This window comes from Thermobia domestica, chromosome 6 (genome assembly GCF_964235325.1).
Source record: "Thermobia domestica chromosome 6, izTheDome1.hap1.1, whole genome shotgun sequence".
NCBI classification, from domain to species: Eukaryota; Metazoa; Arthropoda; class Insecta; order Zygentoma; family Lepismatidae; genus Thermobia; species Thermobia domestica.
Genome location: NC_137459.1, coordinates 255,213,887 through 255,358,065, shown reverse-complemented (window position 1 = coordinate 255,358,065; position 144,179 = coordinate 255,213,887).

Below are 144,179 nucleotides of genomic sequence, written 5' to 3'. Positions count from 1 at the left end.
ATGTAGTGTCACTGTTTACGACAACTGCTAACAGCCACTCAAATGCTTTACCCTTTAGAACTAAAAGAATTACAATAGCTACCAGATTAAGCACTGAAATATGTTGGATAGAATCAACCATTATGTTGAAAATGGCTGCTTTCTTGGCGTCTTCCAGTGTTTTTCCCTGCAATTTTGTAAACGTTTTTGATAGAAAATATTTTTCTTTAAAAAATGAGCTGGTTTTCCATTTTTGAATTATCACATATAGACCTAAAAGATGTATTAACTTCCATAAACGGCCAATCAGTCTGTGGTTAAATATAAACTCAGCTACAAACCAGGCTCCAGTTTTGAAGGATGAAAGGGCCCCAACTGTCCAACATAAGGAAAAAAGATTCCAGGTTCCAACACCTCAACATGGTTTACTGCAGGAAGACCGCAATTGAAGGAGAAAATAAAAAAAAAATATTAAATGTTTTGTGAGAGATTCGGAAGACCGTTTAATAAATTAAATAGAGAAAATATATACAAGTGGAAAACCTGTTAAAACGGATTTTATTACTTTAAATAAATTATAAGTGTTTCGAGGTGAAAACTCTCATACTGGATAGGGACCAATAATAATAATAATAATAATAATAATAATAGTAATAATAATAATAATAATAATAATAATAATAATAATAATAATAATAATAATAATAAAAACTTAAATAGGTGAGAAACCATAATATTTTAGAATAATATTTATCTTCATTATTTTACTTAAAAACAAACTCATTGATTAGTATATTATTGTATTAGTTTTGTATCGTTGTCTCTTTTATGCGTTTTATTTGTATGTATCTATGTACTTTGTTTAATAATATTTGTTTTTAATTTTTCAGATTAAGGAATAAATAGAGGATACAAGGCCTGATTTAATAATAAGGTATCAGGAAAAAATAATGAGCCCCACAACAAGCTTTTGGGAAAGATTAAAACGAAAATAGAGTAAAGATAAAGTTCTAGAGAGAGATTAGAGAGAGTTAGGGACAGATGCGTCTGTCAGTAAGACCGTACGAACACGGCAAAGGCAGGGGTAGTGGAAGACATTTAAAAAAGATCAACATGATGAAAAAAGTGCCTAGGACCCCAACTGCTCAATGTAGTGAAAGAAGAGCCCCAACTGCCCAATATAATGAATAAAGGGCAAAGGACCCCACCTGCTCAATGTAATGAAAGAAGGCCCCAACTCTCAAATATATTGAAAGAAGGGCCCAAGGCCCCAGGTAAAAACTAAATCACAGTTTCTGATAACAAAAGACCATAGTGAAAAATGGAGCTCGCCACAAATCCAATAACTAAAGGACCCTATTGAAAATGATAACTTACCGATTGATAGAAGGATGGAAGAGGAGTTTGTGTTGGCATCATAGTAACAGTGATCTACCGAATTATTTAACTTTCTTCTGTTATAGCTTTTCTCTTTTTCTTCTTTTGCCTTTATTGTTTCATTATTTTTCTGAGAGAGCCTAGGCTGCGATTGCGGCCTTACGCTCTGGCCAGTGCGCCCCTGACCAGTCCCTGGTCAGTCCACCCAGTTCCGTCTTTCTCGTGACATGGCCAATCAAACTTTATCTATTGTTCACTTTCCCCTTACTTCTAAAATTCCATTTGTATCCCTGGATTGAAATATAGCATGAAAAATATTCTTTGGAAAAAATATTTTAATTTTGCTGTGAGAAGACATATGTGGATCTGTATACGTGGTTAGTGAAATGTATTTGGACAGAACCATATTAACGACATGCGTGGACGGAGGAAAAATAAATATTACAAATGGCATTATTTCAAAAACTGCATTGATTTGGAGTGTGGTCACCGTGGAAGGAATCTTGAATTCCGCCATATTGCATATCACACAGTGTTGTTTTAAATGTCAAATGTTATGGTTTTACACTTCAACTTAGGCTTAAATATTCCCGCAAATGAAAATACGAATTCATTTTTGACACATCATCTGTTTCAGACGGATAGTGCTATTTTTGACATATGTATCTAATAAAAAAGTGTATCATGATAGGGCAGTAACAAAGAGACGCATAGCCGGAGCAAAAGCAAATGTTGCAATTTGGCATTGCTGTGGAAACTCCGCTAAATGACTTAGTGTACATCATGGCAACCATCTTGAATTCCCTATATTATATATCACACAATATATTTAAATAGAAAGAGGTATGTGTTAAGTTTTGATTTTGAGTTTAACGTTAAGTTCAGCAACGAGGGTATACGAAAAGAGATATGTGTGTTATAAATTGTTGCTAGAATCTGCATACAAACTACATTCATTGTCCGTTTCAAAAGCATTGGAGTCTACATTATTTATAATTTCCGTAACTTCTCCGGCTGAAAATACGCCACTATCATAAGAACCACTATTTGTCGCGGTGGTATTCGTAGACAAAAACTCAACGAAAAAGAGGAAATGAATCCGAAGCAAACTACAAAAAGAATTTTGAGACAACCCTACACACTTCCACTGACTAATAGAAAAATGGAAACAAAAATAGCAACATGTTTTTTTCCTTTTGAGTACTCATATCTTTTTGGGAATATATACCTGACACGACATGTCATTTAAATCTACGATCGAAAGACCACGGATGTTAATGTAGAGTTCATAGTTTCGAGCAGTCTCGTGTACTGTTTTGAAGGCATGGACTACCACTGACCTTGTATATTTTTATAATTATCATTAGTGATAATAATAATACAAATAATACAATAATTATAACAATAATAATAAAAATATGCACAACAATGAAGAAAAAGTAGTTGATGCGTTTTTTTGAACTTTTGTTTTGAGACCATTAATGTTTTCTACCGTAAATGAAATTCCATCATACATTTGCGTAGTTCTCGTAGATTGCATTTGTAAAATGTTAATTTTTACCAATGTCACTTACCTCAAGAGTCGCCTCTGTTACTGACGTTGGTTGTCATTCCATACGAGTCTTCACAAAAAATCTGAGTATAGTAACGTAACGCAAAAATGCAGTCATTATAATTGTTATGTTTATTATCGCTACCTAAATCGAAACTTCTTACATTGTGTTAGCAAAATAATTATCGTTCCCTTTTGTTGCGGAGACCTCTTGACCCGGGCCAATTCGATGAGGGGTGTTTCGATTCCGGCGTTTTGACACGGGCCCTTTTGTAAAGTGGCCACTTTTTGACCCGCGCCCGTTTGACCTAGGGCCTTTTGACTCAGATCCTTTTCTCGTGGGACTCTTTTGACCCGGGTCATCTTTGTTCGAGTTTCTGACCTGAGCCTTTTTGTTGTGGAGCCGTTTTGACAGGGGCCCTTTTGTAGCGAGGGCCTTTTGAATAGGGTTCTTCTTATGAGGGGTTTTAGATACAGGGCCGTTTATCTCGGGCCCTTTTGCAGCCGGGGGCCTTTTTGACCTGGGCCAATTTGACACAGGACCTTTTGACACGGGACCTTTTGACACGGGACCTTTTATTGTGGGATCCTTTTGACCCGGGCCCTTTTTATAAGTGACATTTCGATTCGGGTTCTTTTCACCCGAGCCTTTTGTCGCGGGGCCGTTTTGACACGGGCCTGATTGTACCAGGATCCGTTTCGACTCGGCTTTTTTATGTAAAGTGGCCCCTTTTTGACCCGAGCTAGTTTGAGGTAGGACCTTCTGACTCAGGTCCTTTTCTCGCGGGACCCTTTCGACCCGGGGTCCCTTTATGAGGGGCGTTATGATTCGGGTCTTTTCATCCGAGCCCTTTTGTCGTGGGGCCGTTTTGACTTGGGCTCTTTTGTAGCGGGGCCACTTAGGACCCGGGCCCGTTTAACGTGGGGCCCTTCTGACTCAGGCCCTTTTCTCCGAGGTCGTTTGACTGCGACATTTCTGTTTTTTGCCCTTTTGTCTGGCCCTTCTGATATGGAACCACATGTATAACGCAGCAACTGTAATAACTGGGGCAGTGGGCTTGGGGGAGTATGAGTAAATCGGTGAGTGATCCATCCAGGGCACACCACTGTTTACATATTTTTCTTTGTATTCTCTCGACATCATATCTGGAGATGAATGTTCTGACTAATAGGCTACAGCGGCGAATGACGATATACGCTATCAATGATAAATGTTATGATTTTAACTTAATATATATCGGGAATAAAACGAAAAGCTCTATATCAGTCTTTTGACCCCGCCCGTTGGAAAAAAAATCCTCTTGGTGTTGGTGATTATGATGTTGTTTAGTTTTTGTATTATATTGTTCTATACACGGAATAAATATTTATGTGTTTTATATAATAATAAGAACCTTATTTACATTTATTACGGCCCTTGCTTTACGACAGCGAAACATGTTCACGTTCAGCGTAATCAATTTCCATTCTCAAATAATCACAATGAGGCGAATGAAATAATTCACGCACACATTTAGGACTTAACAAAAGTGCCCTACGAACATATCATAGTAAATTTTTGAAGAGTGAAAAGCACTAGTAGCAGTAATTAGCTCAGTCGGTCCCTATAATCCCTTAATGAATTACATAAAACTTACAGATGTGTTATCCCTTTCTTTCTCTTCTCTCTACATCGTGTCTGGAGATTAATGTTTGGACAAATAGGCTACAGAAGCAATTTTATAAATAAGATTATCTACGCTATCAGTGACAGATGTTGTGGTGTTTAACTTAACATATAAGGCAATAAATTGAAAAACACGGAGAATACGAATCTTTTCAGAAATGTCAGTGCACTGATGTTTCTAATCTGTATATTTACTCCCTATACCTACGTTATTTCTGTAGTCAAAATAAAAACTTCAAAATTAATCACAAATTCTTATGTAACCATCTCTTCTTTCGAGTACTGCGCGGTCACATACCCGTCACGGCGATGTAAAGGCACTTTTGGGACGAACATACAAACGTGATGTATAAGACAGGGTGTTGTACCATTGAACCTCTCAGTAGGAATATATAATGTTGTCCACACTATTTATCATTCCCAGTTGACACTCTGTGACGTCAGAGTTTCCTGCTCTCATCCTTAGTACACCGCACAGAGAGAACAAGAAGTGGACAGAAAACACATTGTTGTAAAATCCAAATTCTTATGTAACAGACAAATAAGAACATAATTACGTAGTCGATAGTTATATATATATATATATATATATATATATATATATATATATATATATATATATATATACTCTATATATTACCGACTCTAATTAATACATTCAAATTGTAAATAATTAATAACACTTCGACGCTGTGTATATGCACTCATATATAACTAATTTTATTTTAATCATGAGCTTACAGTTAGTCAGCATGATATTATGTTACATTTCTTCGTCGGTCGAGATTTACATGCCGCGACACGAAAGGATGCAGATTCGTTTTGACGTACGATTAGCGTCATTCTAAGGGCCGGACTACTGAAGAAAACATACGTTAGTCGAGCTCTTTAGTATGGAACTAATCACGCGTCAGAGCGATTCTGCACAAGACCCAAAATCTTTTGCTTAAAATTACCTGGTCATTATCAAAATTGTGTCTAATAAATAGACATAAAGAAAATGTTTCATCAACAAAACTGGGTGGCAACTCGTCAGGCATTTGAGGTACATTTGTAGATACTGAATAGCAAAGGAGATTCAACGGTGTAATTTAGAAAGTTATTTTACTCCAGAGAGCTGACTGCTGTGCTTTATGGTTTGGTGATTAGTGTACCATGTTTATATAACTACGCACATTTTAAAACGAAATGATATATGTTCACAAAACATTATTAGACACAAATCGCCAATTAAAAGATAAATGTCACATTATATTTCTTTCAAGGAACAAATATACTAATATTTGTAAGAACCAAAAGAATGAATATATTTGGCATTTCTATATATTAACAATATATTTTAAGTGTATATGCAAAAGAACAAGAACGTGCATAACTGTGTTCCGTTTCACATTTCAGTTTCTACCTTAATGTGCATAACTAATATCAGATAGTTAAACGTTTGTAGTATAATACTACAATTATCAACACTATCAGACAATAACATTGACATAGCATTATTCACAAACTGTGTCATAAACTCAATGCACTAATCAATAAACCGAAAAAAAATATGTTTGCGGAACATCACAAATACATGAAATGCATTATTGCAGTTAAATTCATGAAATGATTTACTCATAAGAAATTGAAGTCGAACAGAACCAAAGTGGCTTGTAACACAGTCCTTGCTCAGCGTACCAATCTATTTATTTTCTTCTATTTTGCTTTTTTTTTTCGCCTAGTAAAACTGTCTAATTGCTGACTCATTATCCGTATTCACCAGATTTTTTTTTCACTTAATGACTTTTTTTTTTAATTCTAATGCATGGAAAATAAAAAGTGTAGTGAGTGATTTGTGTCATCTGAACCAGGTGTTGACGCATTCCAAACAGTGGTTTTTGAGGTATCACCCTCATAGAAAGAAAATAAATCAAAATTAGTTTCAGCATAAGGAAAATTGTAAATCCATACTTCAAAAATAGTCACTTTTATAATCGCACACGATGTTTTCATACCTTTATTTATTTATAATTTATTTATTTATTTATTTATTTATTTAATGAAACTATGCTTTGAATGTGAACGACAAAAGCGCATTAGATATTTTCTGCAAGACGAAAATAGTGTATTTCAGTGTCTTAATATTTACTACAAGAAGAATTTGGACAAATTACTAGAAAGATATACTAATTTAAATTTTAGATCTGAATTTTAATACTCACAAAACTTCGAGGATACTAAAATAGTTTTCAGTAAAATAATAATAATGATACTACTACTACTACTACTACTACTACTACTACTACTACTACTACTACTACTAATAATAATAATAATAATAATAATAATAATAATAACAATAATAATAATAATAATAATTCCAATGCTTTGGTATCATCTGGCACAAAGTAAAATGCATGTATTTTTTTTTTTCGCAAAATGATAGGTTTGTCTTAAGTATATTAATTTTAACATTCTGGGAAGTGACTGAAAAAGTGCGATTTACAAAATTCGTAGACAAAAGAAAAGTTTCAGCATTTCTTAGACATTGCATGTTGTTGTAGTTTGCCAAAAAAAAAAAAAAAAGATACTTTCCTTTCGTCCAAATTATAATTTTGCATCGCATTCCGACAGTAATAAAATTATGTATATGCTGTACTGTTTTATGTGCACATGATATAATAGAAAAATACATATTTCATGTATATAGCGGACACGTATAATAATGAAAAGGTAAAAGAAATAAATAATATACAAATCTAATACAGTAATTGTATTAGTACTAACTTTGTCATTCTACAATTATCTACACTTGTAGGCTATATAGTTTTCTACGTGTTCGCATTAATGTTTACTAAGCATTGTATTTACCATGCTGTCGACGAACGAGGAATTCGTATTATAGAGTCGACGAAGTGAATCCCTCAACTCATATATACGAGGTATGCTCAAAAAGTATCGAAAATTTGGTTTTCAAAAATGCATTTACTGATTTGGAAATCGGAAACACTAATCTCTTTCAAACTATTCTCCTTGGTAATGCACACACTTCTCTCAGAGGGGACGTGGCAAAACCTAAATGGCACAAGTCTTAAAAGACAAAAAAAAAAAAAAAAAAAAACTAAAAATCATTTTGCGGGACAAGCCCTAAACGGCACTAGGCCTAAACGGCGTAAGACTTAAACGAGCTAATACCTAAAAATCATTTCCCGGCACAAGTCCTAAGCGGCATAAGACCTAATCGGCACAAGTCCTAAACTGCACTAGACCTAAAAATTTCTTCTGGCGCTACCATCGCGTCCGTGCCAAGAATACTATCAATCTGTTAGTCAAAGTTATATATATATATATATATATATATATATATATATATATATATATATATATATATATATATATACATATATATATATTTCATATTATAAAACCAAATTCTAGCTTAGTTCTTGCAAGTAATGTGTACAAGTACATATTCTATCGTTCTGAAAGAATAAATAAATAAAACTATTATCCTTTCTTGCTCATTGAATAATAGCATTTGTATGTTCACACAATTTTAACTCACTATCAAACGTGATTTCCAGATCTTTCGTAATGTCAGTTTTTTTTCCTATTTGTACACCATTGACTTCGTATTTACTAACATAATATGGTGTTTGAGTTATACACGTCATAAATTTTGTTTTATCTCTTCTGATTTGAAGTAAATTATTTTTACACATACAGTATATTTATTGTATTGAACTCTTTCTGTAGCAAATAGTTATCATACTCGTAATTAACTACTCTTTACTTGTTACCATTACTAATAATAGTTTCACAGTTAGTATCGTAGCTATTACCGTTGGAATTAAATAGTAATAATAATAATAATAATAATAATAATAATAATAATAATAATAATAATAATAATAATAATAATAATAATAATAATAATAATAATAATAATAATAATAATACATGTCATTGGACTTATGTCATTTAGGTCTTGTGCCGTTTAGGACTTGTGAACGTTATCCTTCCCAGAGCTTCCGCCATCGTTGAAGACATTGGCGGAACGCAGTTCTTGGAATGGTGAGCAACTACAACGTCACATTCCGCATGATGTCTTCTCCTGACTCAAATCAGGTCCCTTTTAGTAGCATTTTTAGTTTGGAAAATAACAGAAAGTCACACGGAGCCATGTCGGTGAGTAGGGAACTTGAAGACTCGCAGGAGTGTTGTATTTGACGATGAAAGCCTAAATCAAATTTCGCGGACACTCTCCGCATGTCCAAATTCTCGTTCAAAATTTAATGTACCAATCCAAGTGAATAGCTTCCGCTTGGGTTAACAAAGCTTTGGGAAAATTAGATGCAATGACGATGCTCAAGTTTTTCTGTCATTTTACAGAAACTGAAATCCGACAACCACTCACTACACGTCTTCACTAGTTGGCGGACTTTCAGTGACTGACGCTCTCCTACGGGCGCGAAGAATTACCTACAGCACGTGAGCATCCCTTCTACATCTACACTGAAGAAAGTCTCTAGCGTCTCATTGGTTTACGCGAAAGAAGGTTTCATACCTTTTGAACATACCTCGCATATATAATTGCAAAAACGCAATAAATAAATTTCAGAGAAGTCTTAATTTCCTAACTCATATGCTAGCCAAAATATGTTCGGTTGAATGTTTGTTTGCTAGTTTATGAAGTTATAAGCCGATAATTACTTTTCTTTCGCTATTTCAGTGAAAAATAAGAGGACGTAGCGAAAGAATATTTCTGCACCAATGCTGTTAAAAAGTAGACGTATTATTTATTAACTCCTTACCCCAGAGCTTGTAACAAGTAAGGGGCAGAAAAGGGAGAACTGATACAATACTATCTTTTCGGTTGTTGTCTAATCTCCGAAAAGCAAGCTCTTTCGTTTGCAAAATCCTTTGAGACGCTTTATTTCAATATGCTCTAAAATGTCGAATTGCACATGGATCAATCCATGCGAAGTGATCGAGAAAAATGAAAAATTGCCGCTCTATTTTTTTTTTTTTTGAAAAAAAAAAAATAATCCAAGTGATAAAGCATGTACCGCTCGACGATCTCCAAAAAAAAAAATAACTTTTTCATGAATGTTTATACTATTTCAAGGTACTTCTAAATCGCAATTAATTATTGTTAAAACATCTCATAGCGACGCAGTTTCCACCACCATTTTGCGTTTTCTCGATTTCAGGCGTTTACGTTGTTTTGAATATATCAGCATGTATTTGTCCTAGCAAATTGAAAATTGCTGGGCGTGTCCAACTTGTGCAGAGCTAAAACTTTGTTCTGTTAACAATTGTGAATAAAATCACTTGAAAGGGGTGAAATCTGGGCCTACAATAACAATAATTTTAGATATTGAAGACATGTTTGGCTAGAGGAAGCAACTGATGAAGATGTCTGAATTTGTGTGTACATGTAGTCCGGGGCCATAAGTTTATACTCAAAAATTTGCAGACATGTAGCTGCTCCCAAAGTCCTGAAAAAATATCGTAAACTTAGGGAATTATGCCAATTTGGAATATTTCACTGTCCAATATCTCCAATAGGCTTGAATAAAAAAAGCCTGAAATTTTTGAAATAGTTACTCCTTTAGTATACCATAACACACAGCAAAGCGAGTTTTGTGTTTCTGAGCAGAAGGGGGTCAAAGTATTAAGAAATGACGTCATACTATAGGAGGTGTTTTGTTCACAAATTCAACAGGAAATTCGTTGTTGTGAAGTTAAATAAAGTAGGATGAATGGCTAGTCCTGTCCAGACTCTCAAGTTCCTTTCTTTCCTCTTGCTGTGACTCACTGTTTCATCATTCACAGCAGCACTGGTGAAGAATGCCGCTATCAGCAGAAGGCGAGAAAAGTCAAAATGCATGCAGAAGGCGAGAAAAGTCCGTAAGTACTCATTGTTGTTTGCTATGCCAGTGATATTCAAACATGAATTTGCTTGTTTTAACTGTCAACTCATGTACGAGACTGTTGTCCTGTAGTTTGATCTACATTCCTCACTCACAGTGTTGAATTCAGACATTTACACCCGGGGGGGAATGTCAACTGCTCGGGGGAGGGTTATTTTTCTGTATTTTTTTTTTCAAGAAAGCAGCATATTTAACAATTCCATTCACATACACATCTTACCTAATATTGAGACTAATTGCTGATAAATATTCAATGAGATTATAATTTTAAGAAAACAATCGTTTGATTTCATCTAAAACATTAAATAAAGACTGGCAAAAATAGTTTACACTAAACTTTAACTGCTATTTACAGTAACTATTTTTATTATTTCCTATATTCAGTAATTACTGTTTGTTACTAATGTAAAAATTTTTAAAAAGATTTAAATTAACTGAAATATTTTTTCTCCTAAAACAAACATACTTAGGAATATCTTAATAAAAAGTTATCATTCTTTCTCACACTTCTGATTCTAAATCAAACATATTAGCCTTGGTTTCTTCACTGCATATACATCAATAGTTTAGTTGACGAAATCTTCAGTAGGATTAGTGCCGTGTCGTGGAAAATCAGCGCTTGGCGCGAGAGTATACGACGGCATCCCCGTATATATGAGTGAGGTCGACAGACCAGCCGCCAAAGGTGGGAAAATTTTAAAAAGTAAACCCTGCTTTTCCTTGATTTTGAGCACTTTTCATTACTTTTTTCCTTTCATTTTATATATGTCCACATGTATTTCACTCCTCTGTTTTTCTTTCCTTCTTTTCTTTTCTTTTTCCCTCCCGAATTTTTCACCCCTTACTTCGGCGCCCGGGGCCGTCGCCCCGCTTGCCCCCCCCATGGAACGGCACTGAGCAGGATCTTGGCCACCTTCAATAGCAATCTTTCACTTATATACTATTATCATATTGATAAATTCTATATAAGTCTCTAATCAAGGAGGGATAACTGTTCCTCCCTGATCCCTCTAAATGACGCCCACTGAATCTCACCCTTTAACTGAATTATTTTTAATTAAAGAAAGATGTGTTTACTTTAACAATCGTAAAACACATTTACGTCTGTTACTTCCGATGCGAGAAATGGGATTTAGGCGCCCTATTTCAAATAATGTAGGAACTGTATATTTTCAAGAACTGAAGTCTGCTGACATGAGAGATTATATGGAATGATCGAAAGATCTTCCCTATCTTTCCTTTCGTATCTCAACCTGTGCTAGTGCTACCTACTAATATATAATATAGGACGAGAGTATAGTACCTACTAAAATACAAACCTTTCTTCAACAGTTAACAATTTCATGTTCTGCCAAACTCAGTCATAGCGTTAAGAAATACAAGTTTTATTCACTATTTGGTATTCTATCTTAGATGTTACATGTTAACATTTATATAGAATGGGTCTGCGTCATTTATATGTATATTGAGAGATCGGATTTCGTCTGCACGTACACGGAAAGAAAGCAAATAATTGGGTGAAGTAATTTCTACATTTTGTGACTGAAATTTTGGGAGTTTCTCCGGGGGGGAATGAATTTTCTTCGGGGGAGATTCCCCCCCGGGCTACCCCCTGAATTCAACCCTGCTCACTCAGTGAGCACTCACTCACTGTATACACTGGCTGGGGAAAGTAGATTTAACGAAAAGACAACAGTCTCCGGCATGAGTTGACAGTTAAAACAACAATAAACATAATTAAATATCATTGAAATTACAAGCAGCAAGAGAAATAAGTACTTACCGACTTTTTTTTTCTCAAGCATGTATTTTGACTTTTCTCGCCTTCTGCTGATAGCGGCATTCTCCCCCAGTGCTGCTCTGAGTGATAAGACAGTGAGTTACCACTAGAGGAAATAAAGGAGCTTGAGAGTCTTGACAGGACTAGCCATTCAACTTACTTTATTTTACTTCACAACAAGGAATTTCCAGTTGAATTTATGATCAAAACACCTCCAAGAGTATGACGTCATTCCTTAATACTTCGACCCCTTCTGCTCAAAAACACAAAACGCGCTTTGTTGTGTGTTATTGTATACTAACGGAGTAACTACTCCCAAAATTTCAATTGTTGTTTTATCTAGACCTATTGGAGATATTGGACAGTGAAATATGCCAAATTTTCATAATTCCCCAAATTTACGATATTTTCTCAGGTCTTTGGGAACAGCTATAGTTCTACAATTTTTTGAGTATAAACTTATGACCCCGGAATACATGTACACACAAATTCAGACATCTACATCAGTTGCTTGCTCTACCCAAACATGTCTTCAATGTCTAAAAATGTTGTTATTGTAGGCCCTGATTTCACCCCTTTCAAGTGGTTTCAGGCAAAAATGTTAAGAGAACAAAGTTTTAGGTATGCAAAAGTTGGACACGCCCAGCAATTTTCAATTTGCTAAGAAAAATACATGCTGATAAATTCAAAATAACGTAAACGCCTGAAATCGAGAAAACGCAAAATGGCGGCGGAAGCTGCTTCGCTATGACATGTTTTAAAAAGATAATTAATTGAGGTTTTGAAGTACCCTAATATAGTATAAATATTCATGAAAAAATTAGTTTTTTTCTTTTTTCTTTTCTTTTCTTTTTCTTTTTTCTTTTTTTTTTTGAGATGGTCAAGCGGCATATGCTTGATCACTTGAAGCAGATTGACTCACATGATATCTGTCACAAATTCTACAACCAATCTCCATAATATGTGACTAGTCCATAGTGAATTGGTGTGTATTATTGAGAACGAAATATGCCACAATATATATATATATATATATATATATATATATATATATATATATATGTGTGTGTGTGTGTGTGTGTGTGTGTGTGTATGTTAGCTGTATCCATGGTAATAACACTAGATTAGACATTTCTTTTCTTCCTCTTTTCTGTCATATAATATGATTTTGGGTTATGGTAGATGTCAACAACATTCAAACAATTTGCATTAAATTTTTCCTTCGGCGTCAAACAGCTTTCAGAAAACATAACATTTCAGAATACACTTCTTCCATGTTTTCTTCTCATCAAGTTATAAAACTAGTAATTTCCTGTGTTTCAAGACAAAATGATTTTATCAGCAACTCTAAGACGACAGGATAAAAATAACTTTTCTCATTATTATTTGTCATCCAAGAACAAGACATAACTTATTTGATTTTCTGTTGCAAAGACGAAACATTGTTTTCTTGACAGATACATAAACACGTATATATGCAATGACAAGCAACGTAAACTCAGAGGAAAACAACATGTTTCTTACATAAGCTCTCTCACAAACACCTGGGACGCAGATATGAAAATTCAGATATTATATATATATATATATATATATATATATATATATATATATATTTGTGTGTGTGTGTGTGCGTGTGTTTGTATGTATGTATATATAGAGAGTTTCTAAGCAATGCAAACAGCTTTCGAAAGGTGATCCCTGACTTCGATATAAGTATAGAGACCAATCTGGATAAAAGAAAAATCTTCGTTCGGAAATGGTAAATGTATTTTCCTAGGACAGTTATTCTTAACCGGTGGATCGAGACCCTCCAACGGTCACGGACAATTTCTAGTTGGGTCGAAGTCACTGTTATTATTTGTGGGAGAAAGGAATGAAGTCAGGAAATCAGGAATGGAATCAGGAATGAGGTCAGTCTTTTTTATGGTTCAGACGGATGAGAACTACTGTTCTATATTAACTGTAACAAAAACCAGATTGCATGTAATAGCGTATAAACAAATAGGTTCTATTTATTTCTTAAGCATCGTTAGTGATACCATTTTTGACGAAGTGATTTAGGTAGTTTTCTAATAGTGGAGGGACGACAGACAAGTTTGATTATACGATGCCGAAGTAAAGAAGATCATAGCTAAAGGAAAAAAAATATGTTTTGCAGTGAAAGATACTACGCCTAGAAAAGTAAAGATAACTTCATTTTATATCTGATAAGGTATATACTAGTATGTGTAAATAGTTAAAAGGCGCTTCTCGTACGAACGAATTTCACATTATGATGTTCAACATCTAGCAGGTATTTTAACACCAGGTCTACAAGACCTGTGCAGACAACAATAGTGAATTAAGTTTTATTAGATTGCTTTATTGACTTAAAATAATTATTTCTTAACGAGCAAATTATTCAGCGATAATTATTTAAACTCGGAAGAAACTGACACAGGAATACACTGAAGAATTCTTAAAGTCTGAATAACCTTTCCCTTGGACGCTCAATCCACATCAAACAACAATTTACTCGTTATGACTTACAGTTTCTACGTCAGGTTGAAAAGGGAAGTCGTCAATTTGAAACATTTTCAGTGTGAATATATGCTTAAGGCAGGAACTAGAACCTACTCTTGAGAAGCTGAATCGATTGCGAAAAACTGCATGTCGATATATCTCACAGCTTTTGCTATACGGAAATCAGTATTGAAACCGGAAATGGTAGTAAAGTACGATTACTACTGGTTTTTGAAGTGTGTTGCGGGTTGTGATGGTATGTTCTCTTGACACCCTGGGTCGATTGTACAAACTGCTTGTTGCATTATATTACAATTTGTGTTTTATTCCAATAAATTTTGCAACGAGCAACGGTTAATCTGGGCCATTTCCGATTTAGACAGAGGGTTAATGGAGAAAGCGGAACCCATCTTTGGGAAGATAAATCAATCACGGAGAACCACATCTCGACATCTCTTACTGTTTTTGCTCTATGGAGATCAGAATTGGAACCGGAAGTAGTAGCAAATTTAAACCACTTTCCTTTCTAGTAGAGTGCTGTGGGTTATAATGGTCCGCTCTCTTGAAATCCTGAAACATTTGCAGAAAATTGTTTGTATCTTTCTGATACCAGTTTGTACAGTCCGCAGCAAAAAACCTGCAAAATGAGCATGCAAGTTTTTATTATGAAACGACGAAGTTTTTTTTTTTTTTTTTGCTCCAAAAAAAAGTGTGCAGGGGAGGACGCCGAGGTTTTTCCTGTGTGATTCGTGCCACTTAGGAGTTATGTTGATTCCCTGAGTTGTTAGGAGTAGTTTCACAATAAACTTACATGCGCATGTTGCAGTTTCTTTTTTCTGTGGACTGTACTACGGCGATAAATGCTGAAACAAGAAAAAGTCGTTTTAATCACTTCTGATTTTAACAGAGGGTTAATGGAAGAGATTGAACCTACTCTTCGGAAACTGAATCAACTTCAATGAGAAAAAAAGTACGAAATACTTGTGAAATGTGCAAAATAGAAGTCCTTTGTAAGAAATCTTCTAGCATCAACATGAAAGAAAGAACGTTTGTTTCGAAGCAACAGTCTACATTAGACATTGGGGCGAGAGCTAGACTGTCTGCCAACTTGTCGTCACATTCACCTCTGTTATTTGCATATTTGTTAAAGGTAAATAATAAGCCACTATCTTACATTTGTCTTAGAGAACTAAAGGAATACTGGATTAGCTATTAAATATATGTATATCTGTGTTACTTGGATTTCCAGAAACGTATACAGGATGGACCAAAAGTAGGGATACACTACCATACTGATCAGCTCATTGCATTGTATATAATTTATTATTGTTATCCATCAGGTAGAGTATATATATATATATATATATATATATATATATATATATATATATATATATATATATATATATATATATATATATATATATTCTTTCCATGTAACATTTATCCGAAGTATGAATATTCCTTTGCAAAATAAAAGCGTATAAATATACTTCTATATTATATTACAAGAAATTACTAGTATATTACAACCTGGATAAGTGCAGTCATATGCAATTGGACGCTTATGCTATTTAAATGTTGCATAAAAGATAATAAAACTTAAATTTTGACAGGGAAAGATACCTACATTTATATTTTGGTATGCGTATATTAACTCATTTTAATATTGATACGGAATATATATATATATATATATATATATATATATATATATATATATATATATATATATATATATATATATACTTCACAAAACCACCCCCTTGATAATTTAGATTGTACTCTAGGAATATAGGCACTATTAAATTACAAACACAAATATATATGCACCATCCATCTTTGTCTCACCCTTGCACGATGGGTACATTTGCAGAAAATAAAACAGCTCTTCCACTTATGTGGGTGCATGAATGCACACACAAACACATCATATTGGAAACATACACATAATTATGAATGTATCAACATACACATGTTTACGAGGCTTGGCAAAAAATAACAGTGGTGGCAACCCTGTCAAGTTTTAACAGAACTAGTAAATAAATGCCTACGCTCAAAGGCAAAACACGTTGTTGCTAAAATAACGCGCATGCAGTGGACCAGTGGATAGCGAGTGAGTGCTGAGCAACCCTGAACCTCCGAGAAAAGAAATATACGTGCATGACTTGCCGCTCTTAGTTGGTTTTATTCTGTGAGCAGCCATTGAAGAGAGATGTGTGCCATCGTGATACTGGAAGAATGGCAAATGCAAGAATTGAGCAGCTTGCTAACTTGAAATTATGTGTGAAATTTATAGTGAAAATAACCCAGTGAATCTGTGAAACTGTAGCAGGATATAGGGGGCGCGGTGGCTCAGTGGTAGAGCGTTCACCTCCGGTGCTTGGGGTCCCTGATTCGATCCCAGCTCGCGCCGTGTGGATTTTGTAGTGGACAAACACCGTGTTCGTGGGTTTTCTCGAGGTTCTCCCGTTTTCTCCCACTTTCCACATTTCACTCATCACCACAGTCGCCTTTAGCCTAACCGGCATAACTGTGGGACGTAAAACTTAAAGATTTCATTTTTAGCAGGATATGTATGGTGATAACACAATGTCACGTGCGTGAGTGTTTCAGCGGCACATACACTTCAGCGACGGACGTAAGAACGGAGTTATGGGGGCGAAGTTATGGGGCGCATGGGGGAATGTCCCCAACTTTTTGACCAAAAAATAAAAATGCCACTTATTCTTCAATTCTCATTTATGTTTACCGTGCCTCCCCTCAACAGACAAAAGGGCTCCCCCCACCAGACAATTCCTAACTCCGCCCATGGTAAGAACGTTGATGTAAATGAAAGACCGGGTAGTTTTGTCACAGCAACAACAGAGAAAAATGTGATAAAAGAGACTGAAATTTTCCGGAAGATCACAAGCTCAGCATTCGAATAATAGCAGACACGGTGGGCATCGATGAAGTGTATATTCAAGCATTTCTACAAGACCATTTGAACATACTCGAAGTTTGCTATAAGATGGTACCAAAAGACCTCACGCAGGAGCAGAAGAACTTTCAGAAGGACTGTACAGTAACATAATAGAATACCTAGCAGTCGAACCAGACTTCTTAACGATAATCGCCACTGGTAATGAGACAAGGTTTTTCAGTGTGATCCTGGAATGAGAAAGCAATCCAATGCACTGGAAGCTATCTCATCACCGCAAATGAAGAAGGCACGCAAGAGCAAATCGAAAGTGGAAGTCAAGCTCATTTTTTTTAATACTAACGACCTACACCTGATTGAATGGCTACCATCTGGTCATACAGTGAAACAGCAGTATTAGCAACAGGTTTTGGTCAAGCTGCGTGAACTCGTGAGAAAGGAAAAAGCCTATTTCGTTAAATAACAATGGCAAATAACAATGAATATATTGTGCATCACGAAGTTTCTGGCAGCTAAGACGACTCCAATGTTGGAAAACTCAACCTATTTACTGAACTTGATATTATGCGATCTTTTTCTTTCTTTTGTATTTTCCAAAAGTGAAATACGCACTCAAGGGAACTCATTTTCAGACTGCAGAAGAGGTAAAGTATATTATACACATACCTCTCTCTCACAACAACAAATCGTTCATTTTAAAACTAATATATTAATTGTATTTCGAAATTTCATACATAATAGCCAACAAGCAGTAGGTTTGAACATAGCCGTCGTTCGTGTTTAAAAAGATAAGATCGCTGAAAATGGTCGTTGAGTGCATGCTTAACGAGAAAAAAATGTGAAATATACAAAACGTAACCCTTCTTAAGCAATTTTCCAGCATCAACATGATAGTGCTGAAACAATAGTCTGCACTTCCATTTGATATGCAAATATTAGTTTATTTAATTGTTGATATGCAAAAATAATATATAGATGTATCTGCACTTGACATATTCCAGGTTCTTCATAAGTATCAGTACACAATTAAATAGGTATATTTATTTTAGATACTAGAATCACAGTACTTACAATAGATTTAACAAATTGAACAAGTTTAGCTATAATAATCTAAGTTATGTGATACTGACTGTGAAAGAAATTTCAAAATTCAAGTTAAGTATTCGTTTAGTCATTGAGTTGTAAATTTTGTTTTATGTAATATATATATATGCTAGTACTAGTATTGTGGTTATTTTTTCCCGAATGAGTTAAATAAAATGTAAGTTTTTGTTTCGTGGCAAAAAGCCTGCATGTACGTAAGTATAGAGAGCAAAGCATGTTAAATTATTCCAACTCTTTAGTTAAAAGAAAAATACTTTCCACTAACATCGTTCTTTTATCATTGCCTGTGTATGTTCAATTGTTACCGAGATGGTCTATATACCCTGATTTATAAAACATCATGCGTATACAAGCTATACTAGGATCGAGGAACATGTGAGAAGGGCGTGTTTGGTCTGCTGAAATTTAACTGCATTTTCATGACTCAATCCTTGCCAGTATACTCATAACGCACTCATTTAATTATACACTTGCTTTCGGGCATGAAAGCGAAATTGGTCACGAACTTGGGAAAACGAGAAACAACAAACAAACTAAGAAACTTGAACATGATTAGGCAACAAAAGCAAATTTTATTATGTATATCATAGATTTCCAGGAAGCTTCATGAACAATTACTTATAACTGAAGAGTAGATATAATTATAGCAAACTCATTCAATCGAACCAATTCCTTAACCTGAGATATTGGAAAATCAATTACAAATATTATTTCGTAAGCTAACCAAGTACGAAGTTCAGGGATGCACATTTTTGCTACCATGAACGCATTTCGGTAAAGACATATTTTGGAAAAAAAAAAAAAAAAAAAAACTTTTCAGAGTTGCACAACCGAATACCACAACCACAATGACAGTGTTGTGGTGGTGTACTACGGTTATCGAAGATGAGCTTAAACACAGACATACGTTTTCCTATTCTATTTTGGTATCAATTTCTCAGAAATTCAAGGAAATCAATCACTTTTTCTCCGGTTGCAAAATGATCTTGATTACTTTCTGAATCAATGCAGCTTATCTCAACTCTCTGAATCAATGTGCTCTTTCTTTTGACACAATTCATTATGGATCCATGATGGATCTTGCTCTTACAATGCGGAGTATGACATTAAGAAAATATCCCGTCGAGATTTATCATCATCTCAGTATTTATTAACCAAGAAATCCTGGGATGTGGATGCACATGAATATAAAACATGAAGGTTAACTGATGTCGCCGCTTGTAACATGCTACTACGAGTATAACAATCAACAATTGAGTTCCCAGTGAATGTGTCAATAGTCATCAGTTCGTGCAGACGGAAACAAGTCACGACGTCAATGTGATTCGGAGGGTTTTGGAATTCAATATACTGTTGTTGTATAATCTAGTCACACAACAGTCTTCATGTCTTCATTTACGAATTACTGTAAACGGTCAAATTGATATAATGTACTTGTATTTGTGCATAGTTTTTTCTTTTCTTTAGATTGTGATTTAAGTGGGGTGCCCAAATACTATCTCCTTTGTTAGTTGAAGTAAAAATTGACGTTTTTGCTGCCCTTCTGGTCAGAATCAGAATGTTAACTTTCTCGTAGCTCGTTCTGAAGACTTAATAGCTCAAGTCACTAACAGTATTTGTCAATTTCTGTAGAAACCCTCGCAGATTCTAAACATTTTGGCGTGTCCAAATGGAATCCTTTCGCAAAAGAACATTGGCTGAAACCAGTAGTCTCCAAACTTTGGACTAGAGACGGAGCAGCATATATTCCGAGAGCAGCATATATCACTTTGTCATTGAGGTCAGTTACGACTTCCGGCAACATCTTGTCTTGGAATGAGTAAAGAGTTATGCCGTAATAAATAAATACATAAAAAGTGAACAGTGTTTCACGCTGAAAAAAGTTGTGCATTTTTTACTTCATGTTCCAGTTAATGGAGGAATCGCTATGCAGTTATTAGGGACTTGAGGCCCAGTGTAGTTCGAGAAGCCAACCTGCGTCTTTTAACATATACATTTTTCCTTAAACATGGGACTAAATGTCATCGGGACTATCACCAATGAGCTTAAGACCCCGGAAACCACGGATTCGCCACCAATCTCGGTCATCTCAAACATGTTGTTCTTCACCCATTCTTACTGGGACATGAGCTTAGGCTTAAAATAATCGAGACTGTTCATCGGGCTGACTCATCTTAGCTACACCGAAAACTATGGATTCGACACTAATATCGGTATATATATATATATATATATATATATATATATATATATATATATATATATATATACGGGAGACGGTTGTACCTTGAGCATAGTGTACCTTGAAACATCCCCTTTTTCCCCAAAGTGCTTCAACTTAGCAACTCTGCATTCAGCCGTGTGCAGGATCGTTGTTAACAAAGTCGCCAGTTTGAACAACAGTCTGTTTGAATGAGGTGGACTCATGTTATAAGTAAAAGTGTAGTTACATACTCCCGAACATTCTTTTTGCTTTCCGAGAAAAAAAAATGGAAAAGTTCGTGTGTTCATGACAACTGAACTTGGATTAATTCACAATCGAAGCTGTGTTGTTCGATAAGTAAGTAAAAACGCATCTTGTTTTTAATTACAATTTATGGTACGGTAGGGGGATGGTTATTTTTAGTGACGTAGCATACCTCGTGTACCTTGCAACAAAAAGCATCTTGTACCTTGGAACATACATTAGTTTTGTAAGTTACATTAATGATTTCCGTTTTCTTGATTTGCAGGAACCCTACACCATGCTAGGGGCAAAGGTGGACACAAAATAAATAAAATCGATCCTATAGTGATAAAGGAAACATTGGTTGCAGTTCATACAGCAGACCAGAACAAGATAATGTCGTATAGAGAAGGTATGAAAATGCACAAGATAGCTTCTTCTGGCTACCTTGTCAAGAGAAGCAAAGACATATAAAAACTGCGGGACAAAAAGAAAAAAAAAACTATCAATATGGTGAACTACGCCATGAAACAAATATTCAGTGAGTCTGAAGAATCTGCTTTGGTTAACTATATACGAAATATGTCCAGAATGCAATACGGTTTAACGAAGCAAAACGTAAGAAAGGTAGCATATACGTATCCAGTAGAAAGATGAATGGCAAATATACGATTTGAAAAAAAATCAAATAAAACAACTAGCAATCTTTCATTTATTTGTAAAGATACGCATTTATCAGTTGGTTACATTTTTCTTTTTCACGTTAGGTCTATATTTTGCTCATTATAAATGAATTATCTGTAGTAGGTTTATATTACATGTGTCTTTCTTTCATTTCTTTTTTTTAAACATAAATATCTACTTTGTAGATTAATCACGTAATACACAATTGAACAAACTAAGTCTATTATATTTCAAAGTACCAAAGCATTTACTATGTTACAAGGCTCACGGTGGCTGTTCCAAGGTACAAGAGCATGTCGTACTTCGGAACATTTTGAGTTATTGCGTTTATTAATTAGCAACTGTCATTATAAATGGTCCACATACATATTGCAATATGGGTATTAAGGATGAAGAACTCAGCTTTCAATTCCAAATAGACCCTTTTCTCTACAACATATTTCATTACCACTTTTACGGTATTTTCGGAAAAGTGTTCCTAGGTACAACAGTCTCCTCTCTCTCTCTCTCTCTCTCTCTCTCTCTCTCTCTCTCTCTCTCTCTCTCTCTCTATATATATATATATATATATATATATATATATATATATATATATATATATATATATATATATATATATATTACATTTTTATATCATCCCTAAAGATGACAGAATTGTAGCACTTCCACAGTACGGCATCGGTAGTGTCATTATTTATTTTAATGACTCCAAAAATTACACTGAGAAAAAAACGTACGTGGCGTACGTAAAAGCGTAAGTTGTATGTGTAAATCCCGTACGTTTTTTGGACTTAACGTACAGTAAACGTATAACTGAAAAATAATATTTTATAGCACTTTAAGTATAAGTGTTCCGAATAAACGCACCTTCTGTATGAAAGAAAGAACTGTATGTCAGGATCTCATACATATGGGCGTATGCAACATATAACTGACCTATGTAACATACGTATATGCATATAATATACGGGAGATTGTTAGATGCCATACATCCTGCTACGGCATGATGTGACATCTAAGCGGGAAAATATGTATCATATGGATAGCGTATGCTTCCTACTAAATTACGTAGTAAACATAAGAAATCCGTATATTTGTTCAATATACCGCTGTCCGGATAACGGATTTTTCTTAGTGTATGAATTCGACACTAATATTGTTTTCTTTATTACTTTTACGTATAACCATCCTTCCACCTACTAGGAACGTCTTAACCCCAACGTATTGTTTCCAGATTGTAAGTTATGTGCGTATATCAAGATTGGAAAATTGTTTGAAGTGTTTCACAGTTATGTTGGAAAATGCACATACGTACATTTGTATATAGCATATAGCACGTATACGCTGTATGATATATTTGCATGTTTGTCATATCCAAATTACTTCTAGTTTACGTGCATGTTAGTTAATCTTCAAAACTTTAAAAATGTTCCAAACATTTCCAAGTGAGATAAAAAAATACTGCCTATGCCTTATTACAAGTTTTGAAGTCGAATAAGCGAATGCTAGAACACTTTCCTTGGCAACAATTCGCAACCTTTGCACCCAGTTATATTTTTTTCCCCATGATGAATAGCATATCTATTCCAAAGAAAGGCAATAATTTCAAATTTAGAGTTGCCTTGAAGACGAGTAATTCAGTTTAGAAGAGAGATGCTGGTAAAGAAATCGTTAGTTGGAGATGAATATTTTCTCATCTGGTAACACGACGATAGAATATTAGAACGCAGAGCATGGAAATTAAACACTTTTCTTTCTTTATCATCTTCATTCACGAACTGCGACCCTTTAATTTTGTCTCTTAACAAAGATATGACTTCCAAATGTTGTTTAATATACACTTAATATTAGATATATATAATAATTTGAACAATAATATATATTCTTCCGAATAATTTGAACATTAATATATGTTATAACTCTTATCTATGCATGTATAATAATAACGAGTATAGGTCAAAGATATTATGAACATATAGCAATTCATAGTGTATGCACATATCAATACACATATAAAATTCATAGATCATTTTAAGTACTTTTCTGCAAACAATTACAGTTTGCGTCAAAATAAACAGTAGTGAAATTCGAGTACGGATGGCCCGCAGATGCAATGCGCTATGAGCTGAGACTCAGAGCACTACATGTGGGCTATGTTGTGTGTGGACTAGCGTAGTGTGGAGTTGGCGCCAAGATAATGTTACAACATAGGAAATGGTCTTCATTGTCGAACATTATTTCCTCTCATACGGTGTGAGGCAGCGTTCCACTGCAGGATACGAGCACACATGTCTGCTGTACTGCTATGAAGTGGCATATTAATATGGAGATTTAATCAGCAACATATGGTTTAATGATGCAAGTCGTGTGTACCTTCGTTGCTATGTCGATCGACAGTTGATTATTGACGCGTGCTTGCATGATTTGAGCGCCTTTTACCGCATCTAGAAATATCGTTACAATAACAATGTATGCAACAACAATGTGGGGACAACTGCAAACACTGCAAGTGAGTAACTTGCCGTTCTGCCCATGATAGTTTCGAGATCGCTTGATTTCCCTTGAAACAGATTTTTCATATCCTTCCCACCCTGACATCACAGCTCCAGATGCCTACATATGGGTATACTGAAGGAAGAATATTTCCGAACAGATAACCTTAACCACTATATCGGAGTTCAAATGGAAGATTCGCCTTTTTTCTGGCGTTCCAGCAGTCCGTGCTCACTAAAAAGTTCATCGATTTACAGGACCGCCATGAAGAATATGTGCAACGCAACGGCCAACACTTTGAACACGAGATGTACAGGCGCGACTCCTCTTAAATTAACAAACACATGTTGAGTAGCACTTCGTTGACATCCATTTGACAACATTTCTTATATTTTGTTATGTTGTACAATAAATAAAAAAAATAAGTGTTAACAACGTATTTTCAGTAATGATTGTTTTGCTCCATACTGTACTTTAGATCTAACATAAGATCTACATATAACAAAACGATACGATTATTTTAGTTTTTTCTTTCTTTAAGCGATTTACTATTCGATGAGTAGATAACATGTTCTCTCTTAACCCCCTATTCAAATCACAAGCTACAGAAATCAACCTCTTCCGATTTATGGTTGATCGGTATAGAGCAAAAAAGGTACTGTAGCAAGAAATGGATATCTGCAATTAATTAAACATCCCCAAAATCTATTCCGTGTTAATTCTAGTCTCTGTCCTACAACCGGAAATTCTAGAAGCAAACTGAAAATCCTGGTTTCAATGCTAATTGACGAAATATCACGCCATACAAACCAAACTCTTGTACGTGGTACAGACGTGACACTGCTAGTTTTTACTGTAGCAAATGGCATACGATCATGAGGATGTCCAGGAAATTCACTCTGGAGATTTTCTCCCACTTTTTTTTTTAACTGCCGATGACTATAGTATATTTTGCGGCATTAATCCACACATTTTGTAAGTTAACTTTATTATTATTACTTACAATTGGTTCCATTGAAAGAATTACAGCCAGTGCATTGATAGGAAAAATGAAAATTACGTGAACCCCTATATATACACTCTCTACTAAAAAGTCACCAGTTAGTCTGCTAGGACATCGCCGTAAGGAATCCAGATCAACCTACACGACGCCAGTCATTTGTTTCGGTGTAGAAGGCATTACCAGTAGTTGTGCGTCAGGCAAGGAGCCAGTTTGACTGAGAATGGCGCACAGACAAGAACTTAGTGAGTTCGATAGGGCAGTCATCATCGGCTGTCATATTGTGGGTTTGTCGAATAGTGCAATTAGTCCCCAATTATGCCACACAAAATCAACGGTAGTTGACGTAATCCTGAAATGGAAACAGCACAGTGTCAAAAAATATCCCTAAATGGCCCGGACGGCCCAATAAATTGAAAGACAGCGACCGGAGAGTGTTCAAACGAGTGGTCGCCGTCAAACTGCATCTGCCATCCAACACGAGTTCCACACTGCATCGAGCACATCAGTTTCACTAAACACTGTCAGGACAGAACTTCATGCACTTCGTTTCCATGGTACAGCAGCTGCCCACAAGCCACACATCACTCCAACGAAGAAAGCCAGGAGGCTGGTATGGTGTAAGACTCAACAAAATTTGACCCTAAACCAATGGAAACACGTGTTATGGAGTGACGAATCACGCTACACGTGTTCCATGTCAGATGGCCGGGTGTGGGTGTGGCGACAACCTGGGAAACGCTTCTTACTAGACTGCATTATGCCAACAGTAAAATTTGTTGTTGGTGGTGTGGCTTGGTTCGGCCAAGTCCCGCTTGTTGTGCCTGTTAACGTGACGAGTGCAAATTATCTGGACATTTTCAGTGTTTCAATCATTGTGGAAATTCTTTGGAATGGGCCCATGTTACTATCCTTGACATAAAGCTGCCAATGTTATATCGTGGTATGACGAGAACAATGTGCAACGACTCCTGTGGTCTTCTCAATCGCCCGATTTGAACCCCATGGAACATCTGCAGGATGAGTTGGAGCGGCGTTTAAGGTCCCGATTAACTCATCCAAATCCACCTGACGCACTTAGAACCGCCTTAGAACCTGACGCTACCATCCCACCTGATACTTATTAGCAATTGGTGGGAAGTCTTCCTCGAGGATACATGCTGTTATTCAGGCCAAGGGATACCGATATTAGGGTGTCTTCCCACTTTGCCTAATTTTCATTTTGCCTAATTTTCATTTTGCCTAATTTTCATTTTGCCTAATTTTCATTTTGCCTAACACTTTGTTAGCTGTCAATCACAGATAATAATCACGTCAGTCATTTTAGGTGAAATGTCAATTCCCACTTGGCCTAATTCTCATTACGCCTAACGATCTTGTCAGGAAGGAAATACCCGTATATAAAATATTTGAAAGTGTTGCCATATTTATACATAATAAATGACATAATCTTACATTCAAAAGTCCTTTCTGACAGAAGCAACGATTATCTCCTTCATATGTATTATCTGTCACATAATAAAATGCATGTTTTTTTTGCGGGATATTATGTCTTAACCCTTGAAGCGATGAAAGATACGAGAAAATCGGTTAGCTTATCAATGTAATTGATCTTGAAAAAATATAAAGCTGTGGATCCTGGTTAAAAACACAAAATAAATACCTTTGCGAATGCAATTTACAAAATAAATAACACGAATAGTGTGACAAGCAGGGAAAGCAGAGAAACTGTGATATGGTAAGACAGCAGAAAGAAAATCACAATCTAAATGTGTAAAGTGTATAGCAAGGAAAAAATCGTCTGAGTAAGTGGACTAGTGCGTAACATTCTAACCTACCAATCAGTTGATTCATGTTCGAATCTTCGTCAAGTGCACTTTTTTTTCGTCGAAGGAACAGTAATTATTTGTGGCATTAGAATTTTATATATTGTCTTATTCTGCTAGATTTTTTTCTCATTCTTTTCTAATGCAATAATATAAGGCTGCAAGTATGATTCTACCTAGGTAGATCAAAAGTAAGGGTGTTCTAGATTTCTTTAAATTAAAAAAAAGTATAAAGATAAGCTTACATCGGAAACAAAATATACAAGTAATTGATATGAAATTAGCAAGTGTCTGCAAGCTGACTCAACCAGAATGTGCATAACTGTCCTTCTGTCTTTCTGTCTGTTTCACCATAACTCTCGTAAAATTTATTTCATTTTAATTGAACTTAATATATGCCATCTTCCAAACTTTGAAAATAACTTTATCATGTCATATTGCAAAAAATATATCAAAATGAGGGGGTAAAATTAAAAAAAAATCATCTCCGTGCTGTAGGTTTTCACATACAGAAAGTCATTTCTTGGTAGAAACTACGAATAACATCTTAACATGATTTAAATTCGATAAAACGTAGCACATACTTTCTTTAGGGTATCCCGCTCATTCCCAATGGGTTGTAGTTGAAACCAATGAAGGATAAATTGGTGAAAGTTGGTAGTTTCCAAAACTTCGAAGTTTCATTATTGAAGTTATATGATACAAAGAAAATATTTTCTTTAGAGATGGGCATGAGCGAGTTCGAGCGAGTTTTCTTTGAAACTCGACTCGACTGAAACAGACATCTTTGAACTCAATTCGAGAACTCGGCTCTAAGGTTTTTTTTCAACTCGACTCGAAACTCGACTCGAATTTGGGTCGAGTTTCAAGTCGAGTCGAGCCGAAACGAGCCAAATCAAGCCATACCCTGTGTAGAGATTCAAATACTCTCTTCAAGTGCCCTACATAGACAATATAAATATTACCAATGATACTATTACTACTACTGATGATGATTATTATTATACTACGCGACAAAACATCGCCAACTTTTTCCTCGAAGGTCAAGATCTAAGGGTTCACTTGTCCCTACCATAAATCCTTCTTTGTAACTAGAATCCGGCGTTGCCGCTCGAACTCACATTGAACTTTTTACAGCTGTCAGTATGGCTAACCCCACTACGGTTATCATAGTAGCATTGTACTGCGGTTCCTCCGTCTGGCATCCGTAGCTTTTACTAGGCTTTGCAATCAGCCCACGTCATATGAAATAGAATAAAGCTATTTTATTCTACTTGTTTAGCTTAAAATACAAATTACGGGCATAAACAAGAAATAATAATAATAATAATAATAATAATAATAATAATAATAATAATAATAATAATAATAATCCTGTTTATAAAAGACTAACATTAGTGCATTACGCTAACTCATAATAGTAAATCACGTTCATGCTCATTGCAATAATATAATGCAATAATTTAGATTTGAGCATTTATATTTATGTGTCCGCAAATTCGTTGGTCGGCAAATTAAAAAAAAAAAAAAGAAAAAGTGAATGCAAACAATTAGAGCTCTTAAGTATGATTTTAACCTATAATTAGTGCTTGAACTTTTCGGGTAAACAGTACCCGCACGATACCCCTTGTGTTTGGTTTACTCGATCCTTAGACCTGATAAATCCGTTTGGCCTGTTTGGACCGTTTGACCCGATAGACTCGTTATGAGTTCGTGAATGATAGTTAGAACAATTTATGTTACGATAATAAAGTGAAACAACACATCATTTACAATCTTGACAGAATAAGTTTGTTTTAATAAAAACGGGGTTATCAGGCCAACCCCATTCAAGTACGGTTCAATCGGGCAAACCCGATTCATACGGATAAAAATACAATATCGGTCCAACGGGCGGTCCAGAATCGATTCTATTTTCCGAGCATTACCGAAAATGCACAGTAGCCCGAAACGGCTCGGGCGTAAAAACTACTATATTATTATTATTATTACTATTATTATTATTATTATTATTATTATTATTATTATTATTATTATTATTATTATTATTATTATTATTATTATTATTATTATTATTTTAATAGGAGAGCAAATTACTTGTTGAATGACCTGTACGTATTTTATCCCTATTTTAAATGGTTATTCTGGTTTTATGTATCTGCTTATTGGTTTACAACACTCAGAGAAAGAATAGTTCGAGACTTCATTGTTTGCCCTGGCGACAGGGATAGCGGCTAAGCTTTTGTAATACCGGCAACATCCAACTGGTTGACAAACCGCACGTGGCCGCTAACAACCATATGACAGTTTTACTGCTGATAAGAAAACTTGGTTTAGCTTTGAAAAAGAGTATATTATTATTATTATTATTACCTATCTCGGTAGTCGTGAAGACTAGGAGGCAAGGACATCGTTCAGGAGGTTCCGGGTTGTTCAGTATTTATATTTCGGAGGAGGATCAAACCTGTTGGCAGACGGGGTCAAGGGGTGAACCCTCCTTCAAGGTTAATTGACCCCCTGGAACTGTGAGTGGTGATAACCTATGTTTGAGAATTTAATTAAAACATGAATTTGCTACAGAAACTAATTTTGCTTTCAGGATTACTTTACGTCATATATCCAAAACTAAGCAAATCCTTGAGTTGCTTTTAAGTTTAACGTCCCTTTTAGCGGCGATGCTATATGAGATACTGATTAACAATGGAATCCAAACCACATGAGCTCCCGCCGGGAATCAAACCATCGTCTCCCACGCCAAAGGCGCGTACGCTAACCGCTTAGCCACGAAGGAGCTCCGAAACAAATTTGTATGTAGTTTTAATTACTATACAGAGAATAGTAGAAAGAACATATAAAGAAATAAGAACCACACGCAAATTCAAAGTCCACCCTCCACAGAGCTGACGTCATCTTCAAGAGCGAGATGACAGGTACAAACGGAATTGAATTAAATTTAATTACAGCAAACTGGCATCTTGGCTTATACTGTTGGAAAGACATGAGGGAAGTTAGCTGCCATGTCATGGCTATTTTAATATAAATACCATCCCGATATCGCCTCGTAGATGAAAACATCATTTACGTCATTTTCATATGTCAAATGAATAGTGTCAGGAGAAAGTACTACAACGCTCAGAAAATTATAACAAACTCATATTTTACTCGTCCGTCCTTTCTCTTATATTTTTCAACAATTCGCTTAAAAAAATATAGGGCATGACTTCAACGGTCAGTTGTGACAACAAAATATGTTAATATTGATAGTGCAAATTTCCAACTATTTTATAATAGACTTTTATGATTGAAACACAAATAAAAATACCATATATTGCACCTTGCTGTTTTGTCTTTTGTCGGTTCAGCTAGAAAATCAAATCTAAGCGTGCGATAGCAAGTAAAACTGTTGAACGTTATATTAAAGTAATGTACAATAGGAATATTGGTGAAGGCTACAAGCATAATATTTAAAGTGGGCGGATTCAATAGGTCCTAATCCTTCCACGGACCCCCGCGCCGAGTCAAGGAGTTTTCGAAGTCTGTTCTTGCTGAATATTAACTTATTACATAATGTAACGTTTGTAATACCGTCAAGTCTAGGAGAATTAGTAGTGGCTAAAATTCCGCTCAAGTTGTTTTTCCTCAGATACAAGTAGACCTGGGATGGCACCTTTATAGAAGGCCAAACGGTTGTTTCTAATTCATTCTATTCTATTGAGTGTAACGAATGTAATCTCTCTCTAGATTTCGGATAGTACATTTAGGGCGCAGACTCTATCACGCAAATTGAAATAGGGAAATATTGACAAAAGTGAAAATGATTATGCAGCAAATTATTTTAGAAATTATTGTAAATAAAGCGTAAGTTAATCATATATGTACTACATATTAAAATAAAGATAAAAACGACTTCTTTTTAAATTAGCCTTAATGTGAAATGAATTTCTCTACCCTCCTCCCGTATTAAATATATGTTATATTTATATACTAAATATTAGGTTAATAAAAATATCAGAAGTCGATACACTCCACGTAGGTATAATAAACTTACAATTTCTGTTTTAAAAAATGACAAATTTCCAATTTTAAAAATGTTGACAAAATTATTGATACACAAGTATATATCCTGTAGCATAGTGGAATAGATCAAGGATACGAACATATGAAAAGTGCTGTTATTATCAATTTCTATTGTCTGACGAAGCCATGAATTCAGAGTACTTAAGGTAGAAAATAAATAAATAAAATGTGTCTATCTTCACGTACTATAATTGTGAACTTTGGACTAAAATGAATGATGAATGAAGAAAGTGAATTATTATGAAGAGTGCTGAGATGAGAGTGTAGGAGCGGCCTGAGTAAACCCATGGACACAGTGTTGTCCGCCAAAATTCACATGTTCTGGGCTCGAACCGGGCTCCTTTCGCACCAGAGGTGAATACTTTACAATAGAGCCACCTTATCCCATCCCTCAGAAATCAATTTGAATCATTATATGATATGTATATGATGTGATAAGTATTGAGGAGGTGTTTACACCACTTACTCAAAACTAATCGTGGGTACGCTATTGATAATAAATCATGCAAGCAAATGAAAATATTTTTAAGAGTAACAAGAAAATAATCCTTCTGAGGGAAATTCTCAGACCACTTGTCCCGCCAAACAGCAAAATACTACGTATTTCTTTTTCCGTTTGCCTTGACCTCATATACTTTCATTTATTTATGCTTCTGTTTGAATCATTCTACGGAAGTGGTGGAAGGTAATTTTCTCTCAACTAAGTGCGGAACCGATCCACTCGAAGGCAAGCGCAATGGTCTTTGCGGATGTTCGCTTATTACACATGTCCACCGCCCGCTCCTAAACGAACTCATACAATTGAAGATGCCCACAATACCGAAAACTCAAAGAGAAAGAAAAATAAACAAGTGGCTACCTGACTTGTCACAACCGTGTCTGAATATTTAGGATACCTCTGACTGTGCAGAAAAGGCGCCCAGATGAATTTGATATATCAACTCTGTGGGTGAACACTCGTTGGTCCTCTTGGTTAAGAAAGGGAATATTTGTTTCTATCTTTTTCACCTACACGTTATGAAAAAAAATAGTTTTTCTTTACATAATGTCATTACTATCGATGATACAAATAATAATAATGTTAGAACATGTATAAATATATCTGAATACTAAAAATATATATTATTTGTTTACTGGCTAATTGCCGGTTTCGGTCGTCGAGAAATCTAGGAGGCAAGGAAGGTCATCGCTCACGAAGTTCTAGGTTTGAGTTCCGGAGGAGCAACTATTCGGGTTCGAGCCAAAAAGTGTTATAAGTTATAAAGTGCCAGCCAAACATGTTCAAACTGATCGTCCCAGGTTTAGGGTTGTCAATGACTCGAGCGGCTCGTTTTACTATCTAGTCGGACCGAGAAGTGAGCCGAACCAACAGCTCAGCCAAACGAGTCGGTTCGAGCTCTCAGAAGCTGATCTCAAAAGTTCGCTTTCAGAAGCTTTTAATGTCATTTCTCATATATTAACGTACACAGCACTACAGGCAAAATAATTGTTTTATGGTTTTAGTCTTTAAATCCTTAGATAGTGCATTGATTTGTTAACATTTTCATTCGAGAAAATATATACCAATAACATAACCCAAATTTTCTTTACTCTTATTGAACTTCGCTGGTCTGTTGTAAAAGCGTTGTAAAAGCGTTTAATCAGTATCAATTTGGGAAACAACGACACACTGAGGTTTTCTTAGGGTTCACAGCGTAAGCGCGAACATTCATAAATTATCATAAATGTAATTGACTAGAAATTGGGTAATTTTGATTATATGGGTACATTAAAAACAAAATGATAAAATATTTCATTGACATCAAAACATAATTTGACAGAAACATGAAATATCTTGTTTAGAGTTCAATCAGTTGGTTAAGTTATTTTTAAAATGTAACGCGTTACTTTGTCTTTGTCATCAAGTTTTCCTTATATACAGTATATGACGCAAATTACACAAGTTGATGGTTGCTACTAATATCATTCACACTCAAGTAATTCTGCCTCTTCGTTGCCAAATGGCGAATATACTTGCCTTCTATATGTGCGGTCCCGGGTCTATTCTCCGCGAGTTTGCTTCCCTCAGTTTTAACAAGCAGTATGACCAAATTTATTATTTTAGTAGATTTTATGTATGTATATAAAGCTTTTAAAGTTAAGGAGACGATTTAGGGTACCAGGGTCATACCCAAAGGAGCGGCAAGGGACCCATCGCCCAACCAACTGAACCAATGAAAACTACTAAACGCTGGTTCAATCCATTTATTTTTCAAGATAGTTATACAATAAATTTATCGAGTTGCAAATTTACACCTGACTGTACAAGAACTTAGCTCGTAATAGTCTTCTTTACAGTGAAACCAAGGATTTCTTTAAACGAGAATCCAGATACAAAAAATACACTGAGCCGGATATACAGTAATTTCCTAAAACCGATATTTGCCCTCTAGCGAACAAAATTCGATCCATTTGATCATGTTGTATGATCTGTGCCGACTCTAATGGCGCATTTGGTTTAAATGGATCGACTCACGGTTTGTTCACCACAGAGCTGAGATCTGAATGACCGCTCACATGTCACGCCTACCGAGCCGATGCTTCACCTCAAGCGAGCCGGCTCGAGCCGATGGCTCATTCCTATCTAGCCAGCTCGAGCCGATGGCTCACCTGAGGCGAACCGAACCGAGCTGGTTGCTCACCCAAACCGAGCCGGCTCGAGTCTATGGTTCATTCAACCGAGCTGGTTCGAGCTGTTCACTCAGTTGAACTGGATCGAGCCAGTTAATATGACTACTCGAGCTGTGCTTCTGCTTGGGCTCAAAAATTCGACCGTGCAAGTCTCAGCCTTGATGGTAAGAATTACAATCAGAGTGGCACAAAAGTAGGTATACAGACCAGCGTCGATCAAATATGACATTTTGTTAAGAAAATGCGTTTATTTACTTCGGTCTATTCACAGCTTCAGGTATTAGTGAGAAGGCATTAAGAACAAACAATGAAGAAACTAAGTTAATATATGTGTGGGAAATAAATGATATAAAATGCAATGAACCGATCAGTACTGGACTGTATACCTACTTTTGGCCTACCCTGTATTGTCGTTGTGCTCACGACATTTGAGGCTGTCTCATTTCAAACATCTGTGGTTGTCTCGTTATCGAGAAGGGACGAGATGAGAGCAGTGTCCCCTTTCATGAGCAGCACTAAAAGTATTTCACATTACTGCTTACATTTCTCATGGATTTTGCTAATGAGGCCATGATTTCAAAACGAGTTAAAACGAGCTAAACGAGCGAGCCATTTATCAAACTCGACTCGACTCGAAGCTCGACCTGAAAAACAGTGACTCGAATCGAGAAAATTACCTTTGACTCGACTCGTGCCCACCCCTAATTTTATTTTATAAATAAACAATAATGATTAGATTTTGATGCAAAATGGCATACAGTTTCTCTTAAGGTTTCCGATCGCCCCAACCATCATCACTATTTAATAAGAATGTGATTAATAAATTATTGTTCATACCGAGTGGAAAGGAAATTTGTATTCAGGAAAGTCATATTCTACTTGAGGATATTTATGTAAAACTAAAACTAATGTAGCATTTATGGAGTCAACCCTACTAAGAGATTTATTCCTGATGGAAGTTCATTTAGTTTAGGATACCAAGTTTCTAAGTTGTAGAATAATACCTCATATAATCTTGGTGCTGAAAGGGGTGTCAAACTCTCAATGAATCAACTGATCAGTCTTAGAACTGATAAGTTTCAGGAAAGATGATTGGTTTGTGAACTGTGAAAGATCTATATCTACAAGGCATGCATGGAACAATCTCCATGAACATAAAATAGATTAAAATCACAAATCTACGTATAAAAGTTGATCGCTCATTGAACTATTGTGACTCGTAACTAAACTTGATTTTTAGCTTCCTAAAAATGAGCTTCTAGGTTCCTAATATGGGTTCAAAAGCCCGCAAATATATTTTAAAGATGAAACAAATGGAATACACAATTCGTTTAAAAATATAGACTGGAGCAATATTTAAGGGTCCGACACGAAGTAGTTTAAATGCTCATTCTTCCAACAATAAGAATATGTTTATGGAAATATTATTTGCAAAATATTCAAATTTCTTCCCCAATAGAATAGCATATCAATCGAAGTGAAATGAAAAAAAAATCAAGTGAATCCAATTGGTAATTGAATCGGTGAGTAGAAAAAGGAGAATATTCCAAAATAATAACGAAAACAAACTGAAATAGCCATTGCGTTCTCTATCCGTAAATACATAAAATGAACGTAAAAAAGAGAATGATCCATTGTTAGATATTGCTTTGAAAATTTCGCTGAGTAGAATAAAGAGAACATTCCTGGAATATACTCTTTTTTACACGCAACACCAGTAATTTCCTGACCGGCCACTAGATGCTGCGCCACTCACCGGTAGGGTTTCACAGCAGTCTCTGAAGATTGTGTACTGTGAATTAGTCGTGTTAGCTTCTGAGAGCTACGAATTATGAACATTTCAAAACAATATTATAGTGCCTTGAGGTATTCTGTAAATTTGTGTTTCAACAATGTCTTCGTCAGAGGACGATATGTATGAACCTAAAAGGAAAAGGGGTAAGCGCAATAAAGACCAGCTTGTCAAATAAATTGAAAAACAAGCTTGACAACACGGAGAAGAGTTTGTGAGTAAGGGACATTTAGTGGAAGCAAGATTAGCATGTAATGGTTGTGATTCTCGCAAAAATGTACGGAAAAGTTTACTGACGAAGAAAATGTTCTTTTCGGTGGACATCCTAAGAATCAACGTGATATGTATCTTGTAGGCTTAATTGAACGCCAAAGATGGCGATGTGGCACGTCATTGTCCTTTGACAACTGAATCTAAGCATAATACTTAATTCTTTAAATATTTTGCAATGAAATATAATACTAGAATAGAAGTGTGTCGCGAAGCGTACATGACGCTTCATGCCATAAAATCCAACAAACCTATTGAACGTTTAACTAAGCTAGTAGAAACAAATAAGAAACTGGAGGATAACAGAGGTAAACACGCTAACCGGGTAAATGCGTTAGATGTCATAGTTTTAATAAGTTAGATTAGCACATTGCCTCATTCCCACAAAGGTTTCACATTACACCTCTCAGCCCATTACTTATTTACAATCTGACTTAAACAGTGAACACAATGCATGAACTGTTTGTAGAAAAATACCCAGAGTTAAAACCAGTTGCTAAATATGAGTATTACGTTATTTTCGGGAAAATTATGGTTACCTATTTGGATGTCCACAAGTGTATGTGTGTTCCACATCTGAAGATTTAAACACGATCATAAAATCTACACTCTTAATCAGGGCGCAAAATTTCCGGTAGCCAAGTCGCCATTGGCGACTAGAAATTTAGAGCTAGCGACCAGTGCTTAGTAGCACTGGTTTCTGCATAAACTCACAGGGCTGTGCAGTTTCTGTTTCGCAGAAAAAATAATTGTCACTGAGTGGGAGAAAACATGGAATGTTAATTCTTTCTTTTTCAAGCCAAAGGCCGATGAGTGGGAGGGGAGCTCTTGTAATTTCTACGTGAGAGATACTGGCGACCATCATTTTTTTTTTTTTTTTTTGATTTGCGAGTGCCTCTGACAAACTTTAGGCCCTGCTTTTAATAATATAGCAAAAAGAGTAGCAGTAGCAGAATTACTTGTCCATAAAAGGCAGACAAACAAATTTTACTCTAAATTCAAGAAAGTCAGTAACATCTGTAAAAGTAGAAATGACGTCATGACCATAACATTTGACTATATGCAGATTCTTCCCCTAGCGTTCATTCCTGTTCAGGAAATATTTTATTTACAGTAACTTTGGTTTTATGTTTTTAGTATCCACGATACAGGAAGACAGAAATCAGTATTCTTTACATATACTGAAGGAGAGGCGAAGAAGGGCACGAGTGAAGTATCCTCATTTACAGTTTCATTAATAGCATTCCAGATAAAGTTACAGAACTGCATATATTTAACGATGTTTGTGGGGGCCAGAACCGGAACCACACCCTCAGCAGATTACTTTTGGGCCTAAACATAAATGACAGATTTAAAGTGGTTAGTCATTATTTTCCAATCCGGGGCTACAGTTTTCTGCACTGTGATCGAAACCTCTCAGTTATTAAAAGGGCAATAAAAAGGTGTGTGATCGTATTTATACACCAAAATAATATGAAGACATCATTAAAATAGACGTTTCTACTGTTTGAGGGAAGGAGTGTCAAAAAAAGATATCATTAACTTTAAGGATTGGTGGCTTTACTATTTCAAGAAAACTACAACATACATTGAGAAAAAAAGGTGAGAAGTTTTCTATTAGTTAATACGAGACATCTTGTGTACAATAGTGAAATTAAAGGCTGTATAAAAGCCTATTAGTAAATTGATGGCATACAAAAGGTAACTTTTACACTGAGCAAAACAGAAGCCAACCATATGTTATTTCCACAGGACCTTGCTTACGGGGCCAAAGTACCAGTGAATCCAAAGAAGCTGAGAGACATTGAAAATGTAACGAATTACTTGCCGGAGGAGCATCAAGATTCATATACCAATATCATGCAGTTGCTACTTTCTGAAAATGCTAGTAGTGACATTGATGATGAGTAGATAGAAAGGTGATTTGTTTGACAAACTTTATTCTAAATGCATGCACTATACATTTTTTACTTTGTGTATCGCATCGAAACTAATGTTATAAATAACTTTTCATTTATTAAACAAAATATCACTAATATTGACTTGAAACTTTCAATTTAAATAAGTTTCTCACTAAATAAACCCTATATTAATGAGTTGACGGTTTTCAATCATGTATTTAAAAGTAACATTGTTTTTTTCTGTATATTTTGAACACTTTTTTGCCACATTTATCTCTTGCTTGGAAAAAGGAGAATATTCCGCAAATAAATTTCCTGTGTGGCCGGCAATATAAAATATTTAAATGCTTTTTCCTTTGTGTCAAATAATAATGCTTAGCATACCCTACAAGTGTAATGCAAAACAATCATATCAGAGCAACATATTTCTCAATATATATATATACCTATATATATATGCATATATATATACATATATATATATATATATATATATATATATATATATATATATATATATATATATATATATATATATATATATATATATATATATATGCATACATATATATATATGCATATATATATATATATATATATATATATATATATATATATATATATATATATATATATATATGTATGTATGTATATATATGCCTATATATTAGTTTCCCCAAAAGTGAATGTTGGGGATTGTTCCCCTTTTTCTACCCACCGATTCAATTATCTTCATAATTTATTTTAAAGCTAACTCACTTTGGCCAGTTTATGAACACAAAATGGGAAATTAAGATATTATAGCAGTTACCTTGCTTTCTTTGCTAGAGTTTGAATTTCCGAAAGCGATGGGCCACGTGGTCACACATTTGCAATGAGGAGTTTAAATGCCAAGTTTCATCTTCGTAGAGATTCATCAGAAACTCTCTTTTTTAGTGTATTTTTAATATTCATAGTAAGGGGCAAAAGATCCTATCTTGCAGAAAACATGCGTTATTTTATGTGACAGATAATACACATCCCTTTCATACAGAAAAAAAAAACTTGCATCAAGTGAAAAAAAATATTATACAGGTTCCTACATACATATTGTGTTATATATCACACTAGATGTCAGCACTACTTCTTGAATTGTTCTTTTACCTTTCTTTTTTCTTCTTTTTGACTTATGGATATTAACTGTATTACGACATACAGAATAATGTAATCCTTTTATTTTTTCATGGGTTTTATCCGCGATTTGATATAACTAGATTTTAGACTAGCATAAGTTGCAGGGATTATGAAACATATTTTCGATTATATTTTCCTCAGTATTACAGATCTCCATCTTCAGGTCGATTGTTTATTGACCTCCCCAGCTGTGACGTACCTGGATGTTTTTTGTTATTCTTCCCCAATCCTGAGAGTTGCTCAAAGCAAATATCAAGTAACAGTTGTAAGACTAATCTAAGGAAGTGCAACTGCTGCTGTAGATTTTACACTGGGGCTTCTCTCCACCTGGTCACTATCCGAATGGGTGGTCTTTATCTACACACCTACCTTTTCTAAGCACTTCGTGTTGTCTCTGTTTGTTTGTATCATCATGGCCTCAGCTTCTTCTGGCCTACCACCTAATTCTGCGGACGCTTCCATTTCGGATGCTTCGTCAGCTACGCGGAAGGACCGCTCAAAACGCTACAACGATACTGGGCCACCCATTCACGACGATCAACATGCTCATCTATCTCATGCACCAAAGGCCAAACGTCATCATACCCTCAGCGAATCTTCACACTCATCCTCAGGATCTCGTATGGACGATGACTCTCTGGAACGCACCACGAAGCCTCAAATTCATTCTTTCCTTCTGACTAACTATGACTCCAAGTATCAAGATCTGAAAATTCTGTACCTTCGCCTCGTCAAGTATGTACCCCGCACTAAAATCACACAACTCATCAACACTCAGAAAGGCATCACAATCAAGACAACAGATCCTGATTTCGCCAAACATCTCCTTCATACCTATTCATTTGAAATCTTCGGCAAACAAGCTAAGATCATCAATCAGGCACCTCATCTCTCCAAACAACCGTCTCCACCACGCCGACAGCCTGCACTTTCTGTCGTCATACGAGGTGTCGATCCGTCTTACTCAGATGACGAAATCACCGAAGAACTTCGCCTTGATGGCCTTTCCATCCTCAAATGCATCCGCATTAAGAATGCTTCCGGAAACACCTACATGGTTCGAGTCTTAACCCAATCCAAAGAAACTATTGACTCCTTGCTTTCCAATGGAGCATTCATCTACCGCAAGAAACACCGCGTTGAACCATCGAAGTCGCCTTTGCCGCTACCCATGCGCTGTGAAAAATGTCAAGCCTACAACCCGCATGCGACTAGTTCTTGTCCAAATCAGTTAAAATGCGGATTCTGTTCAGGGCCTCATAACACCCGTCAATGCTTTAACCTTCAAAAACCTCCACATTGTTCTACTTGTAATGCGACTGATCATCCTACTTACAGTTATAAATGCAAGGCAAGACCAACTGCCGATCCGTTCAAACCTGAATTAGCTGTTCCATTACGACCACACGCTATCCACACTCTCCCGCCACCTACAGAGGCTTGTCAGTCTATCACTATTACGCAGTTCTTGTCATTTATCACTGTTACCTTGCAAAACATCCTTCCACTTCTCCGCCATCATATATTGCACCAAGTTCAACATCTGCTAAGGATATTCTGCACATTAATTTTACCGCCACATACTCAGGACAAACTGTTTACTTTCACTCGGACACACTCCAGACGGAAGTCTAACTTTCTCTATCTTCCTTTTCTCTCCCCACGTCATGGCACTTCATTTCCTGTTTTTCAACATTCGATCACTCATGCAACATAAAATCTTATTCCAACAGCTTCCGATGGAGGAAAATATTCATTGTTTTTTGCTAAATGAAACCCATCTTACGCCTCGCTTAAACCCTCACATCTCACGTTATACTCTTTTTCGTCATGATAATACCGCACGCGCTCGTCGAGCATGCGGAGGTGTTGCTATCGGCTTTTCACCATCAATTCCATATCGACAGCATTCAACTTATCTGGCTCCTCTTCCCGAACATCTCATCGCTACGTTGTATTTCAAAACCCTTAACATCACCGTTGCTACAATTTATGTTCGACCTGGTCACCCCATACCATATCCTTTCTTTCAATATATCTCTGATAATTTTCATACTTATGTCATTTTAGCTGATATTAATTTTCACAGTCGTACTGCCCGTCAACAGGAACATTTTCGAACTTACCTCACTACCCATACTACAGGTTTCTTTCACGATCTACCACAACCCACATGCCCTGAAAGTGGCACAACACCCGATATCGTCATAACGTCCTCCAATCTACTCACCCGGCATACTCTTACAGTGTTAGATCCCCTAGGCAGTGACAACGTCCCTATTCTTCTCACTCTGACACCTACTTCGCAACGCACTCCTACTCCAGCACCATTAGTTCGCACTGTACCTCGCTTTGACAAAGCTAACTGGTCTGCCTATCACACTTCTCTACGAACACAGTTAGATTGTATCGCTCCTCCTACAGCAGAAGACGAAATGTATCACTCTCTTGATTCAATAACTGGCGCCATTCATACTGCTTCTACACACTATACTCCTCAGAGCACTCTTCATCCCTTTCGTCCACCTCTTCCCCCAAAGTATCTTCATCTCATTCACCGCTCTCGCCAACATTTTCGAGATTTCACTCGTACTGGCAACCTCGAAGCACTCCGCCTCCATCGCCAATATCAACTGATAGTGCATAACTACCTTGTAGCATATAAACGCCGTCAGTGGATTAAATACTGTAACCAACTTAGTACCACATCTCATCCTTCCAAATTCTGGAAGCGATTTCACCGACTAACAGGCAAAAGCTCTTGTAGTTCCTATCCACTTCTTGATCACGATCAGCCACTCCAAGATGATCTTAGCAAAGCTAACGCTTTCGCCTCTTCTCTCCAAGACATCTTTACTCCTCTCCCTCCTGACCCTACCTTGCGTCGTCACACTACAGACATGTTACAGCTTTCTTCTCCTGCACTCCAACCCCATTCCACTCACTCTCTCCCTCCAGATTCTACCCTTACATCACCTATTACCGTCGAAGATATTCCCCATAGTCTCCGTGGCAAACGAAACTCTGCACCCGGTTCCGACAGCATATCCTATCGCCATATTAAAGAAGCACTTATGTCCTCTTTTACCTTCTGGCTACTATCTACACGTTTATACTGCGTACTGGATTCCTACCGACCCCTTGGAAAACCTCTACCACGTTAATGTTCTTGAAACCTAACAAACCACCTCATGAAGTCTCTTCCTATCGCCCAATACAGCTTACATTCATTTTCAGTAAACTACTTGAACGTATCCACGTCTCCCGTATTCACCTCCATCTTTCCGTACTTAATCTCATCCAACTTCACCAAGCAGGCTTCCGTCCCCAATTCAGTATTAATGACCAACTCTTTCGCCTAACCACTCATATTACAAATCAGTTAACCTCCAATCAACCGTCCTGTTTAGTTCTATTTGATTTAGAAAAAGCCTTTGACAAAGTTTGGCATCTTGGTCTTCTCTATAAACTGTTTTCCTTTGATCTTCCTCTCTGCTATATCCGTTTTATTTTTCATTTTCTCACTGGTCGCCTTAGCTATGTTTCCATCAACAACCACTTATCGCATCCCAGTTTTCTTCACTCCGGCGTTCAAGGTTCATCACTCTCTCCACTCCTTTATCTGCTATATGTGGCAGATTTTTCCAATCTTCCTCCCAACATCAATGTCTATCAATATGCTGACGATACGGCGTTTCTTGCTGTTGCCCCAACCATTCATTAGATTAACCGTACATTACAAACAACTATCGATACTTTTCTTTATTCGTGCAGATACTGGCGCCTCAAACTCAATGCCGATAAAACACAAACCACCATTTTCCTTCCGCCTGGCAAACGAACTAAAGTGTACTGCAATCCAGCTAATTTTCACGTTCATGTCGATCATGTTCCCTTGCAACCACAGAATACAGCGACCTATCTTTGCATCACCTTAAACAACCATCTCAAATGGTAGCCCCATCTGAAAACCATCTGTAAGAAAGCCTATAATCGAATTAACCTTCTGCGCTGCCTAACCGGTACCACCTGGGGACTCACTGCCCACACACTCCTTACTACATATAAAATGTTCTTACACCCCGTCCTCACCTATAGCTTTCTTGCCTGGATATCGGCCGCCCCATCATTCTATGCTCGATTGCAAATCCTGGAAAGACTCTCTTCGTCATGCTTTTCGCATTCGCCATCCCAGTCCTACCCGAGATCTTTACAATCAAACACCTTTTCCGCACATCTTTACCACCTCGAAACATTACGTCTTCGCTACATCTCACAACGATATCACTCTCACCACCCTCTGATTTTTGATACAATGCATCAGTGTGCTCTGATCAGACCCCACACTCCACTCCGTCACTCTCCCATCTCACTACTTTTTACACTCTACCGGTATACTCTCCCCCTTGATAGCCCTGATCTCATTCTCATCAATGATTTTATCACCGATACAGCCCCAACATGCATCATTCTATCCTTTGCACAGTAGTCCTACTGTTCTACGAGGGCTTCCAACTGTCTTCATCAGATTCGGAGCTGCCCCCGAATCAGAAGATAATTTGTATTTGTTTTACTAACACAACCCGATGATGTGATGTCTCGACCACCTCACCATCATCCCTATCATCCCACCTCAATAATGATTATGGTTAATGGCCATAATATCCACAACTCTCCACGATGTATTTTTTTCCCCACTCCTATGATGAATGAATAAATAACTGCTACCAAGCTATAATTTACTATGTAAAATATAAGGTTTAATAAAGTTGAATGACACTCTAGAAACCCACCCATCGTTCTCCACTCCTAGCTATTCCCTGTAACCCACTTTCCGATATAAAGGGCGGTACCCTTTGGACGGGTGCTATTCGTAGTCGGCTAGCAAAAAAAAAAAGTTCCATTCACATCTACACTTGTTAATGGTTTGTACAATGTATTATGAGTATTTTAAGGATATACAGGGTGAGTCAAAAGTCCATGGAAACCAGCACAAGTTTGAAAATAGACGGAAAAAGTAAAAAGTGATGATGGGAGCAGTGGTTTGATGAAGAGCCGCAACTTTTGGAGTGTATGTCATTCATTGCCGCCATCTCAAAATCCACCATTTTGGATTCAAGTCATTTTTAAATAGGAAGGGGTGTGTGTGACACATCAAATAACACTAGCTTGAGGTCATGAATTTAGTGGTGTATTTTTTTCTATCCTGTACAGTTTAGAAGTTATTAATGTTCAAAGGTGGGAAATTAACTTGATACTGACCAAGTTCTCTCTTTGTTCCAGGTGATCTAAAATGGGTCTGACACGTGAACAGAAGATCGAAATCATCCTTATATCAGGAGAACGTAGCTACCGAACAATAGCAGCTGACTGCAACCGACGGCACCCAGACAGAGAACCGGTATCGCAGAGCACGGTGGCTCACGTGATCGCCAAATTCTGGGAGACGGGCTCTGTTAAAGATAGGGCACGTATTGGGCGACCAAAGACTGCTACCAATGAGGAAACTGCAATGGCAATTGTAGCGTCGTTTGTGAAAAGTCCTAAACGAAGTACTCATCGTTTGTCCCTAGCATGTGCAATAAGCCAATCCTCCGTTGTCCGGATATTGCTCGCCAATCAGTTGCATCCTTACAAGCTGGACATGCAACATAAACTGAACGAGAATGACCCTGATCGCCGGTTGGAGTTCTGCATGTGGGTTACTGAACAACACGAACTGGATCCTGTGTTTGCCAAGGGCATACTGTTCAGCGACGAGGCGTATTTTGCTTTGAACGGGGAGGTTAATCGACATACTGGTGTGACGCAAATCCGAACTGGGTTGACCCGAGTCGAGAACATAGTCCAGCGAAAGTGATGGTGTGGTGTGGCATATGGGACACCCGCACCATTGGGTCATTTTTCATTTACAACACCTTAACTGCACCACAGTATCTGATGCTGCTGCAGGACCTTGTGTTCCCTGCCACACTGAACGCTGGCGGCATTTTCCCATCTTATTTTCAGCACGATGGAGCCCCTCCCCACTACGGACTTGGTGCCCGTGAATGATTGGATGAACAACTGCAAGGGAAGTGGATTTGTTGCCGTGGTCCCGTGGAGTGGCCGCCCAGATCCTCTGACTTAACGCCCCTTGACTTTTATCTATGGGGACATCTTAAGCAGATAGTGTATGCTGAGACAATCAGTGATTTGGGACATCTGGAGGAAGGCATCCAACAAGCCTGTGACTAAATTTCAGCAAACATTCTCCTCCATGTGCAGTCAGAGTGGATGCGGCGACTACAGTTGTGCATTCCACGGGATGGACAAAACGTAGAGCATGTGTTGTAGCATTCAGTATCAAGGTAATTTCCCACCTTTGAACATTAATAACTTCTAAACCCTACAAGATATATAGAAAAAAAATACACCACCAAATTCCTGAGCTCAAGCTAGTGCTATTTAATGTGTCATATGCCCCCTTCCCATTTAAAAAAAATGACTTGAATCCAAAATGGCGGATTTTGAAATGGCGGCAATGAATGACATACACTCCAAAAGTTGCAGCCTCACATCAAACTTCTGTTTCCTTCATCACTTTTTACTTTTCCCGTCGATTTTCAAACTTATGCAGGTGTCTAAGGACTTTTGACTCACCCTGTATATCTACGGCCTTATTGGGATGTGTTAGGCTTTTTGCCATATATTTTAAATTCTAGACCAACTGCGTTATATGTTCGAATTACGGACGGTGAACAAATACTGAAATCAACACTAGTGAATAAAAATAGAAAATAACAACAAAATAATATGTTTGGGTGGTCTGCCCCCGGATACCTTCTCTAGATACGGCACTCTGTCTGGCTTCTCAGTCACACATTTCAATTACACATGTGTAAAAATCATATAGTTAACGTTAATAGTCGCCATATTCGGGTCGTAGTGATTTCAAGTACTGTAAGTCATCAATGTTGCACAACAGTAACACAGTATTAAGATAAGGGTAAACTATCAGGCCTATAGTCGCCATATATTGGAACTAGTGGCAGGCGCAAGAACCGCTTTTTCGGTTTTCGGGTTTTAGGAAAACTGAAACCGGGTTTTGAAAAGTTTCAAAAAAAGATTCTTCACCGAAATCGGTTCGGATTTCACCGAAACCTGTTATTCGTTTTCTCCAAAGCAGGTTCGGTTTTTCACCGGATCCTGTTTCGTTGTTTTTATTTTTCAAATCTGTTTTTTTTTAATTGGTTCTATTTTCTACCAGAATACTATTCTGTTGTTCTCCGGAAAACGATTGCGTTTCTATAGAAATAGCTTTATGTTTTCCAAAAGTATTCACAGAAACCAGTTTCGGTGAAAACCAAATCGGTTTTGATGAAAACCGTAACCGGTTTCAGTGAAAAACGAACCGGTTTTGTAGAAAACGGAACTGGTTTAGGTGGAAAACCGGACCGGTTTTGAATAAAACCTAATTTTCCGATTTTCGGATTTCGGTTTTTCTAGAAACCGGTTTTCAGTTTTTATAAAAAACGGTCTTGCCCATCCCTAACTGGAACCAGCCTATACTTTTTTTTTTGCGACGAGACTGTTTCACGTGACGAGGTGAGACAACCCCAAAGGTCTCGTCTCATGGCCACACTAATTATATATAGGTAACCCTATGGCCTATGATTTTGGCAAGTTTCTTTGAAGCTTAGATGTCTGCATCACACTGATGTGTTCCAATAAACCGCGACCATAGGCCTGATAGTTTATCCTTACGCTCTCTTAATACTGTTACTGTTGTGCAACATTGATGACTTACAGTACTTGATATCACTACGACCCGAATATAGCGACTATTAACGTTAACTATATGACTTCTACACAGGTGTAATGGAAATGTATGACTGATAAGCCAGACAGCGTGCCGTAACTAGAGGCGGGTGTCCGGTGGCAGATCACCTCAACATCTTCTCACCTCATTTGCTTGAAAACACTCACCTTTGAGTCCAGTTTTTTTTTTTTTTTTTTTTTTATTCCATTATGTTATACTCGTCATGTAGTTCAAGCTAAGCAAGAGAAAAAATATATTGCAATCTTCCCGTTTTCGAGATACGCACATGCGCACAATTATTTGCACATTATGCGCAGGTGCAGACAATTCGTTTTAATTTAGTTTTGAAGCTATCATGTATCTACTATGGCTTGCAAAGTTTGCTTGATCTCGGTGGAGCCGTTCCCGAGATATCACGACAAATGTTGTTTTCAATTAATCGACTGTATCTCAGAAACTACAGCCTTTTCGACAAATCCTGCAAGTTACATTAGTTTTGCAATGTGTGCTATTAGTCTGCCAAGTTTCATCAAAATCGGTTGTTGTGGCCCACATACCTAATGGATGTGTCACAGGCCATTTGTGATGTGATTTTGACAAATATTAACTACTATTATTCTCTGATGCTGGACGACTGTGTGTGTAGTCATTGTATAGTTACAATATAGTATATTTGAAATATCTTTCGTTGTACGGTAGTTATTTGAAATGAGTATTTTTTTTCTTTTTAGCGAACTTAGTTGTTCATTGTGATAAGTCGTTAATACGATTATGTATTTAAGTTTCTGTCACCTATTTATGTACAAGTATGGAAGCGCTGTCAGATCTTCTATATAGGGGATATTTCCTTCCTGATAAAATCGTTAGGTGTAATGGGAATCGGCATTTCATCTAAAATGGCGGATGTGATTTTTATCTGCAATTGACAGCTGATAAAGTGTTAGGGAAAATGGTAATTAGGCCAAATAACGAGTAAATCCAATATTATGTACGTCATGGTTTGTTTCATTCCGAAAGTTGCGAGGTGACCGGTGACTTTTTGGTAGATAGATAAATAGTAATGATCAGGATTTGTCGTTGAAAGTTTTGGCATCTTTCCTCCATGTTCTAGTTATTGGAGGGCTCACTATGGAGATATTAGGGAGTGGAGGCCCAGTGTAATTCGCGAAGCCAACCTGGGCCTGCTGAAATACAGATTATTCCTTGAGCTTGGGCTTCAATATTATCGGAGAGTTACGAATGAACTTAAGATACCAATAAGTAAGAATTCCACACTATCCTCGGTCATTTCGAACATTTTGTTTCCGTTCATTCTCTCTGCAATGTCGACATATATTGAAAAATGCAATCCCTTATACCGTATCACTAAATTGTACTACGCAATTTCACGCAATAGAATAGGAGCTTGTACAATTGCTGATATGAAGCAAGTCAAAGTAATGTTCCCTTTTGGAATTGCGGTAGATGGTATATAACATGTATTGTCGATTATGCGTTAATCCATCTGAAATGGTCCAAAAATGGTGAAAGTGTTTGCTCGGCCATCTCCGAAAATTATTTAAAAAAAATGAGTTTGATGAACCTTGTGTATAAGATGGTCAGTAACACTATTCACGTTGTCATATGCACAAAAGTTCCAGAATGGCAGTCGTCTTTGTTGTCGGTGGTACGTGTAGGGAAATTACAGTTGCTCAGGATGTACGGATCAAACAAACAACAAACAAAAACGAATGTTTAGAGGACAGATTGAGGTACACGGAGAATATATATATTCTTGCTTCTGAATAAATACGCAGGGTTGCAAAACAATACATGAATTCGTCAGAAAAAAAGTACAAAAAATACATTTTTACACGGGGTGTATGTTGGAATGGCATAAATGGGTTAAGTTTTGTGCTGAATACTATTGCATATAAAGAGTCTGCAGAAATATCCATAGCTATGATACTACTGGCACCGTAGATGTATGGGTCCGAAAGTTGAAGTTTGTGATTTTGATGCCATTTTTTGGGGCGTAGTATCTCAGGAGGGCAAAGTGCTAAAAATTGCTGCTTAGGCCACAAAGTAATTATGTGTGAATAAATCGTTGCTAAAAAAAATCGGGACTGATAATACATGGAGAAGAGAGTGAGAGGATGGTAAACACGCGAAGAAAGCACGTGCGTGACGATGATCGTAGACCGGAAAAAAAAAATTGGATATTGGATATTGCTAGATCTCAAAAACTTCGCACGTTCAGCAATTAGACCAGCTTTATGTTGCGTTCGTTTGTGCAAATGCTTGCCAATGGCGTCTGTTCCGTGTTCCTATCTCCATGATCATTACCATGTCTATATGGGAGAGGGAGGTTAACTCCATCTTGGACCAACGACACTCATCATCTAACTGGATTGCGATATTATGACACTCAATGTATCAGCAAAGTGTCGAGTCCTAGTTACGGAAGTTAATGTGTTCACCAGATTGCGTTATACAGGATATATAAATGTAAAGCTCCCCACGTATATCGGATCACGAGTGGGCCCTTTCATCTTGTGTGTCCCTCAATACTTACAGTAAACCCACTCTGCAGCTCCGTCTTGTTTAATACCTAATACTGGTACATTTTATTCTAATGTAAACATAGCACTTACTGAGATTTACACGTTGTTCTCTATATTAAAATAATGTTCAATAAGATACTCACTAACTAAACTTTACATATGAAAATGAAATATATCAACAGTCATATGATTTTTTTTTCCTTTAAAAAAGTGTCAAGTACATTGATAGTCGGTACTTTATCATATATATTGACAGGTAATATGACCCTCACTGCAGGTTTATACTCTCATAAAAAGCAAATCAAGTGTTCTCTTCTTTCTTGCTTGGAACAGAGAGGTAATAAACTTGCATTCCAATGCCAGATCGATTTGGAATATTTTTTACCAGCAGTCGATTTTTTCCTAACATTAAGACTCCATGACACCTTTATAACGCTAGTGCATTGTTTTAGTTCGCACATGAAATACTAAAGTAAGCAGAACGACTGAAGCAAAAGTTGCGAGTTCTGCAGTTATGACTGCAACTCATTACCTTCATCAAAACTATTATGATTATTTTGAATTATATTTTTTTCTTCCTTGAGAAAAAAAGTTTTGTTTAGCATATGAACCATGTCCTTGCAGGAACTCATTTGATGACTTTAGATAGGCTACCTGCATGCTATATATTGCCAATCCAATCAAGATTGTCACTCATTTTAGATTTCCAAACTATGTTATGCATAAGTGCCGGAGCTCTCATATAAGACTTTGTCCGTCCGTCCGTGCCGACAGGTATCAGGTATCAGGGCAAAAACGGTAAGAAATATCGAGATGTTGTTTTCTATGTAATCAGTTCCTCGTCAAAAAAAAAAAAAAAAAAAATCCATCTCTTCCGTTGACTCTACTCAAACCGAATGCGGTTCAAATTAGCCATTTCAGGTTTCAACATTTATCACCATAAAACAAAGGTGGCAATATACAGCCGCAAGCAATTTGTTGCGATAGATTGATGTTTCAAGAGAACATATCGTTTCAATCCGCAATATTGTACCAAAAACGAAAACGGTTCAAATTTATTGCTATTTCCAATTTCAATACTGATTTTCATAGAGCAGGAACGGCATGATATATAGAGATGTAGTTTTATGTAATTGATTCAGCGCCCGAAAATTAGTTCCATCTCCTCCGTTATACGTCTATTCAAACGATAAGTGGTTTAAATTAACCATTTCCGGCTTCAACATTCATTACCATGAAACAAAAATGATATTAGCGACAAGCGTTTTTCCTTTTTGACAAATGATTCGGGATCTCAAGAGAACATACCATCATAACCCACAACACTCTAACTAAACCGAATGTAATTGAAATTTACTACTACTCAGGGTTTCAATACTGATTTATGTAGAGTGTAAGCGGTATGATACATCGATATCCTGCTTTTGTTCTTTTTTGAAATTAATTCACCTTCCCAGGAGCAGGTGCTATCTCCTCCCTGAGCTCTATATTGAATCTGGAAGTAGTTCAAACCAACAGTTTCGGGTTTCAACGTGTATCACTATATAACAAGAATGATAAATAGTTGCAAGCTATTTCTGCAATCAATTCACGGTGCCAAGAGAATATATCATTGCAATCCGCAATATTCTACCAAAACAGCAAGTAGTTGAAATGTCCTAGTACTTCCTGTTTGAATATTGATCTTATATAGCAAAAACAGTAAGATATGTTGAAATTAATCGATTGAGCTCCCAAAAGTAGGTTCTATCTCCTCCTTTAACCATCTTTTAAATCCGGAATTGGTTTAAATTAACGGTTTCTGGTTTCCACCTTTGTCGCCGCAGAACAACACATTAAAATATAGTGAGTAATGGATTCATTGTCCGAGGAACATGTTCCATCTTTGATATTATTAATCTACTATAACTAGTTATTATATTTGAGTACGTTTTCAAGTTTGAGTATTAAGTTTCCGTAGTTTGGAAGTCTACCGTAATTTCACACTGTGGAACGAAACTCACTTGTATTCAATATAGTGCTTCCTATCTACTTTCCACTGTCTTATTCATCTCTAAAAGTTCGTTACTGAATTCTATATATTTGTGTGTCTGTCTGTCCGTCTGTCTGTTATTTGCGATTTTTTTTTTCAATTTTGAACCCTGCATTCGATAGAGCATCAAAAACTATCAGAGAAAGTTTTTAAATTTTTCGCGTCACTCTTACCGTTCCCGAGATATTAGCCAAAAAATAGCCGATTTACAGATATGTAAGGAGCCATATCTCGGGAACCGTAAGTCGCACATAGATCGTATTGGTGTTGGTATATATTTAAAAGGATAGCAAATATTTCTGAACCAAATAGTAATCAGTGACTACTGTCCAACTGGCCACTCATTTGGCCAATGGCCAGTTGGCCAGTGGCCACCAAGTAATATCGGTACCAAAATGTTTACTATCCTCTTAGGTATTGATTAACACCAATATCATCTCTCTATAATTTACCGTTCTCGTGATGTTGGCCAAAAATGGCCAATTTCTAGATATTTAACGAGACAGCTCGGGAACCATAAGTTGTAGAGAAATGATATTGATGTTGATCAATACATAATAGGATGGAAAATATTTCCGTAACAAACAGTAATCGGTGGCCAGTGGCCTACTGGCCACTTGTTTGGTCAATGGCCAGTTGGCTAGTGGCCACTAACTAATATCGGTATCAAACTTTATACTATCTCTTAGGTATTGATTAACACCAATATCATCTCTCTATGACTTACCGTTCCCGTGATATTGGCCAAAAATGGCCAATTTCTAGATATTTATTTATTTATTTATTTATATGAAAGTACACAGGCATACACCCACAACATACCTTCTTGACTTACATAATTGATGGTAACATGACTTTACAAAGAAGAAAAATAAAACATGGAAAGAGAAAAAATAAAAGAAAAAAAATACTAAAAAATTAAAAGGAAAGAATGTACAATCCAGCCACGAGAACAATAATATACATATATATAATATATATCAGTACGTTAACAAATAATAATAGATCATACATGGTCATTATTCAGTATTTCATAGAGAAGTTTAACAAATTTAACTTTTCCATCTGAAAATAGGTCTATCCTATCATTTAATTTATTATAGACTCTCAGCATTCGTACAATAGGTGAGTGTGCATGAGTTGAACTTTTCGACATAGGTATATAAAAGATATTTTGATTTCTGGAGCGATATCTTGGTACATAGAAAGGGATATGTAGCAACAGTGTTGAACTATTAATTATATTTGTCAATATATTTCTTAAAATAATAAGAAAATGTACAATTCTTCTATCCTTTAAGCTACTTAGGTTGAATAGCGAGCGTAAAAGTGACACTGACAAGTAAGTTGTTGAATCTGGTTTAAATGTTTTATAATATAAATATCTCAAAAATTTGTTTTGAATCACCTCAATTGCTTGGATGTCTCTCTTAAAGTGGGGACTCTAGATTACCGACGCATACTCTAATTTGCTTCTAACTAGGGTTGCATATAACTTGATAATTACTGATGGTTGTGAAAATATTTTTGTGTTTCTGATAACAAAACCTAAGGCTCTATTTGCTGAGTCTATAACACTAACTAAATGATTACCAAATGTTAATTTACAATCAAAAATTACACCAAGATCTCTAATCGATGTAACATTCTCTATTTGGATATTATTAATTTTGTATACATATTTAACTAATTTGTTTTTTTCTATTAAAGGTTACACTTTTACACTTATTTACGTGAAACTGTAAGCAGACGACGTAAAATTTATTGATGCCGTCAACACAAAATTAAACCTATTGAGTGTATTTTATCAGATCCAGTAGTTAAATTTCTTTAGTGTCTGTTTCTAAAACATACTTAATCTGCAATATTTTATATGTTCTATATGCTGTTTTAATACTACTTTGGTCTCTGTTTGGATATTACCCATAAAATAGAGCATATAAAGTACAGTAGAACGAAACAAAACAAATGATTATTGCAGGGGCGTCATTTCAGACTTCGCTTGAGGGGGGCAAGAGTACCACCAACTTTCACGTTTTATACTAGTATATTAGTAGACAATCGATTAAAGTATATGCATTCCTCAAATGCTTGGGGGGGGGGGGCAATCGCCCCCTCCTGCCCTCCCCAAATGACGCCCCTGGATTATTGAACTGTTTTTACAGCCTACATTAGCAACACAAATATATACAGGGTGGAACATTTTAATTTTTCCACGGAAATATCTCGAAAACGGTTGAACACAAATGAACTGAAAAAAAAACTCAAATAGGAAATGCAATGGGACAAATCGAATTATGATGTCGCGGTGTCCTCCATGGCCAATCTTCAAGGGGCCCCGGGCCGAACTTTAAAATTATAAATGAAAACATGGAGCGAGTGACACCTCATTCAATAGATCTTTAAAAACTAGAAAGCGATATGGCAAAATAATTTTCATATCGGTCACCGTATTCAAAAGGCATCCAAGATATGTTACCTGTATCAGGTAAACATGCAGTCGCACTAGTAAGTAAACAATTGCACATAAATGAACCAAACAAAAACTCAAATAGGAAAGTCATGGGGAAATTCGAATAATGTCGCAGTGCACCCCAGGGCCACCTTTCACTGGGGTTCAGGCTCAACTTAGAAATTTTAAATGAAAATATGGGTCAAGTGATACCACGTCTCATAGATCTTCATACACCGAACGGCGTTGTGGCAAAAGATTGTTCATATGAGTCACCGTTTTCAAAATGGCCAAGAGAGAAGGTGTCTGTAGAGTAGAGGGGGGCAAGAGTACGTGGGGGGTAAGAATACGATTCCCTAAAATCAAGTGAATATATTCGCGTATCGCAATAATGCGTCATGTGGAGTTTGATGTTAACGGCGTCTAGAACCTAAACAAGTTTGAGTGTGCTGTGGAAAACTACAAGCTATCTAGGTAAATATTTATGTTTTTCTAATAGTTTGATATAATATTGCGACATAAGTACTTAAGTCATAACTTACTCAATTTTTTAACGATTTCAAAGTACTATAAAGCGTTAGTTTCTAACATATCCATTGTTTGACAGGATGGAGTAAATTGACTTTCACCAATTCATCAATTCACAACTTTTCGTAGAATGGTTATATTATTTACACTAACATGTGCGATCAAATTCGGTTACGAAAAAGGTATTGTTACTTTTTGACAATCAAACCTCTCACATTTCAATCGAGGCGATTGATTTCTGCAGGCAAAATGTGATAGTGATGTTGAGTATACCACCCCATACTAGCCATAATTTGAAACCATTAGATCGCTCCTTTTTTGACCCACTGAAATCCTGGTATTCAACAGTGTGTGATAAATGGATGAGGAATCATACATCCCGCCTAATTCCAAGTTTCGAGTTTGTCTACTGAGGCTTCGTATCCAACCTTCAAGAATCTGGAGTTGTTCCACTGAATCCAGATGTGTTTAATGAAGAAGATTTTCTTCCTTCTATTGCGGATGTGGTAGACTTAAATGTAGAAGCCAGCTCTGAAGATGAAAGCATTTCTGAAGCAACAAATCAAGCATCAGACCTGAATAGAGCCCAAAATCGTTCATTGGATGATTCACTGGAAGTAAAAATGGGCCCATGTGGCGCATCCAGATCAAACACTCCTTTGCCAGTTGCTCGTTCTCCTCCATGTGTTACCAAACCTTCAAACAGTAACGCTAGATCCCCACTAGAAGCAAGCAAGAGCTCATGCGGACGGCCCACTTCAAACAGTCTTCTGCAGGTTGCTCGTTCTCTTTCATCTGTTACGAGATCTTCAACCAGTAACGCTAGATCCTCACTAGAAGCAAGCAAGAGCTCATGCGGACTGCCCACTTCAAACAGTCTTCTACCGGTTGCTCGTTCTCATTCATCTGTTACTAATTCTTCAATCAGTAACGCTGGATTCTCACTAGAAGCAAGCAGGAACTCATGCAGATTGTCCATATCCAACACCCCTCTGCCGGCTGCTCGTTCATCGGTTACCAAACCTCCAACTAGTAAAGCTGGATCTTCACTGGAAGTAAACAGGAGCCCATGTGGACCGTCCACATCATGCACTCCTTTGGTGGTTGTCAGTCCTCCTCCGACTGCCACCAAACCCTCAAATAAAAAAAATCTTGATCTTCCAGAGGTCAATCAGAGATTCTGACATCCTCTCCTTTCAAGCAGAACTTACTTCTGAAACGGCGCCCTCCAAAGAGCAAAGGCAAACATGAACGTATACCAAGAAAGCTACAACCGAAGGTAACTCCTCAGGTCAGTGAGGAAATAGTGTACGAGTGTCCATTATGCAATATCTCTACAGTGATCCACCAATAGAAGACTGGATCAAGTGCGCAAGATGCCATGAATGGTGGCATGAACAATGCACATCATATGATGGAGTAGGCACCTTCATCTGTGATAATTGTTAATGCTCTTTTGAGTGCGTGCTCTTGCCCCTTTGATTTCGTACTCTTGCCCCACATATCGGGGCAAGAGTACGAATTTGAATGTTTTCATTTTACGAATTATAGTTCCTCCAAGGACAGAGGTGTATAAAAGTTGAGTTCACATTTCGTAAAGGAGAGTTCAAGTTTTGTGTTCCATGTAAAAGTTTTCCGTTGTAACTATTTTTTACCAAAATATATAAGTTTAATTGAAATTTGCGTACTCTTGCCCCCCTTTCCTATATCAGATAAAACGTCCAGTATCACTAATATGAAAAGCGGTTGAAGATAATAACGGATGAACAGAATAAAACTCCTATAGGAAATCACAGAGGGTATTTATCATTCCACGTCTCGAGAATAATCCAATGCAGAAAAAGATTATTAAAGTATAAGTGACATAATGCTAAAGAGGAAATCTAATTCTTAGAAAATTATCTTTCCGATCTCCCTCCGTAAGTAGGTGAAGTGGAAATGAATGGTAAAATTCCAAATGAGAACCCCACTTTTATTTGCAATAGGTATGGTTTGTCTGAAACACTTGTTTGTACAAGTGACTGGTACTGTAATGAACCAATATTGTGCAGACGACTTTTGAGTAAAACCAACGTTAGTACAGATTGTTCTAAAATTGCATTCTTCGACAAATTTGTTTCGCATTTCAGTTTATTCATTTTTGCACAAATTATTGCCTGCAACCAAAATAGAAGGTACCATTTGACAATAATTTTACCTACTTTTCTCTATTATAGACATCTATCTCTATCTATCTCTATAATATCAGATATATATCAGATAATTTTGTGTAGGTGCAATTTACAAAAAAAAAAAAAAACCCTAAGGTTCTCGTTTGCAATTTCACCGTTCCTTCCCTTCTCGGTTCACCTACTTAACGTTGGACAGATGATTTTCTAGGAATTAGATTTCCTGCGTTGCATTATTGCACTTTTAATCTAATCATCTTCTCCTCTGTTGCAACATTTTCGAGCCGCTGAATGTTAAATATCCTCTGTGATTTCCTATAGGAGTTTTATTCTGTTCAACCGTTATTATCTTAAACCGTTTTCATATTAGTGATACTGGACGTTTTATCTGATACAGACACCATGCCTTGGCGGCCGTTTTGAAAACGGTGACCCATATGAACAATCTCTTGCCACAACACTGTTTAATGTATGAAGATCTATGAAACGATGCATCACTTGACACATATTTTCGTTTAAAATTTCTAAGTTGGGCCTGGACCCCCACGAAAGGCGGCCCTGGGGGACACCGCGACAACATTATTCGATTTTCTCCATGGATTTCCTATTTGAGTTTTTGTTTGGTTCATTTATGTACAATTGTTTTCTTATTAGTGCGACTGGATGTTTATCTGATACAGATAACATATCTTGGCTGCCATTTTGAATACGGTGACCGATCCGAAAAATCTTTTGCCACATTGCTTTCTAGATTTTAAAGATATATCGAATGAGGTGTCACTCGCCCCATGTTTCTATTTAAAATTTTAAAGTTAGGCCCGGGGGGACACCGCAACATCACCATTCGATTTGCCCCATAGTATTTCCTATTTGAGTTGTTGTTCAGTTCTTTTATGTTCAACCGTTTTCGAGATATTTCTGTGGAAAGATTAAAATGGGCCACCCTGTATAAGACGATACGTTTAAAATGGGATCCAATTACTGTAGTAAGTTCGATGATTGATCCAATAAAACAAGAACTTAAAAAAAAACTATTTAAAAATCTTTTTTTCAGTATTTGTGATTAAGCTTGAGTTCATTATACATTGTGATGATAGAACTTCTTTCTATATTCAAGTTTCAGTGCCGAATCCAAACGTTTCAGTGTCAGTGTGCCTCTTCAAAATGTAAAAATTAATTCCAATATGTTCCAAAAAGCCTGTTTAGGGAGGATGTTGAGAGGGGAACCCAACAATATATATATATAATTTACAGGTTATAAAATTGCCTTTTTAGTTGGTTCAGGTTGTTTATTTTTCGTTAGAGACATTTATGCATATCAGATACACTCTATCATAATTTATTTTCTGACTTCGGCCTTGATGGCTTCAGGTAAAATATTTAATTTACAACTTATAGTACATGCACTATTATTGTGTAGACAATATTTATGCATGAGTTATAAACAATAACAATATAATATTTAAGCTATTGAGGAACGTTGTTACATTGCAAACATTCTACCCTATATAGGGCTACATTGCGGTAAATCTGTTCACATTTTCAGGATACACCACTGCACATAACCTTCTCCTACGTTCTTAGAATTTAATCTTGGTGCATGTGGTTTGAGATTAATAGTTCTGTAGCCTTCACATTTCTCTGAGTTTCAGTTTTTAGCCAACGGTATCACAATTTTCTTGGAACCTTTGTTCAGTCTTCCGTTTCACTTATTTCATTACAAAGTTATAATAATTATTTCTTGTCAGTCTTCCCTTCCATATTCTTAATAAATTTAATTCATAGGGTTAAGTTATCTATTCCGGTCGCCTTTCATTTCTAATATCGGGTATTGCTATTTTTTCTCTCTCAAATTCATGCCGAAACTTTGATCATACTCGCTTATTTCATTTTCTACTTCAATTCTAGGCCACTCGGTCTATTAGCTCCTTCACACAAATCCTCAACATGTTTTGTCATCTACCTAAGACTTTTCACCTATTTCCATCTCATTCTAATTTATTTAATGTAAACCTGTTTCCACAACTTCATCTCTATCATTGTATGTAACATTTGTAACCTCATGGTTCCTTAGGAGTTTTCCGATCGCGGTAACCAGTTACTCTTCTGCAGCCTGCTGTATGCAAAGTATAATGTCTTCACCACCTGAATGCATTATTTTCTCGTTGCAGTTATTTCCTTCGAAGATTTGTATGAAAATATGTTTAACTCCCTCATTTTCTTACGTTTCTGTATTCAACTTCTTGTTGCCTACTTTTGGGAATATATTCAACTTCTTGTTGCCTGAGTAAAATATTTGATCGGATTTGGTTGGTTAAAATAAAAAAAAAACACCTTCCTCATGCAGATAGGACTAAATCATAAGACTATAATTTATAAAATTCATAGAATGGGAATCTTGCACCCAACATAATAGAACACATTTTCATTAGCCTTGTAGGCATCACATTTCCATTATCTTTTGTAGGCATGCATTGCATACTTGAGAAGTGCCTGTACTGTCATTAAAAAGATGTTATCTTTATCACTTTTGGTTTGCGTTCCACTTTTTTGTTAAACACACAATTTTGACAACTAAATTATGGACCGCCCTGTGCATACATGTTTGATAACAATACTGTTTGTTGTGGAATGTAAACTGCATTTCTCAGTCTTTTTTTTTTTTTTTTTTTTTTTTGTTGAAGAAGACAATATATTTTAACTGCTTACCCAATGACAATTGAATAATTACTATATTTTAAAATATAGTAATATATATTAATGCTCCAAACATTCATTTATTGGTCCTTCTATTGTCTATGTTGAATTATTGCATATGCATAATTATACATGTAATTATTGTGAAAAAGATGAGAGAAACGTAAGAGAAAAAAAAACTAAATGAACTTGCAAATGGGATAGAACCAAAGAGAAAAATCGGGAACATCTAAACGTACGTACACAGAGAGGCAAAGAGACGGAGAAAGAGGGGCGAAAGTAGAGCTGAAAGAGGAAAATGATGATAGCGAGAGATAGAATAGAAGGGCGACCAAAGAGTCAAATGACAAGCGTGAGCGCAGGAGAAATAATGGATGGAATTCCGAATGAAAACTTTGCGGGACAAACCAATTTGCTTGAAGTCGAAATTCTACACAAATATAGACTAGCAAACATATGCAATTAACAAATGACAAAACCAAGCTCTTGAATGTAACGAGGATGTTCATTTCGAAATTTAAATTTGTAAAAGTGTGTTATATATATATATATATATATATATATATATATATATATATATGTGTGTGTGTGTGTGTGTGTGTGTGTGTTAAGCGAAAGGGAAATTCACGTAAAAAAATGCTCCTTTCTCTGCTGAGGAAACAGAACACAATTGAATAAATTTATGTTGAAAGTGATGTAATTACAAAACAGCGTTTTTCATTCTTGTTTGACCTTATGTTGTGGTAGAAGTGGATTTATGCTTCACATGCTTTACGTGCTACTTCACAAAATGTTATTTAGCTTTAACATACACAATATAATTGTCACTGTACGTTCGAAATAAAATTGTAATCAGGCGCATTAAATCAAATTGTTCATGTCTTTTTTTTTTTCATCTTAGTATTGCATACCTGGCAACGGCATGGTAGTATACATATGATGCATTATGGCGAATACCGAATATCAACTCTCTATAATCAGTCGTAACAGTTGAGAACTACACAATTTATCGTTTTATTATTGATATCGAAAAGCGGAAATCTATAAAAATACACTGACTTTTGGTCGATTTAGCGATAGACGACTAAGTTTCTTCTCAGCTCTAATATCTTTTTTTGGAACGAAGGTTGTGGAAATATATCGCTTCTGGTTTTAAAATTTGATATTAATGGAAGAAAGCAGTAAAATATAGTGACACTTTGTTTCCTGATACAGTATCAGCATCCCAAGTTCCATGCCATCCTCCCCAGTATCAGTCTATTGAAATTGAAACTGATGAATTCATGAAGCATATGAGCATATGAGCAGTGGCATTCTTACCTTGACGTGATTAACTTGCCAAGTTACTACGTTTTATTTATTTGTTTTAATGAAATAGCTATATATTTAGTTGGTCTTTTCTCATCAAGTGCCCATTACATAAAATCAACGTTTCCAATATCAAAATGTTAACCACTGACACTGCTGATTACACTACTTTCCATGTATTCTGATATTTTCAAACGAATAGCACTTTCTGAACTGGATTTTTCCACCGATTTCAAATATGCAATCCTTTTTTTTCCATAGATATATAGTTCTTCCACTAAACCTTGGTTTTTGAGTATGTCGAATTTTCAAAACAAAAACAAAAAAAATGACATGATAGAAATAACTACCACAAACCAACATTAATGTCAATCTAGTAATTGCTAGATTGACATAAATTTTACCACGGGCGAGTCCTGTGATATCTTGATATCATTACAGTCAGATAAGGTAACATGATGATAACACTATCTGCAGTAGTAATGAGTTATTTTGTGTAAAGTGAGTTACTTCCTCGGCAACGCTGTATCATCCCGTTATCTTATCTGAGTGTTGAATATGACAAAATTTTGTAGGATTGGCCCTATTAAATTATAATCTAAAATAGATTTGCTTTGGAAGAAAAATTACGGCGACTGTTATTATCAATTCTAATTCCAGCTTCACTTTCTTGTGTATTTTAATCTCTTTGGCATAATGCACCGTGTTTTGTTTTACTGCAAAGACGATACAACTCATACTGGTGTTTACGTAACGGTAAAATAAAATAACTTTCCGTAGGTGTACTAAAAATCCAAATGAGTTTTGTTACTTTTGTGGAAGCTATGTGTTGTACGTATAAACAGAGAAGAAACATCGCATACTTCGTGAAAAAATACATATTTAACTTGCTTCATCATAAAAATCTGTGAATAGGATAAATCATGGGTGCCTCATAAGGATTTCATACATGCGTGGAAAATTTAAGGTTATGGATGGCTGGGAAAAAGAAGAGCATGCCCTTCGTTATCCCCATGGTAAGGAGGGAACTCATGTTTCATATGGATGACTGTTATTTCTGTCAGGTAGGAATTCATAGTCACAATGCGAGGACGAAGAAAGACATAGTGTATCCAAATCTTCGATCTGCAATGATACCTGTAGTACAGAACCAATATATAGGCATTTCTCCTTTCCCATACCCCTCTAGTAGTGCATTTCCTGATAAATCATTTGACATTGAAGAAAAGCCAGATGACTCACATTCAGAAAGTGATGATTTTATACTAAATGACAGTGATAAACCACAACTATTTAACCACTAAGAACTAAATGTCCTGACCCGTGATTAGTATCTATCGAAGGAAAGTGTTGAACTTTTAGGATCAAGACTCAAAGCAAAAATCTTACTTTCACACAGGACTACTTTCTATATATTTATTGCTGTATATGGATCAATGGTTTACTGCGTGACATACCAGGACTTATAGAATGATTTAGTGTGACTTGCAATGCTTCTGGTTGCAGACTTCTTTACGATTCATCGAAATCAAATTTGAAAGGCGACGTATTTCATAATGGTAATATCCTTGGGTCTATCCCTGTTGCACATTCTATTCATATGGAAGAGACATATGAAAATGTTGGTTGTTTGCTAGATTGTATGAACTACCAAGAACACCAATGGCTTCCGTTTGTCGGTTTAAAGTTATAAGCCTCATTCTGGAACTTCAATCAGGTTATACCAAACATCATTGTTATTTCTGCGAATTGGGGACAGATATGAAAAAGAATAGCCATCCCAAAAATCTCTGTCACCTGGTGTGAAGAATTTTCAGCATGAATCACTCGTGTAGCCTTCAAAATATTTACTCTTTCCCCTGCATATAAAGCTAGGCGTCACGACTCAGTTAGTTGGTGCTCTAAATAAGAACAGTAAGTGTTTTAAGTACATATACAAGTTATTTAGTACTATGAACATCGAAAAACTCACAGCTGGTATGTTTACTGGTACACAGATAAGAAAATTTCTCACGACTTTTTTTTTTTTTTTGAGAATACTATTATCAAAATAGAGAAGAAAGCGTGGCAAAGCTTCAGAAATGTTGTGAAGAACTTCCTGGGTAGTACAAGAAGTCCTGGTTACGAACATATTGTATAGGAGTTACTGCAAGATCTTAGAATTTTTTGTGTAATATGAGTGTTAAACTACACTTTTTAGGTATATATTTAGAAAAAAATCACATAATCTTGGGTTTATAGTGAAGAACACGGTGAATGTTTTCAACAGGACTCAAATAATATTAAAAAGATGTATCAATTTGGTTGGATCATTAATATGATGGCCGACTACTGTTGGCTGCTGTATAAGGAGAAAACAGGCGTTGCAACACCTGGGAAAAAGACAACACGAAGGAAATTGTTTCATAAGTAGTAAGATGTTGTATGAGTAATTGTACTTGCTAGTATAACTATGGCATTTGTTTGCATTTGTGTATTTTGTACTTTTGTTACCACTGTATGCACATGAAAAATATATATTATGTATTCTATATTACAAGGTAGTTTGTATGTATTGATATAAGCATACTTCCCCCATTTCCAGGAAAACACGACGTGATGTGCTGGGATAAATTTATGCTATATTCGTAATAGGCGCCCCAGAATTATAAGAAAACTCCACTCAAAACAAAATTATCGGATTTTTTTTTTTTTTTTTTTTTTTAATGAAGAGCAGTGTTATCCTAGACTAAGATTCCCAATGCTGACTTGCATATCTTACTCCTTAAGGATGATTTAAAGATACAAGTTTTGCCGATAGATGTCACTACAATCTTCATATCTCTCTAGTGTATTTTTTTTATCTTTCACGAAAATTCACGATTTTTCTTACAAATTTCAACCTATAGATTTCAAATTTTTAGAGAAGAAACTTCATGACCTATCGAAGACAACAATCCCAGCCGATTTTTTTATTTAGAATTGTCTTCATTGTTGAAATAGTTTCATTGTTAAAGGTTTGAATATCCATTCCAACAATCAAGCTAATTCAACAATGAAGAAAATTGAAAATAAAAAAAAAATCGGCACGGATTGTTGCCTTCGATAGGTTATGAAGTTTCTTCTCTAAAAATTTGAAGTCTGTAGGTTGAAATTTGTAAGAAAAATCGTGAATTTTCGTGAAAGATAAAAAATATATATATATATACTAGAGAGACGCGAAGACTGTAGTGACATCTATCGGCAAAACTTGTCCCTTTAAACTAACCTTAACACAGTGTTTTCTCTCCGGCCTTGCGCGGAGTTAGGGACTGGGTGTGCGAGCACAGTTACCATGTTTACAATGTCTCAAGTGCTGTTCAAGTGTAACTCATTCTATTCTGCAGTTCGGATTGTGTCACAAAAGCTTCTTCACGTCAGTTGAAAACAGTGCTGCCAGTGAATTCTATCTGTTACCAGAAGTCAATCGCCGGTGAGATTGTCATTAAGTTATTAACCATAAAATTAGTCATTCTAGCCTATATTGTATTTTGTGAATGAATACTAGTATATATCAGACTTTCTTACATATTGATCGCATTGAGATTAACTTTCATCGCACACATGCATCATTCAACACTTCTGAAATAATGTTCAAGAATCTGGTTTAACCAGTTACACACTTATCATTAGCGAAATTGTGTTAATGTGAGTGAAACAAAAGTGTGTGTAATTTTAAAATTGATTTACATGTTTCTTGACATGCATTCACTACTTTGCGTTTTGAGTAGACTTGTAGACCTAGTACTTAAAACCAATAATAATAATAATAATAATAATAATAATAATAATAATAATAATAATAATAATAATAATAATAATAATAATAATAATATAGAACTAATATTGCAGCAAATCTCAACTTATTGTCCACCAACCAGATCCACTGGTAAGAAAGTAAAGTATGAGTAAAGTAGAGAATGATATGATGAAGAATTAGAATTAGGATAGCATGTATAGGGTGCTTGGAAACATCACCAAAACAACTGTCATGGGTGCACAATTGTGTCATTTCGGAGTTAAGGCAAACCGAACATTGCTCGGAACGAAAAAAAATAAAGGGCCACAACTCGAGAACGAATATCGGAACAAAGATTCGGAAAATTGTATAGTGATTATTCCAAGGCTAGATTCCATAAATATGTCAGTGGATGTGGAACAGTAATGACAATAGAGCTATCCTTGAAGAATAGAAGAGATTCATGAGATTCATGTTTCATTTAGGAATGAAACATGACAGATCAGGAACTGACAACAGTCACACACTTTATATCTATTGGTGCATTAATGTCTTACTATAATAACCACTGTTATTTTACCTGACATTTTGTTCTCGAGTTGTGACTCTTTTTATACCATTAGTACGAATTCGTTTGGCATAACATAACTGCGAAATGACGTAATTCTCCAACCATATTGTTTCATAGTTATGTTTTTATTTCCCTCATGTTTTCGTGTGATGATTCATTTTCTGAAATGTATAGCGTTCCTTTCTGAACTCCCTGTATATAAGAATACAGTATCTAAGGATTCACTATATCGATATCAAGTTATATGAGTCAATATCCTTCCTATACTATGAACCAATCTAGTCGGGGAACATTCTAGAGAAGGCACGTCCGTAACAGAGGTTAATTACCAACACACGCAAGCAATTGCATAATCGAAGACACACACATAGAATATATTTCTAGCACATGTAAGTATTTAATCGCCTTTCTTTAGACGTAATTTGAAGCATTGACTAAATAGACATCAATATATTCAATGCAATAGAAATGCATGAATTCTTCCCAAAGCTTGAAAAGCACAAGCAACCTTACAATTTAATGAATTCTTTGAAGGAATATTGAAACTACTCAAAAGCTTTTGTAGTTCTTAAGAACGAAAAAAAAAAAAATCGTTGAATTGAATATATAACATCTCCTCTACACAATAGAAGCTTTTAAATGGAATTTCTTCTCTCTCTTTATTTCTTTATGGCATGGCTCTTGAAATACATCTACGAATTGTAAAAAAAAAAAAAAAAAAAAAAGAACTTTGAGACAGGGAAGAAAAGTAAGCAGTAAGGCATTACATTGAGATTTTCCCTTTGCCCGTGCCAAACAAAAGATGTAATATATTCACAAGAAGTAACAATCCGATTCTAGTTTAATTGACACTGCAATAACTTGCCTTCAACGAAAGTTAAGAAATGTGCATATATTCAGTATCAAAATGCTTGTTCTTTTTCTTTATTTCTCTAAAAATTCTAAAATTCTCAATCAAGCACATAACTATGTTTTATATTGTGTATCTGAGTCACTCTCATTGCACAGGTCCGCAACCAGAGGGGGATAGGGGGGCCTGCCACCTAAACTTTTCTTGGACCCTCCAAACCTCAATACAAAATTATATTATTAATTCAAAAAGCACAATTTAGATATTCATGAGAGATTTTTTTGATGACTTAGCCCCCCTAACATATTCATGGTCCCCCAAACCTCTGTGGCTGTTTTTGGGCCTGTCATCGCATAGTGCGTGTACGTGAGTCATCATGGTGTCATACACTCATGTAGAAGATGTGCAATGTTGTATGTGGTTTCATGAAACCCGATCGGGCACAACTATCCGAATAAAACCTAGTGTTCCTTACCACAGGGAACCAATCCCAGAATCGTGTTTTATTGATACCAGTTGTGTACCACGCAGAATGACAGATCAAGGTAGACTTACATTTTCTGAATAGACGATAGAAAAAGTGCAACAGACATTTTTGCGGAGTCCACGGAAATCAACTGAACGTGTCAGATTAGAGTTGAGCCTAGAGTGCGAAAGTCTTGCATAAGCTGCTGAAATCTAAATTACATACATCTTTCGCAACCTTTGAGTGATAATGATGAAGGACATCAAGCCAAAATTTGTGATTAAATAGTGAACATACTTGGAGCTGGTGATAATTTTCTGGACATGGTTGGGTTCATTGACAAGGTTACATTCTACACCAGCGCAGTGGTAAAGTCCACAGGCGTAATTTTCAGGTGTGGGCTGAGCAGTATTAGCATCTAGTGATGGAACGGGAATAGAATAAAAAGAATTAAATTAGTTCTGCGCTTTAAGAGTGAACACGCCCTCATTCTTTCTAACACACTATCACTGCCGTCATACCTGGACATGCTTGATAATTATCTAATGCCTGAATTACGTGAAAGTATGAACAGAGATGTTATTTCTTAGCAAGATTTCTCTGCTCCGCATTTTCAAATAAATGATCTGCCTTTCTCAATTTTGAAGTGACAAAATTAGTTACCTGTGGTAGAACAAACGATTCCGTGACCACTTCGTTCGCTTGAGGTGTGCCATTGATTGTTCTATATGGAGTTACACACACACACACACACACACAAAACATAGGTTTGTTATCCCTCTCAATATCAACAAGACCATGAATTTTCGTCATTTTTTTACCTTACAGGAACAACGTTTATTTTCAGAAATGAGTCCAATAAACATCGTTTTATATCGATATATTATTTCTATTCAGAAATACCAATATTGAGCTTAGACACTTCAAATGAGTGTTTATTGCAGAATATACATATATGATATTATGCTTCTTGAAAGATAATATTATTTTCTCTTTGTCGAAAAAATAGCCATATCATTTAATGTATGTATGAGCAATTATGTTTATTATTTTACAGAATAAGTACAACAAACAGGATTTTCTGCGGATATTATTGTTTTTGGAAAATTCTAAAGAAAAAGCAATGTGCTCAGAGTTTTGAGAATGCGTATATATATATATATATATATATATATATATATATATATATATATATATATATATATATATATATATATATATATATATATATATATATATACGCAGACTCATACATCTGGAGTGAAACTATATACTTCAGTACTCTTACGCAGGGAACTACTACTATTATCATTATTATTATTATGATAATAATAATAATGGAATATAGTATATTAACATGTTATTAATATCTATTTAACTAAACAAGAAATGAAGCTAATTTGTCTTGATACGTATTTTCAAATTTCCAGTAAAAATTTGTAGACCTCTAATTTGACTACTATCAAATCTCGCCCAAAATGCACTTACGAACTTATTTGTAGTAAATTATTCATAAAAATATTAACTAATCCAATGAAAAAAAATGCAACGAACAAAAGTTTGTTTGAGTCAAGTAAGCGAAACTGCTAACGGTTTATTTCTTTTATTTACTTATTTATGTATTTATTTATTTATTTTACTGAGATTATTTGAGCAGGACTTACTGCTAAGATGAGCTCCAAACTACAACCGAGACTATTCCATGAAGTGGGTGGCTGCACACATATATATATATATACAAGATCAATCCCCACAGTATGGGAGTTGGATTACTGGTCTACATAATCACTTTTTACAAGCCAGATAATTCAGAAATCTAAACATATTACAAGTAGGTAAGATATGTTCTACAAGTTGAACCTTACTAACAATTTTGGAGATAGACGTATGGAATTAGAACTGAAAATGTCCCATTAAACACACAGTACAATATATATTTGCTACAAAAGATCCGTCAAATTCAAGATTTATAATAAAAATGCATTTCATAAGTTTGGATTTTTCTACAATAAATAATATCAAGCTGCAAGCAAGATGGAAACAAATTGTAGTGTATATATATATATATTATTATTATTATTATTATTAAGGTGGTTCAAAAATTAGGGAAAATATTTTTTTTTCGAATTTCACCTATCATTTATTACATGACTGAAAATAGATACTCTGGTAAAATTTTATTTTTTTTTAGAACAATTTTTAATGGTTGCGCAATAATATTGAAATTTTGAATACTATTGGTATATACACATTGTTATACATATACATATATAATGCTCTATATTCTGTTATACCCATTGTTACATACATATTACACTATTATACATACAAGCACATTATTGCTGATTGTATTTGCATTATTAAAACTTATTTTTACACTTCACTTTTACATATTGAGTTTACTTAGATAGGGCACTCTTTGGACAGTATGAATATTGATAACTTAAAATAGTTACTGTTTATGTCCCTCGTTCTTTGTCATAATACCGATGTTCTCCTGTGTGAGGCCAAATTCACGTTCTGTGTGTTTTTTTTTAACTATAAAAGCAACCAAGAAAGATCTGTCGCTTTTTGTGGAGGTCTGTGTTCCATTTGCCCTCACACCGTGAGTTGAACACGAATGGAGATAAGGCGAAGGTCAGTTTTTGGTGTGGGTATATCCAACATACTAACCGGTTGTGGTAGTTCAATTATACCTTGACCTTGCGTAAAGACAGAGTTAACATGGGACCTCGACAGAGCGTCATAAAAGCTTGTGTTCTCTACGAGTTCAAACTGGGTTCAAACGGGCTGCAGCGTTGCGGAATATATGCCAGGCCTTCGGTGAGGGTGTCGTGACTACGTGAACGATGCAGCGGTGGTTTAACAATTTAAGGACGGTGAGGAACAATCCAAGACGCACCACAGGCAGGAAGACCAACACATGTACAAAATGAAGACCTTCAGGCAGCAATTGAGGAGAACAGTGGCCAGACATGTGAGGAACTGGGGCTACAATTAAGTGTGAGTGGAGAAACCATTTGGAAGCATCACCATCAACTTTGGAAGCACTACAAGTTGGGTCGGGTCGATGTGTCACATATGATTTAACTACAGTTCAGAAGGCAACACGAGCAGACACCTGTGTTTCTTTGCTGTCTCGTCTGAGGAAGGAGCCATTTCTGGACAGTTTGTTGTTTGACATGTGATGAGAAGTGGTTCCTGTACGAAGTTCTACGGCACCGTCATCATTGGATAGCATCCCATGAACCGGTTACAAAACAGCCGAAACCACCACTGCACCAGAAGAAGGTCCTCCTGTGTTGGTTGAACTGCATTGTGCGTCGGGAACTGCTGCCAGCTGAACAGAACATCATTGAAACTGTGTATTGTCAGCAGTTGAGCCGTGTTCAAGAAAAACTCAAAACTCTGGAGGCAACACTTTTGAATCGCAAAGGGGTCCTCCTCTTACAGGACAATCCTAAGCCCCACGTGGCTACGATGACCCGAGACACCATTCTACGCCTTGGATGGGAAAACTATTGCATTCGCCATACTCCCAGGACATTGCGCCGTCAGATTATCACCTGTTCCATTCCTTGGACTATCACTTTAGATTACACCAGTTCAAATCCTCAGTATATGTGCAAAATTCAATTGATACCTTCTTCGCTTCACGGTTTAGCAAATTCTACCGCGATGGAATCTATTGCTTCCTAGGACATTGGCAGAAGCTCGTCGATGCTGATGGGAACCATTTTTGATCTTCCAGATACGTCTTAGATCTCATATTGATGTTTGAAGTTGGTGGGTGAAAAAGCGACTTTCCTGGTTACATTTCATAACCAGGTAAGTAGTCAGTGTTGGATTTCCATGCCTCCGTATTTTGTGCAAGAAATGTTGTTCTAATACTCATACGTTAAAAAAAACTGCGTCGCGTTTTTCGTTATCAAATTCTCGATCTTTGCATCCTGTGGTGAAACAAGAGCATCTCAAAATATGTGTAGGTGATTTGGAGGTTCATCAATGCTGGTATCTGTGTTCAAGTTTTTCACCTTTACTTGCTTTGTTTCTGCGGAGAGTTCGTCGTCGAAGAACGCCATCCAATGATTTCTTCGCTCAAGTGCCAGAGATGACCACGACTTTTTCCTGGACCTTGTAAACGGCTACATTGTCTGTTTTATATTTAAGAAAGTTTTCCAGGAATTCGAGATCATTTCTTGGAGCAGATGCAGCAACTGGTGATAAGAACCAGGCTTTCACATAAATTTTAACAAGGAACGTACACAAAGAACTATTTTTCTTCTTGACGACTAAGTTTGAGTTGGTCTCAAGAAAGCCATATTTTTAATGCGTACAGTTACTCTGCCATCCACTTGGCATGGTGAATAGCTCTGGGTGCCGCAAATAGCCATCAAATGTCTCACCGACAAATTCGTCATTGGAGTGAAGATAGTTTAAAATTTGTAAAGTCGACATTGTTTCTAATATAATGATATAATTGAAAATGTAATTGATGCACCAAAGGGAATGAAAAGACAGCCTTTATTGATAATCGTTTTAACAATATCCCCTACAGTGTTAGAGTTGATTTGTAATCAATAATTACATGAACTGAATATAGGAGAATAAATGCACAAAACCAGAGTGTATCCCATTGTCAATATAGGGATAACAAACCACTAATTTTGTTAAATATTAGGTAGATTGCACAACTTTTAAATATTGAGTTATTGAATTGAAATTTTGCATATATTATTTATTTCCAAGGGAAAACAATTTAAGGGGGTGCCACGCTAAAATTTCAAACTTTCGAAATTTTGGACCACCCTAATATATCGGGTGTTGCAAAATAAGTGTTACAACTCTTGGGAGGTGACTCCTGCCACTGAGACAAGAAAAAAAGTTCTCTTGAACTTTCGGCTATCAAACATAGTTTCAGATCTACAAGGTGCCGAAAGCATGGGAAAATGACTTTCGGACGCCAATAGTTCGGAAACTATCCAACATAAAGAGGGCGGGTAAAAAAATCACTGAAGAAGTCATACCTGCTCTATTGAATTTTCATGTTTCACAATCGTACCATGTACGCTCAAGGGATTCCCCAAAGGAACGTAGGGAGTCCCGGATAATCTACCAAATGAAACTTGGTCTAAATGGATATGAATTGATAGGCTTTCTACCATGTAACAATAATTCGTTTGTATTAAGTCGATATCTGGAACAAATACAAAATGGCAGACACCTTCATGCCCGTTATGTGTGGTTGCATAATCGCCAGGTACGATTGCTGGCCAATAGTGAAGTTCTGAGTATTAAGTGTAGCGATTTTTTACCCAAATGCTCTACAAAGACATCTGGAGTGTCGGTAGAGCATAACACATGAAGAAGGGTGATTTACATGTGTGATAACGCTTAACGAAAAATGCCCAGAAATGCACTCATACTCAGTAAACGTCAGTTCAAAGCGTCGTAAATGTAAGGATTAGCGTCAGGAACATGAAAGTCATTGCCAATTCACCAATAATATTCCTTCAAACCGATGCAACATAATGCGCATGGTTGCATACCAATAAGAATGCAACAACTGAGGCCAAGTTGAAATTGTGCGATCGGACTCACTAATAAACTGGGTAAACTAAAGGAATGTCACTAGTGGGATCGCATGATCGATATTGAAATGTGGCCAGTGTGTGTGTTGATATCAACATGTAGCTAATGTACAAATGTCAGCATGTCCCACTACTGCTGGAACACCGTCCCACGTGCGAAAAATAGGAAAATAACTACTCGGGTATTGAATCTGAGGCCGTGGGTTCCCAGTAGGATTGGAAACTGCGACCACGCGAGCAAAAGCGAGAGCTCTAGCCGTGAGGTTTGTAGGAGCCTCACTTTCTCTGTATTCATTTCTTTGAGGAGTACCCACTTTGTTTGGCAAGCGCCCTTGTACAGCCTCCCGACATACTTGTGTGTTTCATTTTGTTACTCCTACTGCACAGTTGTAAACAATCAGAGCTTTAAGACGTTTCTTCCTATTTCTCATGTCGTTTTATTTTCCATATGTATGGTATTCCTGCTGTAGTGTTAAATGTGCCAAAAGAGTTAAGTTTCGTCTGTGTGTACTGTATGTAAGATACGAATTTCTGGAGGTATTTCCCTATATTTCGAGTACGTCATATGTCGCAAAAGACGTGGGACATGATACAAGTTTGTTATTTTCACGCTCTATCAGAATTTGAACCATGCATTAATAGATTTATTTCCATATGTGTCGACTGTGGGACAATGTCCCAAAAAAGAGGGACATTGCTACAATCGTGTTCTATTTACGTTCTACCAAAAGGTGCACCAGATGTAATAGCAGAATGTACAACGCTATTTTCCCAATTTTTCTCACGTGAGACGGTGTCCCAGCAGTAGTGCGACATGTTGACATTTGTCCATTAGCTACATGTTGATATCAACACACACATACTGGCCACATTTCAAGATCGATCATGCTATCCCACTAGTGACATGCCTTTAGTTTACTCAGTTTCTTAGTGAGTCCAATTGCACAATTTCAACTTGGCCTCAGTTGTTGCATCCTTATTGGTATGCAACCATACATATCATATTGCATCGGTTTGAAGAAAAATTAATGGTGAATTGGCAATAGCTTTCATGTTGTTGACGCTAATCCTTACATTTCCGACGCTTTGAACTGACGTTTACTGAGTATGAGTGCATTTCTGGGCACTTTTCGTTAAGTGTTTCCACACATGTGAATCACCCTGCTTCATCTCTTATCCTATACCGACACTCCAGATGTCTTTGTAGAGCATTTGAATACAAATTCGCTACACTTAATACTCAGAACTTCACTATTGGCCAGCATCCGTACCTGGCGATTATGCAACCACACATAACGGGCATGAAGGTGTCTGCCATTTTGTATTTGTTCCAGATATCGACTTAATACAAACGAATTATTGTTACCTGGTAGAAAGCCTATCAATTCATATCCATTTAGACCAAGTTTCATTTGGTAGATTATCCGGGACTCCCTACGTTCCTTTGGGGAATCCCTTGCGCGTGCATGGTAGGATTGTGAAACATGAAAAATTCAATAGAGCAGGTATGACTTCTTCAGTGATTTTTTTACCCGCCCTCTTTATGTTGGATAGTTTCCGAACTATTGGCGTCCGAAAGTCATTTTCCCATGCTTTCGGCACCTTGTAGATCTGAAACTATGTTCGATAGCCGAAAGTTCAAGAGAACTTTTTTTCTTGTCTGAGTGGCAGGAGTCACCTCCCAAGAGTTGTAACACTTATTTTGCAACACCCGATATATATACAGTAAACCCACGTTAACACGAATTCCAAGGGACTGAAAAATCAGGAGTTCGTGTTAAAAAAAAAAAAAAATCGTGTTAACCGGGCACCCAAATTTTATTATTCGAATAAATTTTCTCCATACATACGCACTACAGTATAAATACTATACATACCACTACAGTATATTATGTATGTCATAGAAAACACTAGAGATGGTATCGAGACCAAGACTATTCTCCGTCGTGATACCATCCACAGAATTGTATCGAGACGAGACAGAGTTTCGGTCTCGTTTCGATTTTGAAAAGCACGGTTCGGTCTCAAACTCGAGTTAAAATCGAGATCGAGACTAGTTTCCGTCTCGGTACCATCCTCTGAAAAGTGAAAACACTACAGTAAGGTTATTATTTTCTCTTCGAAAATTAAAATTAAAAAAAAAAGAAGTTTCCACGCAGAAAATCCAGGTCAAGTTATAAAATTGATAACTCCGCTAGCAGGTTGGGTACCGCTAGTAACGGAAAGGTATTTATAACTCCTGTCACCAGTTTGGAGTCACAGGGGAGAGAAGAGGTTTTGTCTCGAGCTGTCGCCAGCAGCTCGTCTTCCAAGCACCTGCATGTTCAGCGCTTGACGGAGGATAGAATCAACACCTCATAAGGGAGGAAAGATACCTGTTTCTGATTTTTCTCTTATTTACAAGGCAATTTTCGTTTACATAAATACTGTATGGCAAAAACTGATCTGGAGTAAAATCTGAAATAAGAAAAATGATCTTTTAAAAAAAACAAGGATTGAAAGTTCGTGTTAAATGAAAACCTTTACTGACTCAAGTGACTAAAAATTAGTTCGTAATTCGTGCTAACCGAAATTCGTGTTAACCGATAAAACTTCCTATAAGATAACATACAGCGATGCCGGGACGAAATTTTGTTCGTCCTAACCGAGTGTTCGGCTTAAGCGAGTTCGTGTTAACGAGGTTATATTAAAGGTCTAAATATAGTACGGCGCTGTCATATATATATATATATATATATATATATATATATATATATATATATATATATATATATATATATATATATATATGACAGCGCCGTACTATATTTAGACCTTTTATTTACTTGTATTAGCATTTTATTTAATATTTTAAATAACTTGGATATTAAAGTAATAAATTCATTATAAATTGAAGAGAAAGTGATTTATAATTTTTATTGTTTGTTTTGAATTCAGCAATACATTAATATATATCTATAGTATTTAGAGTGTATATAGCTATAAGAATGATTTCACTATTCGCATGGTGAAACTAAAATAAATCCTAGAAAAAAAATGTTCACTAAGGATGGCCTAAACTACATCTAACCGGTATTTCTCGACTCTACAGTGCTTATTTACTCTGGCTTGTTCATTAGTTCTTAATTTTCTGGAACTAGCAAATAGATATACTATATTTTGAACACACGAACATGTTGGCATCCAGTTTTTACAATTTTGTGTTGGTATGTCAAAAATATGCATAATTATTCTTTAGGTTCACATGACAACCAAATACAATGATTGATGAATAGGGTCTTAATTTAGGCGACAGCGTCGAGACTCTTTTCAATGGTTGTTGACAACAATTTAATGCGACGTAAATAAAATGTCGTGAGTTCCCGCATGGATGACTATTTACCCTTCTCCACCAGTGGAAGTAATTATATTTTAAATTCCAAGTTAAGCTACAATTCAATATCACATATGGTATTTGCACAGAAGAAAAAAAAAATACTAAATTCTAAATTCCGAGCAAAATAGCTGGCATCAAACTGTATTTGTTTGTTTTCTCGCTTGTTTGCTTTTAAAGTTTAGTGTCTTTACCAGTACAGAGACTATAAATGACATTGATCTGCAGTTCAAAAGAATCGGAACCATCATAACGTGTTAAATAATAGCCATCACTCTGTTCCTCTTCGTCACGTCTTAGTTTGTCACGGAACATATAAAGAACACAAGGAAACATGGATTCTTCCAAATCATCAAGCATGAACTTCAGTTTTTGATGAGGAGTAGGCAACTTTTGTTGAGAAGATGAAGGGGTACTCTAGTCACTCTCTTGCTGTGGTTTTCCCACTGGGATCTTCCGAATATCGTCAACACACTTGGTATAGTCCACAGCAGCAGGACTCAATGGATAAAGACCACACATACGAAATGAGGTTTTCACAATTTCTGGCTTGACAGCATCATTACAACTTTTTTTCAATTGGGGTGCAAAATTTGCCTTCGTTACCGAGAGTTTTGATTTTCAAATACTAAAGTGCATTCTTCAATGCTCGTTTCAAGGGTGAAAATACGTCTACATCTGCTGGTTACAGAAGATGAGTGGCATTAGGGAAAAGACAATACACCAGTATTCGATGATCGTGACAATATCCACTGACTTGAAGTGATAGATGATTCCTGTGCCCATCAAGAAAGAGAATAACAGGAAGTGTGATTTTCTCAGTGACTAGCCACAGACTAAACCGTTGGAGGTAAGTCAAAAATGTTGTAGTCTTCATTCAGCCAGTTTCTGTTTTCTCATAGATCCACAGCTCAGGTACATTCTTCTTCATAATTTGCTTAGGTCGTATGTTGCTGTAGATCAGCGTTTCCCAACCTTTTTCAACTTGCGGCACACTACAGATGTAACTTGAATTCTCGCGGCACACTCATGTAGATATTATTCTTAATATTCGTAAATATAAAATACCGTGGTAATTTATTTCTGTGATTACTGATCTCCTGACAGAGAAGAAAGCTCGATGACTGGTTTTCGGTAAATTATTATGCTTATTTTTCATTCTAACTTAAAAATAGAAAACAACTGCAATGATATATAGGACTCAAGATTTCCTTTTTCGAACTTTTTCGTAAACTGTATCCAATATTTCACTAAAAAGGAATATCACTAAATAACGAACGAACAAACAAATATCTTTTACTTTTAAAACACAAATGTAGGTAATTATGTATGCATGTTTGCTTTGTCGAAAAGATTGACTGATATTACGAAACAGTCTGCAACAATACAGAAGCAATAATTGTCATAACAATGACAATAAATACACTTTTCAACATTAAAAATGTACAGAAATGTAACCGAGTATGAAAATTAAAATTGTAGATTCATAGTAGAGGTTCATAGTAATGTAAAATACAAATATATTTTTTTCCGCTATGTTTTGCAATTTGATTGCCATGAATTAATAATTTTATTTCGATTTCCTCGCGGCACACTGGCGGACCATTGGCGGCACACCAGTGTGCTGCGGCACACCGGTTGGAAAACGCTGCTGTAGATAATCATGGTTTGGGCACAACACCCGTCAGCACATAATTTGCCAAGTACTGTTATGCCCTCTTCTTTCTTTAGATGTTGCTGTACTTCTCTCACACCAAGGTACTTTCCTAAAACCATGTGGAACAGAAAGTTTGTTTTGTCTGCGTTGAGAGTCCTTCTTGGGTCTCCCATTATTGCACTTAATCCCTCAGATTCAAGATAGCTCTAAAGTTTCGCAAACCAGCCGCGCATTTTCTCTTCCAAAACCGCAGCCCTGCCCTTGCTAGTAGTTTCAACCTTCTTCTGAGATAGACAAGGATGTCTTCCCATAAAACACCTGAATCAAATTTTTCCTGGTCTTCCATGCTTGAACGATGTGCTTCTTCCTAAAGACTGTACAATTTCCTGAACAGTGTCCAGTAAATTACTTTTCTTAAACGGAAATCCTCTCTTTGCCATGTTCATTACCCATTCAGAAATTCCCTCTTCTTCTTGTGAGCTCAGGAACGGCTTCCGGCTAAGAGCAATATCAATCTTCTGACGTCCATATAATTTATTGTTTAAAGTTGTGATAGGAACCCGGAAGGTTCTCGATGCCTGCATTTGGGACATCATACTAACCTGCTGAACAGCTTGTCAAGGCTGATAACGAATAATGGAGTGGTTTCATTTTCTGACAGATCTGATTCTGATTTTGGGGACACCTTCCTTGTTGGGTTTCTTAATTTTGCCCATTCTCAAATCCTGAGCAGTAGTTAAGCGTACTCAAAAAAATATGAAAACAATTATTTATGATTACTTTTAACTGGGTTACTAGTCTATACATTGAGGAGAAGAGCCCGGGTTTGAAGTGTGAATAATGCGATCAGTACGACGTAAGACCTCGATTAGGTAGGCTCTCTTTGACAAAACATTGTTAAAAATGGTAAATCTAAAAATTTTTATAACGGTTTGAACCCATGAACTATCAGATACAAGGTGGATGGCTTACAATTCAGTGTAAAACTCGGTATTCAGTGCAAAAGAAATCAACAAAGAAATGATACACGAAGCGTAGGGGTAAGATGCCATGTGTACCACTTGTAATACACATGGCGATCAATGTGTTTAGCAGCCAAAAAAAAAAAAAAATCATTCGTAAAATGTCTAACATTTGTAGGCATGTTCTTTGCGATGTTTTAATATGCTATGACAAGGATATCGCCAGAAATGTTCAACAGGATTTATCTTGATTGTCCATAAATATTATGTCTTATTAAAAATTGTTGATACGCATGCTATGTTTGTTTGAACGCTATATAGTTTTTCGCAGAAGAAATTTAAATGTATCGTTATTAACCCTTTTAGGATTTTTTGGTAACTTGTTACCATGGGCAGTATCGTCTTTGGCCGCTTATTTAGGTTTTATAAGAGGTATTTAAGCCGCTTTTTTATTATTCAAGTCAAGGATAAACCAAAGAACACCCCAGATGCATCTTGGAACCGGATGGTCAATTTGGGGACCCTAAGTGCGGGAGAAGGGGCGTTACTTTTTTATTTTTTTGTTAAGGCAAACTTCATTTTTGTTTTGTGCATTCAGTTTTAATATCAGGTTGGAGCTTTGCCTACCAATTGTGTGTAACTTTGGGTATTTCTCAAGTTTTTCTGAGATCCTTACGTGAAACCGGAGCCGGGCCCGAGGGGCGCAAGTGTTCCGAGACGGTGATTTTTTTTTTTTCAGAAAATTTAATGTTTCCGCTTCAGGTACATGATAGTGACACGTAAATGGTACCGTTGGAAAGAGCTTGTTATTCTAAAGAAAATGGCAATTGAACCATGACTTTAGGTCAAATAGAAATGACGCAGTACATTATACATACCGGGTGTTGAGAAAGTAACGATACATGTTGTGGTGTGCTACGTGATGACTGATATGATTGTCAATTATATCGATTGTGTCTTCAAGTGAAAGGGGATCGCTTCCAGCATCTCTTATAACTTCCATGACACATAAGTTTAGCTTCGAGATAATTAGAGATGCTTAAAGTGGTTTATGGAAAATAAAATATGGCAAGTTATGAACTGCATAGTTATTTTCTGAACACCCTATATATATATATATATATATATATATATATATATATATATATATATATATATATATATATATATATGTGTGTGTGTGTGTGTGTGTGTGTGTGTGTGTGTTTGTGTGTGTGAAGGAATGAGTCACCTCTCCCGACCTCAGTTTTTAAAAAATCTGTTCCCTACGTGAACGCAGGACCGGTCCAGAAGGGGAACAAAAATTTAGATTTTTCCTTTTTTTTGCGATTTTTCCTGTTTCTGGTATATAATACGGACAAGAGGGCGGTACCGTTGAAAAGTATGGTCTATCCTAAAAAAAAAGAAAAAAAACGAAACGAAACGAAAACAAGGTATGAACAGTGAACCTTCGATAAATAGTAATGAAGCAGTACTTGTTTTAGTGAAAGTCTAAAATTTACCTCAAAAAGTGAAAACCCTAAAATGGTTAAATAGATTTACCGTAAGCAAGTGACGTTTTCACCAACGAGATCAGTCCAGAAATCATATCACCAATGTATCGTATTATTATCATTGTTGGAATGGCTTCGATTTAAATTTAAATTTTATACATTAACCAATGACGCTAATCTCTTGAAACTCAATTTAATTACCCTCGTTGAAAGAATAAATTTACAGCATTTTCCAACTAAAATTCATGGTAAGATTCAGTAGCGTAGGCAGGATGTGTGTTTGGGGGGGGGGGGGCAAGTGCTGTTATAGGCACATATAGAAAAATTTCAAACAAAAAAATATATAAACATAAAAACCCTATTTCATAACTCTATTTCTTGAACAGTATTTTCTAACTATAACTTAATTTGTACTGTAATATATAAAAAAGGAGTGTTCAAACGGTAAAGAAGAAACATTTAATACTTGTCATTTTTAATAAACAATTTTCCCAAATTAAAATAAATATGTTAAAAGATTGCTTATAAATAGAGTCCGGATTTTTATGTAATACCAACCCCCTAAATATGTAACAAAAATCGCTTAAAATGTATGAAATATATAATATTATATAAGAATATGTAATATTTTTTATGTTACATATTTATGAAAATGTAATATTAACACGCGTATGAGTATGCAATATTTAAACAAATTATGAAAATAAAAATGAAAATCTACTACACTTTATCCTGTTTAATGCAAGTCCCCCAGAGAAGTGAAATGCTTGAACAGCTGAGACAGCCATACGTCACTGACGTGACTAATTGCAGGATAAAAAAAAAAAAAAAATCAGACGTGAAGGAAGGAAGATGTGAATTGGCTAGATAGAAATAGGAAAGCCCCGAGAAAAGTAATGCGTACGGCATTTGTACGTCAGACATCTCATGTGGTGTGGTGTGATCCCTTTTCAAATCTAGGACCTTTTACACTAAATGCGCATCCGTCACCACGGCCCAATCTTGAAATGAATTATACGCGATATACAAATTTAAATACTAAAAGCAACTTAAGACGACCTGTATTGTTTTATATATATTTATTTCATACATGGAAAAGCAGTCCTATATCTTTTAAACGACACCAGTTGAACTAATATTGAAGAATATTTCCACTAATGAACATTTTTAATTTGAAATAAAGTACTTACAAAAGATGTGTCTGCAATTCAACTGCGTGTTGTTACACAATGGGTTACAAGGTGCATTTCCAAATGATCAGAAGTAAAATTTTGTCTGCGATCAAATAAAATATTCTTGTGTGCAGAGAATAATCTATCCACATCATATGAGGTAAGAGGAGCGTATTTCAACAGGCGGATGTAGTTGGGGGAAATGTCTTCATGGGGGTTCTTATTTCACCACTGAGAATCTCACACACTGCCAACAGGCTGTCGTTACCCGGGTTTCTTTCCAGTACTGCATTTACATTCTTTCGAACTTTTCCTCCTACATCTCCACACACACCTTCCAGCAGTCTCTTTGTAACCTCTATGATTTCCATGGATTCCGGAAGAGGCCATTCAACAGTCTCTAGCTTTTTAATGCTTGTAGCTAGCCAACCAAAATTGCTATCTATGCATCGGAGGCGTCATTTAGGGAGGCAGGAGGGGGCAATTCCCCCCCCAAGAGTTTGAATACATATACTTTAATCGATTGTCTACTAATATAATAGTACAAAACGTAAAAGTCTTATGTCGGTGGTGCTCTTGCCCCCTCAAGTGAAGTGTGAAATGACGCCCCTGCTATGCATGCGACATCACACGCTACTTTTGAGTCATTAAACAGTTTCTGAGCAATGCCAACTGACACAGCAGACTCCGATGGAAATTAATGATCAACAGGCTTATTATTATTATTATTATTATTATTATTATTATTATTATTTTGAAAATGTTCATTGTAGAAATGTACTTCCTGTATCCAAGTGCCCCATCGCGTTAGCACAAGCTCTGGGGGAAGTGGCACGTCCAGCAGTTGATCTCTGCAATCTTGAACACGTTGTGGCGCCTTAAAAAAACATTTTTTTTTTTCGTGGAAGAAACTAGTTGATTTACTTCGCAAAAGTTGTCTCTCACCTCTTCAGCAACACGCTGAAGAGCATGGGCCATACAGGTGAAATGAATTAAGTGAGGGTAAAAAAAACTGAAGTGCTCTAGCCGCTTTTAACATACACGCTGCACTGTCCGTATAGAGAACAAGGACGTTTTCTTCCTGAACTCCTCCCGGCCACAACATTTTAATACCATCGTTTACAAAGCGAGCAATCGTGGAATGATTCGTGCGTTCCAGCAATTTACTCGCAATAAGATAGGATTTAGATGGAGGATCTTCACTTAACTTTCCAAGCGCTAAATTTGCTGCATAACGTCCCAAAACGTCTGTTGTTTCGTCCACAGAAATCCAAATATATGAACTACCTATTTTTGCCCTTATGATATCTATAGCTTCCCTATAACAAACTTCGAGATTCGTCAGTAATTCGACGCCCGCAGTACGTCTCCAGAAAAGTATGATATTTTGACACTTGAACTTTGTTCCATGGAATGCTTGCTGCTATCATTGCTTGGCACAAGTCTTTGAAAAACTCTGACTGAAGTATCTTGATGCATTTGTGTCAAGAGTACTTGCTTTTTACAGTTCGCATTTTTTTTTTATTTCTTGCATGGAGTGCACTTCGTACATGTTGTTCTAACTGATATTGCATTGAGCATCCATTTTTTTTATCACACACTTGGCACAGCACCACTTTACCGTCCGTAGTAAACGCATCATCGTTAGTTACCCACGACCGCAATTTCTAACTTCCGCAACCGCAACCGCAGCCATTTCTAACTTCGACGTTCAATACAGAACACGTGCGCTTTACAACTGCAATCTGTCCTCCTGTCATTCAGTTGAACATGTGAAGTTTTTTTTTTTTTTAAAATAAATCTTAGGTTACCTGCTATGATATTGCCATTGTGCCAGCTTCTTGGAACGAACTCTTGCAGTGAATTCCTGGAAGCACACCAGCATAGAGTTTTAATTTGAATTGCAGGATTTGCTTTCATCTTTTTTTCCCGTCGGACCTCCGATAACAATCAAATAGATTTCATTTTAGGAATTTCCTGGCAAGTCGCCTGTCAGGCACGCGATCTGTCTTCCTCCAGAGTTGAGAATAAAGGGCGCTGCTAATGCACCCCGGAGAGAGGATTTTTACTTGTTTCTTCTTATATTTATTTTGTTATCGGCTAAAATTCTGCGAAACATGGTTTGACAAATAAAAAAGAGAGATTTCCCTTGGGTAAAGAAACGAAAAGATAGACATGACAAAATTGAATCTAGATGCAAGTCTTCCACGATGTTGCATCGTTTGGCCTAATCCTCGTTTCGCCTAACCAATTATCTGACACTTTTATGACATATAAAAGATGAAGATTTATGTCCGCCATTTTAGGCGAAATAATGATACTAGTTTGGCCTAATCCTCGTTTTGACTAAAATGGCGGACTATAATAAAATCGTGGAGATAGAACTGAATGATTTTTTTTCGAAAAAATATTCCCTACTATGTGAAGAACTGACAAATACAAATTAGTTTTTCCATAACTAATTTGTAATACGACTATTTGCTTTCGGAAACATGTTTCGACAATTGTACAGTTACTTTTCCGTTCCATTTTGAGAATATTAATACCCTCACAGAGTGTATAGTGGCTATATTTGAGATGAGAGTAAAACAACAAGTTGCACCTGTTATTAGTTTTGTTTAAAGGTGAGTGGTGTTGAAAAGTAACTTTTTAGTTTGCAGTTTGTTTCCAAATATCTGATATTGTCAAATGGTACTGCTAATCGGTATGTTAAATGAAATATAGTTTGTGTTTCTTATGTGGATGCAAAAGGTATTGTATTATAGTATTTTTTTTTGTTTTGATCATTCAGATGATTTCATTCCAGTTTCAATGCTTTTTTGAAACTGTTAATGCATATAAGGGATCCTATTGGAATTCTATTGTAATTATAATTTGTATGAAATTTGTAAATATTTCGAGCTAGATCTTACAAAAGATCCCTAAATTTGCTCATAACTTAACAATGGACAACTGTAATCGAAATGAGTGATTTGTGACAAATCCTTCCGTTGACAAATTAGTTTTGGATAATTCCACAATCCAAACATCTCAATGTGCTAACGGAGAAAGAAAAATATATTTCACTTCTTATTATTACTTTTGAAATTACACTTTTGAGTTGAATTTCCACTCGTTTCACATACTGCCGAGAATGTCCATAGCATAAGTTTCGGATGTACAATGAGATTGAAATTCGGGCTTTCTCGTTGATTGTTTCAGCAGGAAGAAGTGGATGCTCCTCCAAAGAGATGGTAGCCAACCGGGACCTGTTACGAGGGTGGTTGTCCTGCTGGTACACTCCATTTCCACTCGCATGACAGAGATACAACACGTTCGAGTAGTAGGTACCAAAGGTCCAAAGCATTACTTACAGTAAACCACTCTAAATAAACATGTCCATAATCTCCATTATCTCGTACAGTTTCAACCTGACATGATTTCGTTGGGCTGGCAGCAAATTATAGATTACTATCGGCGTGATGAGATTGAAATCGAGACTCACCGCACAATGCTGCACGTCTTTATGGTTCAGTCACGGCATTATGTTGCCAGTGTGAGACATTAACCGCAGTGACGTTTTATGACGTGTACCTTCGACGTTATACCTTCTGGATTATAAATATCCGGGTGAACCCCTTATTCAGTTGGGTGGCTCTGGGCTAAGGTTTTCTGGTGTTCGGTGCAGTAAGCAATGTTATGAAAACATTTATGCCTTGTTCTTTTACATGTGAGTTTCTTTTTACATTGTTAAATTACTGTAGATTTATGCAGATTCAATATTGAAACCGGAAATATATCTATAACTTCCGACAGCAATAGAGTGATAATGTGAAACATGCAACCTGTTTATCGGAAGCTGAATTCTCATCAAAAACGATTTCTCGTTATCTCTTACTATTTTTTAATATTTAAGAATCAATATTGAAACCGAAAGTTGGACTAGTTCTTACTTTAATAGGAGACTCAAGCTGATATGAAATCTATTCTTAAGATTTGGAATCCATACCATAAATCGTTTGGATCGATAGAGAACGTGTCGATATATATTTCTATACGATATATATATTCGTATATATACATGGTCATAGTGAATACATAAAAGAGTTTTAGTAATCCTAACTCCTCGAAAATAGTTAATATAATATTAATCTATATATTTTACATTTCTTAATTCTTCATATACTAGGGAATTTCCTCTTATAATTTCCCTCTAGTTGAATTTCCAGGATGTTTTCTTATTGTCCGCCATTTTAGGCGTAACGAGTATTAAGCCAAACGAGGATCCTTTTTGCCTAAAATGGCGGACACAAATTGTATCATTTATCTATCATAAAAGTGTCAGATAATTGGTTAGGCAAAACAAGGATTAGGCCAAACGTGGCGACACGGCCTTGCACAGTTGGAGAGTTTATTTTTTTTTTATTTTGAATTAAAATTTGAGTAAATGCCAAATATTAAGAGAGTTTTATGTTGAAAAAGATATGCAGAAAGCATAGAAATATGTAATATTGGTCAAAATATGTAAAAATATATAATATGAAACTTGAGTTGAAACACCCTACAGATGTGAATCACAAGCATTTAATGATTTGACGGAACTACATATGAAGGAAGAAATAGGTAATTACATGCAAATCTTGATATTACTAATAAATATCTCATATTTTCCTTTTTCTAAGGAAATTCTATATATTCATAGTATATTATGCTGTCAATTTCTGCAAAGGTTTCGTGTTTTACTAATTATTATTTTATGTTTGTTTATACCCTTTTTATGCTTTATATTGTTTATGGAATATATTTGACTATTTATTTTTACTTGTGTGCTTTCTTTTTGATGCTTTATATATTTATTATTTTCATCAGTAATGAGTAAATAATGAATAATAATAATTATTATAAATCATTTTGAACTTTAAATCAGTATGTCGAAGTATTGCACACACACACACACACACACACACACAGAGTCAGACACGTTATATATATATATATATATATATATATATATATATATATATATAGTAATATCCCATGTGAAGTTGTTTACAAACAAATACACACATCATATGTTTATAAACACCACCACGTTCTTCATCAAGAGGAACTTCCACCAGGGGGACCTGCTATCACCTGCAGACGACGTTTAGTCCCTCCCACGGAGCAGAAGATGAAATCGAAGCAGAAGCGCCACCGCCACCCAAGGGACGCTATAAATTGGACAGAAGAATCCAGCTCAGTACCAGTTTTCTGGTGACCCTCCTACTGTCTGCTTCGGGACTTTAGGAGTAACCTATCCCAGGGCCTCTAGTCTGCTACGGGACTACGCCTATCCTTTATCCTGGCTTTGCCTGCTTCGGGGCTCTGTCTGGGAATCCAAACCTCAGCCACTTTGCCTACTTCGGGGCTCTGTTGGCCATCTAACCTACCCACTGCTTGCTTCGGAGCTTTGGGCACCTAATTCCACTCCACTTTACCTGCTTCGGGGCTCTGTTGGAGATCCTGTCTGCGACCTTACGGTCAAAGACTACCTTTTACTTACCCTTTTGAAATAGAGAACAGATTGTATAGTATTTTGTACAAATACTCTTACAGTGGATTTTATAATAAAAACTGTTAGTGGGAGTCGATTCCGGACGCTCTTTTTTATTAAATTGCTCTGCCTCTTCCTTATATGAAACGAAATTACACAAAGTTTTACTATATATATATATATATTTGTGTGTGCGTGTTTGTGTGCTTTCGTTTCTTCTTGGACAATTATATGCAATGATATACTACTGTTCGTAAAATTTATATAACTTTTGTGTTCTACAAATTATTACTTTATGTTGTTCTTGCACATTTTTAAATTGTCCGTAATATATTTTCCTTTTCTTGTTTATGCATGTGATCTTTCATTTTTAATCTGACCAATTCAAGGATTTGGCAGTGGTGTCACTTTTATCAATCAATAACTACTACTACTACTGTAATTGTTATTGTATTTTAATCAACACAATAGGAAACTCAATTCATCATGCAAGGAATTCGCTTTACAATAACACATTAATATTGAAATATGTTATAATCTTGACGTGTAGTTTTGCGAGTAAGACTTCGCATCTGATTCCTATGTTTATACAGTATTAGCTAGAAGTAGAGAGAGTGGACAGATCCGAGATAAGCCTAATAACCCATATACGGTCAGTAATCTTACCTCTCCCAATGAGAAGATTAAACTTTACGATGGTATGTACTAGAAATGATTGAATTGAAATGATGGGAGACCATTGAAAGAAAATAAACTAACATGTTTTATGTATTACTATCAATTGAATGCATTACGATCATGGATGAAACTGTATAGTCTAAACTGTGTTTCCGTGTCGCAAACATCCTATCATTGACTTGTTACCCTTCACGCCTTCATGAACTGTACGTCTATGGCGCATTATTGTGTTTTAAAAGCATGGAAAATATCCTAGGCAAAGAGAAAAGAAACAAACTCCATCCAATATTGCGGTATATTCTATTTAATGCTGGTGTTAGAGTTTTATCACTGTTGTTGTTGGCGCGTAACCGAGGTATACACATATTGGCTAAAATAGAATAAGGATTCATTTTATCTCCCTAGGCAGCGTTTGTTCAGGGAAAGATTAAGTTTTTACATAGTTTTCGCTTATCTACAAAGTCACTCCAGCATACATGCAACGAAACTGAAGATGCAATTTAATTGTGTTAGTAGAAAAATCCCAAAGGAATATCTAATTCTAAAGTCCGAGAAAGCACTTTAATTTAAAAATAAAATTTTAGAAACAAAGCTTTTATAAACCTTTAATGATTAATTAGAATTTGCGGTGTATTCTCTAGTTGCTTATTCCCAAGCTTCTGACCATAAAAGAAAACTCTGTGAACTTAGTGAACTATACGCTGTGTAAATATTCAATTGGGTAAAATAACAATGCATACTCTGCTTATGTACGTACGCAATATGCATCATGTGATCAATTTTCAAATACGCCCTTAGGGGTCAGCAAAATAATGGGCGGCCATTAACATTTCTCTATGTAAGAAATGTCAACTATTGCAAAAGAATAAAGGGGACATGGTGGTTCAGTGGTAGAGTGCATACCTCTGGTGCATTGTGTCACTTGTTCTGTCCCAGGCCAAGCAAGTTAGTGGTGGACAACATCGTGTCCCTGGGTTTCTCGGGGTACTTCCATTTTCTTCCACTTGCTCATTCCAATAATTCTTCTGTTATCATTCACTTGCCTCAATCATATGTCTCCATTACCCTAAATTGCATAAATTTGGGACGTTAAACTGAAAGATTTCATTTTTATTTTTATTTATTTATTTATTTATTTTATTTATTTTTATTTATTATTATTATTTTTATTTTTTTTTGGAAATTATAAGAACCAAGTTTATAGTGTAGAAAAGTCAATATAATACATATTTTCACATTTGACACCGAGATGGACGATCCAAGTTTCCTACAGGCAAACACATTTATAAAGTAATGCTCCAATTTCTACCACAGTGGCAATTATAACGTTCATCACGCTGTTTTGCAGTGAAGAAATCCATCCGCATAAGGTGATAGTAAATCAGTAAGAAACATATCGTCCCTTAGTTTGCAAAGTGTCGTATCTCAGTTTTCCTATTTTTTTCAGGAAAGCGATTTGAAATTTTGCACCTATTTCACTTTCTTCTTACGCTCGTATTTACCAACAAATATTTACCATTTTTTGACAGGATGTAGCCAAAAGAATATTCGTTAATACCACATGTTCAAATTATATAATATTGTAATAATTAGTCATAAAAATATATTATTTAAGATACGTCACTCTGCAAAAAAAAAAAAAAAAATGTTTGTTTTATGAGTTACGTCACTGTGCATATTTCTTAGGTTATAGGAATAATGCAAATTCAGGTTGAAAAATTGTAAATTTGTCCATTTGTATACATCTAAGTTAATCTATTTATCTTTGATATGGATAAGTTATAAAATATAGTAAACAGACGATAGAACCAAAAGTCTTGTTTCTTTTATTAATTAATTAAGTATGTTTATGAAATTAATAGTAAAAGAACAAACTAATAAGGCTTATGAAGTTTCTCCGAATAAAGGAAACAATGTGGTATGAAATATTTAACACTATGAAGTGAATATGAAGCTGTATGCAGGAAAAATAAAAATTCAAGACAGCGTTCTAAATAATGAAATTAAAAATAAGCTATCGTAACTAAACTAGAGTCTAACTTAAATAGGTACAATTAATAGCACTTCCATACAATACTAACAATTACTGAACCATATCCATAAAGTAATTGGCCAAAAACAGACCTGAACTTAACAAAATTACAAAAAGAAAGAAACTCGTATTATTTACAAAAAAACGTCCTAATGGTCGAGGTGCAAGTAAAATTGCTGGTGCTCAGACATTTGTATGACAGGGGTAGGTCCGTTGATCAGATATATTATGTGTCCGTATTTGTCTTGGGCGACTTTCAGCTTTCCCAAATTAAAATTTCCAAACTTAAAATCTTGTACGTTCCTCTAGAGGCGCTTAAGTTGAAGTTGAATGTAGTCTAATTGTAGATTGCTGGTTTGCTGGTTTTGTAGAAAATAGTTGTCGGCATTGATGTAACTAGGAGGGAGGGGAAATGGGGTTTATGCCACGGCTGCCGGATTGGAGGGGGGGCGCAAAACTGGGCAAACATTTTTTTTTCACTATAAGGCAAAGGAAAGAAATTTGGCAAACTATAGATCATTAAAAATAATCTCAGAAACTTAACAGGACAAAAATGATTCTCCAAACTTAGGATCATATCTGTAGAGTGTAAATTAGCTTCAAAGCTGCGTATCTTTTAAAAAACATTGTAAAACATTCTGCAGCCAAAAGAACCGGTAAAGTTAAATTTTAGTTCCAGCTTTTTGTTGTTTTCATTTAACTTACATCGATTTAAGAAAATTGCAAAATATTCGAGTACAATACTTGGGACAACAGCTTGATTGTTTGTCATAATTAAATATTATGAATGGACTGCTGATTCATTCTAGTCATATGCACATCCGGATATAATTCCATAAACATTGTGGTTTGCAGTGGCTATGATAAGACTATAAGAATGTGTCAAGTATGCTACTCTTAGATTATTTGCCATATTTTAGTGTTTTATCTTGTACTAAAAATTAAATTATGTACTCAATTTTGAAATCAAGTTTTGCCACTTGAAGAAAAAATGGAATAGGACAATTACTGTGTGATGCCAATATCATGTGTTGTTGAGGAGTGTTTTGGTTTGGTTTGCCAGAGGGGGAGCTAGGGGAGTTCTTGTCCCTGGCGATAACTAGCCTAGTTGCCTCGCTGGTTATCGATGACCTCTTGAAAACTCTTATTTCCTTCATGTTCTTCCAGCTTACTTCTTTTGCATTACTTCCCTATGATTCTCGAATTTGTAGAATTCTAAATTCTTTGGAGAGCTGCTTGAAGTTGAAGAAGTCACTATGCTGTACCTCCACTACCTCAGAAGGTTGCTTCCTGCTAACTATCTTGATCACAGGGACAGATTGTGAAGGTACATAAATATTTCCTGCTTGCTTAAACAACATATTAAAGCAAAATACACATTAAAGTGAACACACACACACACACACTCACGCACACACACACACACACACACACACATATATATATATATATATATATATATATATATATATATATATATATATATATATATATATATATATATATATATATATAGAGAGAGAGAGAGAGAGAGAGAGAGAGAGAGAGAGAGAGAGAGATACATAAATAGAAAGTCGTTTGAGATACGACTCTGTGTGAACAATAGAAACTTGCCTTATTTTTTTTCTTGCAAACTATCGACTTACGACAGTTCGATAAAAAATAATTGTCTACAATTGAGATACGACGAACATCAAATTGCTTATTGCGCAGTTACATTTAGAAATTTAGATATGGCTATTAAAGAGAATTATAGAGCTCCTAAAAAGGAATTCGGGGCTGGTCTTAACTCAAAAATCGACTTTTTTGAGATATGACACTTTGCACACAAAGGGACGATATGCCAAAGTAAGTTTTCAAATTTTACATATCGATTCGGCTGGAATGTCGTGCTCACTATTACAGCTTTTGTGCATGTTGACGTAAAAAATAATAATAATAATAATAATAAAATAAAAAAAGTTAGTCTTGCTTTCAAATCACCTGTTTGTCACCTCGGACTATTACACTTGGGGACGTATTTATCCTTATATTTATATATTTACTAATAGTTTTGTATGAAAGCCTTTAAATACTAGGTAGTATCGTTTTACATCGTTAAACTGTTGTAGACTTCCACACTAAAAATTCAGAAGTCATATATTTGTCGGCCAGTTCCGGTTTCAATAAGCGGATAAAGGGGAGAATGGAATCTACTGTTGGGACGCTAAATGTTTATATGCACGTCCATTATTTTATTTTTTCTTTCTTTGTGAAAATTCAATACTAAAAAGGGAGTTTTTTTTTTTTTTTTTAAGCGTGAAACCACGATAGACTTGCAAACTATGGGAATTCAATACCGAACTTGAAGTAGTTCACCTATAACTACTTACAAACACTTGAATAGAGGAATAAGATTAAATATAAACCTGTGCAGCGGAATCTGAATGCGTATCCAAAAGCTTTCTCTCTTACTAGTTGCTCTGTCTTATTAGTTTTGCTCTAAGGAGTTAACATTAAAACCGGAAGTTGTAATTGATTTATGTCACTTACAATTGCAATAAAAAATAAATAAAATCAGAGATAAAACATATTCTTGGTACTGATTCGTTCTTTGTTTATGGCGATTACCGTTAAAACTGGAAACGGCTGATTTCTAAAACTTAAGCTTTAAGTAACAAATTAACGATATATTTTGTACTTATTCTTGAAACACTCAATCCAAGACAAAATACCTCCTCTTCACATTATATATATATATATATATATATATATATATATATATATATATATATATATATATATATATATATATATATATACAGGGGCGGATCCAGGATATGATCAAGGGAGGGGCTAAACCATATGTTGCCGTTTTATCCAGTGTAAAGCAGGATTGAAACCCATTTTATCCAGTGTATACCTCACCGTCAAGGGGGGGGGGCTATAGCCCCTATAGCCCCCTCCTTAGATCCGCCACTGTATATATATATATATATATATATATATATATATATATATATATGTGTGTGTGTGTGTGTGTGTGTGTGTGTGTGTGTGTTACTGTGTTATTCAATGAAAATCAACATTAGAAAGGAAAGTACTAGTAAATTTCAGCAATTTCGGCTTATTTAGATTGCTACAGGTGATGGTATGTTCTGTTGAGACGCTGAAGCAATTAAAAAAAGTGTCCTATTTCTTACCATATTCATATTACTTCTCAATATGAATAATCGAATGTATCAGTACAAAATTAATAATCATGAAATTGAAATGGTTTCAACTAAATAAGTAAATACATAAATAAATAAAACATTAGTAGCATTATTCCCATTGTCGTCCTTCTTAATAATAATAATAATAATAATGCTATCAGTAGTAGCAGTAGTAGTATATTTTCGTGGGTTCCTAATAGCATAATAATTTTATTATACACTCGTTCCATTTTAATAGTTTATAATGCCTAATTTGAGTATGACAGAGGGCAATTTTCCAATAACCTACTAGACATTACACACAATTAAGTAGTGATAAATAAGTCATTTATTAGCATATTATTGTGTAAAAAGCTTTAATTGATTACGTCCCACTAGCAACTTAAGTTGCCACGGCAACGTTTCGTCATAGCGCTGAAACTTATGATTTGCATTGCTGCTTTTAACCGTGAAGTAACCTTAGAGTCTGTTTCGTCACAGCATTGTTGTATTTTCTTGTATGATATTTTGACGCTAGTACTGCTTTTGGCTGCAAAGTGTTTTTAGGATAAAGACCGAACTGGATTGATTTGAAAGATAAGTATACAATCATTTACAGATATGTTAGTAGTATATATTTTCCCTTAATTTTGGGGAAGAAAGGTTTAGTTTATTATGTATTTTAGTTTCTGAGATTTATGTTCACTGTGTTTGGTAAGAGAGGTATAGATACACACTCGACAACTGTAGTTGCCAAGGAAATGATGCAAAGTCAAAATTGGAATAATTGTATTTATTTATTTACTCTTTCATGCACAAAGTAAGATAAAAGTGTGAATTATTTATAGCATAACATATCGATAATACTAGCTCTATTGAGTCGCTGTCTTCGGTGGCATATGCACAAGGGAAGTGAGGGCAAATTATTTTGTCCGTGGGTCAATCCATGGTAAGTGATCAAGAAAAAAGAAAATTGCCACTCAACATTTTCAAAAAAAAAAAAAAAAAAAACTAATTTGTTCACAAATGTTAAGCCGGAGTACTTCAAAACCACAATTAATTATTTTTCACAACATCGCATGGCGACGAACAGCTGACGCCATTTTGCAGTTTCTCGATTTCAGGCGTTTACGTTTCTTTGAACATCTCAGGATGTATTTGTCCTACCAAATTGAAAATTGCTAGACGTATCCAAATTATTCACAGCTAAAACTTTGATATCTTAATATTTTTGCCTAATACCATTTGAAAGGGGTGAAATCAGGGCCTAAGGTAGCAACATTTTTGGACATTGAAGACACGTTTGGAAAGAGGAAGCAACTGACGCAGAGGTCTGAATTTGTGTGTGCATGTAGCTCAGGGTCATAAGTTTATACTAAAAAAAAAAAAAATGTAGAACTATAGCTGCTCACAAAGACCTGAAAAAACAATAGTAAAATTGGGGAATTATGCCAATTTGACATATTTCACTGTCCAATGTCTCCAATGGGTCTGGATAAAAAAAATGAAGTCTTGGGAATAGTTACTACTTCAGTATACCATAACACAAAACAAAGTGTGTTTTGTGTTTTTGAGCAGAAGGGGGTCAAAGTATTAGGAAATTACACCATACTTTAGGAGTAGTTTTGTTCACAAATTCAACTGGAAATCCGTTGTTGTGACGTAAAATATAGTAGGATGAATGGTTAGTCCAGTCAAAGTTCTCAAACTCGTTTCTTTCCTCTAGTTGTGAATCACTGTCTTATCACACCCAAAGCAGCACCAGTGAAGAATGCAGCTATCAGCAGAAGGCAAGGAAAGTAAAAATATATAACTAACTAACTAACTCTATGGCCTATGGAACCCGGAGGTTCAGTGCCGCGTTCACAAAAGCTCTCCACTGACTTCTATCCTTAGCTAATTTCATCCAGTTTCTACTTTGTATTCCTATCTCTGCGAGATCCATCTTAATATTGTCCTCCCATCTGCGCCTAGGTCTTCCTAATGGTCGTTTTCCTATGGGTCTACCAGTCAAGACTTTGAAAGCGTTTCTACTTTCTTCCATTCTAGCTACATGACCTGCCCACCTAAGCCTCCTAGACTTGACGACCCTAACAATGTTGGGTAAACCGTATAAACTATGTAGTTCCTCGTTATGAAGCTTCCGCCATTCCCCATTCTCGTTCCTCTTGGGTCCGAATATTCTTCTCAGGATCCTGTTCTCAAATACTTTCAGTCTATGTTCTTCCCTCAGAGTAAGCGACCATGTTTCACAACCATACAGAACAACAGGCATGATTATCGTTCTATATATTTTAAGCTTCAAATTCCTCGACAGAATTCGCGACGACAAGAGATTTTGAACCGAATAGTAACACGAATTTCCTGCTTTTAGTCGACATTTAATTTCTTCGTGAATATGATTTTCGTCTGTTAATATTGATCCTAAATATTTGAAAGTATCGACTTTATCAAAAGCATTATTTAATATTTTAACGCCTCCACAATTTGCCGTATTACGGTCCCGACGCACTTTCCATGTAAGTAAAAATATATACTTGACAAAAGTCCGTACGTACTAATTGTTCTTGCCGCTTCCTATATCAAAGATATTCAATGATGTGTATTTTTATTTTAACTGTCAGCTCATGCAGGAGACTGCTATCCTTTTGTTCGATCTACATAACATTCCCCAGACAGTAAACACTCACTCCCTTTGGACCTTTGGTAGCAGCTACAGGTCTGCATTTTTTAGTATAAAGTTATGACTCCGCACTACATGCACACACAAATTCAGACCTCTATGTCAGTTGCTTCCTCTTTCCAAACATTTTTTAAATATCCAAAACATGTTGCTACGTTAAGCCCTGATTTCATCCCTTTCAAGTGGTTTTCGGCAAAAAATATTAAGAGGACAAACTTTTAGCTCTGCACAATTTGAAGCAGCCCAGCAATTTTCATTTCGGTAGGACTAACTCATCTGGGTACATTGAATGATCAGTAAATACCTCATATTGAGAAAACGCAAAATGGCGGCAGCCGTTGCGTAGCTATGAGATGTTTTAAAATTCCAATGATCGTGGTTTTGAAATACCCTGATATATGATGAACATTCACAATACATATATTGGAGATGGTCGAGTGGCACATGCTTGATCGCTTAGAAAGGAACCACTCCCGTATAATCTGTGGTCACTAGGGTGGGCGAGGCTCTAACTCACGTGTTATTATGCATATTAACTCTTATAATGTGAGAGTGAAAATACCTATCTGTGTAAAGAAAACATTTGTTTTTTCCGCTTCCCTATTTGCCAGCACGCTTCCTTTTGGTACGCGTGGTCCCACGTTGGATTCCCCGGTGGGAGTACAATTGAATTATAAACGTAGTTCGGATTTTACTATTATCAGTAGGCCCACCTCTTATTTAGCCAGCATGGCATATCCGTGAAATAACCATGGAATACTTGATGCTTTGGAGGAAGATGATGATGCATTTCCAGACAGCGTAGCTGTATGTCCACAAGATAAACAAACAACAGACAGCGATTATGATTCCGATATATCAGATGCAAATGCCGAAGGCAATTGTGCTCGTCTTTCTGCTCGTCTCTTTCATTTTGAAGTGCTTGTTCGTTACTCAGATGATGACGAATCACAAATATTCACAGAAGATCCGGGGCCAAGCACTCCTAGATCTAGAAATACATCCAAGCGCAAACGGGTGCAGCAGAAATGTAAACAATTAGTTAGGTAATCCAATTTTTCCGACGGAAGGTTCAAAATTGGAGAATGTAACGTAATGTAACTCCCTAATGCTGAAAACTTTTTAGTGAATCAGTAAACACAGCTTCGGACGCTCTCAAAGTTTTCTTCAATGATAGTCTTATCGAGCACATCATTTTAGAGACCAATCGTTATGCTACTCAACATCAAGTACATAATTTGAATGCACAGTTTAGTGATATATGTGTATTGCTAGGACTTCTGTTGCTTTCTGATTACCAATTACTTATTTCAGGAAGGTTGCATTAGAAACTCGAACCTAATGTATATGTTTCAATTGTGTCAGATGCTATGTCAGAAATATTTGTTGCGAGCTACTGAAGTACTTAACATTTCGCTCATAAAGACAAAATGCACGACGATAAAATACAAAGTTCGATCATTTCTCGACATGCTGAATTCGTCATTCAAATTGGTAGAAACAGACATTCCCGTCTGTATTGCTGAAAGCATGATTCTATATTATGAAAAAGTTTGTAAGCAATTTATTAGAGGGAAACCAATACGGTTTGGTTTCAAGTAGTAGGTAATGAGAGATCCTTCTGGATACATGTTTCATGTTGAGCCTTATCCTGGAATATTCACTCGAACTTCAGAAACAGATTTGGACTTGGAGATGTTGTGCTTTGATAATTAGATTGTGCTAACTTTCAACCAGGTACAAAAATACTGAATATTATATATATATATATATATATATATATATATATATTCTGTTCGGTTACTCCAGGAACTAAGTTCAAAAAGTTTGGGTGAAACCGAATCGTTATGAGAAAACAAGTGTTCTCGAAACATGAATATACCAGCGAAAAATGTGTGGAAAAAGAAACCGAATGTTGAGCTGGCCTCAAGCGTATCAAGTGATCTTTTGTGTGCGCTTTGGAACGACATCAACGTCATTACAGTTTTGACAATCTGTGATCCAACTGAGCTCGTAAAGACTTCAACATGGTACGCACGTGTCGATAGGAAAATAAATATTGTTCAGATACCAGGAATTATTGTTCAATATAATAGAAGTATGGCTGGGGAGGATTTGTAAGATCAGTTTCTGTCGAGTTTTCGCTATGCTATTCACACAAATAAATTGTGATGGCCACTCTTTGCTTGGGCTGTTGATTTATCATATGTTCAAGGTTGGTTACTTTAGAGAAAGCTTAATCACGATGTATCATTACCAGATTTTCGACGTCAGTGTGCAGTGTTCTTACTAAAATTGTTTTGTACCCTACCAGCACACTCAGGTGTTTGGCCCGCTTTTGAATTTTCTTACGCTCTAGAGGACATAAAATTGGATCGAACTGATCATATTGTATTCGCGGAAAAATCCAAATACATGCGTTGAAGATTTTATTGGAATCGCACAAAATTCCTATGTGAAAAGTGTGATTTGCGTAAACAACCAAATCCATGTTTCAAAGAATTTCACAAACCGCGTGATATTATTGTTGAAAAATATGTGCTTAAAATTGAAATACGAAATGTCATTAATTACAATTAATAGTTATGTCCTTGTTGTGCATTTTCTCCCTCTAAATTGTAACTTTCAAAAACTTTTTTTTTAATACGTGTATGTGCCTGCTGGCAACCTAAATTGCCGAGCTAAAAAAAGGAAAAAATTATTTTTCAAAGGTATTCTATATATAGTCTATTTTAAAGTGTCATTAGGACCAAATAGGTGAAAAAAAAATATTCAAATTACTAGTGGGGAATTCTGAGTACTAATGGGTTAAGGTAGTGTTTGTACGTAAATTTAAACAATCTATACCAATAAACCAATTCAAAAGCTTGTCTAAAATATTTGTACTGCATTTGATAGCTCTTCTTACCCTAAGATATCTTGCACTTTAAATGGAAGATGTCTGACTTGTGTACAACAATGGAGTTGTCGTTGAATATCTTCTTAACTGGAATCTTAAATGCCCCTTACCTGTAACGAGAAAACAAGGATTTCTTTACTTTTTATACATTTAAATATGCTGTATAGACTACTTAATACAAATTCGTAGTAGGTGTACAGAAAGTTATTTTCAGACAATATTTGTAGAGTATAAATTTAAGTGAATATAAATTTAATAGAAAATACTCCAATCGTCTAGTCCTATAGAAAAAAAAAATCACCACCAAGATTAGACAATTGGGAATTACCAAAACTAATCTTAATCGCATATAGTCGTCAATAAAATACAGTGATACGTTGTGGAGCAATGGTTATAATCATTATTAAGAAACTGGAAATCATTTTATCAACTAAACGGAGAGGAGGGAATGAGTATTAAGAAAACAAGTCAACACAGAAAAAAGAAATAGCATTGCATTCAGGCCTATTATGCAGATGAGGAATATTATCAAACAATCTGAGGAAAGACAACTCTACAAAAAAGTATACATCCTGTTCTAATGATTTGTTGTACATTCCAATATGTTGCTATTCCACCCGTAGCGCGGTATGAAGCTGCAACACGTTATGGAGGTGATGCAATGAGGTTGTGGCGTCTACCGAGGAAGATATTGTCCAATACCTGATGAAATGTTGCATCCAGTTGTGGAAAATTCCTGGGCAACCGGTCAAGAATGCATAACTGGGTTTCCAACTACTCCGAAATAGTTTAATGGGGCTCATGTCAGGGCATTTCGGGAGCCAATAAACGTGGGATGTAAAAATTAAAGATTTCATTTATTTTTTTTTCGAACACCACGGAGAAAATTAAGATTTATAGCCAACGTCCACATAAAGTAAATATGTACCGAGGAACGTAACGTCAATTACAAAATATAATGAATTTAATGTATTAGTATATTTTGTCCAAAAAGCGGTATTAACCCTTAAGAGATCCGGGGTTTGGGGGCTATTTTTTAGACTTTCAGTCAAGCAGCTACTGCATCGTCACTATTTATCCTAGGATCATAGTTTATACCTCATTCTCTTCAAAATGGAGGTGGCTTTCAAATGGTACCACTTCCATGCTTATACCATATACTAGGAGCGGGAAAAAAGATGTCAAAGGAAAGATTCAGAGGGATTTTTTTCCGCACTTTGGTTCCCCCTGGAGCGATCCTCTGTGAACGTAGCCATCTAAAAGAAAATCTGATAAATAGTACTTGATATACTGAATGTGTGTGCCAAATTTCAAGTTTCTATCTTGAATACCAAGGGCGGGATAAATTTTATCAGGAATTCCCACCATGCCCCAAATTACCGTAAAACACCATGATCTGAGACATCCCTAATTACCCTAGGGTCACGTTTCGCCCATCATTCTCTTTAGAATAGAACTGCCTTTCATGCAGTACCATTCACTTGTCCCCATTATGTACCTAAGGCGGGAAAATCCCGTGAAAGGTTTTTTTTGGTAAAAATTTCCCTTTTTCAACGTTTAGCCCCTCTGTATCCCCAGTTTTAACGCAGACATCTGAAAAAATCTGGTAAATACTACTCGGTGGACTGAATGTTTCTGCAGAATTTCAATCTTCTAGGTGCGAAAATAAGTCAGCACAAAAATAGTACCGAAAATGTCCAAAATTCCCCTATACAGAAGTATATTTTGATAAAAATTCCCTGACACTTCCCTATTTACTCTAGGCCCATGTGTCGCACATCATTCTCTTCAGAATTGAACTGCCTTTTAGGCGGTACCATTCACTTATCTCCATCATGTATCTAAGACGGGAAAATGAGGAAAAACGGGATTTTTGGGTAAAAATATCCCTTTTTTCAACTTTTTGACCCTCTGGATCCCCCTCTGTTTTAACGTAGAAATCTGAAGAAAAAATCTGGTAAATACTACTCGGTGGACTGCATGTTTGTGCAAAATTTCAATCTTCTACGTACAAAAATAAGCCCGCCAAAAAATACTTTACATAACCCTCCCCCCAAAAAAAGTATTGCAGGAAAATATAAATTTGACTTATGACGTCATCACCTCCTATGTCTCGACACAGAAAGGTGTGAAACCATCCGTAATGTCTTCTGCAATACCTCTGGACTTGAAAAACAAAACGAAACAAACAAACAAAAAAAAAAAAAACCGGACGAAATAGCTCAAATAGGAGAGTTATAACGCAATGTACCATGAAACACCCCGTATGGTACAAATTGTACCATTAGATCCCAAAAGGGTTTTAAAGGCACCAATACTAGATATTTTGTATTAGTACACTTATTCTTAATCTGTATCGTGCAATTGACAAATATGTAAAGTGTAGTGAGTTTAAATAATAATTTGATTTATTTTATAATGCAATTAGTTATTAGCTTACAAAGAGGTTGCGTTAAATAAAGAGGACATTAAAGTAATCATTTCTCTACATACTAAAATACGTGTAAAAGGTGTCCGTGTCTACATTGCAATGTGGTCTGCCATCTACTGAGAAACTTTTACCTTGAAAGTAATTTCAGATACGTCTTAATAGTAAACAGCAAAAATAGCAAATCATGTTCATGCTCACATGATCATTATTCAGTTTCAAACAAAGGCAGGGACGAATGTAGCAGAGCGAAAATTGCTTACTCTTAGGAATTAGCGTTGAGAAGTAATTTTATAATAATAATAATAATAATAATAATAATAATAATAATAATAATAATAATAATATTATTATTATTATTATTATTATTATTATTATTATTATTATTATTATTATTATTATTATTATTATTATTATTATTTAGCACACTACACAACTTATGGTACACAAGTAATATTTTTTTTAAAATGAAATGTGGTTATTTCCTGTTATTTTTAATATACTTCATGTGGGTTGGCGGTGAATCTTGTTAAATATTACACTGTCTTAAATGTAATATGTAACGACTATGTGTAGTAGTTTTTATACTATGTTTATGTTGCTTAGTTACTAAATTTTAATACGCATGATATCTAAAATATAATCTGGATTTTATATAAGTAGCTATAACACTTGTAATTTAATAGGACAATTGTCTCAAGTTTAAAGGATGATTCACACACAGGGTGCCGTGCCCATGACGTTCCTCTGCCACGCTCCGACCGTATCACTGCCGCGATCATTCACATATGCCATGCCGTGTCGTGCCATCCTATTACTTTCTACATCATCACCAACGACGGATTGCAAGAGGAGTCAACTTCGTGTCGCTTCGAGTATTCCGAGGAAAGCCGAAGTATCGCGGCCGTCGAGTCGCGATCAAGATCGTTTTTCTTCAAGGCGGCCTGTTTGGGCGCAGCATGGGAACAGCACAGACACAGCATGTGATGTGTAAAATAATAAAAATAGAGACAACCCAATGAATTTTCAATGTCAAAGTCTGAAAAAAAAATTTCATGGACCACTACATGGCACCCTATATAATATAAATTAGAGTGTAGAAGGAATATAGTGTTTACACCTTTTTACAATCAATTACTGTTTGCGCTCGATAACGAGCACCGTTAAGCTGGAAGCACCTGATATGCAGTTCTTGCGCTCTGAACGGAGGTTTAGAACGCTAACTCAAAATAATAATAATAATAATAATAATAATAATAATAATAATAATAATAATAATAATAATAATAATAATAATAATAATAAATAGCTGTCGCTATTTCTGATCGTTTTTATCTATGTAGAACAATATTACAATTGAAAGTTTTAGTGTTTTTTTGTTTTTTTTTTCTAGTTCAGGATGGAGATGCAATACATTCTTGGGAAGTTTAATCAAGTGTACAAAACCACGCATTCCTGTCTATTATCGTCTTTAATTTATAGCTATCTCCATTAAAACCGGAAATATGGTAATTTCTACCACTTCCGATTTGGATTGACAGTTAAAAGGAACGATTTTGTCAATTGGTTAAATGTTAAAGCAATTTTAAAAAAATGTGTTCCTCGCTATCTCATCGTTGATTCTCCGTGTAGACAATGAAGTTCTAGTGGATTTTAATCACTTCTGGTTTCCGTGAATACTTAACCCTTATCCGGGCAACCGGGGCCTCCCAGGCCCAGTAGCTTCACTTTTCTAAAATTTATCAATAACCATACATATTTCGAAGACATAAAATACTGAATTCTTATATCTTTCGTCGAAGTTAAAACCATGAACATATCGAGTTGGTAAAGCTAATGTTTTTTTTTTTTTTTTTTTTAATTTGAAAATCTTTTCCTGACGTAACCGGGCAACCGGGGCCTAGGAGGCCCCGTATAACTTTAGTGAAATTCCTGTCAAATATTAGATCAAATTGCCACATAATTATATATTGAACACGTGACTATTTTTTTTTATATTAGGCTCAGGCCCGTCTTTCAGAACCGGTATCTGAAAATTAAAACCGGCACGGGTTATCATCATTGCCTTTTATTTCTTTAATTTATCTTATTTTGCATTTTGAAATAGGTGAGGGAATTGGGGAGGGAAAGGAAACCACAAACAAGAAACAAGAGACAAGAAAACGAAACAAAAACGAAACAAAACAAAGAATGAACAAAGAATAAACTATGCAAAACTCAACAATTGACTGTTGTAATTTCCAAAGTGCTATAACCATTGAGCTTGACCCTAACATATTCTAATATTAAACTATGCAATACGCAACTATCTACTAATACTATTTCCAGGGTATTTGACCATTGATCTTGATACTAACATGTTCTGATACTAAATTGTTTGCTAATCAAATCAAGATTATCTAAACTCTTTCTGATCTGCGTTGTCATTTCCTACCTCTGTTTGGTATTTTTATTTATTTGATTTTGATCTTGTTAGTATTTGGTTAGTTACTTCTAACTGTTTAGCTACTTCTATTTTTTGGTATATTTATGTCTGTACGTAATATTAGTATTATTATTATTATTACCATTCTTCTTCTTCTTCTTATTATTATTATTATTATTATTGGAGTTATTTAAACTTTGTTTCTTTACTTAGCTTGGTTGAGTCCATATTTATTAACTATGATTATTATGTTTTATTTTTTTTTTAAATATGCTTTATTTATTTATTCTATTTCTTTTTAATTTAATTTAATATACTTTATTTTTGAATTTAATGTTTATTTAGTGTTTATTTTTTACTATGTTACTTCCTTTACTTTGATGGACTTCTTCTATCTTCAGGTTTTTCCTGTATGAGCTTGGTTTTCACCTGCTATTTCAAGTTTCTCTCCTGTGATCATATTTAATTCTTTCACTAATTAAACACTGGTTTTTCCCTGTATATTTTGCCCGTTTCACACACTAAAAGCACTAAGAACACTAAGTTGACACATAAACCGCATTCAACAAAACACACTAAGCCACACTAGTCTTCACTAATCCATACCGCATTCCTCTTAATAGTCCCTTGAGTCTTCGTTTATTGAATGTTCTCGTGGTTGCAATAGATTTCCTCCCAATATCACAGGTTTGAAGTCCAGGGCCCACTCAGAGTACTTAGTGTGGATCCTGGTCCGAGGTATCCTTCCACCTGTGCCAATATAGGGATCAATCTCCATTAACATACCGTTATTGAGTCATTCACGAAGTAAACTTGTCTCCTATGGGGACATAGTCACAGCCAACACGCACACGGACACACAGATGGACCCGCCACCCGAAGGAAAGACACTTCCAAAAACACACTCTAGTGCGTCCGGAGTTCCGTTCCAAGTCACCTATGCCTGGAGACGCACTAGCACAACCACACTCGTCCTCCCCGGCAGATACGGAGTTCCAGTATCTTCCACGAGACGTTCTGAGGTCTCCGGTCCTGAGGAGAAACTGGATTCCATTCATCCTTCCACATTCATTCTGCTCTTGTTTTTCTCATGTGTTTTTCTCTATAGAATTGTTCTTTTTTTAGTTTCGAGTAAAGGTCTGTTATTTTCTTCAGGATATTGTAATCTTTCTCGCTTCTCATTATATCAGCTATCGTCTTCTGTCTTATGTCCAGTCTTTCCTTAAATAACTCTTCGAGAAAGGGGCACCAGAGTATATGATGCTCTGGTGTCCCCGTTTCACCACATTCGCAAATTGAATTGTCTTTGACCTGTATTTTTTGTAGGTAGGTTTCATATGGACCATGTCCCGTTAGAAAATGAATGAGTCCTGGGGCTGGGTCAAGAAACTTTATTTGTTCTCTGATTTCTACCGTTGGTATAATATTTCTAAGTCTTTGTGACTTAGCAGAGTGCGTCCATTCAATATTCCACATTTTTTTGATTCTTTCTTCAATCTCTTGGGCGCTTTCAAAAACATCACCCAACAGTGCCCTTACCTCTTCTCTATTATTCCTTTTCATCCAATAATTTGCCGCTCTCTGTACTGCTATTAAGTTCAAAGGCTTGACATCAAGTAACAAACACAGGGCATTGTTGGGGGTGGTGCTATATGCACCACTTAATCTCATCAGAAGGTTTCTTTGTGGTCTGATAAAGTTTTCTTTTATTCTCTTGTTTTGAAGCAGTCTGTGCACCCATATGCTAGATCCGTAAGTCATTGTAGCACATAGCAGGGTTTCGTGATACAATTTTAATATTTTGTTAGGCAATTTATATTTATTTTTACCCAGGGTTATCAATTTATTTGTCACCTTATTTCCTCTCGTAACGATTTCTTGAATGTGTTTACCATAGTTCAGGTTTTCATCGATTGTTACCCCTAGGTATCTAAATTCTTTAACTCTGTCTATTTTGTGATTGCCTAGTTTTATTTGTGGGCCTCTATTCAATTTTCTACCGAAAAGCATGTATTTTGTTTTTTTGACTGATAATTTTAGTTTATTTTCTTGACACCAATTGTTTAGGTCTTCAACTATTGCATTTGTTTTCATTTCTATTTCTCTTCTTGAATTGGCTGATAATATTATCGCAATATCATCTGCAAAGGCTATTATTTTGTCTATTAGATTGTTAGCATTTAATTTTTCTAGGCAGGGTTGTATCAAAATGTCCCACATTAAGGGTCCTAATATTGAGCCCTGTGGGCAGCCTTTTTCATTACGAATTTGCAACTCCTCTTGCTCCATTTGTACTGAGATCCATCTGTTCCGAAAATAGTGTTTAATGATATTTATCAAATAGGTTGGCATTTCTAGTTTAACTAATTTATCGACCAATGATGGGACCCATAGGTTGTCGAATGCTCCCTCTATGTCTACGTAGAGCGACAGGACATATTTACTTTCTGAATTACTCATTCGAATTTGTTCTATGTACTTATTCAGAGCGTCTTCTGTTGATCTGCCCGCTCTGAAGCCAAACTGTAGCGTATCTTCACTCATATTCCTATGTTTGTTGATCCTATTTGCTATAATCTTTTCGTATATTTTACTTATGTTTTTTAGCAAGCAAATTGGGCGATATGAGCTTACATCAGTTGGGTCCCTGTCTTCGTTTTTTAGCAGGATTATTAATTTTGACATTTTCCATGAGTCCGGAAATTCTTGCCGTTGTAGTAGTACATTGCAAAGTCTTGTCAGGTACGGGGTCCATATTTCTCTATTTTTCGTGAAGACTTCATTTGGTATTTCATCCAATCCTGGTGATTTTCCTGTTTTTAGTTTCCTAATGATGTTTTCGATTTCTTCATTTGTTGCCATGTCTTCCTTATTTACCGGTTCTACTTGTGTCGGCTCTTCGAATTTTCTTCTTATTCGTTTCTGATCTTCTGTTTCATCTTCCATTATATCCTTCGGGAAAAACTTTCGTGTTAAATTTTCAATGGTTTCCTTTCTAGTTACTGTATAAGATCCAGGGACGTGTAGTGCATATTACCGCTGTTACCGGCGGTAACGGTAAAAATATTACAGTTTTTCGTTGTTTTCATATATCTTCAAATTTCATTATCGACATGGGAAGATGTTCCTTTTTCTTTCTTTCCTTCCTTTCTTTTTTCTTTTTCTTTTTTTTTAAGTTTGGATGGCCTCTGCTTCATTTACATTGTGAACGAATGCAACATGCCAACACCAAATAGGAGCATACTGTTGTTGATACCGCAGATTTCAGAGGTAACGCGAACCCCGATAGCGTTCGTTCACTCCAGAAGCACCTTTTAGCGTGCCAGCCAGAAGCATCCTGCGAGCTCGTATTTGGACTTTCGGAATAGCCCTTATGTTACCGTTCGGCTGAATGGAACAGGAAAAAATAGGAACGTTCCCTGTCAAAACAAGGAGAATCTAGAATTTCATCGACATGTATATTCTACTCACCGCCCACTTAGGAGTCTATTCGCTCTCCTCTCGCTGTAGCGGATCGAGCGGGCGGTAACTCTACTACACTGTTTCGTTTGCTTCCCCATTCTAAGGATAGAAACTTGGCTGTAATTTCAGTATTCATAAGGTTGTTTCACTGTCTTAACAGCATACAATTTCGGACAAATATAAGTAGCAGGTTTTTCATACTAATAGCATTTAACACGTGCTACTGTGAGACTGATGTTCCAGTGCATTACTTATATGTTAATCTATCATTTTTACACGACTTTTATATGTTAATACGTTATCTTTAAATTTGAATAATACAGCAACAGTGAACAAGAAGAACATATTCCATAGGATATTCTAACAAAAATTTAATATAGCTTTACTTTGATTCAAAATAAAGTTTCTCATTGAATGTTGATTTGAGCTTATGGGCATTGTTTCTTTTATTTTTTTAATTGAGATTTTATTTCTGTTTAAACAGTATATATAAATTTAGATGGTTATCTCATGCCTGAAGGAGCAAAGATATTGTCAGTCCCTGAAGTGTCATTAAATATATAGAAATGCCCATCGATGAAACACATTGTGCTATATGGGAACTGTTTCAAGAACAAGGGGGAATAGTAATAATTAGAGCGAAGCAGAGATGTTGCCCGCGCTCCTTCCAATTCGAGTAATTATTATTATTTAGGATTTATGCTAATTAAGTTGAAAATATTTTGTTTTTAATTTAGTATAGAAAACTTTCGATGCAACAAATTTCCAACCCTAGCCGCTAGCCTACTAGTTGAATTTGCACTTTGATGCAGTTTGATGTGTTGAAAAAGAACTGTGCAATCGCCTTCATCGTGCCGCAGTTTGACTGTCTGACTAATTTTCAATACGGAAAACTTGTTGCTCAAACATACAATGAAACTCCAGTTATGGTTGGTGAGGTAGGGAACTGCAGCCTCTTGTTAATTATATTTTCATTCTTATGCCCATAGACTTAATTTAGTTTTAGAAAAGTCCGTTGATTATACAAAAGGGCACAGGCGTAAATAGCACCCCCGCAACCCTCTTGGCGGAGAGAAAGCTCACGAGCTCCAGGGTCGCAAAATATATCGAAACTAGGGGCGCATAACTAGGTTGCGGGGGCACTGAAGCTTCAAGTTACGCTACTGGGAAGAGGTATAAGTTTTTTTTTTTTTTTTTTTTTTTATTTATTGTGTTGGGACTTGCTTCTTCCTTCTCGAAGTCTTCAAAAAGAACAAATGCTCTGGATTATTTAGCTAGTAAACAAAAGTATCCCAACAGTCTCAAACACAGGGTATGGAACTATATAAGTAGGGTAAATGATGTGCTGTATGTCTTTAAAGATGAACTGTTAGGAGTCTTTAAAACCATGATGGATAAAAGGGATGAATAGGATTCTCAAACCAGAGTTTGTGTAGCAAAATTCTATCAAACATTTCAAAGTTTTGACTTCAATTTTTTACTTGAACTGTTTTCTGTTATAGCATCAAGATAAGAAATCTTGTTCAATATCTTACAAAAGAAAGTTCATGATGTAGGTTACTGCAGAAAGAAAACAGTTGAGTTTGAAGAATGTCTAAGATCATTGAGAAACAGTTTCAATAATATTTAGTAAAAACAAAATTAAAGAACCTGAAGAGTCACATTGTTCAAAAAGGTCAAGAGTAAATGAAGTGGGATTTGACCCCTTTGCCAATGCCTATAGTTTGAAATGGTTGATACTCTGAAAGAAAAAGTGAGTTCTAGATTTTCTGTTATTGACAAACAAGAGTTACTTGTAGTATCAGCAACCGGTAACAATCGTCAAAGTGTCACGCCACGTCACTGATAAGATCCGTCATTTTTTCTTAACGTGCAAAGTGTTAAGGGGTTTATTTTCTTCATTATTAATTTGTATGGAAATCCCCACTGATCAAGCTGTATGTTTTTGGTTAGGAATAGTTCCCAGCTTCTTTTCTTTGCTTCTATGATTTCTGTTTCATACTCTTCTTTGGCATTCCTATAAGCTAAGAGTCTTCTTTCTTTCAAATTTGGAATTGCTGTGGCTTGGTAACTTTTTCTTTTTGCTCGCACGATTTTTCTTAATCTTTCCAGTTTAGGTGACCAAAAATCGCCATATCCTACTCTTTGCGTGGTTTTAGGAGTGGATGCCTCTATTGCCAATTTAGTAGCCTGTTCAATTTTTTGTACTAATTCGTCACTGCTTTTGTCTATGTCCAATTGTGGTAAGGTAAGCTTCTTTTTAAAATTTTCCCAATTTATCTTTTTAATGTTTAACCTTTCTTTATTCTTACTTGGTGTATTTAATTCCATGTTAAATGTTATTATTTCGTGATCGCTTGTTGTTTCTCGATCTCATGTATGCCAATCTGTAATGTTATCAACTAAATTTGGTGTACAGAGTGTTATATCAATATAAGATTCTCCTCGAGAGCCCACAAACGTTGGTTTGTTTCCAGTATTTACGATTACTAATCCATTCTGGGCTATGAAATCTTCCATAATTTCTCCTCTTGTATCTGTAGAGGGTGATCCCCAAGCAGTACTCTTAGCATTCGAGTCTAGAACAAACAATATTTTCTTTTCAGGATTCTGCCAAATGATTTGTTGAAGTTTACCTATAAATATTTCAATGTCTTTGCTATACTGGAAATATGAATTGACTATCCAAAAGGTGTCTGTTCCTTTCGTTATTTCTATACAGATTATCCAATTGTCACAATATTGTGAAAGTTTTAAAGCTTCAATGTTCCTGTTCATTATTACTGTGGCTGCTTGGGGTTCTTCACCTCCGTATATGATTTTACTTGTTACAGGAAAAGTTGTTAACTTGTTGTTATGCAGATATGGCTCCTGTATGGCTAAGATATCTATGTTGTTTGTTTCTGTAAATCTTCGTAATTCCATTGTTGCTATTTTCGATTTGTGCGAATTGTTTTGTGCTATTCTAATTGTTGTTAACGTGTTATGCATATTTGGTATAAACATAGGCATCCATCCCCGTTTTACTGTAGTCGAAACAAATCCTACCATGCGCATTTACCAGTTGTTTATAGACATTCTCTAGATCCCAGTGGATGCCTCTTCTTTCGTATACCTCATCTATTAGATCTAGCAACTCCCATCCATTAGCTGGCAGATCAAACGTTCTTAGTTCCAATCTATCTATTTCTTCTAAGACCGGATATGTAATCGTTCTTCCTTTTTCGTGGATGTCTCTTACTAGTTGTCTAAATGCTACGTGACTATTGTAACCTTTAGTCGGAACAGTATGCGGCAACAGACATTGAATTTTGAGTGTTCTGCGCTTAAAATATATACTGGGCCTGACAGGCCCCGGTTGCCTGTTTACGTTACAAAAAATGTCTGGACCGGATTTGCTATTCTGCTTGGCTTACAAAAGCGTGACACGAAGTTTCGCTACTTGACAAAAATATATACCGGTACATTCTGGACTAGTCTAAACAGTAAGTGACAATAGGCATTGATTTTGTGTATTCTGCACTTAAAATATGTACTGGGCCTCACAGGCACCGGTTGCCCGTTTACGTTACAAAAATGTCTTGCACGGATAAGGGTTAAGGATTGAGATGAAAGTATTATTGAAACGTCTAATCGATTGCAGGAGGTCACATTTCGCCACGTATAATTTTACTGTTTTACTCTATGGTGATAAACGTTAAAGCCGGCAATAGTTGGTTTCTACCACGTTCGGTGAATGATTCACCTGCATCAATGAATTCGTTTCCAACAATCGACCCTCTAGATTCTGGCTAAAATCAATGTTGGCACAACAATTACTTCTTAAGATTATTTGTCTCCCTGATTGACGGACGGACATGGTAAATATCAGGTAGGTTAAGAAGTATTGAGTATTTTGCTCACGAGATGGGATCAGCGTCATAAATGTCAGAGTGTATGAGTAACTGTGGGTCAGGCCTGATTTCAAAACATTTACTCGAACTGTAAATCTTTATACTGCAACGTTAAAAAAAAAAAAAAAAAAAAAAAAAAAAAAACTATAGCCATTTCTGAAATGGTTGTTCACGAGCAATGACAAATGAATAGTCTACGACAACACTTTGCGGAAAATATCGTAGTTGAAAGAGAAACTGATCTACAGTCTGTGACGAATCTCACACTGATGTCCAGAAATACTATGTTGTGCATTTGATGGGATTGGAAGGGGCATCGCGCATAACGAACTGCTGCAGTCAAACAGAACAATAGACTTGGATTTATACCTTCGACATTTAGTACAAGTGTACCTAGCAATTCAAAATAAACGAACGGAACTGGCCACTAGAAAGAATGTCATGTAGTACACTAACAACGCCAGTCGTATATCTTTAGCAATCCGTCAGAAAATTGGGTGGGAGACTTAATAGATAAACTTTATAGCCCGTACCTGGTACCGTCCGAATATAATTTGTTTTGGTCCCTGTATAACTTTCTGAATGGTGTTAATTTCCAATCCGACCTGTGGAAAGCAGTTAAAAAAAGAAGATATGTATCGACTGTATTATGATCTTGCTGGAAAATTTACAAAGGCAATTGAATCAAACGGTGCATATGTGGCTTCATAACGCTATTTTCAAATCACAATGGGCGTGTTCTCAATTTTAACATCCAAGCTCTCTCTGCTTTTTAAGCAACGTAACATATAAAATAATTTTCTAATCACTTACTACATTTATTTTTTTTTTCTAGCATTACTACATTTATTTTAGTAAATATGGACCTAACATTAATGAAACAATATAAAAGCAAGAAGGGAATGATGGAAATGGCGTTGATCTTGTTTGCAGTTAGTCTTTTTTTTATTGAACAAAGAACTTCCCTCTTTCAGAAATTAGGTTGAAACAATCTATCACTCAGCTTACAAGCCTGTCAGCGGATGCTATCACATAATGATAGGCATTAATTAGACACAGACCTACTCATTCAGTTGCGTAACGTGAAGCTTATGTTACAAGAACTTTTTGTAATGATAGTAATAACAAGAGCTATAAATAGAGATGGCGAGGAAAATCTTTCTATCCTAACATAAATTGTTTTAGTTAAGCTAGCACAAAACTAAAGAAAAGATTCCTGCAGGGAAAAAAAATCGATGCATCTTTGTAGTTGTAAACGTAAAGAGAGGTAAAAATGTTAAAATGAAAATGACTTTTGTTACTACTTTGCAACAGGAAATTTGTTCCTGTTAATTCCACTATTAAAACTTAAATATGAGCTCCCTTGTAGCTAAGTGGTTAACATACGCGCCTTTAGCGCGAGAGACCCAGGTTCGACTCATAGCTGGAGCTCATTTGATTCGAATTCCACTCTTAGCTAGGTTCATGTCTCATGTAACTACGCCTCTGGAAAAGAACCTAAACTCCAAATCAACTGAAATCAAAACTACAATGTAAGATTTTGAAGTAAAAATACAACAAATGATTGGCAATTATTGTCTCACCCACACCGCTGAACGACAAACGGTAACATACCAAAACATATGAATTAAATATTGAAACAAATTTATTATTTCCAGCTGCAATAGAGAGACAATATGAGATAGAGGACATATTCATCGGACGCTTAGTCCACGCCAAGAACAGTTTCTGGCTATCTCCTAAAATTATTGTTATACAGGAATCAACATTTAAACTGGAAATCGTTACTGCTTTTGGCCTCTGTAGCAGAATAAAGCTTGGAGGAAATGCATTTATTTATTTGTTTTAGATTCAAAAAAAAAAAAAAAAAAAAAAAGAGTTTGTCGCAATCGATTACTGTTTTCTCTCTAAGGAAGTTATTATCAGAACTGAAAGTGGTAATTCGTTATTACCACCTTGAGTTACAATAGAACAGGGATTATCAAGTTAAAGGTGAGGAGTGAAGAGCGAGCAACAGGTTGCAACTACTGAAATATTGTTGTAACAAAGAAGCATTAAACTAAATACCGTATAACCACAAATAAAATTGAGTAAAAACTGTGGTTCCATTAAGCACAAACCTGTTGAAATAATATTTTTATTCACTTATTTACTCACAACAGAATACAAACTCCAGTTACAGAAGCGTTACATCAGATAATTTGTATATTATGCAAAACCCACACAAAAAATACAAAAAAAAAAGATAAGGCAAATAATACAAAATTAAATAAACTGTAGTACCCATGTTGTTTATAAAAATGTAAATTCTCAATACTTTAACTTTTCACTTTGCAGCAATAAATAAATGAAAATAAATTTTAAAATTCACTTAACATTAATAAGAGCCTCACGTACTCATTTACATGTTAAATATTTAGTCAAACAATTATAAAATATTTTACATTGTATAAACCTTCCGTAATTTATTCTTATAATTCACAATGTTTTCGCTACAATCGTAATATCTCTCTTTCCTTGGGGGCATCATTCCGTTATACTTCAAACATAGTCTTATAAGTGGCGAATTTCTTTAAGTTGCTGTTTTGAGTATACAAACATTAATAATAATAATAATAATAATAATAATAATAATAATAATAATAATAATAATAATAATAATAATAATAATAATAATAATAATAATGCCATGCAATTCTAATATACATGCATGTATTTTTTCCGCATGAATAGTTAGGCATGTTTTTCTTTTATTACAGATGCACCATTTAAAAAAAAAAAAACTTTTACATTCGTTTATTATGATGTATTTAACATGTCTAGTTTATTACTATGATTTTGTAAATATATTGCTTATTTTATAATTATGTTACAGGGCATTTACTGTTTTTGGGTTATCATTTTGGTGCACTTGTTGCTGTCGTGTTGTTGTTGCCAAAAAATGCTTAAGAATTATTATTATTATTATTATTATTATTATTATTATTATTATTATTATTATTATTATTATTATTATTATTATTATTATTATTATTATTATTTTATATTTCAGAGCTCAATGCTGCATCTGAAATTTCAAAAGGGGTCAGACCAATGAGTGGCATGGAGAGAGGAGGCACAAAGTACGCAATGTTTACAAAGGGAGACGCCCAGTAAACAAGGTTAGGAACCATTGCGGAAAGTAATAGAATAATTAAGGGGAAGTGAACATAGTAAGAATAAAAAGTGAAAAGATCTTACACAGAAATGGTAGCACACAGAATCCTCTGAAAAGTGGAAAATACGCTCAGGCGCCTATACAAAATGGCCATCACAAACAAACCTGCGCGGCAAAAAAAAAAAAAAAATGAATGCACGTTTTCAACTCACTGAGTGTGGTGTAATCTTACGTAAAAAATAAAAAAAAATGTCAGCAACAATTGACCTGCAAATTAGTCGATTTCATTTGGATTGCCCCTATATATAGTGTGAAGGCCGTAATTAACCGACCTTAATATATGTACGTTAACACATTAGTTCGATATGAGTGTAGCGATTTCAATGATTACCTTCTAATAATATTATTTTGTTTGGTTCTACGCAAACTTCACGAGGGCATAACGATAATAACAGAACCTAGACCACGAAACTCCTCAAAGGCTGAGAGTGTTCATCATCACATTTGCGTGTATGGACATTCATTACTTTGACAAGGTTGATGATTGTTACTTTCTTTTCAAATTAAAAGAGCGTTCTCTTCTTGCGGTCCCATATAAACTTTGTAAGAATTTAACTAAATTCTTCGGACCTAGATCATGAAACTCTTCATTTGCTGACAGTTTTCTTTTTCTTTCTTTATTTCTTTCTTGTACGATAGTTCATAACTTGGATAAAACTACACCAGTTTTGAAGGTTCTTCATTTCTTTGAAAAAGTATATTCTCGTTGCAGCCCTACGTCAACTTCGTAAGCATCTAACGATTTTCGGACCATACAAGTCCACAATGACTGAAGATTGTGTGTGCATCATGATTATGTGTACGATCACGCATAACATTGACTTAGATATACTGATATTGATTATTTATTTTTACTTTCAAAGATTACACCTTAGTATAGTTTTCATATAAATTTTAGGATGAATTAAGAACAGTGTTTAAAATTAGACAATAAAACTAAAACTCCTCTCTCTCTCTCGCTATATATATATATATATATAATATGTAGTGTGTGTGTGTCTGTAAGCGCATTTCTTCGTTACGGCAATTATTCGTGCTCACCATGATATACTATATATTTCTGGCTATGCTACTCGTCAGTATTGCAATAGTTATTCCATTTTGGAAGTTCCTAATAACCAAGGCCCGGATTTTTATGTGCATAAAAAAACTTAAAATATTTTTATGTGCTATAAAGTGAAAAAAAATATTTGCTAAAGCTTATATAAAACTATTTAACAAAAAATATCAAAGACAAGTATGGAAAACGCCCTAACTAAGAAAAATAAATACTGGTTCTCACCAATTGCTCTTATTCATTTGGTCGAAACTGCAGTGAATTCTAAATTGTCGAACGTGAACCATGCCTATTGTCACGGAATAATGTATTATATTGAGAAAAGGAACGTTCTACATCACACGATGTTAAAATCTTCACACCATCAACTTAATTTGTGTTTTGGTCTCCCAATACTTCTGATATTTTACATAGGGTTTTGTAGCCGATATTTTTCCCCAGCAAATCCTTATTTTTTTTTCTTACAACTTCAGCTTTCGAAGCAGAAAAATAACATTCAGATTTCTTTCAATGCACTGTACTTCTTTAACTGAAGTACTCAATAAATCTACCACAGTTTCCACTTTCTGTATAGAGTGAGTCAAGAAACTGTAATTGACAGATATGAAAGTCAAATTACGTTACACTAAATTTTGAACTGTCACTTACTAAATTTTGAATAATTACAATGGATGATGCATTGTCTGGGTTTAGTTTAATTACTACAGATACAAATGCTTCAAAATTCTCAGCATAAAATGGTACTGCATTAATCCAGGCAACCCGAATTGTGATTACGGGTGTTGGAAGAGATCGGAATTTGTCTCTTTGAAAAGTTGAATTCTAGTTGGCGATTTTACGATTTTTTCCCCCATCTGACACTAACTTGTCTACTTTAGGATAAAGGCCTAGGATTTTTTTTCACACAATTGATGTAGTTCATGTGCGGCACATGCCACGTGAATCATATTAAGGTAGAGCATCAGCATCAGCATTCTCATATAACGAGCATCATCTGTCAGAAAAAAAACAAAACATTGTCATATTTCAGACCATTTGTTCGCAAAATGTGAAAAGATTCATTGAACAACCTGGCAATTGTCACGTAATTCGTAACTGAAAGTTCTTTAAAAGCTAGCAAGAAATGTTGTTTGGAAATTATTTCATCATTTTTCAGTACACCTACTGTAGCATTTACGACTTTTCTAACACTAACAGAATCACTAGTTGCATCAATGCTCACCAAATTTTTCCATTTTCACATACCGACCTAATGTATGTTGTTTCTTCATAGCACTTGGGTAGATAGTGTTTCGGAAGGTTGACTCGTCTGGAGTACTTTAGTTCGTGTATTTGATAAAATTTCGGAGCTTGGGATTGTTTATTATAGGGGCATGACATTATGTAGCCTATTATTTTCACGATGTTAATTTCTTTCGAAAGAAATAAACAAATAATTCGTTGTTAAATTTAGAAGAAGAAAAAAAAACGAAAAAATATTAAAATTATATTTTTATTACAAAAAATGTCTAAAACATTTATTTACATAACTTTTTTTTTTAGAAAATATGTATTTTTATGTGAAATAAAATTTGTAATTTATACCTGCAGACTCTCAATTGTGATAATAAACTTTGTTTCGGGCTTGTATGTGTTTAAAAAAATGTTTTTATTTATAAACTCGGCTCTTAGTAATAACAATGTGTTTATATACACAGGGTAGCCCAAAAGTAGGTATACATTACCGTACTGATTAGCTCATTGCATTTTATATAATTTCCTATTGTTATTCGTCAGGTAGACTTAGTTTATTTATTATTTGTTCTTAATCTCTTTTACTTATGCCTTAAGTTCGTAACAGCCGAAATAAACCCATAAACTAAAATGTTATACTAGATCTATGTAGTGATACATACCTACTTTTGGTCCACTCTGTATATATTCTGCTAATTTAATGAATCACAAAAAGTTACAAGAGTAGTAATCCGTATTTAAACCCTTAATTTAAATTAAAAGAGTACGTTTCGACAATTTAGTTTATAATATGGGAAAGGAAACAACTTGTATATATTCAAATTTTCGGCTCCTTCTTAATGGACAATTCCCAGTATTGAAATTTTCGATGCTTTATTCAGAAAATGCACAATGTGAGTATTCATTAAGTTTAAGGAGTGAAATTCTATATATAATTAAATAATAAAAGTGAATAAACATGCTTGCGACGTTTTCAACAAGTTCGCTTCTAAACGGGAAAAGGGGGATATTTTTTACAATATTCAAATTTCCAGTTTCGTATTCATTCATTTAAAACTTATCTATCCATGCGAAGAATAGTTTCTTGTATTTTTCTAACCTAAACATTCTTCATTTGCTTTGGTAAGCTTCTTTGAATAAACACTTAACAGTCGAACTATATTTGAGAGGAGGGTATGATTTTTTTTAGGGGGAGGCCCCTTTGCCATAATTTTATACAAACTATATTATATATACACAACAATTTCCCGGAATCACATAATTTTAAGCATTGCTGCAAACTTTATTACTACTATATATCCATCTTCAGAACAGTTTCCGGCATCGAACTGGGTAAAGGGGATTATTATTTTCAAATCCACGGAAAGTCATCTATGCGATAGCATGAGATACTTATCTAAATTGTTTTTAAAAATAAAGCTTGTGAGAATAAGTCAAATTTTCAATTATGTATCTTTGTTCCTATCCAATCAAAATCTGCCATTTCATGCCCATAATATTGCACACTGAAGTACGTCGGATCCACATCAAATAATTCGTCTTACTTGCGTTATTACTATTATAGAATAAATCAAAATTTAGAAGCTTATGCTGCTGTAGCATCCTTCGTTTGCAACTCTGAAAACAAATGTGATGTTTTATGTTTTCCTTTCAAATATAGGTTTGCAATGTGTAATGACGTGACGTAATGCCATTTGAAAATTTACAAATTTATGTTGAATTAGCAAGACCGTTAGCTTGGTAATATTGTAGGGGATGCCGAAAATCGTCCCCATGCATGGTACGCAATATCATCCTTTTCTGTCCAGTCGTTTAAAAGTTACAAGCGCGCATCAATATATAAATATATATATATACATCAAACTTCAAGAACGTATTAAAAAGCACAAAACAGTAAATTAAAAAAAAGTTTTGAACAAAAGCTGTAAAAGGTACGAAACAATACAAGTGCTAAACATCACAAAATAATAATGATAAAGCACTTAAAGGGAAAAAATAGCGTACGTGCCTTTAAAGTGGGAGACCTGGGTTAGATTCCAGACGGTAGCTTATGTGGTTCGGATTCCACGTCAATCAGTAAATCAACGGTTCATATAACCTCACTGCAGAAAGGGACATTAAACACAAAATTATCTGAAAAGTAGAAAATATCTCACTATCATTACACACACACACACACACACACACACACATATATATATATATATATATATATGGTCTCGGAATTAATTCGTGCGGGTGGACAAGAGATGGCGCAGCGAACGGAGTGTCCCACAGTTCCGTGTATCCACACATGTGTTGCAAACCCCTGTCATCGCGTATCGTTCGTAGTATAGGGCAGTGGATTAAAGCGTCAACAACACCAGTTTGTAGTTAAGTGAACATGGCGCAATTTGTGCCTGATAAAGTGTTTTTGCGGGGTGTCCTGCTGCATTACTTTAACATGCAGAAAAGTGCGACTGAAAGTCATCGTATTTTGGTGGAAGTGTATGGTGACCATGCTCTAGCTGAGCGAACGTGTCAGAAGTGGTTTGCACGGTTTAGAAGTGGTGATTTCGGCTTGGCAGACCAAGAGCGAGCTGGACAGCCAAAAAAATTTCAAGACGAAGAATTGACAGCATTGCTCGAGCAGGATTCGTGTCAAACGCAGGAACAACTTGCAGCAGCATTAGGCGTTAATCAAACAACAGTCTCCAAACGCTTGAAAGCCATGGGAATGATTCAAAAGATGTCACATTGGGTTCCACATGAATTGAAAGACAGAAACGTTGAAAGACGAAAAAACATTTGCGAATTGCTGCTTCAACGACAGAGCAGAAAGGGGTTTCTGCATCTAATTATTACGGGTGATGAGAAGTGGATCCATTACGAGAACCCTAAACGAAAAAAGGCCTGGGTGATACCAGGTGAACCAGGTCCATCACAACCAAAACGAGATATTCACTGTGCAAAGGTTATGCTGTGCAAATGTTGGGATATGCAAGGTGTGGTGTACTATGAGCTGCTGCAACCGGGTGAAACTATGAATGGAGAACGTTATCGACGACAATTAATGCGTTTGAAGCAAGCTCTGGCCAGAACACGACCAGAATGGAAGAACAGACATGATAAACTTATTGTTCAACATGATAACGCTCGCCCACATGTTGCAAAACCGGTCAGAACCTATTTAGAAAATGTCGGATGGGAAGTTTTACCCCACCCGCCGTATTCACCAGACGTTGCTCCTTCGGACTACTACTTGTTCGATTGCATGAACAACGATTTGATTGGACAGCGGTTTACTTCTTCAGAAGATATCGAAACATGGGTCTCTGACTGGATCGCTTCCAAGGATGAGGACTTCTTTCGCCACGGAATCCGTACATTGCCTGACAGATGGGCGAAAGTGGTGGCTAGCGATGGACAATATTTTTCTTAAGGTATTTATGTATTTTGTGTTTGTACTACAGCTTCAATGTGTGCGTACCAACCGCACGAATTAATTCCTAGACCAAATATATATATATATATATATATATATATATATATATATATATATATATATATATATATAGATAGATAGATAGATAGATAGATAGATAGATAGATAGATAGATAAAGTCTCTGACAAACGAAATAACTACCTAATACAAAATTGGTTTGATTCGATGATAATGATGCATTGATTTGTTTGGTTTGGCACATACTTCAAAATTTAGTATATTTAATTATAATCTTCTATTTTCTGCTTTTAGCTCTTTATCGTCATTAAGGATATTATTATTATCTTCTGCTGTGCAGCCTATCTATTTTATTTCTTTTGTCGCTTTTGTTGAAGTATGCCAATATATATATATATTCAGTTATTGTTTATCTCTAAGTTCAACTGTGGCGTAGAAGAACTGATATTTTTTATAAGCGAATATTAAAGAAAATTGATACTTGTTTGTGAGTTAGAATCAATATTAATTTTTCTCTGAGCAATCAGCTTATTACAACACTGAATTTCACTCATCTGATTCCGCTACATGAACATCGATAAACGATATTCGCGGATGACAGTAAACAACATTAACCTTGACGTATACGGACAAGTATTTCATCTGTAGTGTTTACATGGGGACAACTCTATGAGCTTTAAGCTACTAAAAACATCAGTTATAAAAGAACAAGCATTGATCTATTCAATAGCTGTTTCATGTTCAGTCTCTCATCAACGAGCAATATGGTCAGACAAAACCAATCACGATGTATGTTCAATAAACATCCTGGTTCGCTTAACTGGAAATCATTTCAAATTTATTTGGATGAAATGTTTATTATCCTGTGCAAAACGTATAGATCCATGAAACAAAACGCTAGACTGTTTCTGCAGTGTAAACAGATACAGCCAAGATTATTACAATAAATATTTCAAATGTTCTTTATAAATTATAATATTGTCGAGTATATTAGCTAATTGTTATTCAATCTCGCGTTAAATATACATGATTATTAAAATAACTAGCTGAACTTCCGCTCTCTACTCAGCGCATCATTCACATATGAGCATGAATCTCCTTGTTAATCCTCACATCTGTACATGTTCCTTTACAGACACAAGTGAAAGACGACTTGATAAAAATTGGCAAGAGATACAATAAAGGGGATATTTTTTTTCGATTTCTTTTCCAGTGTCTCGCACCGTTTGCAAGATTTGAGCCTACTTCCGGTTAAACTTTTTAATTCAACCGGTTATATTTCTTTCTGTATCCAGCATGTAATAAGCAAATACATTATATACACAATTATAATGTCAGTGATATATGGTGCTCATGGGCAAAACACTCCAAACAATAAAGATTCAACTTAGACTGGAGAAGTAGTTATCCTTCGTTTTCAATTATAATTTGGCCATGAAATAAACACCTAAGATATATACAACTTATGTATACAATTATGTGGTGTTGGAATGTATAATGCGTAGGATATGATGTTTATTATTATTTTTTTTTATTTCAACACTCCCGTGTACCCGTAAAAATTAATAAAAATAATTAAATATATTTTTTTAAATATTCAATTAGAACTGGACAATCTACGCAAAATTTACAATCGATCAGTGGAAACGTCATGTTTCTAAAGCCTGTAGTTTCTGAGAACTCATTGTCGACAGGATTGGCCACAAACATATAAACGTTCACAGACTAATAGTTTAAATGAACTCCAAAGATGGCACCACAATTCATTTGCATTGATTTTGGAGAAAGGTTATTAAAATACAAAGGCTTTTAAGTATATATATACATTTTTTAGAATATACATATATAAACTTTATGAAAAACGGATCTATTTAAATTATGTACTTAAATTACACATATTTTAAAATATTTCTCTTTATTTAAACGTGAAATTACAAATAACCGTAAATCAAAGTTTTGAAATCCAAAGTTATAGGTTGGAGCACAGGCGCCTTAGTTTGGCCACCTGGAGGTCTAACCTGGTTAAAAAAAAATAGGTTATCCGCAGCTGGCAGAGAAAAATAAGCGAGTCACTTGGTGTTTCCATCCCGATTGGTGAACAGAAATCGCGATCTTCTCGTATATGGTTGGATTACTTGCCTCTTTGAGGTTCAAGGAAACAACCGTCGAATTGATTATAAGCCTCCACGGAGGTAAACAGACGTACTTGATTCTAAGTTGACGACCTTGGCTTTTCGATTTATTTGATTCTCTCCTCTTCGGAGGCGGAGCTACCGGAAATCATTTGCGACAGTTTATCATTTTATCCTCTAACCTCTTATTATAACTCAATTTTCGACCTATAATAGCAATCATACAAGGCAGTATTTAAGTAGTTTCTCTAATACCGGCTCCTGATCCGCCGTAACGGCAAGTTGAAAAGCATAAACTACCACAACTGTTATGGGTCCACCAACAGACCGCCCTTGTGCGCGTGCACGTTCAGCATCTCAAACATCCACCTCCAGCCTCTCACCATCTAGAGAACCAAACAGAGACCGCTTGCGCTCACCTAAAAAAAAACTGGACATACTGATGCTTGCGCAAATGCATCGGAACTAGTACAGCCAGCATCCAACTTCAATTTGCACCATCTACTTCTAGAGAGGCTATGGATGTTGTTCCTACTTTGTTTTTGCGATTCTATTTACCAATCTGCCCGCTGAGACATCAAGAAGTTTTACCAAAAACTAATACGATACTATTCTAGACTCCATGTTCATCAATTAAACAAGACTTGTAATGGAATCATCCTAAAAACAAAGAATAACGATCTTTATAAGCATCTCATCTATAAAGTTGGACCAGCAATGTTTGGCGTTAACACGAAAATTCAACTCCTTAAAACTTCTCATATCAAAACACCACCTTCGCCTCGGCGTTCTCTATTACTATCTGTAGTTATCCGTAGAGTTGATCCTACTTATACTGAACAAGACATACTAGAGGAACTAAAGCAGGATGGCATTCAACCTACTAGAGCTCTCTGTGTTAATACTGCTAATGGCCCTACATACTTAGGCAGATTTCTAACAGATGATCCGGCAGTGGTAGACGATCTTCTAAATAACGGCGTATACATTTACCGTTGTCATCATTGGGTGGAGCCTTCGAGCACAGCTCCGCCTCTCTCACTACGGTGTGAAAATTGAATAACTTATAATACTCATCCAACGAACAAATGCACAAATCCTTCCGTATGTTCCCATTGCAAAAGAGATCATAAAATAAAAGAGTGTCCAAATCTCAACGAACCTTCCAGACTCAACACTTGTGACGGGGAACATCCAACTTATTCCTACAAGTGTAAGGCCAAACCTAGACCACTTGCAGATAAACCCGAGACTGTTGTACCTCTACGTGTCCATGTCCAACCAGCATCTCAGCGACCACACAAACATCATTCTTACCACCATCTACTGTGGAAAACATTTTGAATTTCATCACTATAGTTCTTCAAAATGTCTTTCATTACCAGCGTGAGGACTTTCTAAACCATGCAACGAAAGCCGCCTTCGATATATTCCAGCTTCGCTTGGCAGCTACATATTCTAGTCTGTCTACCTACTTCTATTTACATACTGACACACATTATGATTAGTACAGATCAGAGAAGGAAGACTATTGCATTGCTATTCTGCAATATTCGTTCGCTACCTATCAACCGAGTTCTCTTAGAAACATTAGCAACTCAGCGCAAAGCAGATAGTATCCTTCCTAATGAAACATTTATAAAACGATCTGACCGTTTCTATATTCCACGTTATCATCTCATACGCTCTGATCTGCCACAAAACATCGCACGAGGTGGTGCAGCATAGCCATTAAACACTCTCTTCCACGGCGCCGTATCATACCACCTTCTCCCGAACAATATTCCTAACACGTCATATTGACCTTCTACTTTCCAGGAAATACTATTACCATTGCCACCGTCTATGTTCGATATACCAAACCGCTTCCCTATTGCTTTCTTACGTATCTAGATTTCAACTTTAGAACATACATCTTATTAACAGACATCAACTACCATTCTCGTACAGCAGCTAAGAAACAAAGCTTTCAATTTTTTTTCCAAACTACTCATAGTTCCTTACTGCAGTTGCAACATCCTACTCGTTCGGAAAGCGGCACTAGTCCCGACGTAACAATCATCTCCAATAATCTGTTACCACTTACTACTATTGATGTCATTGGTTCCCATAGGTAGTGATCATATCCTAATACTTCTCTCTATAACTCCACGTCTGAAATCCACTGCATCCGAATCACCACGCACACCCAAATATAAATTTAGCAAAGCTCGGTGGGATCAGTACACCACTTATATCACCGAACACCTGCCGGCTACTGCACCTACTCTCACAAAAGTTGCATCTATTGCAACCTTCTCACATACTCTGTCTGACATAGTCTCTCACGCTACGGATTACGCAGTTCCTAAATGTGCCAGCGAATTGTCTTGACCTCTTTTACCAGCACGCGTCCTCGATCTTCTCCGACGCTCACACGAGTATTTAACAGAGTTTCGTCGCACAAATGACCGCCGGTTTCTTCTTCTACATCATCAATTTCAACGTACGGTACAGAACTTTGACGGCAGTCACAATCATCATCATCAAGATATGCATAGGAATGAACAAGAAGTAGTTGATGTGTTCTGTTTGAACTTTTGTTTTGATACCATTAATGTTTTCCACCGTAAATGAAATTCCATCATACATTTGCGCAGTTAACTTCTCGTGGATTGCATTCGTAAAATGTTAATTTTTATCAATGTTACTTCCCTCAGAGTCCCCTCTGTTATTGACGTTGGTTATCATTCCGTACCAGTCTTCGCAAAAAATTATGAGTATAGTAACGTAACGCAAAAATGCAATCAGTCATTATAAGTCTTATGTTTATTATCGCTAACTAAATCGCAAATTTTTGCGTTCTGTTAACAAACGAATCTCGAGTCCTTTTGTTGCGGAGACCTCTTGACCCGGGCCCTTTCGATGATGGACGTTCTGAGTCGGGCCTTTTGACTCGGGCCCTTTTGCTGCGGAGAACTTTAGACGCGGGGCCGTTTGATTCGGTGCCTTTTTGATCCGTACCAGTTTGACGAAGGACCTTTTGACTCGGGTCCTTTTGTCGTGGTACTCTTTTGACCCTGGCTATTTTTATGAGGGACGTTTTGATTCGGACCCTTTTGACCCTAGCCCTTTTGTCGCGGGGCCATTTTGACTCGGGCCCTTTTTATGAGGGGCGTTTTCCTTCGGGCCCTTTTGTAGCGGGGCTCCTTTCGACCCGGGCATGTTTGATGCAGGGCCCTTTAGACTCGGGTCCTTTTGACCAGAGTCATTTTGACTCGTGCTTTACGGTCTTTGCCCGTTTGTCTGACCCTTCTGACATAGAACCGTACACCTAACGTAGCAACTGAGAGAAATCTACCTTGGGCAAAGGGCCTGGGGAGTATGTGTAAATCGATGATCGATCGATCCACGGCGCAGTAAAATTAGTTACACCACTGTTCATGTATCTTTCTTTCTATTCTCTCGACATCATGTCTGGAGATTAATGTTCTGAATAATAGGCTACAATGGCGAAAGACGATAGGCGCTATCAATGATAATTGTTATGAATTTTAACAATGTATATAGGGAATAAAACGAAACACCCTATATCGGTCTTTTACCCTTCCCCCCGCCCCGTTGGAAAAGATCCTACGGGCGTTAGTGATTATGATGTTGCTTAGTTACTATATTATATTGTTCTATACATGGAATAAATACTTATGTTTTTATATAATAATAAGAAACATATTTACATTTATTACGGCCCTTGCTTTACGACAGCGAAACATATTCACGTTCAGCGTAATCAGCTTCCATTCCCAAATAATTACATTCAGGCAAATAAAATAATTCACGCACACATTTAGGACTTAGAAAAGTGTCCTACGTACATGTCGTAGTGAATTACAAAATCTTACAGATGTATCTCTTTCTCTATCTTCTCTCTACATCGTGTCTGCAGGTTAATGTTTGGACATATGGCTACATAGTCAATTTTAAAAAGTAAGATGATATACGCTACCAGTGGCAGATGTTGTGGTGTTTAACTTAACATATAAGGCAATGAATTGAAAAACGGAGAATACGAATCTTTTCAGAGATGAGAATGCATTGATGCTTCAAATATGCAACTTAACTCCCTATACCTACGTTATTTCCCTAGTCAAAATAAATATTCTTCCCAATTAATCACAAATTATTATGTAACCATCCCTTCCTTATAGTACTGCGGGGTCACATACCCGTCACGGCGATGTAAAACCACTTTTGGCAACGAGGATACAATTGGCAAAGTATTTGCAACATGTGACTATGCACACGATCGGTCAAAACTTTAGGAACTGATTTTAGGGATACATAGATAAATGATTTGGTATCTAGACTTCGGGCATCATAGTTTGTTAAATTAAATGTCCTTCTATATTTCAACGACCTGTTAACATCAGTTAACATCATCCTCAACCCCTAGTTCCAGGTAAATTACTGGTCGAAGTTTATCCTTGAAATACTGCAAATAATACCTGACAGGGTGAATTGATGTAGCTTGATAGATATATCCACACACACACACACACACATACACACATACACAGATTGACATATAATACAGGAGCTTAGCTAGGCTGTTCCAAGCAGTTCCCCAACTGAACGGGAACATTTTTACTAATTTTGGAATTTCTTTCTAATCAGTTTGGAGGGGCCTCTGTTCCGAATAGACGTCTTTTTGAAGGAAAATATGAAACACGTATTCCCTTATTCTAGTACATATATGAGCAATATTATTCGACTCGTTTTATTTTCATGTGCTTTTGGCGTCGAATAATAAAATTATTCGGTGGGGCTTTTGCCCCAAAGAACCTTTCTTACCCAGAAAATTAAAAAAAACGAAATTTACTATTTCATGTGAAGTATATATCTTAGAAATTTTATCGAAATAGGCTTGGATCACTAAGCTGGTGTTTCTTGTAAGTACACTGCTCCACAAAACTTAAGCAACCCGAGAGAACGTGGTATAAGTGACGTGTGGGGCCCATTCAACACTGGTTAGTGGCATGCACATACACAGAGACACACAGGCAAGTCGAGCACCCACTCTATCGCATAAGCAGCATCGTTGCAAGCGCGGTGAAAAACTTATGCCATGAGGCGTACACTACAGCCTAGTAGTGTCTGAGGCTCCAAGCATTGAGTTAGTGGTTCTTGTGTGGGGTACACACGTTGCAATGACTGGTAGACGACATTTGAGTGACTATGATCGCGGGCAAACACTTGGGCGGTGGAATTCGGCCGATCGCAAGTGGAAGTGGCGCAGGAATTCAACGTAAACAAAAGTGTTGTGTCAAGACTGTGCAATCGCTTTCAAAATGGAGGTGAAGTCAGTAGACATCATGGAGGAGGCCGTCCGAAGAAGACGTCGGCCGTCGAGGGCCGATTTCTCACAATTTCTGTCAAACGTAACCGCCAAGCTTCATGCTCTCACCTGGCCAATGAGTTGTTTCAGGCTACAGGACAACGCGTGAGTCATGAAACTGTTCGTCGGCGACTCAATAGAGCAGGACTGTATGCAAAAAGGCCTGCGCTGTGTGTGCCATGAAACTGGAGCACAAACGTGCGCGTTACACATGGTGTCAGGAACATGTTGTATGGGGGGAACACCAGTGGGCGCGTGTCATGTTCTCCAATGAGTCGAGATTCAGCCTGTCGTCAGATTCTGATCGGACTTTAGTGTGGAGAGAGCCAGGAGCACGCTATCATCCAAACTTCATTGCTAAACGGCCCTCCTAAGGCGGTGGTTCCATTATGGTGTGGGGTGGAATTATGCTGGACGGGAAAAAGGACCTCCATACTGTGCAACATGGCACTTTGACAGCACAACGGTACCTGGATGAAATTCTCAATACACATGTGTGTAATTTCCGCGGAGCATTTGGCCCAGACTTCCTGTTCATGGATGACAATGCCCACCCACACCGTGCACATCGTGTGTCCGAGTATCTGGGGAGCGAAGGCATTACGCGTATTGCATGGCCTGCATATTCGCCGGACTTGAATCTCATCGAGCATGTGTGGGATGCTCTTGGGCGGCGAATAGCGCAGCGCAGTTCACCAGCACACACTCTCCCTGACCTGCAAACAGCTCTCCTCTAGGAGTGGCGTCATCTGCCGCAAGACTTGATCAACACACTGATTTGCAGCATGGAGGCCAGATGTCGTGCCTGTATAGCTGTTCGTGGTGGTTACATGCCATATTGACTGCCTATGCCCTCGCACAACCCAGCTTCACCTGTTGAGGTATCGTAGTGCTGAACTTTTTGGTCACCCTGTACATCCTAACTGTATTGTTCGTCTTCACTTGTGTTGCATTGTGCATCTGGACCGTCTGTTTGTACATTATACTTGGTGCAGTGATCGTGCCGTTTTATTTTCCGCCACTTTCTTCGAGTTGCTTAAGTTTTGTGGAGCAGTGTAGTACATCTATCATGACCTCAACAAGAATTGCTTCTTGATTTAAAATCTCTTTTTCTATGACTATTGTATTGTTATTCAATAGTATATGTCATATGTGTATTATATGTTTCCTATATGTGTACGTTTTTTTTTTTCCTGTTCTATTCCAACCCATGTTAAGCTGAAAAAGCTTAAGTCATATACCTGTTTATAGCTATTAATAAACAAAGATACAAGTTAGGAGGTGTGATCAAAACAATACCGTGAATAATTTTATTAGAAACAAAGTAATAAGTTTACATGGAATTTGATTTAACCTCCTTCAAAATATTGTCCTTGGCTAGTAATGCACTTATACCAACGTTGTAATCAAGAAAGGAAGCATTTTCGGAAGCCTCTTTTTGGAAGGGCGTTCAGTTGCTCTCTCGTGACCTTCTCAATGTGGAAGTTCTGTCAAAATATTTTCCTTTAAGCACGGTCCTAATTTTTGGAAGAGCCAGAAGTCACATGGTGTTACATCTGGAAAGCACAGCGAATATATATTGCCAAAAACACGCGGATCAAAAGCAAGGTGCGTGTTTTCGAGGTAGGAAACGAAGGCCTTCACCCATATAATCTGAGGTTAAAATGCTTTTCACGGACCCATACGAGATGTTTAGTTTCTCTAAAAACTCTCAAATATTCATTCGCCTGTTTGAACAAATCATTTGTGCCACTTTTTGCTTATTTTCATGTTTTTTGACGTCGAAGGACGCTTGATCTTTGCTTGTTTTCAACTGATTCCTTGTCGCTGTTGAGTCGCTCATACTACTTTCAAATAACCTTGAATACCACCGCTTCATCACCATACACTGATTTTGACACTTCATTTTCTTTTCTTTTTCTTTTCTTTTTTACACTTTTTTGCAGCTTAGAACACACCTTAATGCTGGCGTCCACAGACAACCTCAACACGTCCTCACTATTCTGTCTCTGGGATTCAACTAACATGCCACAACTCATCAGGGGCTTAAATAAGGGTCCCGCAGACCCCGCATTGCGGGGGGCCTCAAGCCATCATGGTTCCCCAAATAGTAAAGTTGGAAGTAGAGAAGGGGCTCCACTCCACGTTCTACGGGGAGGCCCCCAAAACTTTAGTTACGCCACTGCAACTCATCCAATCTCGACACTGGGTGTACCTAGGTTTTAGGCTACCGGATCTACTAGCTGAAATTGATATAACATCGATAGATAGCACTGCACAACTGCATTCACCGTTCTTTTGATCACACCTGGTATATCTACCTTCTTACAAACCATTTTTCCTGCATCCAGAATTTCATTCTCTAGAATGGGTCCTTCCCTGAAAGAAAATGAAATGAAATTTTTGAGTTTTACGTCCCATGGTTATGCCGGTTAGGTTCAAGGTGGAAGGCCGGTGATGATGAGAGACGAATGAAATGGCGGAATGAAGAAAGTGGGATGAAACGGGAGAACCCCGAGAAAACCCACACACACGGTGTTCGTCACCACTGAGCCACCGCGGCCCCCTTCCCTAAAAGAGTTCGCAGCACTAACAGCCTAACATCTTCGGCTAGCCTAAGAAAAACAAGCCCGATTCATATATTTCAAAACTATGGAACATTTGAGGTCAACTATGAAGATCACATTTTGAACAAAACATTTTCTTCATCTTTGCTGAAGAAGTTGTGTGCCACACTGCATGAATAATGCAATTTTAATCTTTAAATTATTTGAGATTTATTTATCTCTATTCCACCACAAATGAGAGCTGTTGTCCAAATGACTGCTCCACCCCATTCCACATTCTCCTCCACACCTGAATTTGTAAATAAGGTGCGCTGCACGATGTCACAAAAAATATGACACATTTATTCATCGAACAGAACGAAACAAGTAAGTAAGTGCGAGGAACAGTAACAAACAAACAGAAGCAAGAGACCGGCGGGAGCTCGGTACACAAGTTACTACATTTTTTTTCCTATTTACAGTTTCACACGATATGAGGCAATACAAAGTAGCAGGTAATTAAGGCGCATACCACCTAAATGATATTTGTTCAGAGCTTACTTAGGCATTTGCAACACTAAGCATAAATATGTATACTCATGTCCTAAATGATTGTCGCATATCTATAACTGTCTTCTTGTAAGAATATAATTTGATAATAATTTTACAGGGTACTTTTAATACTGAAACTATGTGTATAATCGGGAAATGTATGCTTGTGGTGAATATCACAGGAAAAGAGTAATAAACACGAAAATTAGAAAGATTAAAACAAAATGTAGGTAAATGGACAAGAAAGTTGTATTTCCGTTTTATTGTTCCTACTGTACGTTTAACACGAAATTTGCAACATGCTTTTATTTGCAGATTATACACATACTAACATTATGAGAAATACCAGGCGAATTCGTTACCAAATTACATTCCTACAACAACATATTTATAGACATGCGATAATAATTTTGGACATAAGTGTGCCTGTACAAGTTGAAACAATAAAACTAAAACACTGTCTGAAAGAAAATAATAGCATTTAGCGAAACTTCAAGACATTCTCGGCAAATCAACAATTGAAGTAATCGATTTATATGTGTATTTAGTGCCACCAGTGGCACATTTTTCGCACTACCCATCTAACACGTGTAAGATACTATTTTAGAAAAATACCCACTCTACTGTATACGTTTTAATATGGTGTATCGTCGAAGAATGCATCGTGCGACAAAAAATGCTCCATGCAGACAGATTAACAGAGAAAGAGAAAGAGTGGTTGCACAAGCAAACGTAGGAAATACCTGTACTTGACGTAAACTTTCTCTTGTGGCAGGCGATGCCTTTGACATCAGTACTATGCATGCAGTTGTCTCTGTCCCACTTCTTTCTGCTGCTACAGTCAGATAATACGACCCTCTTCCAGCTGTGATTGTTCGACATTCGGCTGACTTTGGCACATGGGTAATTGTAAGCATTTGGTGTTTTGCTGTTATCTGTCGCTCCTTTGTCGTACACAGTTCTGTTGCAAATGTTATTTGTATTTTGGATATAGATTATACTCCTCAGAGTATCGAGTTCAATTAGAAGGTGATTTATTTAAATAAAATATAAAATTTGACGAAAGAAAAAAAAATAGTTCATGTCAAATCGCTTATTTACTTCCCTAATTATGAGCCGCATTGACTTAATGGTGAAACGTGCACTTCTCTCGTGTGATGTCCTAGGATCGATCCCAGATCCCACTAACATACTTTCTTATACCTAGCGTCTTGTTGTGCATACATGGCATACGCCGTGTAGTATCCAGACACTCTAGATGACAGTCAGTCTCTTATGGTCCTGGACATGTACATGTCCAAAATATGGCTCTACATTCGCTGCATGTTGCATTCTGCATCATCCACTTGGTTCCGAAATTGCAAATAAGATTTACGTAGCGCACATACAGATTACAGTTTGTTTTTCTTTGTGCAGTGACCCCACCAGGTTGTTATTAACGTGCTATTTTAGCACCAAGTATTCATCATTGCTGTTAACACAAGTCTGGTGTTACCGATTTGACACAGAAACGGTGTTGAATGGTGTTAAAGTAACACCGCAGAGTGTAAAGAACTAGATGATTGAATCTAGGAAGGAAAAATATAAGAACTATACCACGGTTTTATATATATATATATATATATATATATATATATATATATATATATATATATATATTAAATAATTGTTGGTAAACGTCCCGATCAGAATGGAAAATGCAAGCCATTTTATACTAAAATTAATAAGTATATAATTCGTCAGTGTTCATCTGAACCTGTCATTTGCTAAGAACAATGAGTCAGCGGATGATTCACAGCTACCTTAAAATCATGTGTGTCGTACACATACGCATATCCTGTAATCTTAAGCATACACAGTTTCTTCCAAGAATATCGCAAATATATGGTAGCTTTTATTAGTTTTATTTTTGCTATGAGCAAAGTTTTACACGGTAGATATGACGTTTATATCGCATAATGAAAAGAAAAAAAATATTCTATTTCTTGTATTATTTTACGAGAATAATCATATGAGCGTGGACATTTTCTCACATTTACATGAACATAAATTCAGCCTTCTGTTACCGGCTATAGTTCCTTCTTCGTAACAATTTATAAATCTCACACTTCATTATCCTCATAAGAATCCTGTCAGTTTAATTGTAAATAACATACTAGTAAGCATAGATGTTTACCAACTGTGTGTAAAACAATACCAATAATTTGTTATTAAAATTATTTTTTGTCATGTCAGATGGCTGATTTAACGACTACCATTTTATTATTTCATTTACTTTTTTTCTTTTTACTTCAAATATCTGATGGAGTTGAAGGAGCACCAATCATGTTTCCAAACTTGACAACTCTTGAGCCTCTGTCATTGTGCCGAATTGAAACTCTTTCACAGTGTACAATAATGCAGTATTTTATGAATGAAGCTTGAAAAAAAAGTCTAGAGCATAATTGGTCTTAATATACGTATATAGTTTGCAACCTGTATTTAATATGGACATTAGTTTGGATATTTTCATAGAACACTTGTGCTGTGTGCACTCCGATTTAAAATCCATCTTACTAGTTTGTTTTAATCGATACTGACTGTATGAACTTCTGTAACACTATCTCGTAAACTTACCTCGTCGTCGGCTGCTACAATTTTCTATGACCAGGATTTTTGTGCAATACTTTTAATATGCAAGTCCGCACGCAAACCCGAGAGCACTGTTCTGCCTATGCATTAAGTTTGTAATCGTTCGTACGCTATATCCTCTTGTGGAAATCATATGAGTTTCAGTGTATTCCAGCCACTCCCTCTTGGTGCTGGAATTTTTCGCAAACACCATTATACGTATAACAAGTTCAGAGACAACATTTCACAATGTAAAAGAAAAAAATATTTAGTGTGTAACACTTTATACTCCTATGTCCTGTCACAAAACTAAGTCTACATTTAAATTAATAAATAAAAAAAAAATAAAATAAACGCAAGTATACTGTTAAATACAGCAGTAAAAAAGCAGAAAAAATTAAATGATCATTTATTTGTGATATATTTTTTCGTGATGACGATAACTTATACCTTCAAGGAATCAGACGAAACTATTAACATTAATTTTCTTTATTATGTGTGTATCGTAAGCAAATGCATATTATAATGTATTAAATCATATGCATTAGTTTATGTGATTTAACGCAGGAATAGTGTGGAACAAAATGCATTATACCCAGGGGTAATAGTGAGGGGGAACGTGGGGTGACGCCGTACTCCCACCTCCAAAAAATATGGACGGCGTCCCCCCAGTTCCTAAAAAAAATACAATGGGTGAAGATAGGCACGGGGACGGCGTGATGTCATGCCGATTTCTAGCGTCCTTCTGCCTTTTCAGTTTCAATTTTACTCCTAATTAGACCGCAATAACACTCAAGCTTTTCTTTCCCCTCATCGTTCAATTGCCTTCACTTTGGCATCATTTTAGATTTTCTAAAGTAAAATGTGCACCGAAGATCTTAAAAGTCGAGGGAGGAAACACGTAGCATTTAAGAAATGGAATAGCGAAGACAAGATATTTGCCCATAGTATCTACGCAATGAAAAAAAAAAATCGTTTATCTTGCGACGAACAAACACGAGAGGCTAGGGTTGATTCCCAGTCGGGAAACTATGTTCTATGCCAGCGTTTCCCAACCGGTGTGCCGCGGCACACTGGTGTGCCGTGAGTGGGCCGCTGGTGTGCCGCGAGGAATCGAAACAATATTATTAATTTTACAGTAATCAAATTGCAAAACGTAGGGAAAAATGTATATTTGTATTTCACATTACTATGAACCTCTACTATGAATCAACAATTTTAAGTTTCATACCAGGTTACTGTTCTGTATATTTCTAATATTGAAAAAAAAAATGGTTATATTGTTATGATCATTATTGCTTCTTTATTATTGAAGACTATTTCGTAATTTGAAAATTTAAAATATAATTCAATCCTTTCGACAAATTACCTACATTTGTGTTTTAACAGTAAAAGAAATTTGTTTGTTCATTCGTTATTTAGTGATCTTCCTTCTTAGTGAAAGGTTGGATACAGTTTTTAAAAGAAAGCGTATTTTTAAAAACTTTAGTCCAATATTTCATTGCAATTGTTTTCTATTCTTAAATTAGAATGAAAGATAAGCATAATGATTTACCAAGGGGGAAAAACAGTGATAGGGCTTTCTTCTCTGTAAGAACGAGATCAATAATCACAGAAAAATACCAATGTGTTATATTTACAAGTAATAATATCTGTAAGTGTGCCGCGAAAATCCAAGTAACACCCGTAGTGTGCCGCAAGTTGAAAAAGGTTGGGAAACGCTGTTCTATGCACACAACTTTTGCCACTAACAGAAACATATTAAATGCATCATTGATGGATAAACGATATTTTACACTTGCTAATATATCGTGCATAATTTATAATTTGTATTTGCTGACATTGATATTGATTAGTGTAGTTAATACTTCAGAATTACCTCCAGGTTAATTTTATCATAACATACTGGACCAAATAGTATTAATTACAAAATTGATAGTTTATAAGTTTCAGTACTAAAACACTTATAACAAAGGCATTAATATAATACAAACTACAAAAAAAGTCATACTTCGCACCGTGGGAATGTTGTGGCATAACTAAAGGAATATTTAGATGTTTTGAGCACACATTTTTCAAGCGATAACTTATTATCTTAACAAATGTAACGGAGGATCTTATTCCTAGTGTAACAAGTATAGCATTACTCTTCAGAAAAAAAAAATAATCACTTACTAAAAGTGGAAGATAAGGTGGGAGAGTACACGCATACGGATTGTAAAGAGAACTCAAGCGCATTAGCTGATTTTCTAACGATTTTAATGCTCAAGAGCTTGATCACTGACATTTTCATCTTCATATTGTTACATTCGTGTCAGACAAATTACACTGTGCGACACCAAATCTGCCCTTTACATGAAAATACGTTTTTATTATGTATTTTCGCATGAGAAAATCAAATCTGTAATTTCTTTGTATGTATCACATATCAATTTTTGAAAAAAATTGGGAAGTTTGAAATTTTATAGTGTGAAATACCGTATTTTTATGGGTTGTGATGAAATATGATTAATGATTTGTTTCAGCAGCGATGCTATATGAGACGCGGGTCTACACTTTAGTATGGAATTCGAACCCTAGATCCCGGAATTGAACCCTAGATCCCGTGCACTGAACGCACGCGTGCTACCCACTAGTGCAGCGGAGAGGGCAAAATGTGCTTAAGATTTATATATATATATTTCATATGTAATATACCTTATAATATACGCTCATTTAAACACCATCCAAGCGACAATTTTCATTTTTTACCGAAGGAATACGCTACTTAAAGAGGGGTTCTCCTCATCATCCCAATTTTCTCCTACTGCGTGTCTTATTCTGCGTTATAATAGGGAACAATAGTTTCTCATATTTCTGCTCACTCTTTGTCTTTATTTGAAATATAACCCTTTAATATCTAGTGAAAAGAGAGTTTAGATTTGCATGGCTTAACTCTACTGCCATATGTTCTAGCATTTGAGTGATTTTAGATTCCATCGTATTGTTATTTGCTGAGTAGTGTTTCGTTAGAAGTGGTCGCATTTGCCGTGTTCTTCTTTTGTGGTAGTGTGTCTGGGTTTAAAGAAATAGCTGAATTAACGGTTAACTACCTGCGCAGTGGTGTGCAATGTAGCATGCATGTAAAAATAAACCGGACTTTTATTGTTATGTGTGTGGTGAATTTACATTTCAAACTCAAAAGAAAAAAAAAGCTTACACTTCTAGTTAAAAAAGACATATGAACTGTACTTTGGTTGTAGGGTTGGGGACCAGGATAAGTCTTGGGTCCCACATATATACGTTGCAGTACGTGTTCCAAAACTTGAGAAGGTGGCTGAAAGGAAAACGTAGTTCTATGAAATTTGTTGTTCCTATGATATGGCACAAACAAATAGATCATGTAACTGTTACTTTTGCTTGACAAATGTAAAGGGTTTTTCCTTTAAATCTAAACATTAGATTCAGTATTCTAATTTAAAGTCAGGTATTCGACCAGTTCCGCACAGTGAAGATCTTTCAGTGCCTAAAGCTCCAGGCTTCTTACTATTGATAATATTAATAAACATTATTGTTTCAGAACAATATACTTCAGACGTTCCAAGCAGAAGATAAGATGCAGCATTTCGGTCATCTACATTCCAGACAATAATCTCATTTGATCACACAAGAGGAGCTTAAAGATCTTGTACAAACTTTAAGTCTTCCTAAAGGAGAAATTGAATTTTTGGGCTCCAGGCTTCAAGGTTGAAATATCTTAGCTCAAGATGTTAAAATAAGTTTGTTTAGAAAACGACAATGCCATGTTAAGGACAATTTTGTTGAAAATATAGGTTTGTTTGTAGTATAGACGAATATTCGTACCCAAGAGGAACGGGAATGGGGAATGGCGGAAACTTCATAACGAGGAACTACATAATTTATATGGTTTACCCAACATTGTTAGGGTCGTCAAGTCTAGGAGGCTTAGGTGGGCGGGTCATGTAGCTAGAATGGAAGAAAGTATAAACGCTTTCAAAGTCTTGACAGGAAGACCAATCGGAAAACGACCATTAGAAAGACCTAGGCACAAATGGGAGGACAATATTAATTTGATTGATTGATTTTGAGTTTTACGTCCCGTTCAGCAGCGAGGCTATATGAGACGTGGACCTACTGATTAACGTGGAATCCGAACCACATGAGCTCCCGCCGGGAATCGAACCCGGGCCTCCCGCGCCAAAGGCGCGTACGCTAACCGCTTAGCCACGGAGGAGCTCAGGACATTATTAAGATGGATCTCGCAGAGATAGGAATACGAAGTAGAAACTGGATGCAGTTAGCTGAGGATAGAAGTCAGTGGAGAGCTTTTGTGAACGCGGCGTTGAACCTCCGGGTTCCATAGGCCATAGAGTTAGTTAGTTAGTTAGTTAATATAGGTTTGTTTAGTGCAAAGAGGTTGATTGCTTATTTCAGTCTTTGGGATATGAACATAATTCCACTGAGTGGCTCTTGTTTATTGACAGCTCAAAACAGTCTGAAGACAGTGCTTCTCCATATTGAAAATGTTCACCCATATGTTCCTGTAGAACTTGCGGCTTATACAAAGGAGATGTATGAAGTTATCTGACTTCATTGAATATTAAAACAAATCAAATGGCATGTGTGTGGGGGACCTGAAAGTTATTTTTATCCCCACAGAATGCGACAAGGATACACCAAGATTTGTTGTTTTTTTATAGCCGTAACAAAGCCAACCACTATGTCCGTAAATACTGGCCTCAAATACAAGATTTCATTCCTGGCACCAAGATCATATTTCATAAATCAATTGTGAACTCTCAAGATGTATTTCTGTACCATTATATATCAAGCTTCGGTTGATGAAGATGTTTGTTAAAGCACTGTTTTCACGCACCTTAGGGAGAAACTCCCAAACTTAAGTGAGGCAAAAATTAAAGGAGGACTATTTGTTGGTCCACTGATTAAAACAGTCGTACAGGATGAAGAGTTTGAAAGTAGACACTCTGAAATTGAGAAATTAGCTCGATTGTCATTTAAATCTGTATGTTCAGGTTTTCTTGGAAATATAAAGTCTGAGAATCTGACGGGGTTATACATCAATTGACCAAGCGCCATTTTTCGATTTTTGAGATTTTTACATCAGTATGTAGGAGACAATGTAAATAATGTAAACAACATTGTTTGAAAGCTTACTATTTGCTTAAACATTCGACCAAGGCTATTCGACCAAGCGCTAAGAACAGGATGTGTTTATGTTTCCTTCAATGTCTCAGAACCATGTTTTGGCGCTTGGTAAATTGATGCGTAACCCTATTGTTAGGTACATGAGCAGTCTTCAATACACAGTGTTCAACATGTCATTAAAATTACACTTTTTGTACTCACATCTCTACTTTTTTTTTCCTCAACACCTCTTCATAGTAAGTGATGAGCACTGAGAACGATTTCATCGGATATTGACACATTTGAAAAGCGTTACAGTGGAAAATGAACTGAAAGTATGCTTGTTCAATATTACTGGTCCTTATCAGAGAGATTCCAGAAGATGTCTACAAGCGTAAGCGAACAAAGAATATATTTTAAAGAGTAAGTTAACAAAATTTAATGTTAGTGTAATACGCCTTCCTAGCCTACATTAGATAGTAAATACAAGTAAATATGTCCATTTCGAATTATGTGTTGTGGTCTGTCCAACAAAAATGTGACATGATGGAACATGTTGGTTTCCACCAATGAATTCAGCATCTGCATTCAGTCAAGATAACATAATTTCATTTGAAGGACAGAAAAAAAGTTTAAATTTGTTGCACAGTGTTATCTTAGTGAAAACGTAGGATGGCTCCTTTGCTAGATTATTTGGTTTCATACTAATACTCTGTTCGACCGACCCTAGGCTACCATCTGCTTCAATGGACTTCCGGGAATGATTTTTTTTTTTTTTACCTGGCTCCTCGCTGAATTTGTTTATTATTTACATTCACGTGTACAGTCTTCAATGTTTCCGGCTATCGCCTTAGTTTCTCACACCCAGAGATAATATCAGTGGATGGCTCGGGAGAAATTCCAATGAAGCTACAAAAATTTCACACTGGTCATATATATCATCTAGCTTAAAAGGCATTCCCAATATTTTCGTAGTTCTACTTCTCTCTCGTGTATTAGAATTCCCCCCATGGAAAACCTGAAATTATCACTGCCTTACATCAGCACCACATATCTTTCCTCTCTCAAAAAATATAAGTCTCCTCCCAAAAACTAGGTTTTCCCAAGCTATTTAAACTGCCAGCATGCCAAGACAGAAAGTCAGTACTGCTGGACTAGAATTGATAATGGTTTCCAGAAATTTGTTTGTCATTTATCTGAAAATTGCGGCAAAAATATGTGCAATTTCTCATTACATAACTTCTATTACTTTTGTCTAGACAACATATCAGGATGATTTTTGCAAGTTTTTTTAGCAAGCTCCTTCAAGAGCTACTTTGATGAAAATTTTTGCAATGGTGTATTGTCTATAATTTAATTCAGAACTGAATTGTTTACTTGTTTAGTATAACTTCTAGCTACACACACATACACAATTTATATATATATATATATATATATATATATATATATATATATATATATATATATAATGTTTGAATTACAAAATGACTAAACATACGAGAAAAAATTGTTTAGATTTAGTCTATCGCAAGAGACCACTAATGATAGAATTGACTACTTGAAAGTCACATCCGATTACCATTTGGTAAGATAATTAATTTACTTATCAGAAATATTTTCTAGTAGCTTGATGATAGAATATACAGAGAGATTGAAAACAACACCGACAACGTTTGGAGGTGATTTCTGACAAGAAGGTACGACGAAAAGTAACGACCATCCTGGGTGCACAAATGCTTACTTTCAGAGTTATAGGCTGCCGAAAACATGAACAAATTAATTTTAAAGGTCCGTAGCTCCAATACTATGGGACCTACCGTAGTCGGGTCAAGACTTCACTTAGTAATTATTATGTGCGCTATTTAAAACTACGAGGGTCATTGCAAAAGTCATGGCAACTATTTGCTTTCTCGAAAATGGTAGCGAATAAAAAAAAAAAAAAAATCTGAAATATGCAAATGGAAGGTTAGTTCATATGGAAACATTGCATGTAGAGAGATCTACGAACGTAGACACTATCATAAAGATATAGCAAGAGAAAAAAGACGGAAAAAATATGTCGTTTGTAACGTGTTTTACTGTCAATCACAAAGTACACAACAGTACAGGGCAGGAACACGTGTCTGTGACATCTTAGAGTCCCTTCCATCTTATGGATTTTTGGGGAGACTCCCGATGCCATGGAATGTATGTAGTTTGTAATGTGCTATTGCATACAGTTGCAATTGACAGAAGCACTTTTGGAACGACTTTTTTCGTCTTTTTTTTTTTTTTTTTCACGTGCTATATCTTTAAGTGATGTGTGTGTTCATTCATCTTCCAACATGTAAAATTTATATATGATTCCTCCTTCCATTTGCACATGTCAGATTCTTTTTTTTTTTTTTTAATATTTTCCATTTTCGAGAAAACAAACAGTTGCCATGACTTTTGCAATGGCTCTCGTATATGATTCAGAATCCTAAGGTACTCACACAGCATTTTTTATAGAGGGAGTTTGACTACGGGCTTATAATTTGAAGTACTCACCAACTACCTCTACAAAAATTCTTGCGGAAGTACCGCAGGATTCTGAAACATATATTTCGGTAGGTCCATTAGTATTGAAGTTATGTACCTTTAAAGTTATTTTTTTTTTCATATTTTTTGGCAGCCTATAACTCCGAAGGAAAGCATTTGTGCTCCCAGGTTAGCCTATACTTTTTGTCTTATCTTGGTGTCAATAATCCCCTCCCAAACATTGCGGTGTTGTTTTGAAACACATTTTATGCTGTATTTAAGTTTGATTGCATGCTCCTTCTTCAGAATCACTCTTATTATTATTATTATTATTATTATTATTATTATTATTATTATAAAGGTAACCAAGAAAGTTCTGTCGCTTCTTCACCCACCACATATAAACATCAATAGGTCACCTAAGACGTGCCTGGAAGATCAAAAATAGTCTCCATTATCGTCTACAACCCTCTGCCAACGTTCTGGAATGCCATGGATTCCATCGCCGTGGAACTTGGTGTTCCATGAAGCGAAACAAAAATGTATCAAGTGCAAAGTGCACCTCCAAAAGGTGTTAGACCTGTCGTCCTCTAAGGTGATTCTCTAATCAATGAACAGGTAAAAATCGGACGGTATAATGTCCGGGAGTATGCCGGATGCAATATTGTTTCTCATCCAAGTCGTAGAATGGTGTCCCGGGTCATCCTAGCCACGTTTGTTTAGCGTTGTCCTGTAACATTAGGACCCTTTTGCGATATAGAAGTGCTGGCTCCAGAGGTTTTATGTTTTATTGAACACTGCTCAACTGTCAACAGTACACAGTTGCGTTGATACTCTGACCATCTGATAGCAGTTTCCGATGCATAACCAAGTAGTATGTTGGATATACCTACACCAAGTGACCTTCGCCTTATCTCCATTCGCATCCAACTCACGATGTGAGGGCCCATTGAACAAGACCTCCACAGAAATCGATAGAACTTTCTTGGTTAGTCTATTATTATTATTATTATTATTATTATTATTATTATTATTATTATTATTATTATTATTATTATTATTATTATTATTATTATTATTATTATTAATTTTCAGTTTTGGCCTGGAAATGTTTATTTCACGTTTCTCGATATTCAGCTGCCTCTTTTAACTCCAAATATTTTCTTGTATTTTTCAAGTAATATAGTACTTGTATTCTTCCTCTTTCTATTCGTCTGTTTCTTTTAACCTTTCTTTCTATGACGGTATGAAGAAGACAATTTCTTCGCAAGATGTGTCCCATCCGATTGGCCTTTCTATGAAGGATAGTCACTAGGAGCGTTACCTTCTCTCCTATCCGTCTAAAAACCTCTTCGTTTATTATTATTTCTGTCCATTTTATCTTCCCCATCTTCCTCCCACACCACATGTATAATATTTTCCCCCTAACTTCCATAATGTACAAGTCCCTGAACCATAAATTCCAATGCTCCTTATATAGCACTTGTCCAATTTATTCCTTAGTCCAATATTAAGGCTACTAGTTAACAGTGACCTTTTCTTCTTGAATGCTTCTTTGGCAATGACAATTCTCGACCTGATCTCTTTGGTGCAGTACGCGTCTTTCGTCAAAATGCTTCCCAGATATTTGCAATAATCTGCATACCTCATCTTGTTAATGATATGTACTCCAATCTTGAAATCTTAAATTCCGATTAATGTTTCCTTCATTAAACATTTGCTGTAAATGTTATAGACACCCTGGGGTTCAAAAGTTTATAAATATCTCCCAAAGTTATGCTACTCTACTATATGAATATATTTATCAATTTGATGAACCAATCTAAAACTCGCGTTACCAGATTAATGTGGCGTTGGATCGTATTTGACCCTTAGAACAGCTCTGGTTCAACGTGAAATGAGATCATAGAGGTATTGTATGGCGGCATCTAAAATACTATACAACTCCACGTGCAGTATGTAACTTACTTCCGTGACACGAGATGGAAGCGCTGATCTGCATCGGATTGGTGTTTCCAAAACGGACGAAATACATTCAATTAGGCCACGGGATTAGATGAGCCAGGAGAGGTGCTCAATTCCATCTCGATATTCCTCAAACCACACAACAGCCGATCCAGCTACGCGAATGAGCACAATATAAACCTGGAATATGACGTCAATGCTCGGAAACAATACCTGGACTGCAGAATGCACATGGTCTCTATAATTACCATATACTCATAATATGACATGACCGGTAAGCATTAGCATAAAATCCACTGAAATAGGGTATTGCAGACCATAGCATCACAAAGTAATATCATATTTCACGGTTGGGTAATACATTACGGATCATACGCCTCTTTGGGTGCCCGTAAACAGAAAAAAAAGCACGGCTTGTGATTCGTAATAAGATTACAGGTGAAACATTTGACTATATAGCAAGTTTACAGTCATCAGCGTCCCATGTTGAATACTTGCTGCATCATCGGCATCATGTTGAAGGGTGGTAGTTTCTTATCAGCATTTACGCCCATGCAACCCAATTCTGAATGTCCATACCATGTAACTCTTGGGGCACTGATTGTTGATACAGGCTGTTCGAGTTCCTCCGCCACTTGCACAAGAGCCACACGACCGTTTTGAGTGGCAATCCGCTTTAATACTCGGCGGGAACAATCACTAATGCTTCCGTCCGTCCCGTTCCACTTCGCCGTGGTTTAACCGTGAATGTGTGTGTCGCCATCACTTTGAACACTGTCATTCGCGACTAGTTTTGTAAAGGTTCGAAGTAAAGAAAAACATGCAATTTTGGAAAGGCTAAAAAAAAATAGCATTTTATTGTTTGCGGGAGTTCTTTGTTACATAGTTGTTATTCAACTACAATTCAATTGCACTTTAAAAAAAGATAAAATATCTTATTTGAGTTGCATACAGTTGAGTTACCTACACTTATTTCTGTCTAAGGCTGAACTCATTCTCAGCCTCTATCTCCCTTGGAGCATGCATACAAGCAAATATAGTGAAAGAAAAGACGAATATGTTCCTGGTAGCAATTATATAGGGTTATTTGTTAACTAGGACTTAATTATTTAAATTTTACATCATTATTTCCTTTTCACACGAAAATTAATTAACTATGACAACTTTTACTTCATACTTTATGCTAATGCACAGTTAAAAAATATATTTACAATTCTGGATATTCTAACTTAGCTGGATGATTTTGTATATTTTATAGATGAAATACAGGATGTCCAATATACAATGCAACATGTAGTTTGGGATAGTAAAACTTCTGAACCTGAAGCGATACACAAATAATTGTTATACCAAAGTGAAGCTTTGTTCATGTATATATTTTTAAGTAGGAAACAACGGTTGAAGTGCACTAGGAACGACACAGTATTGCCAGATGTAACCGAAGGTGTTGTTATTATTACTATTATTATTATTATTATTATTATTATTATTATTATTATTATTATTATTATTATTATTATTATTATTGTTGTTATTATTATTGTTGCAAAACATGTAAATTGACTCAAAACTCATACGTATGGATGATCTGTAGTTAACTTTCAGTTTGTTTATTTGGAGTAGCTTATAATCTATGGAGCAGAAAAAAACATATCTTTTTCATTTCCACCGATAACTAATCGGATGACGCCTCTGTAAGGGGGAACTAGGGAAGTCGTAGTTTTAATAAATTAATACTCTGAATTGGCAACATTGCTGATGTTTTAGTGTATCAAAAGGTGTGTTAAGGATATGTCTACATTATGTAATTCCTGAAAACAACGAAAGAGAAACTTTGACATTTTCATGATAAAACTTTTACTTGCGTGCACCCGGCAGCACTGCTATTCATTTATATGGAGCTATTTAAAGCAAGAGGTATACAAGAACATATCCTCGTACTATACAAGATTTAGGAACGAATATTCGCATTGAGATTGAGAATATTAACAATTCTACTCTTCGTAAAGATGCTGCCAACGTGGTGAAACGTAGAATCAGTGTTTGAATCAAAACAGGGGTCACTTCCAGCATTGTTGTAGAGCTGATATCTCGTTTCGTGATAGTAGCAGTGTTGCCAAGTGCATGCAAGTAAAAGTTTTATCATGATAATTTCAAAGATTCTTTTTCGTTGTTTTCAGGAATTGCATTATGCAGACAGTTTATTAACACACATTTTGACGTAATGAAACATCAGTAATGTTGCCAGTCCAGAGAGTTAATATATGAAAACTACGATTTCCCTAGCTCTCACTTACAAAAGTCTCATCCGATTAGTTGTCGGTGGAAGTGAAAAATTGCTTTTTCCTCTCCATAGATTAGAAGCTACTTCAACTAAAGAAACTCAAAATTAACGACAGAACATTCATACGTATGAGTTATGAGTCAATTTACATGTTTTGCAAACAAAAAACAAAAAAAAAACTTCAGTTACATCTGGCAACACTGTGTGGTTTCTAGTGTACTTCAATCGTTGTTTCCTACTTCAAAAATATATGCATGAACAAAGCTTCATTTTTGTATAACCATTATTTGTGTATCGCTTCAGGTTCAAAAGTTCTACTGTCCTAAACTCCGGGTTGCATTGTATATTGGCCACCCTGTATAATACACGGGAAT